Genomic DNA, 144,179 nt, shown 5'->3' with positions numbered 1-144,179 from the left:
TGAAAAACTCAGGTTTGATTGATAGCTTTGCACTCCACTGTTATTTAAGTCCCCTGGCTTCTCCTTTCTTTTCAAGCTTTCTTCTTCTTCATACCTGTATTTCTGCTCCTAGTCAGCTGTTGTGATGTATCTTCAGATACAGATGAAAGAATAACATTTCAGTGTGATGTTTTTAGTATGTGGAGATTAACTTTTAATTTTCCAAACTGATCAGAAACTATACTCTTTCTTTTTAGGCCGAAACAAATAATCAGAGCTATTCAGTTAACTATTTGTATTAATGTAAAATGTTTAAAGAGGAGGCAGAGATCCTCAAACACAGGCACAGGAAGGAAGGACAAGAACTGGAAAAAAAAAAAAAAAAAAAAAAAGAGGCACATTAATAAGTTGTTATTGTGTCCGTAAGGGCTTTAAGGTGTGTCGTGTTTATTAATGCTCAGAAAAGGTCGATACTTTTTGATGCCAGAAATAACAGCTGTGTTTTGGTGCCAACCACAGCTCTGCATCCTGCCAGTCAGGAAAAGAGGGTGTGCATGCCATTGCTGGAAAGTGACACAGGAAATAAACCAAGCCAAAATGTCAGCAGTTCAGTTTGTTCACGGAAAGTCATCATAGTAACTAAGTATTTGTAATAGTACACACTGTTTCCACATCAGCTGTAAAAAGAAAAACACAATAATCTGAGAGTATTGCTGTGTAGATCACTGCTGAGTCTTTGAAATACTTGTTTACTGCAACAAATAACTCAAAATCTTTTTAGCAGAGAGTTAAACCAGTAAGTGAAATAAATATTCTAAGTATAAGCTTCGTTATCTAATATAAAGAGCAGTGAAGCATGTCAGCTGATAGTCTTTCCCTCAAAAAGAAAGTGTGAGAGAGAAAATGCAACCTCTGGGGAGAAGCCTGGGCTTTCTCCTTGTTTATTTATTCATTTATTTCTGCAGGATCTTTTCCCTCTTTCCAAGGTCAGAGGTACAACTAAGGAATGTGTTTCCTCTGAACAAGGAAAAACTAACATGTCCAGCTCATTCAGTGTAGCCTGGGCCATGGTTCATTCAGTTTATCCCGCTGCTTTGATCATTTTTTAAATAAATTAAATGTAATTATTTTACAACCTGCAACTGTAGCTTCCACTGGGATAAAAATGCAATGCCAGAGTGGATGAATGAGTGGTGAGTGTACTGGAAAATTATAATCTTTTTTTTTAATACATCAGATATAATGCAATGGCAGCAGCATATATGGTACATTCAAGCCAAAAGATAAATGTACCTTACATTTTCTTCATCAGTGGACTGGAAAATGACCAATAAATTGTAACTTTATTCTTTTTTCGTAGCTCCCAATTCCATTCAGGGTTTTTTTTAAACTGCAATTTGTGCCATAATCTCCAAGACATATGCAATAATGTGAAATAAGGTTATGATTGAGGACACATGGAAGTGTATGTGCGAGTGAGTAGATCACATTATTCTTTTTAGCTAGCTTTTATTTTTACTTGTTCATCTACTCATTTTTTTTTTTACTACAGACACCTTGCTGTTCACAGACACCAGTCAATTATTATTATTATTATTATTATTATTATTATTATTATTATTATTATTATTATTATTATTATTATTATTATTATTATTATTATTATCAGGTAGCAGCTACTCAGAGTTAACCCCGGTTGCAGCTGACCTCTCCCCTCTTTCCCATAGGGCCATAGCCTGACTGGAGCCTGTATGTGTGTGTTCTCAGTGACACAAGGTTGACCCAATCCACTTTCACCTGTACTTGTCAGTTACACTGAGGCCCCTCCCAGGCCCGAGGCTGCTGGCCTCTTTCTGTTGGAGTCCTTGAAAAGTCTGGCCATATTTTTGATGAGCATTCCTGGTTTCTCAGGTCACTCTGCCCCAAAGGAGGAAAACTCCACTAAAGGAACGAGCTGAAGAGGTCTTTAAATATCAGAAGGATAAGTGGAAAAAACAAAAACAGAATTTGTGTGGGGAGGACAACTGATAAGTGGTGCTAGTAGTGTATCCCTGCTGGATCATCAAAAATCCACTGGAAAACCAGGGACACCTGTTTGTAGCAGATGCTTTCCAACACTCACTCTCTCTCTCTCTCTCTCTCTCTCTCTCTCTCTCTCTCTCTCTCTCTCTCTCTCTCTCTCTCTCTCTCTCTCTCTCTCTCTCTCTCTCTCTCTCTCTCTCTCTCTCTCTCTCTCTCTCTCTCTCTCTCTCTCTCTCTCTCATTCCAGTCTAGATTACACTACGATGTCCTGTCTGAAATATACAACCTACTGGTGGAGATTCAATCACACCAAACTCTGACTCTGTATAACCTTGTAGCTTTATTGGTTTGTTCTGAATTTTGTCGAGATGCCATTTAAAATGTCAGACATTAAAACTTAGAACACACTGTATGTCTTTCTTTAGTGTGTCTTTCTTTCTTATTTATTCACTTTTGGTACTTTTAAAGAAGTTTCATATGGAAGGTTGTCATTGTGGTTTTTAAGACACTCACTAGTGAAAGGATAAAACTCAGCTGTTGAGCTCTCATAGGTCGGGCGAGTTTGAGTAGAAAAGCAGAAGAATCTGTTCATGTGGGTTTAAAACTTTTCATGCTGAGGTCATGATTATTGTTCAGTTTCATTTCAGAAACGGAATAAGTTCAAGCAGGTCTGTGGTTTTGGTGGGACCACTCACATTTGGATTTGCAAAGTAAATCTGATTTGTGTTTAAAAATGACCAAGTAAAAGAATAGGTAGTTATGGAATTAGTCTATCAAGATTAGCTTTTTATAATCTTTTTTTTTTTTTTTTTTTTTTTTTCAAGATTAGATTATCTTAAAAGTTACTTGTTACTGAGGCAATGGTGGTTATTTTCTGTCAGATTCTTTTTGACAAAAACAGAGAAGAGGATGTTTTTTATTCATACTATTATATTAATTTCTGATAAGTTTTTCAGCTTTATTTTAGTACTGTACAACTGTGGTGACTAATTGCTGTATCTTGTTTCATGTTTTTACTCCTCTATGCCTCATGGTCTGTCATTCATCAGGCATTTATTTTATATCATTTTATTTTATGTACCTCTGCACCACTGAAATGAGGATTTCCTTCAATGTGATTTCTGAGGGTTTCAATTAATATGATAATATGATGAGATTAGTGGTCCAATATTTATTTCCAAAGCTGTAGTTGTGAAGCTATATTTAAAATTGTCTCTCAGTCTAACTCTCTTAATTCACTTAGAATATTTCTAACATTATTCACTTACATAAAACATTGCCATTTCAATTGTTATTTTAATAAGAAAATGAAGAATTAAACAGAACAGATTAGAAAATTACACAGGAAAAGTTAAAGAAAAAGTATTTTGTTTGTGCGTCCATATGTAAAGGTTGTGTTGGGATTTGTCCCATTTACAAATCATTAGTTTTCTCTGTAACACACACAGATGTTCACACACACCGTCTGAGACTTGCTTTAAAGTAATAGAAGGCCTGCAACATCCTGCCCATCCCTACTGCTGCCGTCGGATACCTCAGCAGCTAATAACACAAAAAAAAAAAAAAAAAAAAACGACAAGGATGAAAACACAGGACATCAAGGGCGAGAGGAAAGGCCAGCCGAATCCTGGGATGGTGCTGCTCATAAGAGCCGCCTGGAATAATGGGAAAGGAATGCGGTGTAACGACTCCCCTGGGACCGGCCCAGTCGAAGGCCCTCTGGCTTGGGAACAACAAACAGGAACGCTGAGGAGTGCAGGGTGCACACATAAGGGCTTTAACAGCACCCCCTCCTCCCCACCCATCCACCCTCCCTACACACTCATGAACACACACACATGCACACAAACACACTCACTCACTCACTCACCCCCCCACCCCCCCCTTCCTGTGCCGACCTACTGGAGTCGGCTGTTGTTGTTGGCTGCCTGCCGTCTTCGGAAGAAGCGCGCCCTCAGCCTCTCTCTTCACTCCCTCCTTCTCCCTCTCTCTCTCTCTCTCTCTCTCTTGCAGTGAGGGAACTGCCAGGGAAATGCTCATGACATGACATCTTCAGAGAGGTCCCTGGAAAAAATGATTACCGCCCACCCTAGTCCATATCAAATAATCCCGTTCCTTGTCCACAGGCTGGCTGTCCAGTCCACTCAGCACTCAATAAGCACACCACCTCCCTCTTTCTGTCTTTCCATCTCCCTCTATCACCTTCTGTCTTTGTGTGTAGGTGGTTCTGAGTGTGTTTATGCGTGGGTGTGAAGGAGTGTATTTCTTTTGCTCTTAAATAGTAGCCAGATCATTTCTCCTTTGCCCTAGAGAAGAGCAAATCTTTTTTTTTCCATCCTAGCATTTTCTTCTGAGGTTCTGCCCTTTAACCCAAGTAATAATGTGTGTGTGTGGTGTATGTGTGTGTCAGTGCATGTGTTGGTGTGCTTGTGTGTTATATGTCAGGGGAGTACTCAAGCAAGGTAGGAAAGCCCCTTGTCTCCTGTTCATTTTGCTCCAGTGAACAGAGTCTGATACATGAGGTGCTTATACAGTACACACACTTTGTATAAGGAGCCTTTAATTCCATGAAGACACACACACACACACACACACACACACACACATACAGAATATCTTCTCATGGCTTGTCTGGATTTGTGGGGTGTGTTGGTCACGCGAGGGAGCAGTACAAGTGCAGACTGCGAGTCAGTGGGATAGTTCAGAGCAGAGGAGTCAGGCCGGGCAGCTGCATTTGGGCCGGAGCCATCTTTACATTCAACCCTTTGACTCGCTACTTCCTCGCTCTCGCCAGAACCATTAAACCACTATGAACTCCAGAGTTTCCAGAGGATGTCTAAGAGAAACAGGGAGGAAACAATTGTGGTGTGGCATATTTGTAGTGAATGTATTTATCATTTTGCTCTTAGCAGAAGCTTTCTTACATGGAAACATGGTCTCCCATATTTAATTTGTCCCATATTTGCAACTACCAGAATTGACTTTGTGGGCATCATCAAACAGTTTTCTGAGGTTTTCTTTTGACCCTTTTAGGTTTGTGAAGTTGCAACATCTACTCATCCAAATTACATTCAGATCTATTAATGACATACTATATTTTGTTGCTGCTGCTGCTAAGGACATCACCTAAATTTAACAATGGTATTTAGAGTGGTCAATGAATGAGCTGACCATTAGTGATTACTTACGTAAACCCTCACCCAATCCACTTTAATTTTTACTTGTCTTTATTTACTTTACTTGTCTGATGATCTTCTTGGGAGCTCACAGGTTGTGCAGACCTTATTTTATTTTTTCATCCACTGTTTTTTTGGGATCCTGCACACCTTTTAGCAGCTGGATGTGTGTGTCATCACCTCTTTTCATCACCTAAATTTAACAATGATATTTAGAGTAGCTTGAAAATATCATGGTCAATGAATGAGCTGACCACTAGTGAGCACTTACATAAACCCCCACCCAATCCCCTTTTTTTTTATGTTATTTATGTGTGTTATTCACATATCTAAATAACAAAAATATCACAGTGAGTCTGAATCTTTTTTTTTACCATTATACACAAGGCACAATGAAATTGATCACAATCCTACACAGTGCAAAGACAACAAAAAGATACTAAACACTTTTTTCTTATTTATAAAGATCAGAAAAGAATAATGAAGTACAAAACTGACAGTATAAACATAAAATGTATATACACACCTCCATTACAGGATTTAGATGAAAATAGAAATGATAAGAATGATAATTATGGGATCCTACAAGTCATGTGTAATGACACGAGTGAAAAGAAAAGAAAAGAAAAGAAAAGAAAAGAAAAGAAAAGAAAAGAAAAGAAAAGAAAAGAAAAGAAAAAAAAAAAAAGAAGTCATCCATTTCAAGTGTTCTCTCTATCTATTTTCAATCTAATCAAGAAATATTTATCATAAATCATCATCAGTATATAAATAAGTCAGATACACATCTACAGCCTTATGTTCTTTCCTCCTGTGAGTTATCTAATGAGACCAAGTCCTTACATTTCGGGTCATTTTGCAACTGGTTACAAGCAAATGGAGCAACGTATTTAATATCAGTGTAAAGGAATCATACTTACTTTTCCCCAGCAAACAGAACTCCATGACATTAAAACTGCAATTAACACTACCTTCAGCTGTTTTCTTCCTTGAGATGCTTTCCATGGAGATATTGCCAGTGTAGCGAGAGAAACATGACCAGAGCTTATTCTTGGATTCTCTTGATTAAAAACCATGAGGGTAGGAGATAAACAGAGCATCCATCTGGATCTTATGTGTCTTTATATTTCTATGAAACATCCATGTCACTCATTTTTGGACATTTTTCCACCCAGTAGCACATTGTCCTCCTGCAGTTTACACATCAGTAATTAGAAACAACATATGATGACAGTTCCACAAGTGGCTGTTAACACATGCCTCTGACTGAATAACAGTGGACTATGTGCCGGTCTGCACTTTTGTTATTAAAAGAAGGAATCATGAACGCAGACTTGAGCAAATAAATTTAAATGGTCCTTGGTGGATAAAGTCTGCTGTGTTGTATGTATTCCAAACATAGTGTTGTAATGCCATTAGTATTACTTTAGCCTCTTGCTGTGTCTTCCATATCCAGGAATAAGCTGTTGCATCTGTTTGTGTGTGCCGCTGTGTATTTCTGTGGCATGAATCATGTGTGTGATTGTATCTGAGTGTGCATTTATTTTATCTCTGTGTGAGGAATAGTGTGCGTCCTTGCATGTGTGTGTGGTACATTGCTCATCCCCAGATGTGCAGAGCAGGTGGCCGCATTACTCTCCTCTGAGCTAAACTGCAGGCAGGGGAGGGTACTCACAACAGCTCACACACAAATTCTCATATATCACCATTTACCTGACAACAAAAAGCAAGCGGTATAAAAAAAAAAAAAAAAGGCCTCTGCGCATTTAATCAAGTTCTACCCTGAATGTGCACATATGCATTTGTCCACGGCTGTTCGTATGTGTGCATGATTGAGCACATGTGTGTTTATCATGATGCCTCACCTCAGCTCTCCCACAGCTTCCCGGCAGCTTCCCGAGGATGAAAGCGAGTGAAACCCCAGACTAGTGGGGCTCCACAGCCAATTAGGATTGTTTATTTAGCCAGCCACGGCCGCCTAGCAGAACAGGAGCACACAGCCAGCCACACAGCCCTGCAGGGAAACCTCTTCTCCCTCTCTTTTTCCACTCTTTTAAACTCCTTTGGCTCCATCCCTTCTTATGCTTCTTTGCACCCTCTGCTCCTTTTTCTCCAACTTTTATTACCCTCTGATTAGATGCAAACTTTTGTGGGAGAACAAAGATGTCCCTAAGATGATAATAGCAATCAATAAGTCAGAGATTGTATTGTTTGTTTACTCACTGGATTATAGTTTGTTTGTTTTTGGATGCAATTGTTCCTTCTGGCAATAGTTTCCACAGTAATACAAGACAAAAACAGCCATTCACATTGTACATAAAGTACACACACTGGCTGAATGATACGTTATTTTCTTACTGTGAGTCTGTGATATTCATCCTCTGGTAACATAATAGTCTAGTTGTGGTCATGCCTGTCATACATTGTTTCATTTCCAAGCAGTCCGGTCTCTGCATTTATCCAATCTTCCATTGTTGGAATCAGATCATGACAGTACTGTGGTTTCTTCTTGTCTAAGTTTAACTGATTTCTGACCAGTATAAATCCTGCAGCCTTTTGTCTGATGTTTTCACTGCAGTAAACTGACATGCTGAGTTATCACTGTGCAGGGGGTTCTCACGCATGTTGACGTGAACCAGGAACAGGAAAAAAATAAAACAAATCAAACTCACAAAAGAGATTCCACACATATGCTTATACCATATCAACCTCACTCCTCACCATCCATGTCTCTTTCCTGGTTTATGATGGCCCGTTGCGCCACTCATCTCAAGTGCATGTGTTCCTGGTTGACTACACATTTGTGTGGGATTTAAAGGGGAGAGTAGCCATCAAACAGCATCCTCTCCCTCATCCATCACTGTAATCAGGGCTCTACGCCTTCGCCAGTCCCTTCTTCTCACCCTCCTTACCTCCATCTACCCGTTCTTTTCTTTTCTTCTCATCAGTCCAAACTTCCCATGATGAATTGGCTCGGTGACTGATGCCTGAGGGGGGCCTTTGTGTGGAGTGTGCATTGGGGTGTATGTTGTGAGCACTGGAGAGATGTAATGTGCCGAGAAGACGGGGTGAACAGGGAATATGATACCCAGATACATGTTGCTAGCGTGGGATAGTTTCACAGAGAAAGGCAAGTCTTTATTGAATCAAGCACTCCAATCACACCTCATGCATTCTTAAACACACACATATACACTCAAACAGACTGATTAAGTTTGAGGCTTAGAGGTGTTTGCTCTGGAAAAAGTCAGCTGGTTGCTTTGAGTAGATTTCCGAGTGTTTCTGTACATACACATACACATATGCATGCGTACATAAATACAAGCACACACAGGGCGCCTGGGGCTTGAGCTTCCAGGAAAGTGGAAAATGTAAAAGGATCTTTGTGTTCCTCTGCACACGCCTGCTGTGGCAGGGCTCATGACTAGGTGGGGAAGTACCTGTTTACTCCAACACACACTCAGTAACCCAATCAGTGTGTCGGACAGGTAATGAAGGGCCAAAATGGGCTGCATGTCTCGTGGTGGGCAGCGAGCCAACTGAGAGAGTTCACAGTGAGGTCACAGAGCCTGACAAACAAAAACCCACAGGGATAGCGTGTTAACAGGGTAACAGATTAAAAAGGATTTTTGGTAGGTATGTATTTGGCAATGCAAGAATAAGAAGCCATGGGAACTGACACAAATTCTGAGACCGTTTGAGTATATGTTTGTTAATTCACAGAGCAACTCAGTGGAGGAATAAAGGCTCTGTTCACTCATTCATTCTACATGGGTGCCTGCGGTTTGAGCCTGTCGTGACCGCAGTGTATATGTGTGTGTGTCCTCTTACATTTCTCCACCGTCACTTATCACCATGGACATGACTGCGGAGCACCAGCGATCATGGGAGAAAACCAAAAGCTCAATGACATCATTTTACGAGATGGAACCGCACTTTGATGGGTAAACCAGTGAGGATGGAAATGATTCAAAGACGGCATTGACTAAATTTGCCGCATTTCTCATGTGGGTATGCTGTGAACACCTGAACATGAGGAGAAAATAACCTCTTAAACGTCTTGTAGTACTTAAAGTTTACGATTTACATGGATGTTTTCACAAGGATCATATGACTGGGAAGTTTAATGCTCTCTCAAAAACTGAAATAAAACAATAAAAACAAGTGAGATCTGAAGAGGAGTTTGCAGCACAAATCAACTTTTGTTTAGATCCTAAAATCTTTTGTGGCAGAGTCATCAGAGGTCAGACTCAGCCTACAAAACACTTACTTTACAGAGCAAAGCCGTAGGGAAACAGCACATCTAATGGAGATTTAATCACTTCCAGTAACTCTAGTGACCTCTGTTATCATTTCTATGTGAAAAGTTGGCTCCCATAAGAGGTAAAAGATAAAAGTTAATTTCCATCAATGGTACATCCAGCATGTGGTCCCATAAGGCCTCATCCCTCTCTTCTCTTGGTTGATTTGACAGATAATAAAGGTGGTCATGCACAATCAACTTCCCCAATTCACCCTCCTGTGAAAACACCTTTAAAACCACTGTCTGGACTGTGTTCGGTCTACGACACTCTTTCTTTCATAGTCTCTGTCTTTCTGACTTACTGTCATGTTGGCGAGCTGTTGTTGGACTGCAGACTGGCAGAGCTATTGTTTTCATTTCCCTTCCATTAAACACAGCCTTGGGAGAAAAGAGAGGGAAAGTAGAGGAGGAGGGTGCAGAGGAGGGGCAGAGAACCATCTTGGGAGGATCTGCTGCTACTAGACAGCTTGTTTATCATAACAGCTGCTGTCCACAGGGGAAACTTGGCAGGCTTCATCAAAGGCTCATTCACAGCCCACCTCTACCATCTGACACACATATACAACCATGCAAGCACACGTACGCACACTTGCAGAATGACATGTTGTCCTCTCATTGAATGTGCAAAATATATTGAAATAAAAACCCTATAAAAGGCTAATTCTCAAGTTAAAGGAAGTAATGTTCCAGCCTTTATTACCTTAGCTGTTAGCTCTCAGCAGTGAGGTCTGTTTTTACGATTGTTCTGGTTTTTGTGTAAATGAATTAAAGTTCCATTTGAGTGGCGCCCCTTGCATATGCCAACACATTCTTCAGATTGAGAGGCGAGCTGGCCTAGCTTCAACACATCTCCCTCACAGGCTCTTGTTAATAGGCAGCAGTCCTTACAACTCCTCCTCTAAAGACAGAGAGAGAGAGAAAGAAGCAGTAGGGGAAGCCAACAAGAGGTTTTTAAGACAGCAATTTTACCAGACCCCTCAAAGGCTCAGAGGATGAGGTTACATTTTATTTCCCTGTAAAGTCTTCCTCTTGCTCTTTAAGCAGGACCTACTCATGTCACTCTGCTGCCATCGTGAGGCTAAGAACATTAACTGGCAGCTTCCCACTCAGATACCCCAGTGTACTTGTATCCAGTCTTTTTTGTCCTGTTTTGGGTTCTAACCATTGACGATATCTGAGTTACTGCTCATCATCTCTTAGTTTGACAGATACTTGAAGGAAAGTTGTTTACTGTACAAATGCTGATTTGTGATATTGAGCCATAACAAATAACATTTACCTTGATGATGAAGTATATTTCAGACCTTTCAATCAATCAATCATTCATTCAACATCTGAACCCACTTTATCTTCACTCGGGTCACTGGAGCCTATCCCAGCTACTTATGGGTGAAGGCGGGGTACACCCTGGACAAGTCATCACAGGGCTGACGTATAGACTCTCACATTCACACCTATGGGCAATTTAGATTAACTAATTAACCTATCAGTGCATGCCTTTGGATGGTGGGAGGAAGCCAGGGTACCCAGAGAGAACCCACACAGACACGGGGAGAACATGCAAACTCCACACATCCACCCATCAACTGTTGTTGGAATGGAACCCAGGACCTTCTCACTGTGAGGCACAAGTGCTATCCACTGCACCACCGTGTCGCTCCATCGGTCAATCAAATTTTATTTATGTAGCGCCAAATTACAACAAAAGTTATCTCATGACACTTTACGTAAAGAGCTGGTCAAAACCAGACTCTAAGCCAATTTCCAGAATCCACCAGAGTCCTCCAGGAGCAAACAGCTGGTGACAATGGTGAGGAAATACTTCCTTTTAACAGGCAGAAACCTCGAGCAGACCCTGACTCTTGGAGGATGGCCATCTGCCTTGACCATTCAGGGTTAAAGAGAGAGGGTAAAAGAAGAGAAAAAGAGAGAGAGAGATTGAGGGAGAGAGGGAGAAAGGGGGAAGTAGGGGAAGATACATGGATGCTCAGCAACCTGAACTTGAACTGTTAAAAAGTAGAACAGCTGGTGTTAGTACAGTACTACTACAAATACCAGTATTAACAGTGGATATACTACTACTGGAACTGTTAGTACAAATAATAGAAACCTCTGCCATCTATGGAACTATATAATAAACATTATCACAACAGTATGGAGAAGTGAGTGATGACAATGAAGGCAGGAGAGAAGAAGGACCACAGCAGCAGGTCCAGAGATGATCCAGGGAAAACCTGTGAGGACATAAAGCACAGAGACTCCAGGGAAGAAGTCTATCAGTAACATATATTTGCTGGGGCGTGAATAGAGGAGAAGATTAGGAGAGAGAAAGCCAGAGAGGAGGAGGAGCAGAGAAGAGCAGTGTATTACTTGTAATTTTATGATGTTTTTTTCTTATTTTTTCTCACTTAGCTAGCATAGTACAGTCAGATGCATGGGTTGAAGCCCCTTTTTGTCGTCAACTGTCTTTCCCCAGACAACTCCTGAACACACTGAATACACACTGGCCTTAGGTTAATACTATGTGACCCACTGTAGATGAATATGCATTACATTCATTCTTTTCCACTGTGTCACAATCAATAATTTATTGATTTTTTGTTTTTTGACATAAATATGAAGTAAATGGCAACTGTTTACTTAGTATATTGAATTTCTTCATCTTCTTGTGATTATTATTAGTATTTAGCAAGGTGCAATGTCAGGTATATAAATCTTGTATGTGATGTAGTCAACAGATATGTCTGGTTGAGGACAGATAATATTTTGTGTACATTTTTGTAAAATAATGTCTACTGAAGCTGAACCTCGAAACATACTATATTTCATCTTGACAGTTTGTAAATTGAAATTGAACGCTGCATGTGAATAACAATAATAACTGTTTCTGGCAGACAGGTTTGACCTGAGGCTGTGTATTATAGAAACACTATTCACTGCCACTGTTTCTTTTTCAGCTTTGAGTAACAGATACATCTCGGCTCTTTATTTTTCTAATCACCCTGTATGTCATGAAGTAATAAATCAAAGAATAAGAAATTACACTTTTTATAAGTTAGAGCAAAACATTCATGTAAATACAGATGTTGTGATTGCATACAGTGGATTGAAATACAATAGAGCTCACAGAGACCTTTGGAGGACTGTCAACTACACAAATAAACACACACACAGTGGGTAACCTCAGAAGGACATCCGTGTAACAAAGCATATTGACGTCAGTGTGACAGTGTTTTTCAGTCGGTTGCCAAATCTCACCCAGACTTCACACTGTCATCTCTCATTGTGGTCATTATGGATTCATCACTTTGCAAGCGCCTGATGTTGATAGTGATGAATGAGGCTTTATGTTGTCAATTCCAACCTAGTACGTGATTAATTATTCAATATCCACAGTATGAGATGTATTACAGAGGGTTATTTTTAGTGAGGGTGAATTTCTGTATGTCATTTTTTGTCTTTCTGTCTGTATTTCTGTTTTGCATGCTGTTAAAAAGTCTCTTTCTGAAAATCTCCCTGCTGTGGGGGCTGCCCAGCTGAAACAACAGCGACTGGAGGGCACTTAAGAGCCCTGCTCCATCCTCTCTCATACTCACACAGCGCCGCCAAACATTTTAAGCTTTCCACTCATCTCCTGCCAAAATGTCTTCCTCATGGCACGGAAGTGTGTTCTGTGTTTGACAGCTGCTGTGATGAATTAGCTGAGATTTACAGCTTTGTTGTTTGTAGGTATGTTTTGGAAGGGGAAGGCAAAAAGTTCAAATATGCCGGTGAGACCATCTAATCACCTGAAACAAGACTGGGAATATTCACCACCTGTAAAGCAACAGATCACTATGGTAACATTATCTTTGGAGAGAAGAAAAAAGATGACACAGAGGAAGAAGAAGGAAGATGAGCACACCTGGTGAGAAAAGAAACCATGCACAGACACATAAACATGTGACAAAGAAAATCCTAGTGTGTTTCATTCTTACCTGTGTGTTTATTAGTATGTGTGAAGCCTGTTTACTACACATTAGATCAAGGAAGAAGATTCATTACTTTACATACACATCCAAAGGAGTGGTACTCATAGTTAGACAGCACTTGACCCCCAATGGTTATAATAGCCACTGCAACACACATACAGGCTTTGAAAAACAAAACCAGAGTGACCAGATGGAGTGTGAGAGAGTGAGAAGAGAGAGAGAGTCCATTCCTTCAGACAGATGGAAGCAGTGATGCTGTTTCTGATGACTAGACCCCAGAGACAGGGACAGTCGCCTGTGTCTTTCTGTCGCCAGCAGGCTCATATTGTCAGTTTAGTTCCTTTTAATCTGCTGACCTGTGGAGCATCCAGACAGATGAGACACATTTAGATGGTTGTCAGCAGGAACAAAAGCCTTCAGAGAGGGCACCAACAAAGCCACATTCATTAACCTGGTCCTCTAAGCATTTACATAGTTTTAGCGTGTATTTCTTGCGCGTGAAGCACATGTGGGTTTTGAAATATTTATGTCAATGGAAGATTAGAGGGAATTATTACTGATAAGACAGTGAATACACATGCATTTAGTACAGATTATAAACTGTCTCACTTGAGACAGTCTAACTGATGTGTAATGATGAATTTTGAGGCTTGATGTTCCTGTGCAAATCATCACTGGTTATGATCAACTTGCATTAATTCTTTTGCACAGCAGAGGGAAGCAGAGAGTATTTTTCCCAAACCTCAGGACTAAAGTCACCATATGCAGGGTTTGTGAGCACACATGCATGAAGAGCTTTAGTTTGGTTCATCTCACAAAAAGATTCGCTTCAGCACGTGTCCCTGTGCTTAAAAATCACATATTTTCCACATTCAGTGATGCAAAGCCTATTTTTGAAATGTGATAGGGTTACAGATAATCTTTGGTAAAAAAAAAAAAAAAAAAAAAAAAAAGTAAGAGTATCTATCAATGGAAGGTAATGTGACTTATTTCTTACATTTTAAATAGGTTCCTGCCACTTATCTTGGTGTTATTGGCTGTTCACTTAACATACAAGCTAGAAAGTGAATATCATCAGTTTTTATGTTTAACTGCAATTTAATAACATATAATAACTCTAATAAAAAAAAAAAGTATGTAAATTGATTGTAAATTGATTACTTGATAGCATTACATGCAACTAGTTAAACCCCAATTCTGTCTACATGTTAAAATAAAATATATGCAAACAATGGCATTTGTAAAGTAGAAACACACGTATTTAAGGAAGGAAATGAGCACTATTATATTCAGTAATCAGTGTAATTACATTTTAATATGTTAAAGATACCCTTCTGAGATGAAATGACACTGCAACAGGACCAAGGGCCAAAGGGCATTAGAGAAAGAAAATGAGATTCAGGGGTTCATAAGATGAAACACAGATGTGAAGCATTTATCCAAGATTAAGACTTTTATGTGGGTTTTTGATTTAAAGCATGAAATCAACAAAGGATAACTATAATTATATTCAAAACAGCCCTCATGCTGTATGAAAACTACACCCAGACTCACTCCGATATGGATATTAGTGAACGATTGGCTTTGTCTGCGTATGGGGTGTATATGCAGCTGAGCGAAGGGTCACAGGTAAAGGAAAACTACAGCAAAGTCCAGTCACACATTCACTCCATGTGACCTGCCACTGTCTGCAGGAGAGTCACAGACATAAGAGAGTGCGTTGAGATGGAGGCCAGACACAGAGAGGTGTGCAGGAGTGCTGCAACATAATTATTTGATGAGACCTGTTGTGAGTGCTCTGCTCCAAAAGACAACAGAGCTTCTAGAGATGTAACCACTGCGGAGAAAATGAGAGGATTCAGATTACCAAAAGACAGATGTACCCCATGCAGAGGGAGAACTAGATTATCTATATATACAACACACTTCTACATACAGACAGAGAATCAAATGCATGGACACTGTCATAATCTTTGCATAGTTCTTATATTCATGCATGACTGCCGTTTCATGCCTTACACATCTCAAATCACCAGTGCACATCTGCTGGGAAAGATGGCCGCTAGCGCGTTAACAAATATTTATACTGACAGGAGTCACGTTTTGCTGAATCACTCATGCGCCTTGCCAGTTGCCTAAACAGCAGACAGGGCTTTTTTTTCATTTGGGGAGACGTGGGTGGGGGTGGGAGTCTGTGACATCATTGTATGTGACAAAGCACCCACGGCGACCCTGTAGGGTTGAAAATGGAGAGGAACACAACAGTCACCACATTTAGCACACAGTGGGACATGCATTAAGGGACACACTGTTATCTCTGGTTCTGTCTGGGGAGACACGACTGATAAATCCTTTAAGTGTAGTGGAATATTAAAGTTGACCTTCTCTATTTGCTGCTTCTGTTCTTCCTCTGATTCAGCCTTATTGGCCTACACAGTCCCACACACAGAAAATGCTATTGTATTACATAAACCAAACAGCTATTCTTACAACTTTACCCCAAAGCCGAATGGGATGCAGCATGCACTGGCAGCAACTACAATTCAACAACATCTGTCCATGTAATATCAAGTAGGTGAGATAAGAAAAAGATCAGTGCAGACTTTGAATACACTCTAGTTTCATTCATTGCACTGACTCAACTACACCTCTTGGCTTCCATCCATTTATGTATTTTCTGCTTCCTTCTACTGTCCGATCAGATTACAATCTATAAAACATGTTTCTCCTGGTGCATTCAATCCAATCAAATATTCCCAAAGTACCATCTCACTTAAAGAGAAACATAAAACCCTTTTTTTTTTATTAACAAAGTGTTGTTTCTATTTTAACACAACGTGCATGATGGATGCATTTCTCTCCCCATAAAACAAACACTTTCCATGGCGTCACTCATATTGACACAAGAGGAATGCCTCAGTATGTAACCTATCTTGACAGACAGGCCATTTTTAGAGTGGCAAGGACAGGTCTGTCAGCTGGTAACTGATGACGCTCAATGTTCCATTGATTATCTCCTCTCACCACATAGATGCTGTGAACTGAGACGTGCTTTCCTGGGAGTATGAGGTCAACCAGGTCAGTCCCTCCCATCTTCGTCCATCTTGGGTCAGTTTGATACAAAGCAGGGCTAATGCAAGGATGGAAACAGCCCTGACAACTGTGTTATTTATAAATGTTATTGGCCCAGACATCTTACATGGTGCCAGTGGGAGAAATTTACAGTGTCTGCAGTGGTCTGAATGCTCTTTGTGTTATTGGAATGCAAAATACTGCCCAGAAGGACAGTGGAGGCATAAAGGCTAAAAAAGGACAGTGAAAGTAGAGGTTGATTGGAGGATACAAGACAAGGGTATCAAAAAGGGAATGAATTCAATGAGTGTGGAGGAGAATATAAGAAAACACAGGAATGAGGGATGAGAAGAATATAAGAAAGTGAATGGATATAAAATAAGTTGAATAAAATAAGCAGCCCAAGAAAGAAAAGGGGAAGGGAGTGAAAAATATATAAAAGTATGAAAATGCATGGTAAGAGGGAAATATAATGGTGTTCCTTTTGTTTTATTCAGACTAGTATTCGGCTGTATTATAACTCCTGTAGATGAAACAGAAATGCGGTGCTTTATTAGGTTATATCAGGGAGGTCTGGGAAGTCAGAAAGGAGATCAACAGCATACTAAACAGTGTCTGGTGGTAGAAAGCATGGCCTACAGCTGTCTGGATACAAGAAAGCCATTTTTAAGGGTGCTTTTCACATTATTGTACTTTTCAGTGTCATAGTTTTTACATTTACTGTATGAAATAATATCTATCATCAAATAGGAATGAATTCATTTACAGGGCACTTGGAAGAATGCGTATCTCCTCTAAGGCCCAATGTCCCGTAATTCAATCCTACCTCACAGTGCTAGAAAGAGATAACATGCCAGGAGCTGCCCCATGTTATGGGTCTGATCCAAAATTTAATGGGTTTGTCCTTAGTCTATGTCCCACCTTTCCACTAGGTATCACACAAATACCATACCACAGCTTTTTCCTTAACCCATAAAGACCCAGAGCTACTTTTGTGTCAGTTCCCAAATGAAGTTTTCTCTGTATCAAACCTTTCTTAAGTGATATATCACTTTTTGTTATAACATTATCCTCTGTATTTTGCATTTTATCTGTATAAATCAGGTATTTTCCTGTATCTAAGTTACTGATCATGTAGATGTTCATTAAAGCTCAGATTACAGTTGAGGGTTATTATATCAAAAACAGAGAAAACTGGAGAAAAAGTGACTTTTTCAGGAAAATCTATCTTTATCTGAACATAAACTATGTGTGTCCATCCACTGTCATTGATCAGACTCCATGGGTTTTACTGCTGTGCTGTTGTAGAGCCTCTGAATGTCCAAATGCTCCAAATGGTTCATATCTGATGACCATGAAAAGATGACAAACTGCATTTTACACCAATTATTTCTATGCTTTGATAAAATTAGCGGATCAACAGGTATTAAACATTTACATCCGTAGATGGTTTTAGTCACCAGTGGATGTTTAGGTCTTTATGGGTTAATTCTGCAGACAAAACAACAAATAGATGTGGATTATTCCATTACCTCTTTGATAGAGGTAGTCATATAGTAAAAGGAAATATTTTGCATTAAATGAGATAAGTATTTATTGGATAAAAATCATAAATACAAAATAATTTTTCAACTATTATTTATTTATAGGTGGGGGTTGAGGGAAGAAATGACTAACCAAGATTGTGATTGACTTTATGGAACATTCAGTTCACTCAAAATAGAATAAAATTCAGTCAAGTAATGAGTATATTATTTAAAAAAATATTCATAGTACTATAAACAAATGTACAAAGTTCAGTCCAAGCACTTGTTCAGTTCAGTGTCCATGGTATTACAGAGTCTGAGGATGAAGGATGACCTGGAACGTCCAGTCTTACTGGGCAGTGAGGTGAGTTGTCCACTGCAGATGCCTCTCTGTTCTGTCAGAATTTGCTGAAGAAGATGACACAGCAGATTATCCAAAATGTCCTCCATCTTAGTCAGTGACCATCTCTCCTCCACATTCCCCACTGAGTCTAGCCTCCTTCCAGCACCCATCCCAGTGTTTTCCACCAGTTTGCCAACCCGTCTTACATCCTTGTCTCACAGAACAGAACACTTTCCACCATTGACTGGCAAAACGTGTAATATCTTAGTGCAGATGTCAAAGTACCTGAGCCTCACAAAAACTGGCCAACACACTTAGCAGAGTGTATATTTGGGGATCAGTCTAGCTTGTGTGCAGTAGGAAGTAGAAGGGTTTTGAGATCTCTGTTCCAGATATACGCCACAATAGCAAAAAATTTTATATAAATGAGAACACAGAAAGTGAATGTGTGCAGTGTATATGAAATATTAATTGGTTTGATTTTTCCAAATCTAACATTTCACTTGTGCCTTTGTTATAACCTCATTATTTCAGTAAAAAAAAAATATTTCAGTCATTTAAGCAGCATGAGGCCACAAAAATTAAGCTCATTCGGTCTTTAACCCATGCAGATCCAAACATCCACCACCAACCTTAACTGTCTACTGATATAAGATGTTTAATATCTGTTGATCCACTAATCCTATCAATACAGCAAATAATTGGTATAAAATTCAGTTTGTCATCTTTTCATGGTCATCAAATATGACCCATTTGAGCGTTCAGTGGCTCCGTAGTGAACATGGAAATACCATCATCTTCTACAACATTGATTCACCAGTAAAACCCATGGAGTTTGATAAATAACAGTGGATGGAAATGCTTGGTTTATGTTCAGTTAATGATAGATTTAACTAAAAAAGTCAAGTTTTCTTCAGTTTTCTCTGTTTTTGTTTTAATAACCCTCAACTTTAATCTGAGCTTTCATGAACATCTACACGAGCAGTAAATTAGATACTGGAAAATATCTGATTTATGCTGATAAAATGCAAAATACAGAGCATAATATTATAATAAATAGTGATAAATCACTTAAGAAAGGTTAGATACAGAGAAAATTTCATTTGGGAACTGACATAAAAGTTGCACTGGGTCTTTATGGATCGTTAAGCCACACATGGGTCAATTCTCAGTTCTGAAAGTGAAGCAAACTCATATCACTAATCACACGGTCACAGGGTTGGCCACTGTTTTGTTGTGAAAGTATTTCCTATCAAACCTCTTAAACCATTTCCTTCACATTGCCTAAATATGGTGTGTGGAGTCATCTCTCCTTCTCATAAACACTCCGCTCAAGACAGTGGAAACTTACACTGAGAGCCAAAAGTCGGTCCCAAAACACAGACAGGCTTCCCACACATACAGATAAACAGGGTAGAGCTTTTCTGGGCTTATCAAAAGCTTTTTTGTGTGTGTGTAGAACAAAGGTGAGGTACAATCCATGTTTAAAAATCAGTTACTATCCAAAACTAACCAGCTTTTTTGTAACTTCACGTTACTTTGCAGCAAAAATATTCAAACCAGTTTACAGATGAAATAGATAAAAGCTGATAAAAGGTGCATACATATTATAGAATGGTTGAAAGAGAAAAAGGGAAGAGCAGGGGAGAAGACACTTAAGGAGAGGAGCGATGACCGACCAAGTGGGCTGTCTGACAAAGATTCACTCTGACTCCTGCCACAATTATTTATTTATATTTTTTTACCTTGCTATGGATGAGTGAGAGCAAGTGTAAATGTGTGAGATTTTATTTTTTAGGGAATACAATGTGCAATACAATACAATGTGTTGAAACTGATAAGAGTTTGAAGGAAACCGGTGTGGTTAATGTGAAAACTTTGAAACAACAGAACGAATTTTCCAACGTTAGAAAAGATAATTTAGCCAATTAATTATTCAGGCCCAGTTCTCACAGAGACAATATGGCTGTACCTCTGGTGCTCTGGCTGTTGCTGAGTCAGGATTAATCTCATGGCACAACATTTCACTGAATGCCTCAAATGAATTATTTAAGCTGAAATCATGAAACCCATTTGTGTGCATTGTATCTGCCACAATATTACAGCCAAAGGGATGCACTTCAGATGAGGTGGCATAAGTCGTGCAGGTATGAGATGAAAATGGCTGTGGGTCTGTCTGTGGTTGCAGCCTCATATTGCCAGAAGCCTGAGGGAAAGAACAATCAGTACAGCATCATTACATGAACATGCTGATTACGTAAGCAGCTGTTGTTACACAGCATGATAATACTGCCGATTACCGCCACTTGGCAATTACATAGACAAACACCCGTAATTTATGATACAGTCGCGGAAAAAATTAAAGAATTATTTGACCACCACCTTGTTTTCTTCAATTTGTTGCTCATTTTAATGCCTGGTAGAACTAAAGGTACATGTGTTTGGACAAATATAATGATAACAACAAAAATAGCACATAATAGTTTAATTTCAGAGCTGATATCTAGCCATTTTCCATGTTTTCTTGATAATAACCAAAATCACTTCAGTTCTTACATCAATAGCTATGGCGTTGTACTGACAAAAACAGTGCTTTTAGACATTCTGTGTTTTCTTTTCTGTCTGTTTTAGTCACATGATACACACAGGAGTTAGTACTTGATTGCATAACCATTGTTTTTGAGGACTTTTTATGGTCTAATAATTTTTTCCGCATCTGTAGGTGTGGTGTTCCATTGTTGTCATCTCACATGGTGTACAGCCTAGCCTACTGTGAATGGCTCTGTTGCATGTTATTTCTTACCTTCTCTAATAACAACTATAACACCAGACAAAGCAAATATTCTGCAATGCACTCAGGTCAAACTGCATGTCTTAATTTCTTGCTCCACTACTTGCTGAGAATAGAGATTCTAAGCTCTCTTTATCTGTAGTCTGGAGAATTATGTGATTTTCCCACTTGAAGCCTGCTGCTCATAGGTCTAATCATAGACTTAAATTGGATTCTCACAGCAGGATTTTATTGACTGGCCATATGGATTCACAGTGAGTGTATTCATTTGTCTTGCACAGACTGTCAGGATGCCTCAGCCAAGCAGTATGTAAGCAAAGTTTATCTCAGCTTCCTCAGTAAGTCCACAACTCATCACTGCCTTGAGTTTACATGGAGATTAAGAAGGATCATGTTCCAAATCTGTCACCAAACCCCCTTTAGTCACACACAACATACAATACACATACACTGTACGCTCATACCTGCTCCATGCACACAAGGCTTTGTTTGTGCCACAGCTAATTCAATGTTAGCTTTGTGGGGGGAAAAAAAAAAAAAAAAAAAAAAATCCTCAACCATTATCAGCCATTTAATTATGTTAATAGAAGGGCTGGAGGACTTGTGGACAGACTCTAGAGACTGAGGTTTGGCAGTTGGCCTATTATCTTGTTCAGCAGGATTTAACTATATTATTAAGCATGTTGTTGAAAAACTCCAAAAGCATCCAGACAGATGATGTCTCGAGGCCCTGTTGTCTTACTACATAAATTCTTTAGTGTACTGAGTGCTCAGGAAGCGGTTTACATGTAAATGAGGCAATGAAAACACAAATGCTCAATATAGTCTTTACAGGTCTGACGTGGTCCTCTTCCCTGTATCTTGAATTGACCAGTTAATCCAGGGGTGTCCAAACTTTTTTTCAAGAGGGCCAGATCTGATAATGTGAAGATTGCCAGGGGCCAGTGGTCCCTTCGGACGTTTTTTAAACAGTAAAAATTACATATAAAAGCGATAATTTTAAAAACAACTTTATTTTCATTATCAAAATATTATTTTTTTAAATGGCAATGTAACCAAATCTAAGCCACTCAGGTGTGAACAAATTAAAAAAAAACAAAAACATTTCTGCCTTCCTTTCACATCTGGAGTCAGATAACATAGAACAAACCGTGTGGAGTATCTGAAATGTCCAAGAAGTTGATAAAAATCTTAACCCCACATTCATTTTAAACATGACTTGTATGAGTAATCATTACTCATATATTACTCAGTAATGCAAAGTCTGTTAACATTTAAGATGAAAACATATGACTCTTACTCTTGTCTTTCACAAAATCATTCAGAAAGTAATATTTTGTGTCACATCCACAAGTACATAACACCAGCAGTTTCAGGCAACTAACCTGGCAACTTGGTTGCCTGCCCTGGTGGTGAATTCACTGAACTCCAGGTTCACATCACTGCTGTGAGTTTAAAGCAGCTTGAATTTGCTTCACTTTTTCAGAGCACTCACTCCCTGCTAGCTTGTCGTATGCGTTAGCATGTTTTATCTGCTAGTGTCTCTTTACGTTGAATTCCTTAAACAAGGCAACAGTCTGTTGACAAATTAGGCAAACATAATTGCCTCGATTTTCAGTGAAAAAAAATTGTAATTCCCATCTCTCCTGGAAGCGGCGGCCCTCACTGTCAACTTTCGTTTTTTTTATTTACAGGTGCCGTGGTTAGAAATTAGCGAAAAAGTTTCACAGCAAAGTCACAGAGCCAGATAGAGTTAGAGTGGTGCTGCCACCATGAGGTGAAAGGAGAAACTGCATTTTGAACCTTTTATGATTCATGTACTCGGTTCAACAGTCCAAGTGGGCCATAAATAATGCAATATAAAACCGAAGCTGTGGGCCGTATAAAATCTGACCGCGGGCCGTGATTGGCCCCCGGGCCGGACTTTGGACATGCCTGAGTTAATCCATATGTCAATAAAAAGGAGCCGTGCTGTGATATTCAAGGCTCCACTTGGGGATAAGGTTTTGCAATATGCGCTTAGTAAGGAGACCGCTATCTGGGAGAGAAAATGTGCTTTAGGGTGAAAGTCCTTTGACAGTTGTTCATCTATTCTACACCCACTCTATAGCCAGTTCTTGATCAGATCAGATTCAGGGAAGAGGAGGTTAAGGTTCAAGTTATCAAAGATGATACAAACAGGTGGTGATCAATTGTAATGGGTTAACATACAGTCACATTTATCAAAGAAGGATTGTTCCTAAGCATAACCTGAGTCCAAAGGAGAAGACAAACCTTGCATTTTTTTCTCTGACAGTAACATATGAATAAGCATCTGTTCTAGAGAGGGTTATGTTACCTAAGAGTGATAACACAGTATGTCCTCATGATATACTCTATTATTGTACACTGTTAGCTTATATGGTTGCTTTCCTGCACCTCTTCCTGCTTCAGAACCAAACCCCTCCCCCACATATACAGAGTGGGTAACTGATCAATTCAAGGACATGCCTGCATTCATGTCCTCAATGGCGATGGCTGCAGAACACTGCAGTGTGTCGCTTCACGAACGGTGTCCTGTCAGGCTGCAGTCTTTGTGAATGAGATACTGAGGAAAAGTTAGCACAGTCAAACATATTGGGAAATGGAAACACAAATGCACCATTGCAGTTACACAACAAACATATAACAATACTAAAAGATTGTGCCTTTTTCTTGGGAAATGATGATAAAAGACAGTGGAGTTTGAGAACAGACTGGGAGATTATGTTTGTAGATAATAATATTATGCAACAAACTGTATTCTGTGTTCATGTTACAGGCAGGAACAGATGAAAGAGGCTAGAGTGTTTAGTATCCATCACAAATGCTTTTATTAACTATGATTTGAAGAAAATATAGGTTACATTAAACCTAAACAAAAAGTTATGCATGCAAACATGATTAACATTCTCTGCAAACAGACAGTACATATTAGCAGTCAAATGACTGATGTCACAACACAAATTGGGGTTGCATAGAATTAAAGAAAAACAACAATCAAAGAAATATCAAACTATAAAACAATAAAATCTGTGGCATCAGTACGATGGTTAGAGATTTGACAAAAGTGACTGAGGCTTACCATAGTGAAAAAGCAGTAAGACATTACTAAAAATGGAAATCATATTGGTTAGTAGCTATTTGTAGGAGAAGCTTTCACTTTCTGTATCTACTGACCTTCAAGTTTTCCCCTTTCCTTCTTCTCACTCAAAGTGCATTAAACCTGCTTTGACTGAGTTCACTCAGTATCAGCTACAATCATAAGTCGTCCAAGCCTAAAGTAACTTTTGATGTTACTCCTCTTGCCCAGATCCTAAATCTCCCTTGTCTTTGTCCACAGTTCATATTACCCCTCCATCAGCAATAATAATATTTCATAACACTTCCCATCTTACATTTCATGTTTCACATCTCTAGGTAAACTCATACTTTTGTAAGGCATTGTACACTTTGAGTTGTACAAACAGGCTTTCAAATATATATTACTTTTTTCATTCACTTCTTTCGTGCTCACATTTTAACACTATCTGATATCTATACAAAACACTATTTTGAGAAAAAATATCACAGTTTACGGGATTTCCAATTCTATGATCAGAAAGTCTGATTATTAGGTCAATTGTCTGGTGTGCTTTTAGGAATTAGTTGAATTTGGGTTTACACTTCAACCTTCAACTTAACATGTTCCTCAAATGACAAACTTTACCTATTCATGTCTCTCAGTTCCTTAAACTCCTTTAAAATACACGAAGTACAACATTAATAGGAAGACATTCAAATGGAACATTAACACATTTACATACATATTTATATATCAGTGAGTTCCAATGCAACAAAGTATGTGTACATCAACGTGAAAATTGAACCAGAACATAATCAGACCAGAAGCCCCTCATTTTTTATGACAGAGATGCACCAAAAGCAGTGTGGGAGATACCTTTAAAGCAGTCATATGTAATGAAAAATGGAAATCAAATAAGTAGACAGAGGTCTGTATCTAATAACTCCAGATTGAATAACAAGTTGTTACACAGTGCAAATTATTATTAGGTCACAGATTCAGGCAAATGTCAGTCCAAAATCCAAAAATCAACCCGTGTTGGCAGTGATAAATTGTATTGATGCATCTCTGCCTATACATCAGTAGTTTAAGTCTGGATAACTAATGCTTTCTGGTACTGCAATGCATGGATGCTAGTACAAAGTTCACACAGACCAAAGCGGACAATATGCAAATACCCACTGATTTAACAACATAACACACAGTAAGCTCAGCTATGGACATTTTCTATCCACAGTGTAGACTGCATACAACTAAACAAATGAGAAAAATGCAGCTCTGTACATGATAATGTTAAGATTAGTGACAGTAAATATCAACTCAGTGCTGACCATCTCTCATTTCAGTACAAATAGTACTCTATCAGCTACTGTAAGGTTGCATGGTCCAGACATAAACTGTGTCCAATTTTGACACAAACAGTACTGATGGGTCTCACAGTGGATCTGCTCCAAAAACTAAGTGGTTACAGGAATAGTCGTTATCCACATCCCAACCTGATGGCCTCATTAAATGGAGAGTTTCCTCTGAGGCCACAATGATGTAAACAAAGGCCAAAGCTATGTTCAGATTACACTCCTCGCTGGAATTAAAAGCGCCCAGCATCTGTTTCCTAAAGTGGAGTCTCAACTTTCTGTGTAACCACAACCAATGACATTATCATACAACGAAACAAAAAAGCGCTACAAAAAGCTACCATTAAAAAAATGATTTGCCTACAATATGCTAACCCGTTTGCTGTACAGCTGCACATACAGAGTATGTGACTGAGAGGCAGGCTCGGAAGACTAGCTACTTGCCACTGAATTGATTAAAAACGTATGAATGTAACACTAGCTGATGTCTAGAGACATCTGACGAGTCGTATAGAATCAATCAAGGCTTGTGGCTCAGAAGTGATTAGATAACAGGTTTGTATCTCAGACTGAGTTGGGTGAGTCAAATCAGTGTAGTCTATTTGGATCTATGGAGCAGCAGCATAGTTGCACAGTGGTGACTGAGGATCTTCATGTACCCTTTACAGCAGCAGGGGCTGATTAAACACAGTAATTTCTGGAATAGCTACTTTGACCAAAAAAAAGTGCAATGAAGAAAAATTTAATTTTGAAATGAAAAATCTACAAATGTGGAAGTTTTTTATTTGGATGTATCTGTTAAAAAAATAATTCTGAAAATCTGTTTTGAAACAATAAACCTGAACAAGAGGAGAGAAGGTGCACTATAAATCTGAGGTAAAGAAACCTTGCAAACCTTGCTACCAATCTCGATCAATGTCTTTAGTCTGAATATACTCTGGCCCAACAGTACGACATTGGAAAAGCTCAGTATTCATAAAAATGTGCCTTCCTTTCCATTTTCTTTTCTTGGAAAAAATAACTACACTTAAGCGAAATGAGTGTGTGTTCTTGAGTAATGTTTGGTATACATGAATTTGGCATGACTGTGGAGTGGGAGCTGAATGTTATCAATGGAAAAAAGGCAGATAATGAAGAACAGTAATCCTGGAGGGAAGCCTAAAAAAGACTAATTCCATGTGCCATTAAATGGTTAATGGGTTTTTAGTAAAACATTCAATGTACATCTTCCCATATCATAGCTTATACTGTATAAGGCATTTTGATGACATGACTGAGGAAGATTATACTGTACATTGAACTTTGGGATATCACCTGCACCATTTTTCTGTCTGGTGACTGTGTAAGACAGTGTGTGCAAGGTTGTCCCTGTCCTCCTAAGCCTATGAGACCATGGCAGGAGCATGCTACCTGGTTTACAAGAGCCCTGCTTCCAAAAAAAAGAAAGAAAGAAAAATAAAGAAAAAAATTCAATTGTGCAGGCATGCATAACACACGTGTAATTTAGCAGTGCCGACATGTTTGTGACAACATGTTTTAATAACGCCTTCAGAAATGAACAGTGATGCCTATGGTGGGCAATGCCCGGCACGTTTTCCGTGGCACGTGTCTCCATATTACATAACGTGAACATGCCCTCCCAAAGGGCAGGCGCTGTTCAGAGCCCTGACATCAAGGCAAATCATCAACAGCATCCCACAAACGGACACCTATCACAGGATTATCGTCCAGCACACAATTTGTTGCCACAGCGGGGCATGTATTTGAAATAGAATATGTTTGTGGTGGACTATGGTGTAATAATAATAATAATAATAATAATAATAATAATAATAATAATAATAATGATCAGCAGGCTACGGTCGCTGTTAAGGTAACCGAGGATAATTACGCGCAAATTACGCACGCTGACAACTAAATTCAGATAAAGTGAATCCATCCATTCTCCCATTCCCGAGGTGGAGACATCTTGAACCTGTGACGCCGCACTTTGTAGTTGTTTCCATTATTATTGTCCCAGTATTCTTCCCCGCCGACACAATATTTGATTGCAAACTGCAGTGTGCCTCCATTGTCTAGGTAGGTGGGCATGATGATCTTGAAGCAGAACTTATCAGTGACACCATCACTTGAGTCAGGGACATATAACGCCAAACTGTCCATAAATGTTATCCAGTTGTTTAGAGAATAGCGTAAAGAGACACTCTTTTCAAAAGCCAGGTTCAAGACCCGCACAAAGCCGGAGAGGCTGAATTCGTCTGCCTCCACGCTCTCCAACAAGACTTTCACCTCCCTCACTTTGTGCTCAAAGCCGGGTAATGTGCCGGGGTTTGTGAACTGTAACTCCATGAACACAGACTGCGTCGGAGCTCGAGGGAACTTTGTGTCCAAATGGTTGAGATGCAGGGGTCCTTTGGGCAGTTTGGCCAGGATGCGCTCTGGCACCTCTGGCTCATCTGCATCACTGAAATGCTTGACTGAAATCAGCTCCAGACCCAAAGAGTCGGCGAATCGCACCTTTTTCTCACTGGTTGGACTTCTGCTGCGAGATATCTCTAACTTTGCTCTTTCTGTGGGTGTTGGCAGGGACTTGCATCTCCGGCGCAGGCTTGGACTCTGTGGAGGCTTCAGGAAAACCTCTCTGCCCCGTGGCCTCTCGTCCACCACGGGGCTCTCGATGGGCTCACAAGTAACGTTGATCATGTCGAAATCTTCCCCATCTTCTAGCCGTGGATTGGCCGCTGCCAGGCTCCCGAACAGCCCTGCTATGCAGCTGTAGTTCCTCGGCAGGCAGTTCTTCGGGGGCAGCATGACCGCGACAGGATGCGCTGAGTCCGCTTCCATAAAACGCAGCACTCCCTGCACTGCAGAACTGAAGTGGTCGTGATGGGGAAAACCGGCAAGTTGGAAGCTGAAGCCGTCAGGTGTCAGTGTCCCACTCGCGGATAGGTGCTCCTGGTGCGTCAGGCGCTGACACTGCGTGGCTGTGGACCAATAAACCGAGCTCTTGTTGCAGAAGATGTAAATTGCGAGTTTACACAAGCGATTGGTTGTTTTTAACTTCCATGTAAAAGGAGCATAGCCTTCTGGCAACTCATTACTGAAATAATAAAATGTAAATTCATTCCCTGCGCAACAGCGGTGTGGTTTCCTTCTGCTTCCGGTGAACACAGTCCTCTCTCAGCTGACAGGTTAACTTCAACTAGAAGTGACGTCGACTGTGGCTCTACGTGCAAAACTGAACGTTGCAACAACCCAAAATGGTCTCCTATTGCAAGTGGTAAACCAGTGAAGTTCCCCTTCTGACTGTGAAATACTACAAGATAAAGCCAGTGTTTACTCTTTTTATAACTCATGTGACGTGAGAACACTTGCAGTTATTTAAAAAAAAAAAAAAAAAACTGCTTAAAGTCCACAGTAGAAACTCTACTTCCTACTGCCATATACCGTGACTGTGTCACCGTGGGAGCATCGTGGGAGAACCCATGGGAGTCTGGAGTTATTGCATAACTAATATGTCATTCAACAGAAGCGGAGCCGGCGGCAGCACTACCCAATCAGGCTCCGCCCATTTAGCTACGTCACTTTTTCCCTGGCGCAGCCTCTCTACGGGTTGTCATGACGACGGAGTTGTGGCTCGCTCTGTGAAGGTATTCACCTCTGCTCTGTTTAGGAAACTCTCTGGACCATGAAGAAGGCGACACTCTTGGAGGCTTACATAGCGTAAATTCAAGGTGAAATGTTGGTATTTTAACAAACCAGTATAAAATGTTTTCTTCTGCGTGAAAAGAGTATTTACAACTAGTATGTAAGCAGTTTCATATATCGCTGTGAGCTAACAGCTACTATTGACTAACCGTTAACCAGGACATGATGGCGCCGGTAAAAGAAGTGGATCACTCAGCTGTTCAGGGAACACAGGGTGAGCTTCCAGCCGAGGAGGGTTCAGGGAGCGAACAGCCTGACAGAACACCACCAGGCAGGAGACATGTCGAGGCCCTCCTGGATATCAGTGAGGAGGGCTTCTTGGAGATACTGGAGCCATATGAATATCATTGTTACTCTGGGTGGGAGGAAGCTGTAAGTCCAGTCTGTTTACTACAAGTTTCTGTCTCTATCTGATATAGTTAGTGATGTAGCTGTTCCACTTTATCATCTATGTCACTTTATCGTCAGTGGATTCTTCACTTAGAGAATAGCAAATGTATTAAACATGCACATCCACTTTTTCAGGTAAATTTTTTATTTCTGCTTTAAAGACATTTGTTTAAATATTAATAATGACATTTGCAACAGGTCCAGGGTTGGGCTGGAGCTGCTCCACTGAGCTCCATACTTCTGTCTCAGAGGACAGACAAGAAGCCAAAGCAAAAAGAAGCCAACAGCCTCGGCCCCAGGGCAGATACCCCAGTCGGTGTTGCTGAGCACTGCAGTCAATCACATTTGGGACCTAACATCTCTAAGAAGTCTATATTATTAAGCCAGCAGATGTGGTCCTGTGGTAAATCTGCTGCATCTGTTCTGCAGCCTGATGTCCCAGTGTCACCTGTTCTTGGTGCCATGCCGAAAATCCTATCACATTTTACACAGGAGGACAAAACAGAGGAAGACGAGACTCCAAGGCAGCAACACCATCTGTCTGCAAAGTACAGTGTTTTGGAGGACAGGCCCTCAAAGCCCCAAAAGCACCACAGGTCAAGCAATACTGTGGTTCCAATTAAAAATTTCACTTTTTTACCACCAATCAAAACACCACATATGAATTTCCAGAGGGTCAGTGGACAGAACTGTACTGGAAGGAAGCATTTAGAAGCAGACTTGATGGCAGAAAACTATTACATCTTTGATAAGATGAGTGGAATAAGAGGAACTAACTCAGAGCTTCCCAAGGACACCAATAATGCTATGACATCCAAGTACCAGACATGCCAGCATAGCCCCCACTTTTTCTCTGCTGTTAGTGTTTCTGTTCCCAAGAGGTATCAAGTAGCTGTGTCTTCCAAACCTGAAACACTGCACCCCACCAGCTACTCAATGGGTAAGAGTCTCCACTTCAGCACTGCAGGAAGTGCACAAGTCCATATGCACCCCAGCTGCCTGTTCTCCTGAGGAAAAATGAAATGACTGCCTCTATGTGTATGGTCAGTGTACATCAAAGCCCTTGAGAAACTATAACAATAATAAAGCATACAAGAAAATGCAATTCCCAGGTTCAACCAAGACCAGAAGCACAAATTTCTTATGATATACACCTCAGCGTCACTGCACCATGCAGTTTTGTTCAAAGTAATTTAAAGTCTGACTTAACATCTCAAGAGAACATCCTTTTAAAAATCTTCAGCTAATAAATCAAAAAAGCTATTGCATTGTGTCTTTTGGTCCTTTATGTTCTTATGAGTTCACACTAGACCTTCTATGGTTTTTCTAATTACCTAGCACCTAATGGTGAATCTACCTCATAAAAAAGCATAAACATGAGACCGCAGAAATACATTTGCTTGTGTAATTTCTTTTTGCCAAACTACTACATTTTTCGATCAAGAATTTGTTTAACAATCCTTTTGTAACACTGAATGAGAATACAAAGTGCCTACGGTTACTTGGCCCCACAAATCAAATGTTATTGTATTACAATAAAACAATATTGTATACATTATGAGAAAAGCACATTGCTCAGATTTATACATTTGTTTTGCACTGTTGGTCTCCAAGGGTCAGATATGTCTTGCAATGTAAAAAAAAAAGTTTCTTGTTACTTTATTTTTCCATTCTACCTCAGCTGCTCTTCAAAGTATTAACATTTGTTTTGTTTTTGCTGTTTAAGAGCTGCAGTGTTGATGCTAGTGAATGTATTTGATCGTTTTATTGAATGTGAATATGAAATAAAATGGCTACATTGGTATTTGCAGAGTTGATGTAGGACAAAGATGCAGCCTGTCAATCATATAAGTGGGATGGATCAAAGAAGATAAAACAGTTGTACAGTTTGATGTTGTTCCATAAGTGACAATGACCACTGTATATTTTTCAGCAGTTTATTAATAACATCTGTGGTGTAGTTTTGACAATTAATCAAGGCAACCCTATACATACAGGCAACAGCAACTCAAATTCTTCTAACATATTTTTTGTGCTGGGAAAAATTCTGCATGCACTCCTTACAGAGAGGAAAATAAAGCACTGTTGCTGACACTGGAGACTCACAAGGCTTCTACGCATAGTTCAGTTTTAAGCAAGGCATTTTCCCTTGCTACTAAGCCACAGAGAGCAGCTATGCAAGAACCACAAACTAGACATTAGAACATATAACAACATGTTTAAATTTAATTTGATAACTTGCTAACATGGGAAACTTATTATTTGGATGTGAAGCAAAAATATAGCATGTTATACATGGACACAGTGTCATGTACTGTACATTCTTTAGGTTCCATAAATCATGATTTATAACATTAACCACTTATCAGTAAAAGTGTTGACATGGTGGCAAATTGTCTTCAATAAAATGCTGCATAGCATTATTTTCATGTGGCAGAACTTGATCTTTCAATAGAAATTATGAAGAACAACTAGGGACACTCAAAATATTTCATGCAACCAAGATGAAAATATCAATATAGAAGAATTAAACATGCAAAGTATAACCAAAGGATTCTGAAGAACTCGAAACACTTATTTTCCATTTTTCAAAAACAGATTCTAGTGTAATTCTTGTTCAAACAAGCAGCAAATTCAATTGTCTGTAACATAAAAAGAGTTAACATTTGGATTAAGGCACCAACATAAAATGAACAAAGGCCTATATGTTCCCTAGAAAAACACAGCTTCCATCGGGTGCCTGTGCTTTGAGGTAACTCAGTGCAACAATATAACAAAAACACAGTCAAAACATTAAGTTTAGTCACTTGTACAATAGAAAAAGAAAATAAATTAATATACTGTGTCCAATTTTCAAGCATGAAAACTAACAATTACAAAGGAGAATATTGAGCACAACTCCTTTCAGTCAAAATTCAGGTTGTTAATACACAAAATTACTGTGCCAATGAAGTAGCTAATACTAGCTCAAATCCACAATGGGTTTCTGTACAGTAACATTACCAGATCACTTCAGCTCAACATCCTGCTACTGTATACACTTGCAGTCAGCTAATGAATAAGTCAAAAACTATGACACCCTAGTCTACTAACCGACTTTAAGTGAACTAGCTTAGCTATAAAGGCCCAAACACAAAAACAAATACAAGTTCATACTGCACAATGACATTTCAATGAAAGGTGTGCAACAACAGACAAGACATAAACAGTTAAATTTTTTACTTGTGCCACGTAGTGTAACGGTAGGCTTCATGCCTTACGTCTGAAGGCTTTGTAAGGTTTATTTCTGGAAAACCTAAAGGGTTTATAGTCTGCTGCAGCTGACAAGGCAGCATCAGTGAGGCAGCTATTGGGCATACAAGCTGAAAACTGGTATTTAATGGTATTGTGCTGCTGACCATTTAAAGGCTTCATGCACATTTCGACACAACTGTAAACTAAATGCACAATAGTGTTTGCTGTACAGCAGAGATTAAAGTTGTTTTCATGCAGAATATGCATGTCTGAAAGCCGTCATAAAGGTTAACTATTTAAGCCTTTTCTTGTCACCAACACAGTTCAAGAGGTCCTCTAAAATGCAGATCTGACATTGATGTAATATTAAGACATTTTTAAAACTGCTTGTATGTGTAAGACCAAACAGTGACAACCAATCACAGTGGTCCTAAACTGGAATACAGAAGTAAACTGGCATTTTATCAAGACATGTTTCTGTGCAAATAAATACGTAAACTGTCAGGGGAGCTGATAAATCATGCCCGTCAAGCTAATAAAGTGCAGCGGAGATGTCAGGGAAGAATACCTGGAAAGGCTCTCCACACGACGCCCCCAGTGGAATGCTCAAGGACATTTTCACAGACTTCTTGACTAAGACTGTGTTGTCTGCTGAGGGGCAGCATAGACTCTCCCTCCTATATTAAGAGGCAGCTATTAGAAAACTGTACTGCAACAGCACAAGTAACTTCTCTAGCTTCAGCTATTAGGCTTCTCAGGATGCTGAAAGAGAGCACAAAGCTCCTCGCATGTCTGTGTTTCTACAGAGCTGAAATGGGACTCCATATTCCATGCCAGGTCTGCAGACAAGAAGTCATCCATGACAGTTTGTGTTTCATTGCTGGTCAAGAAGAGATGTCCAAGGCCTTCGGCCTGACTGGTCATGGTCTGTGTTTCTGTGCTGTTCAGCAGCCTTGCCTGCTCCCCCTGACTGACTGGGGTCTGAGCAGGAAGACTTGTGGCAAATGAAGGGAGATCTGTTTGTGTTTCTGTATCAGAGGACTCGGTGCTCATAGAAAAGCTTGAATGTCGCAGAATGCTGCTCAGTGGCATGTGGCTTCCGGCATTTAGTAGAAAATTGAGGTCAGTCTGAGTGTGGGTGTCAAATAGTTCCAGGTCAGTGGTTTGGGTTCGAATTGGTCCCTCATTTTGGTCCAGTTCATCCATTAGGAGGAAGTCTGTCTGGGTTTGGATGTCTAGAGACTCCAGCGGCGTGTCCCCACCCAGTCCTCCCAGTTCACTCTCCTCTGTCTGTGTCTGGATGTGCACAGCACTGAGGAACTCTTCAAAGTCAAAGTCAATGCCATTGTGTTGCTCCGGGACAGAGCCCAGTCCTGACCCACAGCCTGCAGAGGCCTCTGTAAGCACTTGGTGGCCTGACATACTGGCAGACAGAATATTTTCTAGATCATTTAACAGGGTCATTGTTTGGGTCTGGTTGTCTGCCATATTATTTGCATTCAGCTCATCTGTCTGCACCCCAAAACACATACCACTTGCTGACTTTGAGTCCCCATATATACTGCTCTCTGCAACAGTGAGAGGGTTGTTGATGTCCAGGGCTGTTTGAGTGGAGACACTGAGGGAGTCACTGCCAAATAAGTCTGAACAGATGATAGCCTGATCCTGAGCCTTCTCCTCTGAATGTGGCATGGCAAAGCTTGTCTGGGTCTGCCTGGTTTTGTGTGGCGGCACAGATGAGGAGGAACAAGGAATCTGGCTCAGGCACTGGCTGTCTGTCTGAGCTCCAATAGTAGACGTGGCTTTGGCTCTTGAGGAGAAGGTCTGTGTTTCAACGCTGACTGGCAGGAGGACTTGGGCACTCACACTGATGTCTGTTTGGGAGCAGGACGACACTGAAGACTCACCTACGGAGCACATGCTTATTCCCTCTCCGACCCCCACCCCTGCAGGTACTTTGGACAAATATGACTGATCTGTCTGAATGTTAGTGGATGTGCTCCTTCCCCTCTGCCCTGCCAGGCTGGTGAGAGAGTCCTCTACACTCACAGGATCCAGACAGACTTGCACACCTGTGCTAATGGGCCCCAGGTTAGAACGAGAGGAAGGCATGCTATCCTTGAAGCTCAAATTTTTAGCATTAAGTTGTGGCACCACAGCTGCTGTAGCTTGAGGCAGAAGTTGAAGGGTACTGACAGAGCCTTGGCTGTTCACTGCAAGTACAACAGATCTCAGAGCCCCACTCTCTGTAGATGGCAGGAGGACTGGCAGATGGGCTAGCTGCATCACAGGGACACTGACCAAAGCCATTTTAGGTTTCGGCAAGAGCAACTTCTGGAGATTCTTCCTGGGATTGGAACTCAAATTGACAGAGTCTGAGAGATGAAGAGTTGTATCAGAACACAGAGAGTTCTCTGTTAGTTCCACACCAGCAGCCATGATCTGACGAGGTGACTCATTGCTCTTTACTTTTTCAGAATCGCTTAAGAGTTTCTCCATTTTTCTCTTTTTAACTGGGGGGACTCTGTAAAGAAACCACATCCAAATAAGTCACAATGTATTCGAAATAATAACCAAATGCACATATTTTTTAAAAATATCTGTACATGCCTGTGTTCTATAGGAATTTCGTGTCCTGTCCTGTAGATATGTGAGAGTAGTGCAGCCCTGCTGGCATATGGGCAGCCGCATGTACAGTGGTAGGTCTTCCCACAGTCCTCCATGTGCCGCTTCAAGTCCCATTCTGTGCTGTAGCCATTGTTGCATTTGGAGCATTTGTGTTTCTTCTCTGCATGCATCTTCATAAAGTGCTATGATAAAAAGATTAAAATACTATAAATACAATAATAAAATACTAAAATTTATATCATATGAAAAGGCCATTGAATCGCCTGGCACACATTTTCTCACAGAAGCAAAATCTCTTAAACATACACTTCTCACTACATGGATAGAATTACCATTCACTGAAAAATAAATGGAGAAAAGACTTACTTGTTTAACCAGGGAGAACTGCGAAAAGGGTCTATTAGGCCCTCTGGGACAACCCTCAATGGGACAGCAGTACAGCTTCTGGGAACCCTTCATGTCTTTTCTCACTGTGGGATTCACAATACCATCCTGAGGGTGAGAGTGACAGAAAAAGACAAACAGAAAGGACATGTCAGAGAGAGAGAGGTGCATTGAAATGTTAAGCTCACAACAATACTACATATATTTTAGCTAAGAGATTTAGAGTCAAGCCTAAAATTAAAGATCTAACAGATAAAGTGTAAAACTGCAGTGCAACAAAAACAAACTGTGCTTTACACATTAAAACAGAAACTAATGCGCTCAGATGGAGGATTTAACAGTTCTCTGCACAGCTGAACATCTCAACAATACAAAGACAAACTGTATCTGTGAAATCACTGCTGCATGATGTCCGTTATAGAATAACAGCTCTACACTGACAAGATGTTGTATGCTGAAAATAAAACAATCATCATGCTCAATAATAATGCAGACTTCCAGTGACCAAGGTCACCTCCATCTGCTGAAGCACGAAGGGAGCAGGCGGGCTAGTAGTAGTGTGTATCTAGTATCTACAGCATCTCATTGTTGGTTGAGATCTGAGTCATGTTAAGAAATTACGTAATAACGCAGTGGCTGACTGTTGTGCAAATTATGGTGCCAGTTAAGATTTGCTGAGATACAGGCACTGAACTGGAACAATATACAGGATGTAGAGTGAGACAGGATTTTTATATGGAAACAGCTATAGAATAAAAACATGAGCAGTGAATGATGATAGTGAATATATTACCAGTGTTAATGAGATTAGAGCTAATGTGGACAACTGAGTGACAGATACGGAAAGCTACAGATATACCCAAAGTGCTTAAATTCTGCATTCCTTCATAACAAGTAATGCTAAAGAAACACAGAGTGACAAATTGTAGCATTTAAGCACTCTGTCATCAAGTAAACTAGAATATAATTACTACTGCGGAATGATGTTTCACATATATGAGATGAATTAAAAATAACACGCACTTCAAGATATTTGGCTTACAGAGTCAAGGTTCTGATTAAAGCTGCTTGTTTGTCCTCTCTTCAAGGAGCTAAAGGCTTTATCCTTTAAGATTTGTTTCCAGCTATACCTTAAATATACAAAATACAATTACAATTCCCTTAGTTTTTGGTCAAAACTATCATGTCTGATTCTACCTTAAATATTTCTAGGGGGAAAATCCTCATTGTGCCTTTACCTGGGCCTCATGGACTACTTCTAAAACCTAATTCAAATTCTCACATTCACCTATTTCAAACAATGACCTTAGTCTATTCTAGGACAAAAGGCAGCCTTTCCAAGCAAAGGACTTCATTCATTGAAGGGAGACTGTGAATTACTGCCTCCCTCGAAAAGAGCCAAGTCCAGTGAGAACACAGGAGACAGGGTCACAGACTTCAGTACTCAACGTGTCTGTGGAACAATAACAGAAACCGCATCTCCTTAGGCTGTAACTGTACCCCCACATTCAGACTTTAAACTTGGAGTCAAGTGGATGAGATCTTCTGTGGGTGTGGATCCATGTGCATACACGTAGTAAAGACCAGTCATTAGCGCAGCTGATCCAAATCAATAATTGACGACATAAGTAGCTAGTTTCACTGTAGCCAGCACGCTAATGGCAGACTTAACTGCTAGTAACTTTATCTAATGAGACAGAGTTTCACATAAGAAAACAGCCTGGAGTCAACAGTAACAGTGTTTTTATAGCATTATTCACACGTATCACACAAGTTAGCTAACACTGCCAAGTTGCTGCATGACTTGCGCTTTCTACTTGAGTGTTTTATTCACCACACTCAGTTAGCATCTAACGCTAGCTTAACAGTCAGTTAGTTCCAAGTACCTACAACCACACAAACACCCCCAGTTTTTACCTTTACTCTGTGGGACTTGACAAGGTGCATGTTCAATGCAGGCGTGTTTGGGAGAATCTTTCCACATCCTTCCACGGTGCAGAGGATGTTCGTCCTCACTTCTTTGGTCAGCTCCGTTATGGTGGGCTTTATTATTTCCCGAGACTGCGACAGAGACCCTTGGTGAGATCTGGGACTGCCAGTGGAAGCCTTATCTCTATCATGAGCCTTGCCCGCTGCAGAGGCAGCCATGTTTCTGTGTTGTCACCGCCTTCTATGTTTGGCAGAGAGCCGCAGCGGCGACCGACGTGTAGTTCATCCCTGAGCTTTGGCTGAAAGGCTGATTCACCACCTTCTACTCAGAGGACGGTTTGATGAAGCTAACAGTGCCGGAAGTACGTCACGCAAAGTGCAGAAACACATCCGGTTTTTAAAATAAAGTTCTGCAGACATGTGGGTTTCAAATTAAAGTGTACTATGATTCCGCCTTGATGCGTGTCTGATTGCAAATACATATGAAGTTAAGTAAACAGTGAATTACATTTGACTGTGAAGATGTTCATTGTAATTCATATGGTTAAAATAGCTTTTTTTAAAATAACCTTTTCTTTTTAACGTGAATGTAAACTTGAATATCTTGCATTTGACCATAATTTTTCCTGGACTCAGTCTTTGAATCCAGTCTTTTTTTTTTTTTTTTTTTTAATCAGTCACCTAAACTACTTTTTCTCCGTAGCTTATTAACACTAGTACATGCCTTTGAAGGGTAGCTTTGTTGTAATTCAGCTATCTCCCATGTCAAAAACTTGATAATATGAGCCTGATTAAGTTACATGGTTGTGTCAATAAGAAATTGTACAAAATACAAACTAAAATCTCTAAAATCTTGCTTTTATGTTTATTTTGACAATATAATACACAAACAATTTACATCCAACTAAAATATTTACAGCTGAAAACAGTAAAGCATATGCAGTGATTAGGATATCCAGGGTCTCCAGAGTGAAGTTCATAGCAATGTGACCACCTGTATGGTGTCCTCATACAATTAGTGCATTAAATATAAAATAAACACAGAGCCTTCAAGTCAAGGGTCTTTGTCAGGTCACAGGTCAGTTCTGCTGTCGTGTTTGTGATGGTCCAGGTCCGTTGTCTGTGATGACAAAATAATTCCTTCCTTTTAGAGGAATAGATGAGAGCAGGGGAGTGACAGGGGTGGACGCGATCCCTGTAAAGAATAAAATGAATTAACTCAGCTGGCTTCCACTCACATTTATAACACATGTGAAACCAACAGAGAACACATTTCTTTTATTATTCTAACTCATGTATGCCCTCTTGTGGACATATAGGAAACTGCAAGTATTAAGAACATTCACTGTACTCTTTACGTTTTCAATTGGTGACATTGTTACCTCCGCCAGGAGGTATTGTGATCTGCTTTGCTTTGTGTGTTTGCATGTTTGTTTGTTTGTTAGCAAGATAACTCAAAAAGTTCTAGACAGATTTTCAGGAAATATAGATACTGGCACAAGGATGATTAAATTTTGGTGGTGATTGGGGGGGGCACAGATCTGTCTGTCAGGTCTGCGCTCTCCAAGTGCTTTTCTTGTTAAAATAATTTGCTCTCTTTATACAAGTATATTTCTGTGGCTGAAGTTATCTGCATTCACTCCTGTTAATACCTGAAGATGCACAGTTTCTGAGGGACTCCAGTATGTTGGTGCTTGCAAACTTGACAACACATCTGATGGGCTCCTCCCGCTGTGTCATGCTCTTGTTGTGGCCCCTGAATTTAGTCTCCAGCTGAAGTAATAGAAATGATTCAAACATTGTATTTCACATGAACAAAGACTGATGTGTAGCTTTTGCACAATTGTTCTGCTATTGTGAAAGTGCAAGTTAAGATGGAATATGCACATTGATAGGGTGTAACAAACTTAATACTACAGATACAAGTAGAGAAAGGCAATATGGTCAGTAGACAAACATAAAAACACACACACACCTCAACAAATCACTGAAATGAGAGTGTGGAAATCTCTAAGATTATTATATAATCCATTATCCAATTATCATCTCCATAATCAAAGCATGCTACAGTGTACCTTGTAAACTGCAGACTGTAACTGAGGTAACTTTCCACCACCAAAGGCCTCACAAGCCATTTGAAGTCTATTTGCAGATGACTCGGCCTGTTCTCGTTCTATGTGCGGGTCTGGAATGCAGAATCAAATAATGACCACGTTCAGAGTTCACCATGAGAAAAAGTAGTCAATTGATAGACATGAATAGTTTGTCAGATCTGATGATTTGAAGAGCAAACCTGTGACAATCTGATTCCTCTCTTTCAAAGGGCTGTGAAACTTTCTGGGAAAAACCTATGAACCAAAGACACATCATAAGTGTGATTGGCAAAGAACAAAACGGCAGGAAAAAATACGGCACATCACACATCCAAAATTCTTAGAACACATCAGATAACCTTCCGCAACGATTGCAGGCTCTTTGGTGGAGCTCTGCGTTCATCGTGACAAATGAATGGACAACATGCAGAATGACATGAAGACATGACTCATGCCTCATTTTCAGGTAAGAAAAGCCAGATTTCTGGATTTATCCCGAACAATCACACCCCTGATGTGTGTGTGTGTGTGTGTATGTGTGTATGTATGTATGTAAATATGTAAATATGTAAATATATATATATATATATATATATATATATATATATATATATGTACACATACACACACATATATATAAAATTTATACTATAAATACAGTTAAAATGTTATTAATTTCCCTTGATGACATTGTTAGATGCATAATTCTTCTCATAATTGTTTGAGAGGAATTTTAATGTTGAATTAAGTTTAAACATCATGATCAATAAAAGCTTGTATTCCTTTATAAAAACGTACATTCTGAAGTCTCTACAGATATAGTGTTTCTTTATCAGCGGGTTAACAAATCCAATACTTTCCCCTCTATTATCATGAAAGATGAACTAAAGTACCTGCATAATTTCACTACAACCTGAGAAACCTTTTGGAGTGCAACATCAGAGACCAGTGACAGAGAACAACAAAATACATATTGTTGTTGTATCATCTGTGTACTTAACACACTTGAATGTGTGAGGGAGTATGCACTGCATTAATCAAGAGCCTACCTGTTCATATTGCCTCATCAGCAGATCCCTGATGGCAGTGAATTTCCGGCCGCTGAGGTTAGCATCCTTTATAGCATGGTAACTGGTGGCAAGAACCAAGGCCTGCAAAGTGCAAGACATTTAAGATAAGAAAGGAAAGACCAAAAACACTGTCTGTTGAAGGGGGGGGGGTTACAGATGATAGGTATTTGTTTTCTTACCTGGGATAACAGGGGCTTCTGCTTTGAATTCAAGCTGGTCACAAAGACATAGGGAGTTTGAAGATAGTGAACAACATATGTTGGTTTGAAGTGGTTTGGCTGAGAGAGACCGTCACCCCAAGCAATCCGAATCCATACTGCTTCATCTGTGTGCTTCTTAATTTTGACAGACACCTTCATACAATATTAATACAATTACTGGCAGAGTTTTATACAGTATTATTATTGTGCAATTATTACATTTGAAGAAATATCTCACTTACATTTCTTATGAGTTCACTGAGATTGGATTTAAACTGTTCCTTAAATTGCAACAGCTCTACAGTGTGCGCATTATCTGAAGAGCAGAGAAAATGATAAACACACATTGAATAGGACATAGGTTGATGCAGAAATTCTGCAGGAATTTAAATACTAACATATCTTAGTTACTATCAATTCAAGCTGGGTAACATTTCCAACACATTACACACTTCTTTTTCAATGTTATGGATGATTTATGATTTTAATTCAACTGTTTTCTGACTATGTGAACTGAAGGTAAAACATTATTCAAAAATACTCCTTTATGAAAAGTATATTCCATATATCACTGCAAACTGACACAAACAGGTAGCATTTTTGTAAAGCAGGCAAGCTCTCCTGATAATCCTGATTGTGGAATTCATGCATTTTTCGAGATTTAGAGAGTGAAAAACCTTGATTAATTGAACATTTCAATATATTGCCATGTCTACTGTCCTTCCATCATTACTAATTGAAATTTTTTCCTGACCATAACCAGTGACTCATGGTAGTTTTCTGTTGTTGGCCTAATGATTAGGAAATAATAGAAGAAACTTTGTTGTGTGAGGTGGATCCACTTGTTGTCTGATCGAGGTGAGAACAAACAGCCTCACAGTATGCCATATGAATGTGTACGTTGTGGTAACAAATGTAAAGGTAGCTTTGTTAGTGTTTGATGCAGGTGTTCTTTTTCGACACATACACATTTAAATGCTTGAGAACTCATTTGAGATGATGTAAATTGTTGTGAAATATGTCAGTGTATCAAGTACAGAGAGATAATGCTAATGTTTAGGTTGTAACTATTAAAACTGTTAGTTTTTTTTGTATTGGAAGTGTTTAACCTATCTTCTAATTTACAGTTAGCCATATTCACATAAGGGGCTTGATTTTCCCTGCATACTGGCATTGTGGTGATTTATGCATTTATTATTTTAATTCTGCTATTGATATTGCTATTTATATTGGGCCACTTGATCTATGCTTATTGTTTGTGTCTGCAAGCCCATGGGGTGAGAAGCGCTTGTGTGTCTGTTGTACTGGCTGTGAAGTCTTATGTAATAATTTGCTATCTGTTTTTATGTGTCTGTGGGACCAAAGATGAATTTCCATACTGTGGACAATAAAGATCTCTATTCTATTAAGTATTCATCTTATTGCTAACTTTTTATTTTGCAAATATTGATTAATTTATTTTTAAAATGGGACAGTTCGTATTAATAAACATTTACACATAAATACAAGAGATTATAGCCGTACTGTTAATTTCCATCTCAAGTCCCAAATATTAACTGCTAACCTTTCTGGTATTGTTTTTGCTTTAGCCAACCTGACCATTTCATTATCAGAGGTCATTTTATGAGAGCAAACTGACTCCTCTTCTCTTTTGTAAAGTGTTTTTGCAACTTGTTGTGACTTTATAGCTTAAATCTCTACTAGTACCTACGCCTGACTAAATATATTCATCTGTGAATTAAGGGCAATACCCTTGTTATTATGATAATATATATATATATTTTTTAACTGATTGCATATCTTTGGTGTGCCATTTGAAATTTTTACAGTGTTGTAGTGACCTCTGAATTTCAATTAAATTTGTCTTGTTCCAAGTAAAAGGAGTTAATGGAATAGTAGATCAGCTTTTTGGGACATATAGGACTATACAGGGTGGGGAAGCAAAATTTACAATGAACATTTAGTTGTTTTTTCTCAGCAGGCACTACGTCAATTGTTTTGAAACCAAACATGTATTGATGTCATAATCATACCTAACACTATTATCCATACCTTTTCAGAAACTTTTGCCCATATGAGTAATCAGGAAAGCAAACGTCAAAGAGTGTGTGATTTGCTGAATGCACTCGTCACACCAAAGGAGATTTCAAAAATAGTTGGAGTGTCCATAAAGACTGTTTATAATGTAAAGAAGAGAATGACTATGAGCAAAACTATTACGAGAATGTCTGGAAGATACTATTAAAGAAGAATGGGAGAAGTTGTCACCCGAATATTTGAGGAACACTTGCGCAAGTTTCAGGAAGCATGTGAAGGCAGTTATTGAGAAAGAAGGAGGACACCTGGAATAAAAACATTTTCTATTATGTAAATTTTCTTGTGGCAAATAAATTCTCTTGACTTTCAATAAACTAATTGGTCATACACTGTCTTTCAATCCCTGCCTCAAAATATTGTAAATTTTGCTTCCCCACCCTGTATATGTTTTTTATATACAGTAATACAATACAGTAATAATCTCACTGCCATATGAGCAGAATCAGACCTATCTACAATATCTGATTACCATGAGGAAGGTAGATTGATTCACTTACCTACCAGACTGGCTTAAAATGAGTAGGTAGGGTTATTGCTGTTTTAAAAAGTTAGATGCATTCTGGATACCTGCTGTTTCACTAGCATTGTTATATGTCATTTATAATGAAGTATTGCTGTAGCACTGGTGAAACGAAGATGTGAATAAAAGTCACTTCTTCGTTTTGTACTAGTATACGTGGTCAGTCGACTTTCTGCAGTGTTTTGGTAAAATTATTGACATGTTATATATGTTAACTTTGACATGCAGGAAAATTAAGGCTGTTATTTGAGCTAAAGATCCAGCTATGAAATGGCACTTTGCTTCCATGCTAATTCAGGAAGCGTGTGAAGGCAGTTATTGAGAAAGAAGTAGGACACCTGGAATAAAAACATTTTCTATTATGTAAATTTTCTTGCAGTAAATAAATTCTCATGACTTTCAATAAACTAATTGGCCATACACTGTCTTTCATTCCCTGCCTCAAAATATTGTAAATTTTGCTTCCCCACCCTGTACAGTCTGTTTATGTGCCTTGTTCTTACAATAATTTAACAGTACATCTTTATATCATAGGTTTGCTTATTTTAATGTAACTTTCTCCATGACTTTCAGCCCTCACATACACATACCTCTAGGGTCCATGAGCTGGAACGTATGCCACATCCCCAAGTTAGGATTGTCAATGACATCTGAGAGACAACACACAATGAGGTGAGAAACGGTTGTACAAAACAGAATCACAGATCAATTTCATTTAACTTACATATCAACTCGAGTTCTGTGATGTGTTTAACGGCCCAGTTTCTTTCCTACAAAGATAGAAAATGGTGTAAAAATCACTTGGATGCCAGTAAGTAACATAGTACTTTCTGCTTACAGAAACACAGGTGGGTACCTCACAAATAGTGCCCAGTTTGCCCGTTAACGCCCATTTTGATTGTGTAAAGTCTATGGTTTGTAGCTGAGCTTGACTCAAACGGCCCCATTTTTCCAGAGTTGGTTTCAGCTCCTGCGCCGGTATTCGCCTTATTAGCCGCTGCAATAAACGTCTCGGAGTGTCACCCATTCTTCCTGAGTCGATAAGTAATAACTAACTGTCGAATATTCAACTAAGGTTTAATATTTGCGTTTGATTCAACGTGTAGCCGGACCAAGTAGCACGGTAGCAATTAAACAAACCGCCTCCTAAACAGCACACAAATCGACCAATCAGCGATCAGTATAACAGCTCATACTGTGCCTTTGGTGCCCTCTGCTGTGTTGGAGTGGTAGTACTTCTAGACCAGCACTGCCCATACGTTAACCAGAACGACCTGAGCCCACCTGAGATTGAACCATTTAATCTGTCAGCTAATAATAATACTAATAATAAACCAGTAATAAACCTATACTACTACTACTACTTCTACTACTACTACTACTATTACTACTACTACTACTAATATTGATAATAATAACAACAACAACAATAATAATAGCTAATCCAAGATGTAAGATTTCTTTATTGTCTTCCACGTGGTATTTACAAAAATACACAGAAAATGTACAAAGATTTTTTTTTTCTCACCAACAGTGCCAAGTTATTTATTACGATGCTTATTTATTTATTGATATTGGTTTTGTACTGTAGTCACAGACTGAGAGACGAAATCTCATTCTCTTGTGTATGTAAGTGCACAGTGGAAATGACAATAAAAAAAATTCTTGATCCTTGACCCTTGAAGATATAGAGTACCAACGATTTAAAAAAAAAAAAAAAAAAAAAAAAAAAAAAAAATTACTATAATATAATAATGCAAATAACGTTAAACACAGGCAGTGAGAACAAATGCGAAGTTTTACCAAAGAGTACAGACACACACAGAGACACAGAATCGAAACTCACGCATGTCGGACAATAGGTTTCAGGCCAATGTATGTTGCTCTGTTGTTATTTTGAAGATATTGCAATGAATGGAACAACAAAATACGCTTCCAGTTCTTGCTTTTATATTATATATTAAATTGTTTACCACATAATTTGTGGCCAAAGTTAATTAAAACAAAACGGAAGTAAGTAACGAGTAATTCTCTTGTATCACACATCGACCCTCCTTATCCCAAGTCCCGCCTTTCTTTGTAAAAACGCACATTATTGGTCAATTTAATATAAAACTAGCCTCTAGTTCGCTGTCGTATAATGTCACTCACTCGCGGATAGCGTGTCTGTCCTTTAGGTCCTTGTTGTGAGTTTTGTAACTTCCTGACGTCAAAACAAGCAGCGTGCTTAGTGTTTTATTGCATAGAATTATCAAACGTTTGTCTTCTTTTCCAACAGAGAAAAGGAGCACGTTCCTGATTGTGTTCTAGTGAATGCTTAGCCATTTCAATGCTTACAGACTGTTGTCGTTAGGTAAGGCCTAGCTGTTAGCTTAGCATTACGCGACCATTCACTGAGCTGTACTGGGCGACTTCTCTGGGGACACAGTCTCTACTGGTAAGACAATCTCAATTACGTGAAATACAACGAGCTGTAATACGTGTTTTTAAAATGCCTGTGATAAATTAGTACACGTACTTTAATTATTTGGAAGCATTTATGTCAAAACATCCTGAAAAAACGTCTGGAAAAAATAATCAAAAAACCCAAACACGTAGTGTCAACAAGCTTCCTCCAGAGTTTCCAGAGAATTCATTGTGAATGGAGGTTATTGTTGAAACACTGGTAGCTGATTTTGTCACGTTATTGTATGCTCTCCCTCTGTGTGTGTCTGCAGGTAAGTGTCCAGACCCCATCATCACAATGACAGCTCAGGAAGGAGAGGGATGGGGAGGCATGAGTATCCTTTAGGGCTCATTTCTTGGCACAGCTACGAGTTGACACAGTGTCAACAAATCAGTACAGAAAATAATGTAACATATAATTAGTCTATCTATAGAAAAGTAAATGAGAGCTATTATGTTTATAGTGTCATTAAAATGTGTAAACACTCACTTGTTGGTTCTCAGAATATTATGAAATTTTGTAGAACCAACTAATAGTTAAAATCAGCAATCACAGCTCCTGAATATTTCTCTCCATCTTACATGAAGCAATCAAAATGAGCTTTACAGGAAACTTTGCAGCACATGTCACAGTTAAAAGATGTTGTATTACAATCTCTGTGCTCCTCCTTTTTTGGCTTTTCAGTATTGCAGCCGTGGTAAAGTAAGCCCTTAACTCAGCATGCACACTGACCTTTCACCTCACCTGCACACGGATGAGTGTAATGAACTAATCTCACGCCTGAAGCTGTGCCACAAGGAGGTAAGTTGCTTTCTGAATTCTTTGAGTTTTAGCTCTGTGTGATTTATACGTCCAGTTGATCAATGCTGATTTTCTTTCCTGTTCTTGTAGCATAACTTCTTGAAGTTCTTTGGCACGTGCAATGATTTTGACCGTGAAGTGCGTCATTGCCTGAAGAAGGAGGTACGAACTATCTGTGACATTTTTTTTTTTTTTTTTTAGCATTTTGTGAATAAGACACATCAGCAGTTCTGACAACTCACTGACCTGTGATATTTATCAGCCAATCTTTCCTTTGTTTCTTGACCTTTCAACAGAGACTGGAAAAGCGGGAGCGCAGTAAGCAGCGTGCACTGGAGATGAGGAGGAAATTGAAAGAAGGGCCCAAGGAGAAATTTTAAGGAGGATTTCATTGGCAGAGAGTTTGGCCTGTAGAGTTGTAACTCTTTGGATATGAGGACTCTGAATGACAAGTGTAACAGGTCTCTCCTGCTGCTTTTTTGTTTGGACAGAGTGGTTGCATGGGTTGAATAAGCAGTGACAGGTCTGAATATACTTCACAACTAGTGGAAAACCCACTTGTTTTATTCTTTTTTCCTTTTTGTACATGTGTTTGTTGGAAAACATGTTTAAGAAGACAGTTCATATACATCTCCAGATCATGTTCTGTTTTGGGATCTCAGTTCACTGTAATATGTACTGTTCATATTTGGCACATTTTTTTTTTTTTTTATCACCTGCACACATACTTAACATCATGTTGCAGAAGTATCTAAGTCAATATTAGAAAAATTATTTAACTTATGGATTATTTTGTATTTTCATTCTTTAAGAAGAATGTCACTAAATCAAAGAAAGATTGTAGGTAATGGCAGAGCCTTCCTATCTCCTGTCTTGATGGATAATCCAGTACCTGATGTATTCATGAAAACATGTTCATAGAATCAGGTACAGAACAGCTAGACCAGTTTTCAGGTTACCAATGTGAACTGACATCAAGTGAACAGTCTAAACAGACCTTGTTTGAAGGTGTGAATGGGGAATCATACTGATTGGTGACTCGTTTAAGTTCTTTCAAATAAACTATTATAAGGTTGTTTAAGAGTCAGTCCTTGGTTTTGTGTGGTGAGTCAAAAAACAAGAAACACAACATAAACTGAAGTCCACATCATTCAGTAAATGAAAGAGTTAGACATTCATGACACAACCTACATCTAAGGTTATGGTTATCTGTTAATTATATAAGTGTTATATATTTGGAGAACATAATCTATATCTCGATTCAACAATCTTGATCTTTTTTAGCCTGTCCACTGGCTTATGAACCTTTTCTTAACCCATAAAGACCCAGTGCTACTTTTGTGGCATTTCCCAAATTGTTTTTTTTTTTTTTTTATAATTTGCCTAAGTTATGTATGACCATATAATATAATATCTTCTGTATTTTGTGTTTTTTCAGCGTAAATCTGGTATTTTCCTATATTTAATTTGCTGATCATCTAGGAGTTCATAAAAGCTAAGATTAAGGTTGAAGTTTATTATATCAGAAATACACAAAACTGAAGAAAAAGTGGCTTTTACAGTAAAATCTATCATTAACTGAACATAAACCGAGTGTCTCCATCCACTGTCATTGATCCAACCCCATGAGTTTTACTGGTGAATCAATGGTGTAGAAGATGAAAGTGTTTCCACTGTAACTACAGAGCCTCTGAACATCCAAATGGGTCATATCTGATGACCACGAAAAGATGACAAACTGTATTTTACACCAATTATTTTAACGTAATTAAATTTAATGGTTAAGAAGTAAACATTTCAGATCAGTAGATGGTTTTAGTTGCCAGTGGTTGTTTGAGTCTTTATGGGTTAAATTCTTCCTGTTCTCTAATTGCAGTATTGACACAGACCACAGCTCCATGCACTGAATGAGGGCCGAGAGATTAAATTAGGGTTTAGAGAGATTAGTAAAAGGATATGCTAATTAAATAGTTGACTATATATAAGTGGGACTTCTGTGTGTTCTATCAAAAATATCAAGTAAATCATAAAGTAGCACCAAAATCTGATTATTGAAGTCTAACATGAATGAAAAGGATCTACACATGAAATGACAGGAAATGTAAGAGCTGGGATAAAATGCAAATTGACTGAAATACGCAATTAGGGAACATTTCTGAATGCAGACAAAGACTTGGATATGACTGTGTCTAAGTATTCTTACTGCAGATATTTACTCCAAAATGAATGACGAATCAAGAAGCTCCATTATGAAGTACTGACACAACCCTGGTTTCTGTACTGAGAAATATGAAAAGACAAAAAGCACATTTTTAAAGTACTGTTTCTTTAATGAAAGCAGCTCACTCTACCCATCACAACGTATGGATCAACCTGGACAGATATTTAAATTGTAAGGCACCCCAAGGTGTGCTCTGAGACAATATGGGGAAGGAAAATGTTAAGGATAAAACAATTATGGGATGATGCATGACATTATGCATGATAAAAAATACAGAAATATGTCAAAAACCTGTCATTTGCAATATTTTGTAGGTCTGAGGGGATTGTTAGAAATTATTCACTGAAAATATTAATTTCATTTCAAATCCACAGTGGCTAAAATTCAGACCTAGAGCCTATGAGAATACCCAGTTTATCATATTTAAAAAATAATCAATGCACTTTATCAGGCGAGACATTGTTTTACCAATTACTAGTTAGAGAAAATCATTTGTATTACTTTACCACATAAAAGAAATAAATTAAGAAATAAATAAAAAAAAACAGTGTTGAAGAATAAATGCATTAACTGTACAATGGTGTAGACCTGAGTGAATGGCATTTAGTGATGTTTTTGCAGGAAGAATATTAACGGTTATCGAACAACAGTAAACATGAGGAACTTTTTCATTGAAAATGATCCAGAATATCTTGTTCAACCTGACTGATGAGTGGAGGATAATGAAAGCTTTTTGGTTACAAACCTGCCACACTATGTTAGAGCATAGCCAGCTTTGTATATTATAGTCAACGTTCTGCAGAAGTGCACCTAATCACTGCTCTACAGTTCAGTTTAAATATATTTTTTACCCATTATAGTAACTGAAGTTTCTCTGGGAAATTTTAGAAACGGTAATAAGGAGAGTTGGGGTGCCTCTGGAGCAAAGAAAACCACATGGCACTGCACATCCAAACAGATATCTCAAATAAATACAAAAATAACCTGCAACATTTCTAACAATACTTACAATGCTGGTACAAAACATACCTTGACACACAAGGTATTTTGACAGGCAACACATAATATGTACATTATAATACATGCAATTAGTTACACACAACAGTTTACATTATTGATAGAATCTGTACTGCATGTGTACAATTGCAAAAATGGACAAATATTCTCTGAATTTTACAAAACAATTTTCACAGACTTACATTTTTGGAGATCCTTAAATAAAACACACATTAAAATAGAACATTCTGTAAAATCTTTGAATCGACACATGCAGATAAAGACAATGTTGACTCCAGCTACATGACTGTTGCATTTCCACAATAATGAACAAGATTCCTGGCTTTTTGTGCTCTAAACACACAACTCATCATCTGATTTAACAAAAAAAGTCATACATTTCACACAAAATATCTACGCCGACACCTGATAGCAATGTTATATGTATGAATTCCAAACATTTTTTTTTTCCTCGCACGACGATACGTCACAGTACGACATGTACGCAGACAATATGTAGTTCAGACTAAAATAGGCTAGAATCCATCGCTAATCCTTCAATGTGACATGTGCCACTAATTCATTTTGCACAAAATGCTGCGATTCAAATCACACACAGTTGTTTATCTACTGCTAGCATTCACAGTGAACAGAGGAATTCTTTCCAGGGTTCTCCATTTTTGTTTAGGTTTGTAATTTGCTGAAATTTTTTTTTTGTTGCACTTCAATCTCTATATGTGTTACTTTAAAGGAAAAACTAACCTCAGTGAGATGTAATTAAATTCATTTCTATATATTCTCCTGTATCACTTTTGCTGTAGGTGACAATAAGTTAAGGTAAATGGCTGCTGACAGTATAAAGATCATATTTTCTATACTCATCAAACAGGTGGCTTCATTGTACATTAGAAATAATCTTGATTTAAATCTCGATGACAGTCAGATGATGATGGTGATAACGGCAAAAGAAAATTCAAATATTTGTTCTGTGTAGTGAAGACTTGTAATACGAACAATACATTGTCTTATGTTATTGAAATTAAACATGTTCTTCTATGACTTAAACGTCCTCATCTTTTAACTCATATGATGATGTGGGTTGAGCAGACAGTGAATCAGATCTGCTGAATTGTTTTAGCCTTTGCAGACAGTTTTCTCTTGTCCATTCAGAGAAGTTGGAATGTGTATCTAAGGAGCAGGAAACAGTGTTCTCATGCAGACTTTGGTTTACAGTAGATTAAATTAATAAGCAACTAAAAGAAAACCTGAAATAATGCATCTCATATATAGAAAGCAACTCTTTAACACATTTGAAATAAATATATATTCATATATATTATCATCATTTCATCATGTGCTATCAGACATACATTGATTTCATACATCCAGGTCATTAGCTAAACACACATCTCACACATGTACAGAAACACTCTGCACCTCCCTGAAGAACCTCCTTCAGTGTTAATTTAAGCAATGCACATTTGGCCCTTTGCTCTTTGACTCCTTAAAAAGAGAATTAACATCTGGACGGTCAGGACAAGTTCAATAAAAAAAGTTACTTTACAAAAAGTAATCATGAAGGAATTTGGTAAAAATGTAAGCAAACAGAACTTCAGATTCTCCTCTGCTGATGGATGGAAAGGAAGGCCTTCAGAGCTGCTTCTCCTTCAGTTTGAGATCACAGCGTTATCATCCTGTATGTTGCTCTGGAGGCAAACCCACACAGACCATCTGTAGTGTCCCGGCTGTGGATGTTCACTTTTCATAGGACTTGTTCTGCAGGTAACTGAAAAGTGCCTCTAGACCTTTGGTCGAACACCACAGCTGCTTCAGCATCTGACACTCTTTCTCATTCACTTCCTCCAACACAGACATGATGATACTCCTAACCAGGCATTTGGATTCTTCTAAAACCTTTAAACATACACAGATTGGGAAGATGGTCAGTCAAAAAGTTTACACGCACAAAATATTCAGATTTTTGACATTATTAAGATATTATTCCTTATCAGTGGTTTATATGAATAACAAAAATGAAGAGTCCACATGCATCTATTATTAATTCACTGTTTATATCCTGGAAGGTCTCAATGAAATACAGGATCTCTTCCACCAGGGAGTAAAAATTGTAGCAAAAAAAAAAAAAAAGTTTCACACAGAAAACAGACAACAATTACATAAAAGCAACACAATAATATAGTAAATGAAGAATAAAAGAGATAAGAAAGTAGGAAAGTGGCAAAAGATCATACCAGCAATATCCATAACACACTTTCCATAGAGATTAAAGCAACAACATGCTCTGTTCATAACACTTATCATTTCTTCAAAAGGTATTTAAATAAAGGAGTGTTTCAAGTGAAAGGATGTTTTGCAATTCCACATCCATGGTGTGTACGGAAAAAAAAAAAGCTGTGTTACCGGGGTCTGAGTTCACCCAGGGAATGCTCAGAAGAGTCTAAGCAGTCGACCTAGTGCTGTAGTTACTAGTACAATAGGATAAGATGCTGGAGATAGAAGTAGGTGGTTGAACTAACAATGCCTCAGAAGTAGAAAGCAGAGTTTTTCTCTAGTGATTTAGATACAAATATACTAGAGCTTCATATAAAAAACAGCAGTGAGTGCATGAACCAGCATTAGTTAGAACAGGAAGAGCAGCACGATACAGAGTTCAGTTTTTTATGCCTGGATGAGGGATTTTTTTTTTTTTAACCAGTGGCAGATGTTCAACCGTGTAAACAAGTGTGTCCCTTTTACTTTCTCTCCATCACTTTCTTGAGGTGGCAATTTACATATACCCAAAAACCCACTGATAACCTTTTTCATTATTCAAAGCAGGTGTTTTTCTCCTTCCAACTGTAAAAGCGGGCTTTTCTTTATAAAGAGGATCCACCACTACCATAGAGGATGTTTTTCTCTACTCTATCTGACCATAAACAAAGGGTGGTTTGCCACAAACTGTTGTAAAGTCTGCTGCTCAAACACACTTGTCATGCACTGTATTCATGTTCACAGACCACTCCTAAAAGTGGATTAGTATCAGCATATTGCACATGCCCTGTATCAACTTCAGAATATGGTCAAATATTAGTGGAATATTTTATAATGTTTGTAATGACTAGCATGTAAATGTTGTGATTCTTAATGTGAAAATGTTTTAGTCATTGAGCAAAGTTTGCTCCTTGTCTAAACTGAAACCTACCACTGCATTACAGGATGCCATTTCCTTCACACGTAGCATCACCTCTTGGTTAAAGGTGGTGGGCCAGAAGACCTGCGATACCAGACCTCGACTACATGCCTCTTGAGCTGTAAGTTTCCTTCCACAGAACAGCATCTCATTGGCCTGTCATTGGGGACAGAAAGAGGGTGAACAACAACAGTCTGTCCAGCTGTGATGGAATTTGAAACTGTAAAAAAAAGATCATCAGGCACAAGTCTGCCGTCATATTTCTGGGACCCACCAGAGCTACACCCAGGATCTGGGGGAAGGTGTACGAGGAGCAGCCTGAGGGGGTGAGGTGGAGGGCTGCACATGGAGTTTGGAACCAGGCCCTCTCGCTGGCCCACACCACATCACACAGAGGCAGGATGGAGGCCCCTAAGCCCAGAGCCGGCCCGTTTATTGCCACCACAATGGGCTTCTTGAAGTGGATGAATGCCAACACAAAGTCCCTAAAAGGGTTATATAGTTATGTCAATACTCTCTGTCAAGTTTAATGGGAAGTGATAAGAAAGCCCAGTATAGCTCAGAAAGATTTGTTCTTACCGTACAGCGTCGGCAATACGGCTGCTCTCTTTCCGGCGGTCAGTAGACAGACGTCCTATCAGGTAGGAAGGCTCCAGGCCACTGCAGAAAACAGTCCCTACAGAGCTGAGCAACAGTAACTTACTGTCATCAGCAGCTGCATTACCCAGAGCCCGACATACTTCCTTCATGATCTGGAGAAGCAAAGAGAGGCAAAAAGATGAAAAATACACTCTGAATTCTGAAAACAAAGCTTGACATCCACTCACAGACGAACAAGCATTTTATTACACTCCCAAAGGCCTAACAAATGACAAACACTGTGTTTACGAGAATGTGTAAAGTCTTACAATAGTTTCAACTGTCTGGGCAGTTTGTAGACATTAAAGAGCGTAACTAAAACCGAGCTATTCGTCTAGTGTAAGTCATGGCAAAGCAATTAAAGTGTAGCTTTATCCTCATTCTGAGTCAAACTCCACCCTGTGCATCATTCTGAAGTCGGACAGAGGCTGAAATCAGGATGGGGGTGGGAGGTGGGTGGCTCTGTGAGACAGCAGTTGGTCTGGTAGATCAGATAAGAAGTCTCTGAAGAATCATATGAGGGTCTGAAGGGTTAGTCTGGGGTTGTGTGCTGCTTCACCTCCTACAAAACATACACAAATCTAACCAGTTTCAATATACACCACACTTATGTTATGCTTGCTGTTTTATTTTGCTGTCATATTGTTCTTTCCTACAGGGAACTGAAACCCTGAAGTGCTCCCCAAACCAACCAGACTTGCCTGACAATTCTGCCTCGATCACTCAGCCCGCTGCGTTACTGTATGACTGATGTTCTAACATGCTAGTTCAGACCTAAACTGACAAATGACATCATTTCAGACAGCACTAAAACATGTACAAATGCAGTTATTTTTTTCTACCTAATCTGGCAGTTCTGAACAGTGCAAATGTGGCAGTTTACATCTGAAGAACATCTAGGCCAAATATTGAATTTTTATACACATTGCATAAAGTGGAGTAACCCCAAACAGTCGCCTCTGCATCAGCATTAAGGTGGGAAGGATCAACATGTATTTAAAACAGGAAGTATTGTGCTGGACCCACATCCAAGCTGAAGCAAAGTCTGGCCCCTGACAACCAATAAGGAAAGGGGTAAAAGTTCTTTAAACCAAATATGATCATTTTGGCTGGTGCTGAATGCAAGATGCAGTGACAGTGACTTTTTAAAGTTAAGCGCCAGGAGATACGTTGTTTTGGTGGATTCAAGATTAAAGATGTTAGTGATTTTTGTCACATACTGATGGTCTGAACAGTGCAATCCAACAAGTGTTCACAAAGGCTGAGCAACGTGTGAAGTCATGAATATAATAAAATATGAAATCAAAGTAACTCAAAGTAATTTTACAAAGTGAGATAGTCAACTGGATGGAAGGAAGGAGATGCTGACCGAAAAGTTCTGTGTATATTCTAGCTGAGTATGTCATCAGAGTAACTGTAACTTATAATTATTGATTTTTGTTAGTATTATCACCAGCACTGATGTGTTTCCTCACAATTAACTCAAAATGTGTTAATGTTAATTGAATATAATTCAGTTTACACCAATAAAATAAAATAAAATAAAATAAAATAAAAAGCATGTTACAGTGTTTTGTGTTTTCACTGTGACAATGCTTATGTCCTGGCTGAAAACAGCTGTTTAACTGTGCATATAACAACTGAAAGGATTCTATCTGCACTCTTCTCTCTTACTTTGTTTTAATTGATAATTATTTATGTTTTATTGATTATGTTTTAATTGTAATTGTGTGTTTTTAATCTGTCTCTTTTCCATTTTTGAAAAGCACTGTGAATTGCCCTGTGTATGAATTGTGCTATACAAATAAATCTGCTTTGCCACTTCATTTGACAAAAGTAATTGTTTTTATCAGAGAACCATACTCACATATACTTTTTATATGCATATTTGTCCATCTTCTATTTTCTATAGTTTTTACATGCATATTTATTCAACCTTGTATATATTATCCTGTATATGTATAGTGCCTGTTTGTGTTGTATGTAAAATCTGGAATGACAAATAAAGTCTGTCTATGTCTTATGTTTTCCCCTATTTTTCCTCACCCATTAAAGCACAAAAAATGAAAGAAACAATAAATTAAAAAGAAACCAAAGTACTGAACTGAGCTGCAACGCTGGAAGCCCCTTGTTAATTATCACGTCCCCCAAAGGGGAGGCAAGGAGTATTGTTTTTGGTTCAGTATGTTTCTTTTGTTTCTTTGTTAACACTCTAGCAGCAAAACTATTGGTTGAATTGATACCAAATTGGGTTTTTAGATTGCCAGTGACCCAGAAAAGATCTCATTACATTTTGGAAAAAGTAGGTCAAAGTTCAAATGTTTTATGAATTTTTTAAAATCTTTTTTTTCCCATTTATCTATAATGGGTGAAATTTCAAATGTCTGTAGCAGCAAAACTATTGGCTGAATTCATACCAAATTTGGTTTAAAGATTGCCAATGATCCAGAATAGATGTGATTACATTTTTGGAAAAATTGGTCAAAGTTAAAATTTTGTAAATAAATAAATAAATAAATAAATGTTATGGTTTTTTTCTTCTCCCATTTACTTATGAGTGGAATTTCACATGTCTATAAAAACATCAATTTTGTTTCAATTTACTTCAAACTTGGCACATACATAGATGCAATTGATATGCTGACATCAGGACATGCACAGACATGATGACATCAGCTGGATCGATGCCAAAATAAGTTACGATACATGTGAGGGGCGGGGTTTGTTGTGCTTGGCACCACTTGTTTTAAAGTGCTTTCCACTTGACAATATCTCCTATATAACATTCATTCATTTTCTGAACCCGCTTTATCCTCACTAGGGTCACGGGGGTCGCTTGGAGCCTATCACAGCTACTTATGGGCGAAGGTGGGGTACACCCTGGACATTTTGTCAGTTCATCGCAGGGCTGAACATATAGAGACAATCACTCTCACATTCACACCTACGGTCAGTTTAGATTAACCTATTAACCTATCAGTACATGTCTTTGGATGGTGGGGGGAAGTCGGAGTACCCAGAGAGAACCCACCCAGACACAGGGAGAACATGCAAACTCCACACAGAAAGGTCCCACCTTGGACAGGACTGGTGTTGGAATCGAACCCAGGACCTTCTTGCTGTGAGGTACGAATGCTATCCACTGCACCACCGTGTCACCCTCCTATATAACATGATTTTTATAAATAACTTGCCATTTAAACCTGCTAAAATGCTGATTAATGAAACAGCCGAGGCACATTCCATTCCATAAAGTCACGTCTTATTGGTCAGCTGTCAACTCAAGATATCTGCATTATGGTAACGTCAAAGAAATAGGGCTATTGTTGTGGTCTATGAAGAGAGGTTCCCCCTAACCCATGTCAACACTACATCATTCAGCATCACCAGACACATCTTTGTCTCATCTGTGATCAAGTACGGAGCAGCTGACCTGAAATGCCAACCCCACACCGCCACTTTACTGTCTCTACCGTCAATCTGCACATTATTGCTGCATTTTAATCAGATTATCCCCCCTTACCCATATTAACCATTCACCCCCAATGTGAACTTAATTCTCTGTGTTTCACCAAGCACATAATCTGTCCTCAGTTTTAAATGGATGCTGTGTGGGTTTCTCTGTGTCTGTGTGACTTAACTGTCATTCTACCAAGGTGAATTAAAAAGCTGTGACGTTAAAAAAAAAAAAAATAGACCGACAGATGCTGATTCCAATCTGTGAAACAGAAAAGAGACGTCAAAGTGACATTCATGTGCACTGATCATAGGCAACAAGGACATTTGGAGGCAAACAAATGCAGCATCTACAGTTTGCAAAAACATGCATTAGTTATCAAATAAAAATACATTGACACTGTATGTATATAGAGTTTATACATATATAGAGTAATTTTTTTTCTTTATTTTATTTTTCTTATTTCTTTATTATATATCTTGTAATTTACTAGCGAGACAACATCTACTGGCAAATACTTCCTTGTATGTGTTTACTTACTAAAGATGACTCGGAAAATTACCAGCCACAGATAGGACTGGAAGTGGACTGCATCTCTATGACTGCACTTAAAAGCTGATCACTTACATTTGCTATTTGCTAGTGGACTTGTCAACATTTGTCAAAGTGCAAAGATCGAGCTCTTTTTAAAGTCACGGAGGCCTAAAAAAGACCTAAACTTTCTGGACAATGAGGTTTTTTTCACAGAGAACATTTTGACATGTCACAGATTTCATAAACACCATTAACAGTTCTTGTGCTGCATTCACGTCCTGTACAACACCAAGACCCTGACACTTCAAGATCAGTGTTTTTTATTTACACCTGCTGCTGCTCCCCTGGTGTAAAATGTCAAAATGTCCTTTTGCCAACATTCTGATTAGGGCTATTTTCTCTCTTAATTAGTGCTTTATTACAGACAGGTGTGCAGTCAGTGAACCCCTTCAGCCTGCAGATGCTGGACTATGGTGTACACTGATGGACATGGTTTGTGTTTCCAGCTATTTGAAAAAGTTTTATTTTACACAATCATAGTGTTGCTGTGTTTCCTATAAATATTTAAAGGCATTATATGTAATATTAAAATTCCAAACTCTCAACAGCAGAGACAAATCAACAAACCAGAAGAAGCTATAAATACCACCAACTAATCAACGCTATGTATCCACAGACTGGATCGCTCACTGAATAAACCATAAGGCTCATTGTTAACACACATTTGTATTATGGTATCATCAAGTTTTCTTCTTAAAACAAAAACTCATAGCTGTTTATTTTGTTGATCTGTCAAGATAATACTATGGGTCTATTCACAACTACTTCGTCTGGCCCATTTAAAATGGACCAGAGTTCATTTCCCTGGAAAGTCCTGACATTTTTTTTAGGTGCGAATACAAACATGCAAAGTCTGATTCGAATCAAACAAGCAAACAATCAGTCAATCAAACCAAACGGACTCTAGGCCGCTTCACTTCTGGTGTAACTATAACCGTCCTCGAGGCTAAACAAATCAAGGAACCATGCGCCTTTTTGCGCTTGACAAGCCACCGTAGCTGCTGGAAGTACCTGAGCCGTACGGCTAGTCAGAGCTAACAGCAGCAGCCATAAGCTGTGGACAGACGTGGAGCAAAGAGGAGACTGAATGTCTCAGTGACATTTGGTCAGATCCCCATGTTATGAAATTGGCTCCGAATGAGCTGTTCACAGTTAGCATTATTTTGGTAAATTTATATCTGTAAAAATAGAATATATATTCTGAAAAATGATAACTGCATGTAAGACCTCCATGTTTGTTTTCATCAACACCCGCCGTCTCTGATTCATCCCGCCCCCAACTTTTCTGTCCAATGCCAGCGCAGTTCGTCACATGTTTGCTTCTGTTTACAAATTTTGGTCCACTAGCAAAAAGTGCAATGAGAATGCGATCCGACCCAAATGAAAAAAAAGTCTGCATTCCATCCAAATCAAATAAGCTGACCAAAGGACTTTCCAGGTGTAAATACACCCTATGTCTTGTAATCTTCATATGCTTCATCAGCTGATAGTTTACATTATAGCCGTTAGCTTAGCTCTGTTTTTTTAACAGGAAACAGCCACAGTAAATTCACAAATCACCTCCATTTTGTATTCAGTTTGTATTGTTAATAGATGCATTAAAGACCTGTTTAGAATTGTCCAAACAAGGTCAAAACTGTCAGTTTAGCCTAAACCATGGATTAACAAACAGTGAATTTAGCAAAGATAATAACATCACATAATGAGTGTATACCTTGCTAAACCTCATAATCAAACTTGCCTGTGTAGAGGAAATGCAACATTAAACACCATTCTTTTCACTTACAGCTATGTCCGGTGGTGAAAACTACAACAGTACTTCTAGCTTTAACCACTTTGTCACTTTCTAAGACTAAAAGTTATTTCTTAGTAGTTCTTATCCCATCTCATCACTTTGATCAAAGGCCCTATGGTGTTAGTTTTACTCACTATGGGAGACCAACAGAGTGACTCACTACTCCCTCTAGTGGTCACATAAATCTTTTGGTTTGTCAATGTGAACAGATTAATCTCTACTTGGGGTGCCATGGTACAGGTAGCCCACGGTTCGGTCTGTACCTTGATTTTTGGGCCACAGTTTCGGTTCGGTTTCGGTACATGTTTTGTGCGTAAAGAAAACAGTTTTTCTCTCCCAAAATTATACTTTTATTTTGCTTGTCAGAAAAACCTGAATTTTGCAGTAGAAACTAATTATATCAATGTACTGGATAAAATAACACTTTCTGTACGGAACAATAGAACCCATTCTTATTTCTTGACTACTTGTATACAATAGTACAAAATAGACACGTGCACACATAAGGCCCAAAGGGAGCTTTTATAAATAAATTAATTCCTGTTCTGCATAGGGATGTAAAAGAAAACGGCGGGATAAAAACACCACAGTTATCTACTATACGCATTTCCTTGTAATAGCATGTCATGGTATCGTATGTGTGTCAGAGTCCTGCACCAGGTCAGGGACCCACGTGAACTTAAAAGTGTGTTACTGTGTAGACAATGTGTTTAATCACGGGTTGGGTTGCGGGTGTAATGTGCACGAGTACGGGCGGGTGCCGGTTTTGGAAAAATGGTGGACCTGCGCAGGACTCTGATGTGAGTTGAGTCTAAAGCTTCTCTGTCCGCTGTCTCTCTCATAGGGGCAGAGAGAGAGAGAGAGAGAGAGAGAGAGAGAGAGAGACAGACAGAGAGAGAGAGAGAGAGAGAGAGAGAGAGACAGAGAGAGAGAGACAGAGAGAGAGAGAAAGAAATTGTAAAACCAAAATCCCGCAGTCCATATGGGCAGATTGTCCCGTGCAGGGCAGACCGAAGGGTACACGGTTTTCCAAAGTACCGCTGCATCCCTAATCTCTACAATACAATACACTGACATCTTTAGCTCAACTTCATACCTGTTTATTCTGAACACTGATATTTATAGGTCATATTTTTAAGACTTTAACACAGAAATACACATATACCCCTTTTAATAACAGAGGTTAAGATCTACACTGTTTCGATATACATCTAGATACCCTGTAAAGACAACATTTAGCCAGATATCATAATTTAAGGATGTTTATAATGTGCACAGGTTGATAAATAGGTAGAAAGAATGACAAAAACCCAAATTTCAAAAGCATTTTTAGTAGTATAGTACTATAAAGGAAAAAGGTACATTGTGTAAGGCCAGAGAGGTGACAGAGGAGGTAGCACATAATAGGAGCTCAGGGGAATTTCTCACATAAAGCGAGCCTCAAGTTTTTGGATGACAAATATACTGGGATATTTTTGAAGATTTTCTAAGCTAAAGCTGTTCAGTGAGCACAGCCACAGACTCCCTTGTTCCTGCAGCTTTAAAGAGTCTGAGACATAGAAAGAGCCATCGGAGCTGTTTGATAAGCCCACAGCTTACAGGCTTACTGTCACACATGAAAGTACACACATGTGTTTAGGTCATTTCAGCTCCTGTGAAGTACTGAGCATCGTGCACAAAACATTGCATCACAGCCTGCAACGCCCACTGTCAATGGTCCAAGATGCATTTAACTGAAGTGACTAATAATGGCTAGAAAATGTAAATAGACCAGCTTTATGTGACGGGAGGGAGGAAATGAGCACCCAGTTTAGATAACCACAAGGTAAACCAATCAGAATCAAGAGACATTTAAACATATTTAGTCCTACAGATGTAAAGCCTAAAGTTTGACTGAACTGTCACTCTTCATTTACAATGATCCATATCATCACAGTGCAACCGATACATATATTACAATGTTGCACCACTAAATGTTGATTGCATTGAGGGAGTTTGACAGACATGGAGTTTGTGAGTGACAAACTACTGAGGAGACACAGAAAAGACGTCAAAAGTCAGGCAAACACAGCATGGCTCTGATAATGAACCTTAACACCTATAGAGTCGACTCAGCTGGCGAATCATCAGGCCTAATCAAAAGGGCTTCTAAAAATATGCAGCAATCTAAACTCAGCTCTAAATAGTTAAATCTGGGTTATCAGGCATTTGAATTGCAAAATGGCACAATTTTAAGAACAGATTTTTTAATCATGGAGTTGAAAAGTGAAGTTGATCTTCAACAGAAATGTCACCACTTCATAGGGATGGATTATAAGGACAAAAATACACCCTCATAGATATTGGCTAGGGGTGTAATGTTACAGAAAAATGTCAGTTCGGTATGTTTTCGATATAGGGGTCTTTGGTTTGACACATTTTCTACAAGCTTTCAGTACAGCGAAGGAGACCAACGGGGGTGTGTGTGTGTGTGTGTGTGTGTGTGTGCTCCGCAACTACCAAAAACTGAAAGTGAAACTTAACACGCTTCGCCAGCCTGGCTTCTGTTGGTGTGTTATACTCTCTGTTGTCATGTTTAACTCCCCCATCCATCGGCGCTCCATCCTCAGAAGTGTTGTTTTGTGTTTTTTGCAGTGGCACGGACAATTCTGCGGTGCAGCGCAGCTGCTGAATGTATATAGGGGAAACCCGACTCATGGGTTCTGCTTGTGGCCACCCTGCTTCCCATGTGTGTGTTCTTCACATAAGCTACGTGTATTCGTTCACGACACCTCTGTATTGTATCAAACGCCCTGAAAAAACGGTTTGGTCCAAACAAGTGCACCGCTACACCCCTAATATTGGCTGATATACAATGTATTATTTTTGTTCATTGGCTACAAATATCAATTTTACCCCAAAGTCATAAAATATGTCACAAAAACACTCACAATACAAGACCTACAGTATGAAAAAGTATTTGCTTTCAATAATGCACTTGGGTCTGTAAATACATGACACAAAATAAAGAAAGGTTGTTATATCAGCAAAAACAGCAAGCCTAACGGTTCTGAAAAAGCATATGAAAGTGATCATACACTCATACAGAGCTCAATCAGTATTATTGTCAGTTATCACTTCTCCTGTCAGTGGTCATAATGTTATGGCTTATTGGTATACATGAATATATGTGAATGAGTAAATGAAAATCTCATAAACACTGGCAATATAAAGCTATGTTTCACATCATCTGCACTGTTTTAACTTAAACATTACGAACAAGTTAACCAGACGTAGTACCGAGTCATATTTGTGTTGAACTGCAAGAGGTGCTATAAAACACGACAGGGCATGTAACAGCACATTTAGGCTTCCCATCCTAAAATATTTTACACTTTTACACACTGTAAAAACTCACTGTTACTGCAAACAGTCTTCTCTGACAGTTCACATTTTCCACTATGACTTTCTGAGCTCATCGTCAGTGATCTCTGTTATTTCTACTGTAAAGACATTTGGGGATGATCTGAACTCGCTCTCAGTTGGCAGGATGATACAGAAGCAGCATGTTACACATTCCCCTGCAGCTTAAAGTGGACTATCCAAACACTTGCTCATAGGCTCTAACAGATCAATATAAAAGGGCTTCAATAAACCCACAAGACTAGTAACATTAATTATGACTCTATACTCTGTAAAATACACTGGTACTCAGTCCATTTGAAATAAATGTGAGTCAATGAGAGGCATCGCTCATAGCAAAAAAAAAAAAAAAAATTAAAATTAAAAAATCAAAGAGACCTGTGGGAAAAATCGAGAAAGGAGCTGATGGAGGAGGCAGCTAAACTCAGCAGTGATACATCTCATCCAGCCACTCTGTTCTGGTCAGAGGTTTAGATTTTCACTATCAGCACAAACTGTGCCAAAAACCCATTTATTCCCATGAATAGAAAGTTGAAGAAGTTGAGTTAGTAATGGGAGTCAGGGGAAATGTACAGAACAGCATATGGGAACATTCATTTATTTTTATGTCCTCATTTGGTATGCAGTATTGATAAGCACTTGCTATTATTGACTGTAATGGCATCTTAGGTAGCTGTTTTAGTTGAGTTTGATTATTCTTTAATGTTGCATGATGTGATTTTAAATGTGTCTACATGTTCTGCTCTGTTTCACATATCACCTCTTGGAAGACAAAGTTTGTCTAAGTGAATAAAAGTTTAACTCGATGTTTGTGGTACAGTCATGTACGACCACCCACTTACATTAAGCCCAATATGCTGAACATATTCATTATATTGCCCAGCAATTTTTCTTAACATGTTACTGATCTGGTTTGTGTAAGAATTCTTTACTTATGCCAACAGTGTGTTTTGTGGGGTCACAGAAACAGCGATCTGTTAATAATCACTTCATCCTTGAATCTAACATCAAACATTTGGCTAAATATGAAGAAATTTATTAGTACTTCCTAATTCTTGGTATGGCATTCACAAGAAGTGGATAAATGTACAAACCAAATGAAGACAAAATACAGCTGTCACAAGTGCGGAAGTATAAAAACTGATTAGACTTTAATTTCTAAGTATTTGATTCTTTCTGCAGGTGTCGAAATTCAGCCCTTACACAATTTATCATATGAGCAAAACACCACAGATGATGGCAGTCAATAAACCTTCTGAAAATCTTTAATTATCTGAAAATAATTTGAAAAAAGAGAAATGTTCTTAAATTGCAGTATCAAGAAGTGTAAGTTGAGTAAAAAGCTAGCAGTGAAACTTATTGGAAATACTGTATTGCTGTCTTTGGGATCCTGGTTAATTGCACACTGTTCTCCTCCATGAACTTTCTGCACAAGTCCCTCACCAGTTGAGCTGGCATTTTGCTGCAGTAACACAGATGGCACAATGCTGGATTATATGGACTCCTAATTGCTCTACTTGTAGTAAGAGACAGATTTTGGGAAACTTTGTGTTAGTACAGAGACATTAGCAAAGGTCTAAAAGCTATTTTCTAACTTTTTTTTTGGTTGAGTCTACATCCTGTTTTCGAGTAATGCCCCGTGTCAGACTTGCAGTTAAACCTATTCACACCTGGCAGCTGTCAAATAAATCCACAGTTTTCTAAAATTTGCCGACTGATAAGCTCCCCTGGAGCAGTTTTTGGGAGTTAGTGGATAGCTCTGGGGCATCTGTACAGCACTTACAGAGGAACATTTCAAATAGATTTTTCTCCACACACTTATTTTCAGCAACTGAGAAACAGTTAAAAAAAATAAGGGATTAAAAGTAGATATTTATACATTAAAGGGGTCATATTTTGCTAAACCCACTTGTATTAGTCTTTGGTACATTTATTTGTGTATTTGAACCCTAATAGTTGAAAAAGTTTGAATTTTAACCCTCCAGGTGTTGCAAAGCAATCTTTATATTCATTTTGGCAAAAATCAAGTGGATTTCTACAACCTGTTTTAATTCCCACTTAATTTTTTACGTCTATAACTTATTACGTCACAACATTTGCACATCTAAGGTCAAGACTTCAGATGAACATTACTCCGAGTACGACATAATTCTTTGTCCGCAGCAGCAGTTATAGTCCATACCGAAAATCTGTCCAAACTTCGAACCAATTACCTAAAATGTTCAGTTGTCGGTTGTATTAACGAACACAAGTGGCTGAGCTGGACAGAGCAGCACAGTCAACAACCTGGAGGGGGTGGGGTGTGAAGGGGCTCATGTGCATTTAAAGGGCCAGCGCTCAAAACGACCTTTCTGGTGTCATTATTCAGAAATAGAGTTGAAGATGGACCTGTGGAGTTGAATTAATGAAGAATTTAGACCCAAGCATAGCATTTACAGTTTATATAGACCACAGGAAAATGTTTTAAAATGCATAATTCCATTTAAAAAAGCAAAATATCACTCCTTTAATACATAGACGAGAAACATAAAACCATAATGAATCTAGATAAAAGACAAAATAGTCACTTAATGAAAAGTTTCAAGGGAGAAAGAGCAAATACTTACCGCTACTTTGACACAAAACTCAAGCAAGAGAAGAATATTTGTGCATAAACAGTACGTATGTTGTTCTCACCTCGGGTGTCAGAGCGTTGTTGTCTGTCGTTTGGCTGGACAGCAGCACATGTGTGAAGCCCTCCTCTTTCCTGACCACGATATCTCTGAATCGACAGTTGCTCTCGTTCTGTCGCACATTGTACCTGAGTCGCTTGTCGAACGAGTAGCCTTTCTCCTCCGCCAGCTTCCGCTTTACTGAGCTGTGCAGATGCATCTTTCCATTCACCAGCGGGGAGCCTGACACAGACAAAACAGAGTTGACACAACAGTCCTGAATCTGTCTGAATCAGTGTCTGTAGACATCAGGAAACTACCAACACAATGAATAAAAAAATCTACTTGCAAAAAAAATTATTTGAAATCCTCTGCTGCAAAAAATATTTGAGTAAAAAAAAAAAAAAAAGAGGTAACAGTTTCCTACAACCTACAGTGTTACTATCTAAACAGCTGGTGTAGATAAACCGGTGGCTTAGACTAAGAATACTCCAAGCTGTGTAAGTACATGACTTGTTTTTCTTAAAGATTTCTGATGAAGACTTTGTGGAGCTTCAATTGGCATGAATGTTATATTTGTGTATTTGATGTGGAAAAGTGAACCATGTGTCTGGAGTATAGTGACTCACTGACTGTCATCTGGAAATCCAGTGCTTTTTTCTGTGTTTTTTCCTGTCTGCCTCTTTGAAGCCTTGATAAATTCAATGAATATCAATCAAAGTGTGGGCATGACCCAAAGCTACCGCATACCAGTCATCATATAAGTTTGCATTTACTCACAAAAGTTGTACGTCTTTTTTTAAAAAGTGGATTTTATAATACAGGTTTGATATAACTTTTCTTATATCGGCACGTTACTAACATATTAAGCTGAAAATACACAGTGCAGATTCAGTGCATTGTAAAATGTATAAACCTTAAACATATACGATTGTTTGCTAAATGTACACTGTGTATTTTACTGTTCTATGACATTTCAGTAACATGCTGATGTAAGAAAAGTCCTATTAGAGCTGAAAGCTGAAAATACACCATGTAGATTGGACAAACTCCTCTTTAACAATGCAATGAATCTATACTGTGTATTTTCAGCTTTCTGTGATATTTCAGTAACATAGACCTACGGTATGTGATGGTTTTTCATTTTGTGTACTCTGGTGAAGTTGTATGCTTTGCTGATTGAATGCTAGATGTGGTGATGATGATGATGGTGATGGTAATGATGATGATATTTTATATTTGAGAGGTATTTCCCTTGGTACTTTTACTGTTGCCTGGACACTTGCAGCTTGACGATGGGCAAGCATATCATTAACGTACCATGTGATGTGCTCGCTCTGCGTGGTATCTGGGATGTCACAGCATGGATCACTGTACTTGGACTACTCTTGATTGCATTATTATTTCACACAGGACATAAAAAGGTGAAATTCCTAATTTTTCTTTAAAAAAAGCGGACATTATTTCTCATCATTAGTGAGGAGGTCAATGAATTCATTCTTTAAAAACATTCTCTGACAGTGTAGCAGGATATTAAGTGGAGCTGACAGAGCTGAATGAGGTGACCAGGTGACTATTTTGGGGATTAGGAGATTAGGATCCATAATAGCTGCCAGAGTTATAGGTTATTATTAGTAGTACTATAATTATTAGGTTAGTTTGGTAGCTGTGATATTCTCACACACTGTAAATAAGGTCTGTGACGAGGTTTTACGATCACTATTAAGTTGTGATGATATGAAATGACTGACGAACTAATGGATTTCCAATGGGAGTCCAAGGTGTCTTTTCAGTTTTAAAGCGTGTGACCTGATCAAATGAAGGCGAAATTGTACCGTAGCTTCAAAGTGTCTGCTGGTCTTCAGCCGTCAATGAAGTGAAATTCAAGAATGAAGTAGAACATCGACAAAGAACAGACACAACAGCCTGGCACACCATGACAAACATACACATTTTGTATTTCCTGGGTGTTGGATGAAAACATTATAAAAGGTATCGGATACTCCTACTGGGACACCACTTTTTAAACACTTTTATATCACTGTGAGAAAAATCAAAATAGGTGTATGTGCTATGATTCTTTAAAAAAAAAAAACTTTAAGACATGGATTTGCTGTTAAAGAGGCTGAAATGACTAAATGAAAGTCTATTTAATGATTAACTATAGTGGTTCAGGCTCTGGACTGTGACCCAGGAGTGAAATCCAGAGGCGTTATCAGCTGCTTCTGTAGTAAAGACCCACAGTGGGAGTTACAAGGTCTATTAACATAAGCATTTACACCTGGTTAAATATAATTGGAGTCTATCATCTGAATAAGTTGCCATCATGTTCTACAAATAGGAAAGAACATCTCAAAAAGAATATCTAAATAATCTAAAATGTTATTATGTTATTCAATTATGAAATAAATTTAATTACAAGCCTAAGTCACAGAGAAAAATACTGAATTAAAGTACTACAGTTCCATTTAACCCATAAAGACCCAATGCTACTTTTGTGTCAGTTCTCAAATGACATTTTCTCGACATTTAATCTTTCTTAAATGATTTATCGCCATTTATTTGTAATATTATCCTCTGTATTTTGTGTTTTTTCACTGATTATCAGGTATTTTCTGAAATGCAATTGACTGAACATGTAGATGTTCATAAAAGCTCAGAGTAAAGTTGAGGGTTATTTTCTCAAAAACAGAGAAAACTGAAAAAAAAAAAAAAAGTGACATTTCTCAATAAAATATCATTAACTGAACATAACACAGTGTCTCCATCCATTGTCATTGATCCAACTCCATGGGTTTTACTGGTGAATCAATGTTGTAGAAGATGATGGTGTTTCCTTGTTCACTACGGAGCCTCTGAATGTCCAAATGGGTCATATCTGATGACCATGAAAAGACGACAAACTGAATTTTACACCAATTATTTACATGTATTGATAGGATTAATGGATCAACAGGATTAGACAGTTTAGATCAGTGGATGCTTTTGGTCAGTGATTGATGTTTGGGTCTTTATGGGTTAACATGCAGATGATGACAAAAGAGTAATATGTGAATTGATCTTTTCTGTAAAAAGCAAATATGTACAAAATAACTTTCCATGCCTTCTTTGCAGATTTTGTAACAACAGTGGGTCAAAAAAATCTGTGTGATTCACTGGAACTTACAGTCCATTATGTCCATCTTTTATTGCCTAATGGTGGGTGGTAACTAGCATTTAAGGTGCATCACTACCACCTACTAGTTTACTTTTCCTTGTGTTTGTCTCTGTCCTGTGTGTGCTGTGTCACCCCCCGTCTGTCTGAATGTTGTGCTGTGTCCCCTTGAGCGTCTGGTTTTCTTGTCCTTTGGTCTAGGTTCCCCTGTTTGAACGAGTGAAGCCCCAGTCTTATCCCTGATGCTGCCTGAAGTTCTGTTCATCACCACAATCTCTTGTTAATCACACACTGTCTGGACAAAAAAAACTAAATCCTCATCTAGACTTGATTAAACAAATTGATTCAACTTCCTACTTTCATTGAATAATTACTGCAGTGATTCAGACCATGTCCACATGATAACACATCTTTTCCTATCCAATCTTTTTCTTTGTCGTTCTCAAAAAACTGCTCTGTAAACACAGAGTTGTTTCAGGAAATATCTGCATCCACATGAAACCATTGAAAACGCCTGAAAACAATGTAGTACAAATGCCAGGCCTGTATGTGGTGTTATAATGCTCTTGCAAAAAATGGAGCAGACGTGGAGAATGTGCATAAAGCATGCTTGGTTCCACCGGGTCTGATCCAATGTTTCCTTCTGGTTTTCCCTCTCCACGGTAGATCCAAGAGCATGTTGTGAATATTGTTAGCTATAGTTGTTTGTTGCTCATTGTAATGAAAGAGTAGCCGAAGATTTTGATTCAATATTTCCAATAAGCTCAATAGCTGTTATAGCGTGAACACTATTCTGTAGTCCACCATTGTTGTTGAAGTGGCGTCTTGCTTCCGGGGCGAAAAGTTAGAGACGCAGGGCTATGACATCATCATGTTAGAAAAGTTGCAGTTTGGTCGTACAGACGAAAACACGAAACCAGCGATTTCAGAGTTATCCACTCTGGGACCCGGTTTCAAAAAGTTGTGGTTTAAATAAAAAATAAAATAAAATTAGGTCAGCTGAACCTGAATATACTGAATGAACAGGTTTCAACATCAGTGGAGTTTTTCTTTCCTGATGATGAAGACGTATTCCAAGATGACAATGTCAGGATTCATTAGGATCAAATTGTGAAAGAGTGGTTCAGGGAGCACGAAACATCATTTTCACACATGGACTTGATCCCCATTGAGAATCTTTGGGATGTGCTGGGGAAGACTTTATGCAGTGATCCCACTTTCAATCAATACAAGAACTTGGAGAAAAATGTAAGCAAATATGGGCAGAAAAAAATGTTACATGACATTTATTATACCAAAGTAAGTACTGTGTGCTACAAGTGATGCCACATTGAGTGCATCCCTCAATCAAAGTTTAAGGCCTCCTGACAAAATACCGTTGGATCTTTATGGCTAAGTACAGGGTGGGGAAGCAAAATTTACAATGAACATTTAGTTGTTATTTCTCAGCAGGCACTACGTCAGTTGTTTTGAAACCAAACATATATTGATGTCATAATCATACCTAACACTATTATCCATACCTTTTCAGAAACTTTTGCCCATATGAGTAATCAGGAAAGCAAACGTCAAAGAGTGTGTGATTTGCTGAATGCACTCGTCACACCAAAGGAGATTTCAAAAATAGTTGGAATGTCCATAAAGACTGTTTATAATGTAAAGAAGAGAATGACTATGAGCAAAACTATTACGAAAAAGTCTGGAAGATACTATTAAAGAAGAATGGGAGAAGTTGTCACCCGAATATTTGAGGAACACTTGCACAAGTTTCAGGAAGCGTGTGAAGGCAGTTATTGAGAAAGAAGGAGGACACATAGAATAAAAACATTTTCTATTATGTAAATTTTCTTGTGGCAAATAAATTCTCATGACTTTCAATAAACTAATTGGTCATACACTGTCTTTCAATCCCTGCCTCAAAATATTGTAAATTTTGCTTCCCCACCCTGTACTGTACATTGTTTGTTAAACAAAACACCTATTGCAATGTCTTCCTGTCCTATTAGCAAGATTCCTCCTCTGAAGGGGGTAAAACTAAAACCCTCTGAGGTGAATTGTCTGATTTTTAATGTTGAGCATTATAAAGTAAAAAAAAAAGATAAAATAAAACTGGCAATTTGTATATTTAATGAAATACAAAGGATGAACTAAATTCAATACTATTGTGAAGACCCCAGAGGTCATTACCTATATTAGTGATGTCGTTTGAATATGTGTCACTTTAAGACCTCCAGCAGGAGTGAAATTACTCATTTGCCAAAAGTTTTGCATGTAGAACTTGGTGACAGTGCTGATTTATCACTTGTTATATTCTGTGAAAGATTTAATAAAAATGTACGTGTGCTGTCAGTATAAAAAGGAGAGGATATGACACGTGCGTGGATGCACAGAAGAGAAGGACGTCACACACCAGGTTGGAAGCGTACCAGAGCTGGAGACACTGCGGAGCTAAATTGGTGGATTTAATTCTTTTTCTGGATTAAACTTTTCCCCTTTCAATTGGATTATTGACCTCCATGGAGCTGCTGGGACCAACGTGGGCCGATCCTGTGGTGGTGTTGTTCGTTGCCGTGAGTAGAGCCTGCGGCTGCCCTGCCACTGATTTGCATTGACCGTTTGCGTGTGTGGAACTTTGGGGTCTGGGGGGGATTGAGTGGTGTTATGTTTAATGATTTGTGTTAAATGAGTTGTTATCCACATAGTTGTGATAGTGTTTATCGTATAGTTCCATAGATGGTGGAGGTTTCTATTACTTGTACTAACTGTTGTAGTAGTAGTATATCCACTGTTAATACTCTAGTTCAGTTATCTGTGCATCAATTGCATCCATGTGTCTCCCCCCACTTCCCCCCTTTCTCCCCCTTTCCCCCAGTCTCTCTCTCCCCCTCTCTCTTTTCCTCCTCCTTTACCCTCTCTCTTTTACCCCAACTGGTCAAGGCAGACGACCATCCTCCAGGAGTCAGGGTCTGCTCCAGGTTTCTGCTGTTAAAAGGAAGTTTTTCCTCACCACTGTCACCACTCACCAGTGTTTGCTCCTGGAGGATTCTGTTGGGTTTCTGTAAATTGGCTTGAGAGTCTGGTTTCGACCGGCTCGATATGTAAAGTGTCATGAGATAACTTTTGTTATGATTTGGCGCTATATAAGTAAAATTTGATTGATTGTAGTTGACCAGCTTATGTGGTTGCTTTACGGTTTATTTGGGGTTTACTCTGCCAGGGATGTGCTCGAGCGTGGGGTGTGTGTGGGAGATTAAAAGGCCAATACAGAGCCAATCACAGACTTATTTTGTCTTCATGTTATTTTCCCCTTCTGATGGTTAATCCGCCCGTGTCCCTAAAGTGCGTTGTAGCGGGGTCGCTTTGGAAAAATAACTGAACTGTTACACTATGCTGGAGTGTGGGACAGTTCCCACTTTACACACAGTAAAAGGGGATGTAAAGGTCACATAATATAGGCAAAACTACTATGGTAAAAAATCTTTTTAACAAATACAGAGATTTTGGGTGCAATACTCTTGCTTTAGTGAAGGGTAAAAATGCTCGTTATTGTCGAAAAACAGCTAAAAGGGGTAATAATTTAAAATATAAGCATAAACATCACCTTTCACACATAAAAATTGATTTAAACTGTTTGCATGAAAATGACGAATTACAGCAGCTTTAAAGGTTTAATATGTAAAATGTATGCATGCTTTTAAGCTCAAATTAAGTTTGTGTGGGAGTCATTATTGTGCTTGGAGCCAGTTGTTGAAGACAGCCAAATTCATTTCTAATTAGCAGATTTAGATTCAGACTGGGAAGCAAGGTGCTTTTTCAAAGAAACAAAATCTACTCAAGTCTTCTACATACACATTACACATATTGAACATGCTATTATCATGGATGTAGGCATCTGAAACAGTTATTAGTTTATAAATGGCGTTAGCTTACAGGGTGGGGAAGCAAAATTTACAATGAACATTTAGTTGTTTTTTTCTCAGCAGGCACTACGTCAATTGTTTTGAAACCAAACATATATTGATGTCATAATCATACCTAACACTATTATCCATACCTTTTCAGAAACTTTTGCCCATATGAGTAATCAGCAAAGCAAACGTCAAAGAGTGTGTGATTTGCTGAATGCACTCGTCACACCAAAGGAGATTTCAAAAATAGTTGGAGTGTCCATAAAGACTGTTTATAATGGAAAGAAGAGAATGACTATGAGCAAAACTATTACGAGAAAGTCTGGAAGATATTATTAAAGAAGAATGGCAGAAGTTGTCACCCGAATATTTGAGGAACACTTGCACAAGTTTCAGGAAGCGTGTGAAGGCAGTTATTGAGAAAGAAGGTGGACACAGAATAAAAACATTTTCTATTATGTAAATTTTCTTGTGGCAAATAAATTCTCATGACTTTCAATAAACTAATTGGTCATACACTGTCTTTCAATCCCTGCCTCAAAATATTGTAAATTTTGCTTCCCCACCCTGTATATCAACAAACGAGTGGTTCCCAGTGTAAAACAGAGGCCTGCATAAGCTTCAGGTAAGCACACATTGAACAGTTAAATGGTCTTCAAAGATAAACTGGATAAAAAGTGATGAGATTATTAAGATGTAAATTTAAATCTCGTTTTGGGTACTGGGTTATCAGCTGTCCTTTCTATTTTTCATATCATTCCAAAGCTTACCTAGCTCACTGGTGAACTGTTGTCCAGTGGTGTCCAGATCTCCTAAATCCCCGTCCACTCTGTCCGAGGGCAGTCGATGTGACCTTGCTGCCGTCCTGTACATGTGTTCCATCTCTCCATTCTGGAGTCCATTATGAGGAACCCTCGCCGGAGGAACAAAGTGAGAAGGAGCCTTATATGTCATTGTTTTGCTCATTCTGTCCCCTAAAGCACGTTTCCCACTGGCTACGCTAACCTTCCTCTGCTTCTGAGTGGGTCCTGAACCACCACTTCCAATCCCTAGAACAGCCCCCACTCTAACACCCACAGCTGGGCCACAAGTCCTTTTCTTCTTCCGGGCCTCAGAACGAGCTCTGGAGGTGTCTGTAGCTGATGGGTGGCTGTGAATGTCTCCGCGAATTTTTGGAATTTTAGGCCGTTTATGTGAGTGAAGATGCAAACTGTTGAACTGGTCGATGAACTCTTCGCAGTGAAGCAGATGATGCTCTGGTTCCCAGGTGTCCTCCTTACTTCCATAGCCTTTCCACCTGATCAGGTACTCCCACTTACCCTTTTTGTTCCGCCTTTTGTCCACAATCCGTTCCACCTACAGGAAAAACACAGAGGAAAAGGGCAATCAGAATTAAGGGTGCTTTAGCTATAATATCATTTTACAATTTAATTAAACCAAACACAATCCACTATCTGAATTATGGCTTATCTTCTCAATTCTGTTTCTGTTTTCTGATAAAAACAGACTCAACCTGAGAGTTTTTAAGAGGAAATCTGCAATGCTAGGTAACAGGCTGTCTACCCCAATACTGAGACAAGAGTTTTTCTGTGCACTTGAGACACAACAATATGGAATGAGTCTGATTAAAACTGTGATGATTACGTTCAGAGTGAACCTTTTCACATATTTCTTTATGCTTTTTTCAGACCACACATACTGTACATGCTTATCCAGACTGTGGATCTGAATTGTTTTAATTGTTAGTTATGTGCATTTGCTTTGGTCTGTTCATTTATCACAGGGCTTTAAGTATCATAAACAGATCATATACAGAATTCAAGACAATTTAAAAAAAAAAATGTTCCTATGACTCACTTAATGTGGATTTCTTGTGGTTTAAATCATCACTGAAACTCATACCAAATATGTTTCAACTGATTTAACCCATAAAGACCCAGTGGTTCTTTTGAGGCAGTTCACAAATAAATATTTCTCTATGTTGAACCTTTCTTAAATGATTTATTACAATTTACTGTAATATTTCTCCTCTTTACTTTGAGGTTTTTTTTTTCAGTGTAAATCAGACATTCCTATATTCAATTCATTGAGCATGTAGATGTTCATTACAACTCAGAGTAAATTCAAAGGTTATTATATCGAAAGCAGAGAAAACTGAGGAAAAAGTGACTTTTTCAGTAAAATCTATCATTAACTGAACATAAACCCATGGTCTCCATCCACTGTCATTGATCAAACTGCATGGGTTTCACTGATGAATCAATGTTGTAGAAGATGAGAGTGTTTCCATGGTCACTACAGAGCCTCTGAATGTCCAAATGGGTCATATCTGATGACCATGAAAAGATGCCAAACTGTATTTACACCAATTATTTATATGCATTGAAAGAATTAGTGGATCAACAGATATTAAACAGTTTAAATCAGAAGTTAATTTTGGTTGCCAGTGTCTGTTTGGGTCTTTATGGGTTAATTCTGAAGTGGGTGTGGCAAAGATCTGTAATTAAGACCATCATTTTTAACAAGTATATATTTCCCATATTAGTATCAATGCAACTATTAAGTCTATAACAAAATATTATATTAAGAAGATGTATTAATTGGTATAGAAATATTGATTAATACATAGTTTACTGAAAATAAAGATTTTTAAATAGTATTTTCAATTAATTTCACCTAAAAGATTGTGTTAAACTTAGACTGAATATCTCTGTAAAACCAGTATTACTGCACAGGCTTCAGCCTCTAGCAGCAGAATACCATGTTACACAAACCCCTGTTGGTCAAAATGGACTACCTCAACACTTCTCAATAAACATAATTAAATAACACCTTTTTTCACTGATGATATAAACAAACCAGAAAATGAGCCAGATCACCTATCCCTAATTAAAAACCATTTCAATTATTACATTTCCCATATCAAGCTAATGTTATATTTACAACAGCATGGCAAAGACTACAAGCTGCTGAGTGACTGTACTTTAGCACAGTTTATGAAATAAAGGGTAAAACAAAGTAAACGTGTCTTCTGTGTTCTGAACGGACAGACTCAACGGTGGGTTGAAAAACCAGCCTTCATGAAAGAGGGCAGAAGAGATATTGTTTCAACAGCTGGATAAGATAAGAACAGTCAAGGACTCTTTGACATAGTTTCCACTGCCAAAAGGAAAATAAAGAGGATCAAAAAAAAAAAAAAAAAAAAAAAAAAAAGAGTAGCATTCATTCATTGTTTGTCGTCATGGACATCTGAACATTTCCTGTCCATAATTTAATTTAGATCAGAGTGTTAAACTGATGACCTATTGATCCATTGATGGAACGATAAATATCTGTATAACACTGTTACAGTGTAATGGTGAGGGTTTACATGTCAAATACATATAAGGGTGAATTTTTTATTATTATAAAGACAATTAAACTCCCCATATCCACCTCTGAGACACAACACCAGTCAGTTCAAGTGTTATTACTGTAAGCAGGGAGTGTCAAATCTTAAAAACAGTGCATTTTGTAACATATGTAATGCATATGATAAGACCCAATTCCTTGTAGAAGAGAGATAAGAGGCCAGAGTGGAACTGAGATGGACGGCAGGCTGCTATCACAAAATAAACCTTCAGCATCCATGTGTTGAGGACTAACTCACACTAGCAAAGTATGCATGTTTTTACAATTATTTAAGGCCAGTTGACACCACAAAGCACCAACAAAATAACCAATAGACAAGTATTTTAATGAATAAGCTCAGGGCATTAAGTTGCACTTGTTCAAAAGCAAATAAAGCCTAAAGCAAATTGTGAGGTTAAAAAAACAAAATAAAACAAAGACCTGGAATCCTGTGAAAAATAACATTACTTTGGCTTCATGATTCACTGAATTAATGCTGGAATTAGTCAAATGTATAAGTTTCCCTGTGCACCAGTGAAAGAAGGTAGTGCTTAAATGTACCAGTGTGTGTTTGCCATAACCCAAAAAGGGATAGATGAACCTTCGGATGGTACAGTGACGAAATGAACATATATAGAAACTAGAAAAGCATTCGGAGAGTGCAGACCTTCGCTAAGGCAGATCACCACCAAAATTTAATCATTTGTTACTTTTGCCAGAATCAATATTTCCTGAAATTTCCATCAAAATCTGCCCCCCCCGATCAGCACCAAAATTTAATCATTTGTTCCTCGTGCCACTATCAACATTTCCTGAAAATTTCATCCAAATCCATCCATAACTTTTTGATTTATCTTGCTAACAGACAGATGAACAAACAAAAAATGACTGACTTATATACTTATATGACCTGTATTAGGTGTTTCAGGTACATGTTCATTACTAAAAACAACTGGTATGTGCTAACTGGGTTGTGATGACATTGTTTTCTAATTTCTTTGTTTTCCTTGTCCGCATGGATACACACAAACCAGAGTAAAAAAAACAACCCTCTGTTTTTCTTACTTTGGACCAAATCAAACTAAACCATGGTTGGGTTATTTTTTAGTACGAAAACACTCATCCTCCCCAACATTTGGAGCAACCACAGGAAGTTACACAAGTTTATCATCTTTCAGGTGTGAAAATGCTCAACGATGGGACATGTCTCATCACTTTGTGCCAAACTTAAGTCTAACAACCTGTTCAAAAAAAGAATATCTGTCAACACTTTTGATGATAGAATTGGCTACTGACAGCTTCTTAGTACTAGGTGTTGTCGAACATATGACTAAAACCCATGAACTGCATAAAATAGCATCATCAGAAAAAAAAAATGTTATTTTATTTTCTTATAAATGCTAAATGGAGCCCTTTGGTTTTCTCAGAAGAGAAGAAAACAAGAAAACTAAACAGGTATGAGTTTGTTAACTTATTTCAATTTTTTGATCATGGACGATCATTTTGATTATGGCTGGGTCTTCTCCAGGTACTCCAGCTTCCTCTCACTGTCCAAAGACATACACCTGAAATGGTTAACTGGTCAACCTAATCACCCATAGATGTGAATGTGAGTGTGAATGGTTGTTTGTGTGTAAATGTCAGTCCTGTAATGATCTGGGGCCTGTTTCACAAAACTAGGATTCCGTCATCCAGGATAACTGACTAAGCTACGTTCAACGAAACCAAAACAAAGGTGTCCAGGCTTAATCGGTTTCACATAGACCAAGCCAGGATGAACGGACACGGATTCATCAAGCCAGGTGGAACTCATCCTGGATAAGTGCACGCACCCGGCTTCCTCAATAGACCCCAACATCGATCACAGATTCACCATGGCAACTAGAGCAGCGGACTTTACCCTGTCTGATGCAAAACTCCTCATTTTAGCTAACGAGGAAGTAAAGGACTGAATCAAAAAGAAAGACAACACCACCACAGTTACAAAAACGAGAGACAGCGGTAAAGGACTACAGACCGCCTGAATGAGTAAGTAGTGCACAAACACACACTGAGTGTTCCACTGAAACCATCACAATTACAACCCAAATAGTTAATTAACACCTCCGAAAACAGAGTTGTGAAATTGTGAGTTAAACTGACTGTAGATGTGAGTGAAATTGTGTAAATGTAACTGCAGCAGACTGAATAACTCTGATAAATAGATGAGCTCACTGACTTCAGTGAATTTCCCTTTGGGATAAATAAAGTTATCTTATCGTGATTCATGACTTTATGATAGTGTCAATTAACCCATGAAGACCCAAACATCCATCACCAACCACAACCATCTACTGATCTAAACTGTTTAATACATGTAGATCCACTAATCCTATTAATACATGTCAATAATTGGTGTAAAATACAGTTCTTCATCTTTTCATGGTTATCAGATATGACCATATTTGGACGTTCAGATGCTCTGTAGTTACTGTGGAAACACCGTCATCTTCTCCAACATTGATTCTCCAGTCAAACCCATGGAGTTGGATCAATGACAGTGGATGGACACACTGGGTCACGTTCAGTTAATGACAGATTGGACTGAAAAAGACACTGTTTATTCAGTTTGATCTGTTTCTGATAAAATAACCATCAACTTTAATCTGAGCTTTAATGAACATCTACATGATCAGTGAATTAAATATAGGAAAATATCTGATTTATACTGATGAAATACAAACTACAGAAGATAATATTATAACAAATGGAGATAAATCACTTAAGAAAGGTTAGATATAGAGTAAATTCATTTGTGAACTGACATTAAAGTAGTGCTGGACCTTTATGGGTTAATAAACACTGTTTATTGCTTGTGATGTTCATTGTTTGGTTTAATATTCTTCATCTGATCATTTCAGATGGTCCATGCTGTCTCATCAGTGTTGTGTCACAGTGGTCTGGCTCTGTCCATGACTCCTGAGTCTATTGGACCTCTGGAATCTATCAGCACTTATCACAAGGTGAGCCACACAGCCTCTATTAACAACCACTGTTTACATCAGATCTGTGTCCAGAATGTCACTGTATTTCTGAGGTTGTGATGTTGAGGTTTTGTGTTGACAGGTGAATTGTCTGGTATGTTTCTGCGGGACAGGGGGTCTACCTACCATCCTTTTCTCCTGACACCATTCACAGACCCCCAGGAACCACAGCAGGCCTACAGTCATGTCCATGCCAGGACAAGGGCCAGGATCCAAACGACCTTTGACCTCCTGAAGGAACGCTTTCACTGTCTTCACCACTTGAGGGTCAGCCCTTTGAGGTCATGTGACATCACTGTGGCCTGTACTGTCCTCTACAATGTGGCCTGAGGGAGCACCCCCCCCCCCCCCCCTCCAAAGTGCATCACACATGGACTGGGACAATCCTGCCATCTTCCCTGATGACTGCAGTGGTCAGCTGGTCAGCTGGTCAGGGACCAATATGTGTTCAATTATTTTGGTTAACATGAATGATTTAAGTTAAATATGTCCAGCAGGGGCAGAGGAATTTGTGTTTTGTTTTGTTTTTTTGTTATTCAGTTTAAATTGATTTGGCCTGTTTTGATGTTTGTGCTACATACTGTGTATATACTGTATGTATACTGTATTTATACTGTGTGTGTACTGTGTGTATACTGTGTGTACTGTGTTGCAGGGAGGCTACTGCATCCATTCATTTGTCTGTTCATTTGTTATGTATGGATTTGTCCTGCATTTCTTTCAGTGTACAGACATGTATATTTCGTTCAGTGTACAGACATATGGGCTGTATTCTTCCTTTGAATGTGTATTTATTCTTCTGTTCTATCATATGCTTTAGTTCTGTTCTTTCTATCTTGTACAGTCACTGTGTGACTTCAGTTTTAAAGGAGCTGATGGTTTTACATGCTTTGATTGATCCTTATTCAATAAAGGAACATCATGTTACTTTGTGTGTATTTATATTTATATGACATATATGGTCTATGGGAAACTGTCATTTATCTAACTATAAATAATACAGAGACTGAAAGGGTAAATGTAATCAAATTCCTTGGAATAACTATACAAAAGAAGTGAAGTTATTTTATGTTGTAGTTCATGGAGGTGTGGGGGAATACTGACTGAACTAATACAAATTCAATCAGAATTATTCAGAAAAGGCCAATACCACCGATCAGTACAGTGTCCTATAGGGAACACACACATCAGTTTATGACCAAATTAAAAATTTTAAAGTTTAGTGACTTAGTCCACTTTAAAACAACCCAATTTATGTTAAAAAAAAAAATTATTGCCTGTTCATATTCAGAGCTTGATTAAAATATGTGAAATTATTTCTAATTTCAGAGGAAGTCATGTGTTCAACAAACCCTATGTTAGAACAAATACGACGACATTTAGTCTGTGTGTCGGAAGAAATGTTTGGAACAAGTTCAATCCTGAGTCCAATCCTGAGTACAACGCTATTTATGTTTAAAACTATGTTCAAATGTCATGAAAATATATGAAGAAAGTGAATGTTCATTTTTCCACTCAAACTATTGAATTAAGTTTTTTGTTGTTTCTATCGTTACTAAGCTAAAGGCATTGGTATCTATTTTATTTCATTTTGTTTGGTGATATGAAGCAGAATGATCTTAGGCTTCAACCTATTCCTTTACAGACTCTTTAGTTTTTAAACATTGTATCTGCATAAATGTCTAATGTTTGAAATGACTGAATAAACACAATTGAACTAAACTGATCTAATGATTGCAAAATCATCTAAAATCATAATTTATATAAAATTATTGAAATTAATAATCACAAATGTTTATATACTGACAGTGGGTCTAGTTCCTGTGGTTCCATTGTTTAATGGGCAGTGAAATTACTACTGGTTTCCATTTGTGGCGACTGTTGACTGAGATAAGGGATGAGACTAAATGAATCCTGGAACTTAGCCTGGTCTGGTGCAGGCTAGCTCCACAGAATAAATCTCCATGGTAACTTATATCAAAACATATCCTGCTTTCCCCTATCCTGCTTTTGTGAAACTGGATCATGAATAAGTTGAGCCAGGATGACCAACATATCCTGGCTTAATCCCTTATCCTAGTTTTGTGAAACAGGCCCCTGGTGACACATTTGGGGTATACCCTGCATTTAAACTTTGGCAGGATCAGCTCTGACACCCCTGTGACCCTCACAAGGACTAAGCAGTTCAGAAAACGGATGGATTGTTGGAATTGGGATTGTATGTGGAAATAACAAATAGTCAGTGCATTACCTCCAAAAGGTGTTGCTTTGTAATGCCTCTAGGTTGCCAATCCAGACAGGTGGAGCAGCAGAACCGAAGCATTAAATGTGGATCGGGGCTAGTTTGATTTTAAGACAGTCAAATGAACTCTTTTAAGTGTTTACATGGTTTTGGGCCAGGAGACTAAAGTTTGGTGGGAGGGTTTCAAGAGAGAATTAACACAGCTGTGGTAAGAACTGCTCACTATGGTCTCAGATGTTTTGTGCACATTAACAGGAATAAACAACCACTGATGGGAAAGCCAGAGGGATGTCACTGAAATAAAAATTAGGATGCTAACAGTTGCAGGTACTTAGCAACACTGCAGAGAGAGACGCATGAAAAGAACAGAAGAAAACAGGACCTTTTAGACCAAAGAGGCTGCATTTAAATGAGATGCAGGGGGCATCCTCCCTTATGGCTCATATATGATCACTTTACATATGTAAATAGGTACGTCCATTTCTAATGTTGTCAAACATTACCGTCTTCCAGTGCATTGGAATGAGCATTTCTCAATCAATCCATCAGAGGGCACCGCACTTAATTAACATACTGACTGAATACCACGAAGAAGAGTAAAGATTTGGAGATAAAGAAGAAGAAGAAAGTCAAAAATAACAAACCTGGTGAGGACAGGAGGTATTATTAGTGTGGATACTAATGTAAATATTGAAAAGGAATGTTGTGATAAATATATTGGTAGTTTTTCACTATCTCACACAGTCACTCTTTGAGAAGTTCCACAATTTCTGGAAATTATTCTCTTCAAATCTCAACACTGCCTCCACAGATCCTGGTGTTACTGCTCCGTATTCTTCCTCGGGGTTCACATTTGCAAGCTTCCAGAAAACGGCAAGACTTACACATGAAATGTACGCAGAAGATGGGCGGAACGCTCCATCTGTATCCGTCTGCGTCTTTAATGTAGAGCATAAATTCACTTTAAACATCCTGTAATCCCAGCAGTAGAACTGAGGTCACACAATCTGCAACAGTATCCTCCACTGACCACACTGAGTCACATCAGCCATCAGCAGAGAGTCAACGATAAGGTGAGGAGAACTCACTTTCACTTGGAGAATTATGTATTGAGGTCGGGATTGAGGACAGATTGAGGTCTGTGAGCAGGGGGGTGGGCATCCAGCACATCGTCCTGTCTCCCCTCCCCAAAATTTTTTTTCACAGCTTTATCTACAGAGCTATATAACCCACCCACCACGTCCTCCACATACAGGTCTGTCACGTTAGTTGTACAGGGTGGGGAAGCAAAATTTACAGTGAACATTTAGTTGTTTTTTTCTCAGCAGGCACTACGTCAATTGTTTTGAAACCAAACATATATTGATGTCATAATCATACCTAACACTATTATCCATACCTTTTCAGAAACTTTTGCCCATATGAGTAATCAGGAAAGCAAACGTCAAAGAGTGTGTGATTTGCTGAATGCACTCGTCACACCAAAGGAGATTTCAAAAATAGTTGGAGTGTCCATAAAGACTGTTTATAATGTAAAGAAGAGAATGACTATGAGCAAAACTATTACGAGAAAGTCTGGAAGATACTATTAAAGAAGAATGGGAGAAGTTGTCACCCGAATATTTGAGGAACACTTACGCAGGTTTCAGGAAGCGTGTGAAGGCAGTTATTGAGAAAGAAGGTGGACACATAGAATAAAAACATTTTCTATTATGTAAATTTTCTTGTGGCAAATAAATTCTCATGACTTTCAATAAACTAATTGGTCATACACTGTCTTTCAATCCCTGCCTCAAAATATTGTAAATTTTGCTTCCCCACCCTGTAGAAGTATCCCCCCCACACACACACACGCGTACACACACATATTTTTTCAGGCATTGGGGGGGGGGGGGGGCAGTAGGCTGATTATGCCATTAGGGCTTGGTTCAAAAAAGGTTGAGAATCCCTGGTGTGGGCTGAAGGCCGAGGGTTTTCAAGTTCGGCCACGTTATGTTTTATATTATGATCAAAGTTTCCCTTACTCTCAACATGGCATTACATAAAACATGTATGCAAACACTAAAAATTTCCGCTTCCACTGGCTGTCCTCTGATGCCTTTTTTGTTTTGTCAGTGTAAAATATTAACATCTATGACATCAATGCCTGACAGACAGATTACCTTGTATATTAGTTTCTGTATGTACGGCTGTACTGCTGTGAGGTGAACTGAATCAAATTATACCCAGCAATACTGCCTTCAAGCTGACTTTTAAGGATTGTGCGACTGATTCTAAGTCATACACAGAGATGTTTTTTCTACTCCTGTTGATTGGTGAACAATTGTCGGCTTACAAACAAAATACAATGGAGGAAGGCAACCTCATGAAAATGCGCTGATGTATTCTTCCCCATTGTCAGTAAATTTTCTTCTGATTTTGCAAAGTAACAAAAACTACACAAAAGGGAGAAAATCTTAGATGAATTAGTACTGTCAAAACTTGGCTAAGACTAATTTTAAAAGGCTCAGTGTGTGACTATTGTATTTTAATGGGAGCATTGTATTACAGGTTGTATGTAGCATTAATGTTGCTAGGCTAGAGATCTTATTTGAGCATGACCTTCAGTCTTGCGTAGCCAGACTGATCACTACACTGTAATACTAAGCCAGTGCTGGAGATAGGTCTAGCCTCAACAACAGTATTCTGGAATAGGGCAAAAAACCCTTCTGGGTTGTTTGGATAACTTTAATGACTCAGTGGTGCGAGGAGCAGGAACGTCAGTGCCTTGGAAAAATGTTGGAGAAAACATTCAGTGGAACATTTGCACATGAGGAAGCAGGACATGCTATTAACATGACAAAATACCTGCAAAATAAAGCACCACATAAACAACTTAGTTATATATAGTTGTAGCTAGGGGCTTGTGCGATCATCTACTCTAAAAACAGGAACATAAGGAAAGTGGGAAGGAGAATTTAGACTGAAACAGTTAGCAGAATTTTTTCAGTTAAAGCCTTTAACGTGTCCTCATTTATAATATTCATTGAGTCTGCGTTACCTGGCAGACTTGGTCTGATGTGTGATGTGTTCTGCTGCTGTTGAAAAATCATGACTGACAAAATAGTGACTTCAGATAGCAAAAAATTACAGCAATGCTGTGAGCTGCTGGTCTGGTTTCTGGTCTCTGGTCTTCTGGTGATATGTAATAAGCCTGATTTCTAAGTCAAAGTAAGACTGTAAAAACATTGTTGGTTTGTCATAAATCTTGGGCAGGACACATTAGGCCATTAGGCCAACATTAATAATAATAATTCAGATCATGTATGACTCAAAAGATTATCAGGTGATCTTCTGGCCACATCGCCCAGCCTTATGTTCTTACATGAAATTTGTGTTGTGTTGGTCATTTGTTGACATTGGTTAACTCCAAAGACACTTTTACACAGAGATCCCGGAAAAAAGGTGAGATCATGATCCCACCTTTTTGCCACCACTGACTGATTTCCACAGCCAAGCCAAAGGAGTAACAGAGGTGAGACAGACTGGACTTTACACAGTGGACCTGCGTTCAGGCATCAAAGAGGCCGTGACACAGTAAATTATATAGCGCTTAGTGCGACGTATAACTTGCGCATCGGAAATACCCTGAACATAGTGATGTTGCTAACCTCTCCAGAGTTAGCCCGTCTTTCACCGTTCCACAAATGTTTGCACAGATAGAGTCCTCCGCCCAAAGTGACAACAGCTGGTGGATCTTGGCATCTTCCCAGTTCAACATTTTTCTGGTTGCGTTGATATGTTTGTTTACTGTACACGGGCCACGCCATTTTTAAATCCCCCCGCCATGGGGGTTGCACGTGCATACATCATCAAAACGTCACACCTTGGTTACAGAATGAGAGGTATTCCTTTTACATAGCGTTCCAGAACCATGATTCCACCTTTATCACAGCTCTGTCACTACCTCCAGAGGTACTACAGAGCCACGATAAAGGTGGGACCAAATGACCCAACCATTTCGTTCACACAGACGTCGTTCTGGAATAAAGGCGAAATATTCCCATAACAGAAGTGCTGTGTATAAGGGTCTTATATGTCCATTTCCAAGTGAATGATTGTCTCAAGCACCTCTCTCTATGAACAGCACATATACTAATATCTGTGTGGGAGAATCTGCTAAGTTTTAGAATAAAATTCTACACTTCCTATCAAGTCCCTCAGAGCTTCTCCTCAGATCTTCTATAGGGGCAACAGTATGCAACACCAGCTACTATAGTGGAAGCTGGATTATGTCAAGAGATAAGCACCCTAACACAGTGGCACAGCCAGAAAAATGACACTGGGTGTGCCTTGGAAAAATGGAGTATGCCACTTTCATTTTCTCAAACACAAACAGCTATAGACCTTGAAAAAATGAAACAATCCATAATACTCATCAATACATAGTGATAAGTTATTTAAAAAAATACTTTGGTCATTCTTTGGGTGCTATTATTAACAGTGTAATAATTCTTTAAGTTTATAAAATAAACAAAAGGCATATAGACAACAATCAGGCAGATAATTTATTGATAAACTGATAGCCTGTCTGTGCAAGGTGACAGCTTACAGGGCAAGATGGCATGGCTTGGTCTTAAAAACACCAGCAACAAGAGGCTATTTAGTCTGTCAGTGAGCATGCTTGCTCTAATTCTGGTTTTTATCCTATTGGCTGTTGAAAACCGGCGCACTGCTGTAACACTTACAACAAGCAGTGTGATCAGAACCTGAAGGAAACAGTTCATAGTGGGGAATACATCTTTATTACAGGAGTCTAGGATTTCTTGTTTGATGCTGTATTCAAGTTATTCATATTTTTGGTACCATTTGTAGGAGAAATGCCGGTTCTTGCCACTAGCTGGATCACAAGTATAGGGAAACACACATTCGGCTGGCAGGCTGGCTCATCCACTGACGATAAATCCTCTATGACCAGTAGGTCGTCTGCTACTGCAGGGGGACATTTCTACGACCGCTTCCCCTTCAGTCTCCAAGACGTCCGCATCTACGTTATCCACCAGCGCAGGCACTGGTGGCACCACAGCCGACTGAGGTGCACTTGTGGAGGCAGGTGACCGAGAAACATCCCTCTCAACTGCTGTCGTATTTGTAGGATGGTCATCAGACTCCTCAATGCACCGCTTTTTGAAATTAAAGATTCAGAGGGACGTCTGTTTCATTTTAATTTGTATGCTATTATTGTAGCTATTCTTAGCCGCAGCTAATAACGGGGTTGCACTCCTGTTTCCCACATTGATGCTTGTTGATGTCGTCACATGACCTGACCTCTGACCTGTGAAGGTGTGTTTGATTTGTTGGCAGGCTGTATGATGTTGCAGCTGCATTTTTTTTTTTTTTTTTTTTTTTTACGAAAGTGATCAAAGATATATGTTTAAGTCTAAACCAATAGTTATCACAAATACGCCACATAATACCCAACATTTCTCCACAAAACTTCGTAGTACTTAAATTAAGAATTACAATATTTTCTTCTGCTTTGCTTATGTGTGCCAGCAGTCTGACAACACGGCACCAGCATGTTCAGGCACATGTGTAGCTATGCCTCTGCCCTGACACAACCTTCATATAAACACACAACCTTGGACCAATAATATTAGTGAAATTGAGTGAAATTAGATTTTCTTTCCTTATACATAGAAATATCAGACACTTTCACAAAAAACAAAGAATAAGACCTAGATAATAGCTGTAGTTAGTATAGAATCCTTAACTGTAGTTCAGTTACAATTGTGTGGCCATGCTGCTGTTTGTATGGTTGTAACACTGCTTCAGCACCTGTATCAGACTTCATTTCTAGAATCCTCACACTATTCCACAAAGTCACCACATTTATTTAAAATAAATAGAACCAATTCAGCCTTCTGCAAGAATATCAGAGGCCCAGTGAGTTCATACATAATGCTCCTTTGTTACATCTCTGTTAGAACAGTAAGAGTTCATTAAAGAGTCAAAAACAGAGCCACTGTGCCATCCAATATGCCTAAAAAAAAACAAAACAAAAAAGGTTTATTGAGGTAAAAAGTAGGGATGCACCGATACCACTTTTTTCCAGACTGAGTACGAGTACTTACATTTGAGTACTTGCCGATACCGAATACCGATACGAGTACTCAATAATCCCATTCCAGTTCTTAGTTCCTTTTGTAAATGTGCTTTATTGTCATTGTCATTAGTCTGACTGGAAAAAAGTGCTGCTACTGACATTTAATGTGTTGGAATGAGCGTTTGTCAGTTAATCCACCAGGGGGTGCCGCTCTGAATTAACCATACTGGACAAATACCACGAAGAGGAGTAAAGTTTTTTGAGAAGAAGAAGAAGAAAGTCAGTAATAACAAACATGGAGACGACAGAGGCAACACTAATGTGATACTAATACTGCAACATTTTCACTGAAAAGGTTTAACAGCTTAGCTTCAGCAGGTAGAGAAAAGAGAAATGAGTGATAAGTTTTGCTTTCACTTCTGTTGGCGGCGGTCCGCACCGCTCAGTACACCCGCTAGTATTCTCATTCTGTTTTAAGCATCCGCTAGCACCTGGTAAGCGGATGGAATGTACGCAGAGGATGGACAGAACGCTGCGTCCGTATCTGTCTGTGTATTTAACGTTACTTGCAGTCAGCGTTACTTTTATCACCGTCATTTATTTTGAAAAATCTCCACACTCTTCACACTCCCCACACATTATTCCACCGCCGCGTACCTGCTGCAGTGAACTGGGAATGTCACATGGCCGTAAGTGGTATCGGTGCATTTGTATCGGATATCTTTTACGAGTACGAGTACACACACTGAGTATCGGAGCCGATGCCGATCGGTATCGGTGCATCCCTAGTAAAAAGACCACTCCTCGAACACCTTCCTTAAACTGCCTTTATGGTTAATGAAAACTCTAGTCCAACGAGTGCTGAATGATGTGCAGTCAGACATCACGCCTGTAATATGAGTTGCAGTTGCAGAGGGAACTGCAAATTTTGCTGGGGTCCCCTTACATGTGGAGAATCTGATTTGTAGCATCACTTTGCTTCATTTAGAACAGCATGTTGTGACACTTTGTATCTTTATTGTATAACTACAGCATGTTTGTATTTGTAGGCATTCCGTAAAATTAATTACAACCAATTAAACTGTTCTTAGTTGAATGTAAGATGATGTCTGTGATATGTGTAAAAGATGTGTTAAAACACACACCACTGTTGTAAGCCAGAGTTTAGCACCTGTACCGGTACAATGGTTTTATATTAAGAGGGGAAACATCACATTTGATCCAAGAAACTACACTTTCATCTAATATAAAGATAGATGATTTTAAGAAATCTATTTTCAGAACATACTACTACTACTACTACTACTACTACTACTACTACTACTAAACATGTTTTCTGTAAAATCTCTGTCTTTTTACCCATTTGTCATGTGAAACCAGGGAGAAAATGGGTCAACACTGAAATGATCATCTGACTATTATCTTGTCCCAAACTAGTGGTGTTACATCTCTTTCCATGCTGCAATCATGCGTGGTCTCTCACCATTTTTTTCCTACTGTAACTGTACTAATATGTTCCTTATTCATTTAATTTACAAAACTTGAAATGAATGGAGCAAAGATAACATCACTTCTTACTTGTCAAGTCCGTAATGATTTCAGAAAGGGATTTAAAGCAGATGTTTTAGTAGCTGCTCATCATGTGTTCTGATGTGTTGAAGCACATTAACAGGAGAGCTGCAGGGGTGTTGCTGAAATAAATAGAAAACTTCAGATGCTTTCAGTTTCTGACAATGTCAAACCTTATAAAAGCATGGGGAAGAGGGAAAAAAACATGCCACAAAAAGTGGAAAAGATGAGAAAGAAAGAGACAGAAGGGCTGACTTGTATTCACAGATCTGAAAGGTTTAGTAACACTTGCTTAAAGTTAAGCTGGAAGAGTGGAGGTGGGTTTATCCTTCTCCCACTGCCAAATTCCTCCTCAGCATCCTCCAAGCCAAAACACATTCAGAAAGATACACAGTGGTTTCTCTGGGATGAGAAGATCATGCTACAAATGAATTTAAAGATGAGCATTGGTAAGATTTTATTAATACCACTGTCCATTCTGCTTATTGGTCTGATTATTTTACACATTTCTTTATTGATTCCTTATCATTTTTCTGTGAAAAAAAAGGGAAAAAAAGAGCAAGCTATAATAGAGCTGCATAATATATCATTTGAGCATCGTCATTGCGATGTATGTGTGCACAATAAACACATATCAGGTCCTGCAATGTAGGAGGCAAACAAACTCAGCGTGTTCTCATCTAATTTCAGGTGCACCTGGCACACCCTGCACACAGAAATCTACCAATCAAAATCATTCTTAATCAGTTTGCCGAAGCAGACCACGCCCCTGCACATGGAATGAGTCGCTGGTAACAACGTTGAAAAATGAGCAACAAACAAGAGAAAATCACCGAAAACAAAGACCATTTACGTTGGCACCACACAGCTATTATATCCTCCTGAGTATCTTTTCATATCGCGATATATATCACAGGATTAAAATTTTTTTAAAAAAAATCACAATATCAGTTTTTTCCAATGTCGTGCAGCCCTAAGCTACAACTGTTTTCCTATGTATGAGATAGTGCTGGTTGATATAATCACTACATAATGAAGTCTTCAATTACTACTGCTGTCTCTTGGCACTAAAAATGGTACAGTATAGGATATGAATTAATCAGTATCAAAAAAGAGTTACATAATCTTCAATAGATTGCGACTCAATAAAAATAGAAAATATATACACTAACAACTTGAACATGTATTAATTGCTGCATTCTGAAATTCTAACTTTATTAATAAGGGTATGTACATTTAACAAAGGTTAATTCACTAAAGAAAATGCAAAAAAAAAAAAAAATTCTATACTATATACTATATTATAGGGGTACTGTGATAGAAATAATTCCCATTTGGATCTACCCCTTTCTGTGATCTGTTCAATCTTCATATTTGTTTGTATTGTCTTGAGATGTGTGGAAAAACAGAGAGAGTCTAAATGTCAGCAAATATTTCCATAGAGGAAAAATTTTATGACTTATTGTTTTATCTATGCTACGGTATGGTGCTATATGAAAAACGCATAAAGGTAATTAAAATCAGTATACTTTAGGTGGAAATGAGACATGCATATGACTCAGGTTTGCCTTGATCACAATGTGTATTTATTAATTGTTTAGTCAATGAAAATGTTGATGTTATTGTTAAAGTCATAAAATCTTTAGGCCTGTTAAAGCTATACCTACCGATGTGGCATTTCTCACAGCACTTAGTAAAAGTTTGAACATGAACAACCCGCCTCCCTCCAATGCCCCGCCCACTTCCCCTGCCTGAGCTCTGATGCTCTCCTCCTCTCACCTGATGTGCGCTGTGGAAGCGGAGGTGGAGGCGGAGGTCTGGTCTGCTTCAGTGTGTCCGTGGACCCCTCCCTCAGCAATCAGACACATCATCCACCTGCCGCAGCCCCTGTTTCATCAGTAGACCCTGTATTTAAGGGTCTGGTCTGTGCAGTGCTGGGTGAGTGTCTTCACTTCACCTCATCAGCTGGCAGATGAGGTGCCCAAGCGACGGGCGCGCGCACTGTGAACGCGCGGCCTCCGTGAATTTTCGGTGGACATTTGAGGTTTCATAGTCCATATATTTATCATCCTGCATAATCCTGCATTGTGTGACACCATGTACATGTACATGTAGGAGTCCCACGGTCATAAAAGCTGAGCTTTGTGCAGACCTGTCTGTTTAGTCCATTACACCAGACTTCCAGACTTTTATCTCCATCCTTCATTCACCGGACTCCTGTTTGTTCCCCTTAGTTGTTTCTGTTAATAAATCCGTTTTTCTCCTTCCACATGTGCATTTGAGTTCTATCCATTCACATCCTAGACAGAAGACTGTGGTCAGTGACAGGAGGGGCAGTGTGAAGGAAGTGTCAGATTCAGAGGTACGCTTATCGGATGCGGGGACAGCGATAATGGATCGGATGCTGGACAGCCGTAATGGATGATTGACAGGAGGCTCAGCCAGGTTTGGCCAATTATTTCTTTCAGACCGAATAAAATGACTGGTCAGAATTTTATCAGAAATATGAGCAATATATGAGAATCAAACATTTTGGAGTTTCAATACCTGGTGGATTTCTTTTACATTTTGGTTTGACACATGCTTATTAGGAGCATTTTAAGATGACAAAAGAAAGGTGTAAAAATGCCACATCATATGGTATAACATTAAGTAGGTGTGCTGCTTGGTTCAAAAGCAGTCACCCCTATGCTTAAAATCTCAAATATATGGCATCCCTGGAATGTAAGCCTGCGTTCTTTAAATGATCATTTTGCAGATATTCCAACTAGCACTGTTGTTCTCTTTCTTTGTGAAATCAAGCCACACATTGTACCGTTCTTCCTCTCTAGCCTTTGTCTTTTTGAGTACTTATGTATTTTGGGTCAAGGATCAGACTGGCGAAAACTGCTTATTGATACGACCAACACTTTTTTAGTTAAGAGTTGTTTTTAAAATTACAATAGGCTTACGGGCGGCCTGAGGACAAGTCCATTCACAGCTGCAAATGGGGGGGCTGAATCTGGATCAATGGAAACACCGGGACATGATGGGAGAACCGGGTCTGGCTGTGATCACAAACTAACAAGGTCAGTCTGGTTCTTACTGTGGCCCGGTTCCACTCCACTGGTCCCCGGTCAGACCCAGCCTGTTAACGCCCCCCTCCAGACCCCCCCCGCCCCCGCCCCCCAATGCCATAACACAGAGCCAGACATGTTCTGTCCTGTGTACCAGTGCTGCCTTGACAGACCGTTCTGCGCAGACTCAGATTACACGGAACGCACTTCAGTGGATCAGGACACAGGATGGCAGTGAGTCGCAATAAACCATCATGTTCAGTCCTGTGTCAAAGTCTATGGCCCACATTGATGTCAATACAAAACAAAATGAGGGCCATTATATTTCTTCCTAATCTGTGTGTTACACCATAAGTTTAGTCAAGTCATCAAGTAATGTGAATGTAATGAAGTCATACAGTCATGATGTGAAGCCCTTTCAAAGACATATATAAAGTCATTATGAATGTGTTCTTTCCTGTTACTTTTTATTTCAATACAAAACAAAATGAGGGCCATTTTTTCCTGATCTGTGTGTTACATCAGTAACCTTAGCTCAGCTCCCCATTTTATTAAATCTACTGCTTCTAGAACCCGTGGTTTCCCATGGGGCAATGTGCTAGTATACAGTATTTCAGCTAAAATCAACTAATTACAACACTACCTCGAATGAAAATACAGAAGAGTGATGGAGGGGTGAAACTGTTCACTGCTCCAATACTCTCAGATCTGCTGAACTCTGTGAAGTTGGGTAAACTACCTCGGGACCAGTGGTGTAGTCCAGGGTATACAATGGTATAAAGAGTATACCTACTTATTTTTCAGTCATTGCATATACCCACTTCTAGACAGGGCTGTGCAATTAATCGAAATTCAATTACGATTTCGATTATTCCACTCAACGATTACAAAAATTATGTAATCGAGAAAAAAACGATTATTAATTTGGAGTTGTTTTAATTCACACGCACGCAAGCCACCATGAGTTGCTCGGCCCCGCCCCCCTCCAAGCTACAGCTTGCCAGCTAGCCGGCAGGTCCACCCCACAAGGAAAGTTGTACCTAGCGGTCTTGAAAAATGGCAGGAGAATAACAGCAGAAGCACTTGGCAAACAAAAAAGGCAAGTCAACTTCAATTGTATGGAATCACTTTGGGTTTGATGAAGAAGACGAAGAGCAAAAACACATCACGTGCAAAAAGTGTTTCGTAGTTGTGTCCACACCAACCGGTAACACAACAAACCTTTTTAACCATCTAAAGTTTAACTACCACCACCTTTATAATAATCTTATGAAAAACCAAAACACAAAAAAACCAACTCCGTCTACAACTTCGTCCGCAATGCAATCTTCAATCTCCGAATCTCTTTACGCTGCAATTCCCTACTCATCAACATCGGAGAGACACCAAAAGATAACAGAATCCATTGGCCATTACCTGGTCAAAGGTATGTGCGCCATTAACACCACTGACAACTGGGGCTTCAGACAAATGGTGAATACACGGGACAAATGCTAGGTTTTGCCTTCAAGACATCATTTTACACAAGCTGCTACTACACTGAACATACTTGAATTTATAATTTGCGCTTAACGTTTTTTTTTTTTTTTTTCATTGCTCCAGTTCTATGGCAAGTCTATAGCAGTTTAATTCCAGTGTACTATTTGTTTACAAAAGGAAACATACTTGAATTTACAGTATACTTAATTGCATTCAAAGATTTTTTTTTTGTTTCGTACAAAAGTGAACATACTTTGTTTCATTGTTTAAAAGCTTTATTTATGTTTAAAGAGTATATTTTACATTGTTTTTCGAGAAAAAAAACAACTCTAAGGTTAACAGATAATCATTTTTAATAATCGTGATTTCAATTATTGCTAAAATAATCGTGATTGTTTTTTTCTATAATCGAGCAGCCCTACTTCTAGATCTCCCTAATGCGCACCATTCAGTAGTCTTTGAGCCAAATTGCCCATGTTTTTCCCCTAGGATGATGAAGCCATGACCCGCCCCACTGCCTCTAATTGGCTAGCACTTGGTACATTCACTGATTAGATTTAGATTTAGGCATGAGGACTGATGAGTCAATCAGAGGCAGAGTAGGGCGGGTCATGCAGGGGAAAATATTGCCAACTTAGTACCAGAGCCAGGGCTCTGCTTAGCGCTGGCCACCTCTGGAACCTGATGGGACACCTCAGGTGCCAGTGTCACCCCAGTTGATTGACAGGTTACGGCACATCTCATTGAAGGATGCGCGATTATTGCAAATGCGAACAAGAAAGGCAGAATAAACGTCTTTCAAATGAGTGACACATATCGAGAGAACCTACTTTCATGGAATACATAATTCTGAGGTAAGTTTAAGGTGGTTTCAGAATGAGTCACTGTTTTAAACTACTGGCCACATGACTGCACATTTGGAGGAGAGGAGATGTTAGTCAGTCATTAGTTAAACTGTGTGAGTTGGCTAACGTTACGAAAGGCTAACGCTATCCTATGTTTGCCTCATGTTGAATACATTTACATTCCTGCAGCTGCTTATGTGACCAGTAAAACCTACAAACTGCTCCTGATCAAGTCATGATAATTTTATAAAAGTGACCAAATACTAATGGATTTTTGGGTAAACTAAATAGAGTAGTCTTATATGTCACTGTTTCTAAAACTGCATTTTTCTGGCCAATAACAGAGTATACCCACTTCTCCAGGGACCACTACACCACTGCTCGGGACTATTTACTAGTGCAACTCATCTTAAAGGTCAAAATGGATTGAAATACATTCTAAACCCCAACTTCTCTTTCCCTTCATTTATTCAGCAGTGACTAATAACAGCAAAGCACAGCTCCAAACTCACCTCTCCTGTTTTATTTTCACTGACAATATTGTAGAAATTATTATGGGTCCAACTTCCTGTGAAGGCAGCGGAAGTAGGAGTAAGCCGGTCAGTTCCCTCTGATTAGTCAGAGGATAACCTGCTATTGTTAACAGAAGCTTCTTCCAAAGTAATTAATGATCATTTTAGTAAATAACTGCTGTGGGGCTTTGTTTTAATAGATATTTAACTTTAACAGTGGTTTCTCAAATGTCCTTGTGGAGTTTTGCTATGCTACCTGTTGCATTACTTGCATCTGTAATAATTTCTCCATCACTGGCAGAGCATTAAAACACTGAGATGTGGTTATGAAAGACAACTAAAAACCAGACTACAGAGGAAATAAAATACTAAGATAACAAGCTTTTTAGTATTCTAAGTCTTTCTAAAGCATAATAATACTGGGCCTCATTCACTAATACGCGTGTGGAAATGTTCTTACTTTGTGCATGAAATAACTGCGTACACAAAATCACAATGGGATTCATGACACCTGCGCACCGGCCAGTTCTGTTCTCACAGCCTTGTATATGTGTGTGAATCAGAATCATTCTACACTGACAGGCGCATCCTCACAATTTATGATTAGCATACTACCACGCCCCCATTTCTCCATATAAGGAAGCTGTTTGCCTAGGGTTGATCTGTGAATGAAGGAAGCTGTTGCGTGAGGAGAGATGTGGTCAATTTAACAGTTTGTTAGAAGCAGTGGCGCCAAAAGGCAAAAAACAAAAGAATTTTACAACCACAGAAACCGAAACAATTGTGTCCACTGTGGATGCCAGAAAAGGAATACTTTCAAGAGTGTCTCCTCGGGGGTGACGATAAAAAGAAAAAAAAAAAAAAAAAAAAAAAAAGATGCTTGGACCGTAATAGCCGAGGCTGTCAATGTAGTATCCCCAAAGACACGCACTGTGGCCCAGGTGAAAAAAAAAGTGGTTTGACATAAAAGTTGATGCCAAAAAAAGCATTACAGACCAGAAGAAAAAGGAGACTGGTGGAGGACAAGGTCCACCTGATCTAACGCCACAGGATGAGAGAACAGCAGCAATAATTGGACAAACATCTACTCATGGAATATGTCCATGAAATGTCTTTTATAAACTATGACTGTGGTTATCATTGAATATTTTAATTGTCGCAATGATGAGGGTGAAAGTGTGTCAATTTCATGGTTGTTTAACACATTTCACCAATATATTAGTAAATTAATAATTTTTTAAAAATGTTAATTACATCTCTTTTTAATGAATGTGGTTTTATATGCTCTGCATGCACTTAAAAGGTATGTGTTTGCATTTTCTAAGTCAGTTCAGCCTTCCTCATTTGTGTGTATGCATGGTCTGAGGCAGTTCTAAATTTGTTCAAAGAGTAAGAACAAATTCGGATACGAAAATATTGATGAATCCCGCATTTGTGCACTCTTCATAAGCAGAGTTTCAGCACAGATCTGTGGACACACTGTTTGTGAATGAGGCCCACTGTTTCTTTACCTTTGGTGAGTAATGCTTTAACAATCACAGTGAACCTGGATGTGTTGGCATGTTGGACTGGACTATGACAGAGCTTTAACACCCAGCTGTAGTGTCATAGGTTACTTCTGAACATGTGATGGTGTGTAAGGATAAGTAACAGCAACACAAACACAGACCAAAGCATCAGTCCATTTCTTCTAACCTCCCCTGATTTAAACAGCTCTCCTGTCTGTCCATATTCACCATATTCAACTTCACACTCAGCAAAACAGCCCAATAAACACTACCCAGTCTGACTTACCATTCATTATTATTATATTATCACATGTTTTAATCCCAGCAGGCTCAACCTTTCCTCTTTGCACAGGTTAAAATCATTAGTAACTGATACTAATAATTAATTGCAAGTGATGATTAGTTATTAACCATCATAAGATAGTGGGTTGATCATCACACTGCCTATATAACAGCAGAGACACTGCATTTCCTCATCACAATGAATGCAAAATAACATACTGAACACTGATCAGACCCACAGCTTTTCAGATATTTTATCACTTCACTGTCACTAATGTGCTTAAATATGTTGGTGTACATTGTCTAGGGCCTCTTCATCTGTTGTACATCCCATCCTTCAATAGTCGAAGGCAGAGTTATGGTCACAGTATCACATTTGCAGTGCAACAGGTGTTGCTCCCATATGTTTTATTTCTCTTTCAGTCTGAGAACGAGTATGATTAGCATAGCATTACCATGGAAAATGATGTTTTCTGGTGCTGTGTTGGAACTTGCACCCATAATTCCAGCATAGTATTACGGAGCAAAGGGATCAAGTCAATACAACATTGAGTTGCAGGAATTAATCAGTCAGACCAAAAATGTGGAGAATTGCATTTCTTTCTGATCTTAATAATGAATGACACACTGTATGTTTGCATTTTGGACAATTAGTGAAGATGGCAATTACAAAGAAGTTTGTTCCCCATATGTTGTTAGAAATTTGATAGATAATGTGATATATATGAATAATGAGAAAACAATCCATAAAGTATTCATTATTTTACAAATTTGCATTTTCAATCAATGTAGAAACTCAAAAAATAAAAAATTAGGCAACATACATCTATACACTTTTCTATAAAGGTCAGTTACTGGCTGTGTGTCATGTTTGTTGAACAAAAACACGAGTACATGGTCATCTGTGCCACAGTCTGGAATTAAGTAACCTTTTCAACAATCAATTTGGAATCAGATGTACATCTAAAAACCAAAGAACCAGATCAAATCCAATGGAACAGTCTCAAAGTGTCCCACCCAACAGGTACTGAATGACCCCATCACTTTACTATTTACAGTGATGTACTCCATTTTCCAACAATGAGGAATAAACTGCTCTTCCCACATGAAAGTATCAATAACAGTATCAGAAGAACTGGATACAAGCACTCCATACATTACTGAACTCCAGACTTCACATCATCCATTAACAAAACTGATGAGTGATGTCAACCTGTCTCTCCTTACTGAAAATACCTCAAAAATGTGAAAAATGTACGCATCTGTCAATTTATTTATTTATTTCTGCAAGCAATGAATGATGGTAAATCAGCTACCTGTTGAACAGTAATCAGTCAGTTAGCTCCACTAAAAATAATTCAGTTTCAGTGACCACTACCCAAAGTATGGGTAAACGCCAGTTTGTGTGCACTATTAAATATAAATCAGTAACACAGGTCAGACTATTGAGTAACAGCAGATTATCCACAGATCATTTATTCTTCATATTCCAAAAGTATTCAGTCTAATAAACAATAATAGGGATGGAGATTAAACTATAATGAGCAAGGCTCAATGGCAGGGGTATTAAACAACACCCAGACCGCAAAAGGTTCCACTCTGGTCCACGGGATGAATTTGCAAAGTTAAAAAAATTACACACAAGATGTTAACAGTCAAAGGTGACAAACTCATTTTAGTTCCAAACTCCAAAATCTTAACATTATGCATGTTACTAAATGTTTGGCGCCTTTGTCGATTCACTGTGCTCTGTAATGCATGTGTATTATGATATGATGAGACATAATATTGTGAAAATTGGACTTATTTAAAGCAGCATATAATGTTCATCACCAATTTTTCACCAAATCTGTAAAACTGGAGTGGTAGCCTAAGCATCAAGAATCCATTGGTCTTTCCGTGATTACGCACCTGAATCACTTCCCTCACGGTGAACAACTTTGAAGTTGACTCCATCACAAGCAGTCAGTTTGGTTACATACCAAACCAAAACTGAAACTAAACTGTCACTTGGGCCTTTTCAGAATTCCACACAGCCGCAGCAGCAAGGATCAGTGCAGCCGTTTCCATTTTTGTTGCTGCCGTGGCCATACTGTGGCTGCGTGGAATTTGGAAAAGGCCCGAATGATGGTTTCGTTTCGGTTCGGTATGTAAATAACCTGACTGCTTGTGATGGAGTCAATTTCGAAGTTGTTTACTGTGAAGGGAGTGATTCCCGTGCCCCTTTTCCCCACTCCCTTCTGGGGGAGTGGCTACTGTTTCAGTTGTAGCCACCTGGGGCCGAATGACAACAGGATCTGAGGTGACTCGTCTGTGCCCTGTCCTGACCTGTGACTCCGGACCTCCTCCCTCACCCTCACCTGTCTGGATGGACCTCCTCACCCTCACCTGTCTCATCTGACTAGATGGACCCCCTCATGTGCCCCCACCCTACTGCATCTTTACAGACTGGAACTCCATCCACAAATGGACGTCCATCAGTCCTGGTTCATCAATAGCCTGTCTGTCCATAGGGGTGGACCTCTCCTTCACTGTGGTTCTCCCCAAGGTTTGTCTTTTTCTACTGGGTTTTTGGAGTTTTTCTTTGCAGAGGAGGGTCTAAGGATGGGGGATGCCCGGGACATTACTCCATTTCCTTCATCTTTGTTTTCATAGCCAACTAATTCTGTAAAGCCCTGTGAGGCAACCTTGTTATGATATAGGGCTCTACAAACAAAACTGAATTGAAATGAACTGAATTGATTCAGGTGTGTAATCACTGAAGGACTTTGTGATACTTAGGCTATCATTTAGGTTTTACAGATTTGATGAAAAATTGGTGACGAATGTCAGACACTGCTTTAAGTTTTCAGGGTTAACATTTTTTGGTGAAAGAATAGTTTGTAGATGTAAACATTCACCAAATTTAATTTTCCTTTTTTTTTTTTTTATTTGGACTTCTCATTATTTATCGACTATTATGCTATTATTTTACTGGCCCACCTCACTTGCGTATTAGCCTGCATGTGGCCCCTAAACTAAAATGAGTTTGACACCACTCTACTATGGGCCAACGTCAGAATCACAATCAGCTTTATTGGCCAAGTTCATGCACATAAACAAGGACTATGACTTAACCATAGCTCTCACATAAAATAAACATTTGTGCAAAAATAAAGAAAAAAGTTTTTTTTTTTTTCTTTTTTCTTTTCCAAAACTGTACAAATAACGAAACAATAATGCAAGAATATAACCCAACAGTGCATTTAACAGTCATAATATACTCCTGAATACTTATGGGTGATCACCCCAGTTTCTACATCAGATTAAAGTGTGCACTTAACTTTAAGAAAACTACAACATCTGTGACTATAAAGTGAACATAATATGAATGAACATATCTGTGTGTCTGTCCTTGGGACTCATCAGACACCCAGATCTCCCACCCCTCACCCTTAAATGAAACACATGACACCATATCCTCACAGCAGAGGCTGACCCACACAACCTCATCCAGACCCACTCTGCTCCCACAGTGATGTTGCGCACGAGGGCAGCGTGACCTTCCTGTCACCCATGTGGGCAACTTTTACGCCCAACACTGTCGGAGTGCTCCTCTCATAGACCCCCTCCACCACATACACACACACACACACACACACACACACACACACACACACACACACACACACACACTCCCACTCCCTCCCTCCATCATCACGAAGGAAGCTCACACGGACTTGTCGGATAAAAAAATAAGGTTGTTTTTTTTTTTTTTTTTTTTTTAATCTGTCCACGTCAAATCGTCGTAAAGACTGCGATGGTCCCATATTTCGGCGTGTACGCGCACCTTCAGAGCCATCAGTCCGTCTGGAGCTATTCACCATGTCCGCTCCGCGCTGCTGTCACTTTACCACGACTTTCAACTCGGCGACAGACTGAGGAGTTCAGTCCGTGAATTACATCTCGTCTATCCACTACAGTCGTTAAGAATTATGTCAAAGTACACCAGAGGGACGCAAAGTACAGGCAGAAATGACCCAACCTTGTGTGTGGAACGGTTAGTTTCGCCTGTTAAAGGGCTTAGGACAAGGCTTTTTACATACGCGACGCCCTCCCCTTTACTTCCTAATTCCATTATTCGTCAATATTACAGAGCCTTTTCCTTGGACATGGGTCTGATCTTACCTCGTAAAGGTCTCCTGAAGCCATTCTGGGGTGCGGACTCCGGCGGCGCGCCGTTCTTGCCTGCCTTGTTGGCTTTTTTTGGACCGTACTCACTCGGTGTTTCGCCGAAAGCCCCGATAGACGGGAATTAGCGAGCAGCCGTGTTATTCTGAGCAATCCGCAGTAGCAGATCAGCAGACAGTGTCAATCGAGCCCGGCTCTCCGCGATGGATCGTTCCACACTTAAAACAAACAACCATCGGGGCGGTGCTGTTTACCCAGACCCAAGTGGAGGACTGGAATGAGTCCACGGCTCAGAATGCACAGCCCCACGGTCTGTCTGCTGTGTCCGCGTCCTGCTCCACGGAGCTGTGGTGTAATCCAACTGGGAGAGGGTGGTGGGTTAGATGTCTAGTGTTCAGAGACACCAGCTGAGACAGATCCCTCTCCGTGACCCACCTGTCCACTTGAGTCTCACATGACCCCACTTTCATTTAGATTCATTTAGGAGACACGCAGAACCAAGCAGTGGAACTAACTGTGATACATGAGGAAAAGTGTACAAGTGAGCTTCATCAAGTTTAGGACATCAGCCCAAAATGATGTTCACCCCTGTTTATGGAATTATAGGACAACTTTCTAGGTTATTAAAAAAAATATCCAGAAATCTAGAGTTGGACTAGTTGATTGGATTTATGAATGGAAAAAAAAAAATACTGTTGAAATGTTGTTAAATGTCAACTTTTTTTGTTTGCTGTGTGTTGTTGACTTCACACAGTCCAGATGTTGATACAAATACATAAAGTAATGTATAGGTAAACAAAGATTAATTAAGTTTAGGGCGTCATCCCAAAATTATGTTCACCCCTGTTTATGGAATTATAGGACAACTTTCTAGGTTATTTAAAAAAAAAACATCCAGAAATCTAGAGTTGGACTAGTTGATTGGATTTATGAATGGAAAAAAAAAATACTGTTGAAATGTTGTTAAATGTCAACTTTTTTTGTTTGCTGTGTGTTGTTGACTTCACACAGTCCAGATGTTGATACAAATACATAAAGTAATGTATAGGTAAACAAAGATTAATCAAGTTTAGGGCGTCATCCCAAAATTATGTTCACCCCTGTTTATGGAATTATAGGACAACTTTCTAGGTTATTAAAAAAAAAATATCCAGAAATCTAGAGTTGGACTAGTTGATTGGATTTATGCATGAAAAAAAAAAATACTGTTGAAATGTTGAAGTTCAACTTTTTTTGTTTGATGTGTGTTGTTGACTTCACACAGTGCAGATGTTGATACAAATACATAAAGTAATGTATAGGTAAACAAAGATTAATCAAGTTTAGGGCGTCATCCCAAAATTATGTTCACCCCTGTTTATGGAATTATAGGACAACTTTCTAGGTTATTAAAAAAAATATCCAGAAATCTAGAGTTGGACTAGTTGATTGGATTTATGCATGAAAAAAAAAAAAATACTGTTGAAATGTTGTTGAAGTTCAACTTTTTTTGTTTGATGTGTGTTGTTGACTTCACACAGTCCAGATGTTGATACAAATACATAAAGTAATGTATAGGTAAACAAAGATTAATCAAGTTTAGGGCGTCATCCCAAAATTATGTTCACCCCTGTTTATGGAATTATAGGACAACTTTCTAGGTTATTAAAAAAAAAATATCCAGAAATCTAGAGTTGGACTAGTTGATTGGATTTATGAATGGAAAAAAAAAAAATACTGTTGAAATGTTGTTAAATGTCAACTTTTTTTGTTTGCTGTGTGTTGTTGACTTCACACAGTCCAGATGTTGATACAAATACATAAAGTAATGTATAGGTAAACAAAGATTAATCAAGTTTAGGGCGTCATCCCAAAATTATGTTCACCCCTGTTTATGGAATTATAGGACAACTTTCTAGGTTATTAAAAAAAAAATATCCAGAAATCTAGAGTTGGACTAGTTGATTGGATTTATGAATGGAAAAAAAAAAAATACTGTTGAAATGTTGTTAAATGTCAACTTTTTTTGTTTGCTGTGTGTTGTTGACTTCACACAGTCCAGATGTTGATACAAATACATAAAGTAATGTATAGGTAAACAAAGATTAATCAAGTTTAGGGCGTCATCCCAAAATTATGTTCACCCCTGTTTATGGAATTATAGGACAACTTTCTAGGTTATTAAAAAAAAATATCCAGAAATCTAGAGTTGGACTAGTTGATTGGATTTATGCATGAAAAAAAAAAATACTGTTGAAATGTTGAAGTTCAACTTTTTTTGTTTGATGTGTGTTGTTGACTTCACACAGTCCAGATGTTGATACAAATACATAAAGTAATGTATAGGTAAACAAAGATTAATCAAGTTTAGGGCGTCATCCCAAAATTATGTTCACCCCTGTTTATGGAATTATAGGACAACTTTCTAGGTTATTAAAAAAAATATCCAGAAATCTAGAGTTGGACTAGTTGATTGGATTTATGGATGGAAAAAAAAATACTGTTGAAATGTTGTTAAATGTCAACTTTTTTTGTTTGCTGTGTGTTGTTGACTTCACACAGTGCAGATGTTGATACAAATACATAAAGTAATGTATAGGTAAACAAAGATTAATCAAGTTTAGGGTGTCATCCCAAAATTATGTTCACCCCTGTTTATGGAATTATAGGACAACTTTCTAGGTTATTAAAAAAAATATCCAGAAATCTAGAGTTGGACTAGTTGATTGGATTTATGAATGGAAAAAAAAAATACTGTTGAAATGTTGTTAAATGTCAACTTTTTTTGTTTGCTGTGTGTTGTTGACTTCACACAGTGCAGATGTCGATACAATGATAATGCTACTTAAATACATAAAGTAATGTATAGGTAAACAAAGATTAATCAAGTTTAGGGCATCATCCCAAAATTATGCTACCTGTGTTTATGGAATTATAGTACAACATTTTATTGTGAAAATCAGACATTTTCATATATTTCATTTACGATCATATAAATGTTCATAAAGACTCAATGTAACTTCATAAATGAGAACAGAGAAAACGAAAGAAATTTTAATTTTTCAGCAAAAGATATCATTAACTGGATGCAAGAACAGATAAACACACACACACATACACTACCAGTGAAAAGTTTGGACTCACCTGATTTTCCTTTATTTTCATGACTGTTTACATTGTAGATTCTCACTGAAGGCATCAAAACTATTAATGAACACATATGGAATTATGTAGTTGAAAAGAGTGTGACATAATTCAAAGCATGTTTTATACTATAGATTTTTCAAAATAGCCACATTTTGCTGTTGTTACTGCTTTGCATATTCTTAGCATTCTCTCGATGAGCTTCATGAGGTAGTCACCTGAGATGTTTTCCATAAGTCTTGAAGGAGTTCCCAATGATGCTGAGCACTTGTTGACCATCTGGGGTCCTTCTCATACCATTTAAATGAGAAGGTGAGCCCAAACTTTTGACTGGTAGTGTATATACAACCAGTTCTATTGGTCAAACTCCATGGGTTTTACTGGTGAATTAATGTGGCAGAAGAAAAAGTTGTTTTCATGTTCACTGCAGAGCCTCTCAATGTCCAAATGGGTCATATTTGATGCAAGCGAAAAGCTGAGAAACTGCATTTTACCTGAATTATTTCAACACATTGATTGGATTGGTGGTTCAAAGGTTATTTAACATTATAGATCAGTAGATGCCTTAGGTTGCTGCTGGCTGTTCAGGTTTTTAAGGGTTAAGTATTACTTTTCACCCATGGTCCAACTCATATGTAACACATTTTGATCTATTATCACTTTTGTATTTAGTTGAGTCATACTTTCACTTTATTACAATAGGTGAGAGTAAGAAAGTCTGCAAAAGGCATCACATGATTTTCCCCACCATTCTGACCCTCTGATTATTCATCATGTATTTTATTTGTCTTAAAACACATTGTCATGCAGTTTAAAATGAATAAATGAAACTGCTGCTCTACAGTAAAAGCAAATGGGGAGTAATGGGTCTACGGGGGGCATGATGGCATTTAACAATGAGTTAAATGCACCATTTTAATTCAAAGGAAAATTAAAATTAGTAATGACAACCTGTGGTACCAGGGGGTTTTATGCGCTGCGCTCATTTTAGATGAAAGAGCAAACAAATACCATCTTCACTCCAAACCAAAATTAGTATGCCTCTGTAAGAAGATTAATGTACTGGTTCATAAGTCCCCAAGACTTTTGAAATGCCATATTTGGTGAACAGAATGTCCTAATGTTTGGCACAAATGTTTACTTTGACTCAAGGATGAAAATATTAGGTTTTGGTGGACAAAAATAACAGAGCAAGGTCACCATGAGGTTACAAAACACTCTTGGATGATACCAATGGGCAAGGATCTCAGCTGTAAAATGAATCTAATGAGCAAGTATCTTAAAGTTGTCCCACAGATTTACATTCTGTCCAAGAAGTCCAAAGGTTTTGTTTTTTCCTTTTTTCCCCCCTACATTTCTCATTTGTTGAATTTGTGATCAGGTAATCCCCAAGTTATTATTCTATTAATTAGGTCTCTGGTACAATAAAAGGGTTTGTTTTCTGCCCAAGGCTTAGATTGACCGAGATGGATTTCTGAAGTTTCTTTTTATTCATTTCAGCATTTCAGACAACTACACTATAATGGTGGTGGTTGATAGGTCACTCTAGATCATAATTGATGAAGTTTACTGTTTTACTGAGTCACTAATCTAGCATTTAGCATCAGCTCACCTCTGACTGATCAAGCTCCTGCAGCTCCACCCCTTTTATACAAATATAGTCATTTAAAGCTCCAAAAAGAAATCACAGTACTAGCGTCAGAATGGCTGTACAGAATCCAGTGGGTGTCATCACACAGTTCCTCAGTCCTCTAATTTTATACACTATGAACAATAGATTTTGAGTCAAGGAAGGGTGTGATGGCTAAATAACATGGAAATACAAGTTGTATACCCAGAAATATTCAAATCAATAGTGTTTACATTGGCAGTAGTGCAAGTATTCAACAGTTGCCACACTTGTTGAATAAAAGATACAAAAATATCCTCACATCAAGCTGCTCAACATAAATAATAATGGATTCAACAGTATCATTTACAGCCTGTGTGTCTGATCTAGTATCCTCTGTTATTCTGGGTTCAGTGTCCAGGTAAATAGATAACGGTACAATAATGCTTGACTAATAATCTTTTTTTTGTCAGTGCTGCCCCATGTTTATCTATACTTCATTAGCTTTATCATTTATGTGTCTCAAGGTGAAGACTAGCTAGAAATCAACAGGTCTGGGATCATGACTTGCAAATAAATGCAAATGTCACATAATATCTGTTTCACACAAATAATTGGTTGATTCCTTTATTCACACTGTAAAAGTTCTCTTCTGACAAAGTAAAATATAGTTTTTTCACTGGATAATATTCACTTTCTGTGTGAAAGTAATCATGACAAACAACACTTAAAAAAATAGATTAATTAAAAGATACGCTAAAAAAAGCAGTTGAATCCTGTCACATTGTCAGAAGTTTAGTTTGTCTCCCTGTTACTTGTTTTGGTAACTCTATCATTTTGTTGTCTTTCCAGTTTTTGCATTTTGCATAATACAAAGATGAAAATCAGCCCTGCACATTGCTCCTGACAATAAAAACATTAAATAATGTGGCTATTCATGAGGTGTCTGCCACAGCATTGTGCAGGAAAATGGGTGAAAAATAGTGGATGCAGCGGATCTTCGCAGGTGTTGTGCTTCTATTTCACCACTAAATACCTGTGACTACTGCTGAGTCATGTGACTGTCATTGCACATGTTCACACTGAAGACAATAGGTAGATGTTAGTGTTTTTTGTCTATTGTGAAAAGGGTAAAAGAAATGTGTGTGTAGGGTGATGACAATTCTGTTTTAGTGGGAGGCCAGAAAGTGCTAGCTTCGTTGTGGTTTGAATGAGTTTGATTCATTGTGAAAGGCTGAAGGTCTGATGTTTTAACAGGGTTTCATTTGTAGCTTTTGGAAATTGCATTGTGGCTACACAACATTGAGGGGTCATTCTTAGATTAATGTGCTAGAGAAAACTGTTTACATAGCAGGTACTGAGTCAGTTCCATTGCTTAGGTCCTGGGTTGTCCTAATGTCACAGTTTCAGCAACAAATGGACCAAAATGCAGGCTCAAGAACAGGTAAGTAAGTAAGGAATTCATTAGTCAAAAAACAAAACAAAACCAAACAAACATGGGGGGAAAAAAACAAGGAATTAAGCTTTGACTCACAGAAGGAAAACACACTGCGACCTGTACATGAACAGAAGACAGATAAGCATGGGGCTTTGGGCAAATGGTGGAGAATGGTGGGCCAGGAAATAGTAGGAAATAGTCCCAGGTGCCCAGGTAGGAAATAGATGCTTACGTGGGCATCTGGGAATTAAGAAACAGGTGGCTTCTAGGGGCTGGTGAGCAGAGGAACACAGCCACAGGTGGACAAACTGAACACAAGAGACTTAGGGAGTGGGGGTTCCCTGGAGTACAGTTGGATGAAATCTCCCTGGACAATAACCTGGAGGTTGACTGTGAAGCCAGAACCCCTCTGGAGAGCAGCAATGAAGGCTGAACTCTAATCAGCACTGGCAGGGAAAGTGATTGCCCCAGTAAATGCCTCTCTGGACATCAGGCAGGAGGATGGACACCTGGATGGGAGCACTATGGTGGGCTCCTGGGAGGCTGACTAGAAGACAAGCTACAGAGGCGGAATCTTGCTCACAATAAGAACTGCAAATCTAACCAAGTGCAAACCGTATATGGCAGATATGTACATACTCTATGTCCTTTGACAAACATACTATATATATACATACATATATTATATACACCCTGGTGTCTTATCTGCACCTCAGTGGATAGTCTTCAGGCAGAAATGCTTCCTGATATGTAACCCTTTTTTGGCTACACTGCAATAAGTTCTTAAGGCTAAAACACGGCCATAACTGTGACTGAAAACTGTGGAGAAAAGAACAAATATAGAAAAAAAAAAAAGGAACATTTTAAGTTTCTGACACTAAAATCCTAATACCCCATGCATCACATACATTCATTCAACACATCCTAAATCTGAGAGAGAGACTTTTTTTTTCTTTTTTTTTTTTTTTTTTTTACAGATTATGTTACATGTTTAATGTTGGTCCTAATGGTCAAATAGCTGCTGTATGACTTGAATTTTATATTTCGACACAATTGGTCTCATCTATTGGAACCTTGTCTTTTGACTTAATCCGAGTCACTTGCTTTGACTTGTTAAATGCTTTGAGTTGTTTCCTGTATACAGTTACAAGGGAAACATCTGTACAAAGCTGCAGGAACCAAAGACAGGACAAGGAACACTATAATTTGAGCACAAACCATTTCCTTCTGTAGCTTTCTCCTCTCAGTCCAAATCAGAGGATTGAAAATAAATATAAATAATCTGATGCAAAGCCAGGCCACTCTAGAGATGTGAAGCCACTTTTCCAAGCTTCTGTGGCTGCCACTGAGTAGAGCAATTAGGGATGGGAATCAATAAGAATTTAACGATTCCGATTCCATTATCGATTTTGCTTATCGATCCGATTCCTCATCGATTCTCATTGGTTGAAGGAATAAAAGAGTACAAACGGGTGTGTTTGCATTAACTGTCTTCTATATTTCCATCTTTGCACAGAAAATATGTAACAGGGTCAGTTATTTTGCAGCAATGTGAGTATATATATGATATTGTGTATTGTTATAATTACACAAAATCTTTTCATTTTATTTTCATTTCTTTTGGTTGGTACCTGACATTGTGGGCCTCCAGGTCAGTGTGTGGAACTATTGGTTTGGGTCTTTTCCCCAGCAAGCAATTTACAGTGTGACACTGCATGTATAACCGGAGTTTTCGCGCCTTTGCCTCTTCCCTTTTGTTCTGGATTTCTGTGGGAGAGGTAAGCAGCCGTGCAGTTTGTGAAAATTTTTGGTTTAGCCTCTGTTAATTTAATTTTTTTACATGAACCGGCTAGTTCAGGCTGTATCAGGTGCTTATAATGTGCTTAAACACATTTCTTTATCATTTGGTTTGTGCAGGAGTCTGTTTTATGAGGTTCACTGACCTGAGGTTTTTGTGTTTTGTCACTTTTGTCAGGTATGCTATATTTTGTTTTCAGAATTTAATGTATACCCTTTTGTTCCGGATTTCTGTGGGAGAGGAGTATGTTTTGCGGGGGTCGCTGACCGGAGGTTTTTGTGTTTTGTCACTTTTGTCAGCCGAAGAAAAATAAATGGAGACTGCCTCCAAAGACGTATGTGCGGGTCTGGTCATTAAAAAGAACACAACGCAGAGTCCGACACCACCGGTTACAAATATACCATATACAGTATGTACACATAATAATAACAGATGACGTCCGGTTTGGGGTGGGGGTGGGTGTACAGTGAAAGTGAAACCACAGATGCTTTACTAATTCCTCTATTGCTGCATTTCCACTACGTGGAACCAGTTCGACTCGGCCTGTCTCCCATTGTTGTGCACCTCATTTCCTTTTCCCCTACCTTTGGAAACTTGTGTTTGAGGGGGTACGACGTTTGTTGCCCAAACCGGGACTGGAACTGGGCCTGGTGTTCACTCTGCTGCTAGATTAATAAACGCCGCTAAATAGCGTATCAAACACGTGACATTCCTATAAATGAATCACATGCTGTGGACAAATGTTTGAACATATTGGAGGGATTTCACCCTTTTGAAGAAATGGAAGCTTTGCAAGTGTTACAAGTGGACCTGATGTCATCGTTTTAGACCATTTCTGCCTCTACGCCATGCCGGCTACATTCTGACCAAAACAACGCAGCGTACATGTGACGTCATCGCGCATGCGCAACGAAGGTGGAATCGATAAGCAGAATTATTAAGCAGGTAGACAAACGATTCCAAGGAATCGAGCTCCTGGGATCTGGTTCTCAAAAAGAACCGTGTCTTGATTCCCATCTCTAAGAGCAATTGAATCACATTTGACAGAATCTTTATAGAAATTAGGTGAGTCACTTATTTTAAACATCACATTAAACGGTTGATTTTCTACAGCTTTTGACACCAAAAAGATAGAGCACTGCAGCAATAAAAGCCAGAGGTCTTATTTCAAAGGGTAAATGCTTACACCATAAATTGTGTTTTGTTTATTACTTACATCTACTTAGATCCCAATTTGCGTGTGCTAATTTGCGTGCACAATCTAGAATTTTGCGTGTGGTGTTGAACCACGGTTTGCAGGTGATTTACTAAGAGTGACTGTGTAAATGACAACAGGTGCAAATGTGTTGGAGACACGCCTTTTTAAATTAGGGTTTTGCGTGTTTTTTGTTTGTCTGCAGCATGACGAGTTTGTAGAGATGAAAACACAAAGCTAAATTTGACCCTGTAGAATTAGAGGTGTTAGTAGATGAAGCAAATAAACACTTAAATGAGCTACAGCAAAGAAATCTGACATTCACACAAAGGAATACTATATGGGAGAAAATCTGTGAAAAAGTGAATACTGTTGGTAAAATGATGTAAACAGTGGATGAAGTGAAAAGAAGATACCTAGACATCAGAAGAAGAACAAAAGATGTATAATAGAACATCAGCACATAAAACAGGTGGGGGCACAGTGGATGAGATGCCTCTGACCAGCACTGAGGAGCAGGTGCAGATGACTGGCTCCAAATCTGCTCTGACTTCCTCCAACAGCTCCAAAATGACAAGGCTGGGTAGGCTATATGATTTAATGAGTGTTTCCTCATTCATTCCACAAATGTTCACATGAGGGGGGAAAATGCGTTCTCTGTGCCTTGTTTCATCATTTCGATATCTCCTTCTTGCAACAATAACCTCCGCCATGTGTGCGCAATTACACACAAAAACCGTTTGCACCTCCCTTTGAGACGTGAAATATAAATGCAGTTTCTATGAGCAAAATTGCTTTTGGGTTTGATAAATCACTTTGCGTGTGCTAAATGAATTTATTTAAATTTTCTCCTCGCAGCACACACACAATTGTGTGTAAACACCCCATATTGCATATTCATTGTGGCAAACATATTAACTGGATGCAGATGCACTATTTTGCACCTTTGAAAGATACAACCCTTAGTGCGCACTGCTAGTAAATCAGTTTGCATATTTTTTTGCGTGTGCAATGAGTTTGCACACGTTTTTATACATGCAAACCTTAAAAACCGGCCCTATGTATTATACAAAAGAGGTGCATATTCAGAAAAAAATTGCCATAAATGCTGAACCTTTTTATTATGTGAATTACATACAGGGGCAGAACCTATGGTGAGCAGCCATTGCCAGCCGCAAGTGGTGTTCCCTTGTTGATTCCAGGTGACTGAGTGCGAGTAAACAAGTCGCAATCAGTGAGTGTGATTGAGTGGATTTCTGGGATTTCTGCACTTGTTTGAGCAGCTGTAAGCTTTGCACTCCGCCATTGTCCTAGGGGCATGACCCATCACTGACCGATAATTTGTCATGTTAGACTGGTGTCTGCTGCATGGGGTCAGTGACCAGTCCATTGCAGCCCAGGTAATCGGACAAATCAACGCGTTTGTGTCACTACTGTGCTGGAAAAGCACTGCTCCGACCATGCCGGAGCAGTGACTTAACAACAGGCTATGAGGTCAGTTACCACTAGTATTATATATGTGATCTCTTGAAATAGTTAGCAATGGAAATTCACTACAGGTACCCTTTAAACATCTGGATAGTAACAAAAGAAAGAAGTTAACAGCACCTATCAGTCATGGCACATTCTTTGCACCAGTTAGCCACAACATTATGACTACTGGCAGGTGAAGTGATAATAATGTTGATTATTTTGTTGCAGTGGCACCTTTCAGTGAGTGGCATATATTTCTGCAAATGTATAGATCACAGCAGCTTTGACAGGCACCAAACTGTGATGACTACACGACTGGATTAGACCATCTGTAAAACTCCAGGCCATTGTGATGAGATAATCAACATAATTACCACTTTACCTGTCACAGTGATCAAAATATCATAGTTGAATAGTGTATCTCAGAATCCAGAACTCCACATAGACCAGTAATATTCTCTTTTTCTTGTTCCACAATAAAACCTCAGTGTTGAACCTCCCTTCCTTTAAAGAAAAGTAATCACCTTCCCTTTCCCTTTTTAATGGTTCTGTTCTAAAATTTGATGGGAATGTGCTTGGCCCGTGCCTTACACTTCAGCTGAGTTTCATGAAAATCCAGCAGGACTTTGTGTGTAATCCTGCTGACAGACAGAATGACAGGATCATATCACTTACAAGGTGGAGGTCATTTTTCCAGGGGGTGGTGACACAAGGAATCCCCTTGCTGAGAAAAGGAATTTACATCTCTATCACTATTTTTAGATGGTACAAAACAAATTTTACTACAAGGCATTTCAATAAGGTTGTACAATGATCTTTCAATAGGATAGGAAGCAGCCTTATGTAGACGTACTGGTTTCATTCTCAGGTTACATTATTTGGTTGATATTGGGAAATTTAGGACCCTGTGAGTTGAGCAGCTGATACAGCTGGGAGTTCAGACCTGTTTGCTGTTTTCTCTGTATCAAAGCTCTATTGGGGATGAACTGGGCCACACTCTGGAGGCAGACAACAAGAAATTCACTGACCACATCTAAGGCCAATGGGAAAGCTGTTGCCAATATCCACTGTTACTTTTTGCATGGAACAAGTCATGGAAGATCTTGGGGAAGACAGACAGTTTTTTCCACCAGAATGTAAGAAGGGAAAATTTGCTTTACTCAGTGAATGATTGCCTTTTCTTTGTTTAAAAATAGATTATTTTATTTGCTAGACATTAGAAGTAGAACATTTGAAGGTGGGTGTTAAAAGCCAGTTATCATGGGATTGCCATCTTTCCCTGGCTTCATGTTAATAAAATTCTTCTGAGAAATTCGTTGCATGTGCGCCGGTAACTTACTTGTACTACTTATGGCAGGTTCAAAGGTCACCTGAGCCTTTTTGTGTTTTGCACCATTGCCTCACAGCAAGAAAGTCCTGAGTGTGAACCCAGCGAACTGGGGCCTCTGTGTGGAGTCTGGATGTTTCCTGGGGTCTGTGTGGCTTCTCTCCAGCTTCCTCCCTCAGTCCAAACACATGCACTTTTCGAGGTTAATTTGCCAATCCAAATCAGCTGGAGGTGAACTGGTAATAATAATCATAATAATGGATTAGATTTCTATAGTGCTTTTCAAGGCACCCAAAGCCCTTTACATTATTGATCCATTATTCATTCACTCTCCCATTCAGACTCTGGTGGTGGTAAAGGTGGTAAACTACATTCGTAGCCACAGCTGCCCTGGGGCAGGCCGACGGAAGCATGGCTTGCCAATTCACACCAAACAGTCCCTTCAAACCAGCCACCACCAAACATTCATACACCAGTGTGAGGGACACTGGAGACAAGGTGGGTGTAGTGTCTTGCCCACGGACACAACAGCACATAACTAGGATTTGAATCGCCAACCCTTCAGTTATTGGATGACCCACGCTACCTCCTGAGCTAAGGCACTGGTGACTCACACAGGATGTACACGCTGTCGCCCAATGTCAGCTGGGAGAGGCTCCAGTCCCACTGTAAACCCTCCTGAGGATTAAATCAGTTCGGAAAATGAATGAATGAATGTAGCTTCCTTTATTTTAAGACATCTCATGGAGTATAATTCATCTTCTGCAGAGGCAGCCAAAACTTTGGGGGCAGGTTGGGGGCCTAAAACACTGGAGAAGCATCTTGTGACCAAAGGGTTGCTGGGTTGATTCTCCCAACTGGCAGAGAAATTATTGGCTGATGTGCTGTTGAGCAAGGCACTTTGCTCCCTGGGGCACCTGACATGGAAGCCCACTGCTCCTAGTCTGCAGTGTGTTGTGTGTTCCAACACATTCAACTAGTGTTGAATTAAATACAGCGGTTCAGTTTCAGTGTGTGTTGCATGTATGATATACTGACAAATACAGATTCTTCTGTGTGAGTGAGGTCCAGAATTCTTGTCCCTTTAACCCATAGCCCAGAGAAGGTACACCAAACACTGGCTTTAGTGTTTCATGCTTTTTTTTGTGTTATAACAGACATCATGAGGTGAGGGTAAGTTACAGACCTGAAATCCAAGCTGGGGCCGAGGTAATGGTGGTGAAGTATCTAGTTGACTAAGCGGCCAACTCAGGAACAAGAAAATTGCTGGGAACAGGTGACTCAGGGACTGGCAACTTGTTGGGTGACACAACCAAACCAGGAACAGATATGAGAGGAGGCTAGAGAGGTCAGCTGGCAACACGTAGAGTACCATATCTATACAAATGACTGGTTAACTACTATACTGTATGACTGGGTTCTTTCTTCTGTAAATGAGCCGTCTTATCTTCTGCCAGTTCATAACTTTAAAAGAAACCTAATTATGTGTTATTTCTACAGCATTGCAATAGTCTTCTAAAGTGATCAAATACCAAAGAATTAATCAAAGCTCCTCAAAGACTTTACACTAGTGAGCCTCACTGACTCCATTTTGAATCTTTGTTGAGCTTATTTTTTTGCTGCACTTAAGTGTCACATGGTTCTATGGTGTAATATTATACATGGGTTTTAACCAGATCATTTCACATCTTGACTATTGTGTGTCAGAATAGCAGAACTGGCCTGCGGTACAAAGCAAAGTTGAAAAGGAACCTAAAAGGCAAAGATATTTCAACCATTTTCAGCCAGAAAATATGGGACAGAAGGAACATAAAGAAATAGATAGAAAAGGAAATGGATACTAGTTTTTAGTGGGCCTCTCCTTTTTGTTTATGATTGAAAATAAATAGAGTATTTGCTGTACATGGCATACATATTCTCACTGGGATATATAGTAAATATGAAAAGCTATGAACTGTTTTTTGTTTTTTGTATTTTTCTGATGTTGCATTTATAGACAGATGATTGGATTTGTTCAACTGTGTGTGCTTGTCAAAAAGGTTTTTTGAGATCCTGTAACACCTTTTTATTGTGGACTAAAAGGTTTCTGTTTCAGTGCACTTCATGTGGTGATTTCCTGATGAATCTGTTCATGAATGTCATTGCCGGCCTTCCCTTGAGTTTTATTAAGCTGAGGAGAGAGATGTTTTTGAATGAGAGGACAAGGATCCTCTTTTTTTTACTGCAGAATTTTTAGGAGGATGTTTACAGAGTAGGGATTGGACTTTTTTTTTTGTCTTTTTTCTTCCATTTCAAAGCTGTGTTTCCTTTTTAGAATTTGGAGTAAACCATTGTTAATGATAGGTTTAAATACAGTTAAGAAAGAAGGATGAGAAAATGGGGGAAAAAAGCAAAAAATTGATCAGCAGATGGTTACAGATTTGAGATGCAGACCATCAGGCTTGACATTTTAGACCAAATGGTGGATTTTATTTATCTGTTCCTGGTTGACATGTATCAGATGTTTCCACCACTTCACCACATTTGGAATGATGCAGGTGTTGAAAAGAGGAAATAGTTACTTTTGTTTTTAATTTCATTCATTTTTATTTTCATTTCATTTGTTATTTCTCTTAAGGTAGTTGCCATCCTCTGTTACATCTCAAAATTTTCATTACCTCCGCCAAGGAGGTTATGTTTTTGCCAGGGTTTGTTTGTCTGTTTGTTTGTCTGTTTGTTTGTTTGTTTGTTTGTTTGTCTGTCCGTTAGTGTGCAACATAACTCAAAAAGTTATGGACAGATTTGGATGAAATTTTCAGGGTTTGTTGGAAATGGGATAAGGAAGAAATGATTAAATTTTGGTGGTGATTGGGGGTGGGGGGGCCCACGGGGGGGGGGCACTGATCAGCCTTGGCGGAGGTCTGCGCTGAGTGCTTCTAGTTTAAATATGTTACTGTTTTCATAAGTGTTCAGAAATATATATTTTTTTAAATTGCATGTCCACATTGTATATTTGCATGAACATTGTTTTTTTCTGAATGTTAAACTTTGACCTCACATTATCGCAAATTTTTTTATCAAATTAACCATATAATAGTGTGCATTCAGGTTTCAAATCTGACTACTTTTTTGGCATAGAAAGATTATTATCGTGTGTGTGTGTGTGTGTGTGTGTTGTAGAAATGAAAATTGTCCATTTCTCCCATTTATCATGACACTGCTTTTCTTGAGTCCTCAATCTGAGTCAGAATCTCCATTCACAATTTGTAGCCAGTCATTAGTTGTAGGTAGTTCTAATCTGCACCATTTTTTGTAATAGCCTTTTTACAGGCTGCTAATAAGATTTTAAACAAATATCTATCATTTTTGAGTACGTTATTACCCATAATATATCCGAAATACATCACCAAACATGTTTTAGAGATTGCATAACCCAGTATCTAAACAATTGTTGAACATACATTATCCCAAAATGATGCAAGTTGAGGACATAACCAAAAGACATGTACATGATTTATATCAACATCTTCACATTCTCTCCAACAAGGTGGAACTCTGAACACATATTTAGCTGTAATTTTAGGAGTTATGAAAAATCTAATTATATTTTTCCAGCAATGTTCCCTCCATATTCTTGAAGAAGTGGTTGACTGTTGTGTTCTCCAGATGTTGACCCATTCCTCCTCTGAGACAGCAATTCCTAGTTCTTCTTGCCATTTCTGTTTCACATCAAAAGTGTTACAACCTCTCTTACCCATTAAATGTTTATAAAGAGAAGATACAATTTGATATTTTTTGGAATGATATATTCCAATAATCATTTTTACAAGCTCATTGTATGGTCAATATTGTGCTTTATTTTGTGTGTGTATTGTTAAGCCTTACTTTTACTCCTCTGCGTTTCATACTAATACTTAAAACCAAAACACTTTTAAAGCTATAACGCCGAACGTATCATTTTTGATACATGAGTTTTGAAGCCTTCTACATGATCAGTATGATATTTTTTATCTTGAAAAACCTGATGTATACAATTAGATACATGCAATACACGGATAATCCATCAGGGGGGAGGAATTCATTCATCAGAGGCCTTTCCAGTGACACTAGAAGATTGTCAGGAGGCAGAACTTGAAAAGGAATTACCAATTTGTTAGACATGTTTGTGTTATTTTATGTTTTTGTTTGTTCAAGAATGATAATATTTGAGCAATGAGACCCGATGTATCAAATATGATACAAAATTGAAAATCATACATGGAAATTGATATTTGAAAAAACATTTTTTTGGTTGTTCAGAAGGACCAAAAAAGGCTCCGCTTTCAAAGAACTGGAATTTTCTGCCAATGATTTAATGGTTCAGGCTTTACAGAGTTAATTACCTTCAATAATAATGTGCAAAATAGAACTGAAATATACTACGTGTCAAACATATGTAAAAATGTGCTATTCTTCAAAAAAGAAGCTGAATGTTTAATGAGTGTAGGAATTCACTCCACAGGTTTGTTAGTCCTCACAATACAAACTGGCCAGAAACACTAAAAATAAACTAAACTTTCTTCAAGTGGATTTATTTTGCAATTATGACCATCCTCTTGCTCTGTCTGCTGCTGATTATTACACATTGTATATTTCAATAACAAATTTGAAGAAAAAAAAAGAGTACTTAGTGCATCTAAAAGCTGATATTTCTTTACCCTTATCCTCACTGTAACCCTAACCCTGTTGACATCATCCCTCTAAATAACTTACTGGTTGGACTTCCACTGCTTGGGTGACTAACAGTCTACATGACATGTGCTTCTTGCTTCATTCTGCCATAAATGCTTTTTCATTTCTTATTTTCTAGCCCAGAGAACGTCCGGGCTCATGCGGATTACCTCTTTCCTTGTTTACAATGCTCTCCAGGTAGTAAAATAAATCCTCCAGTGTTGACTGTGCGCACCATTCCCGTCTTTTACACTCATCATTGGGTGTGTCTGTTTGGCTGTTTTGCGTGTAATGTTGATTTTATTTTCCCTGGCTTACAATTATGCAAGACCTCTCACAGTGAGAATGTATCCTGCTCATTTTCAGTCAGCAGCAGGGTTTAAATCAACTCTATTGTCACTATGTTGTTTGCCAGTTGTTTCTTTATCATGACTTTACACATTGTTTAAATGCTGTTCCTGTTCTTTTTCAGCCTCACTTCTTTTTTCCTACAATATGTCAACTTGAACCACAAAACTGTATCTCAAACATGCTCAGACCCAGATATTTTTTTACAGTTATTTAAAGTTACAGATTCTTATAAGTCAGTGTTTTTCAACCTTGGGATTGGGACCCCACATGGGGTCACCTGGAATTCAAATGGGGTCGCCTAAAATTTCTAGTAATTGATAAAAAAAATTTCCAAAAATTACTAATAAAGAGAAACAATCACAATACATAAAAGACAAATTTGAAGCTGAAACTGAAGCACTGTGGTACTGTTTATCTTTCAAATGTTCATTGTGGTCAGTTTAAGATGCTGCAGCTTTTTCATAATTCATAGTTTGAGTTATTGTTTGTTCAGTATTATTTGTCAGCCTTGTAAATCCAAGCTGGACTGACTGTACATATCCTGACCAAAGAAAATAAAATTCTCACTTTGTGCAGTAATCTACACCTGGCTTTTCTGCCGCCGCACATAACCCCCCCCCCCCCCCCATTATGTAGCCTAAATGTCATCTAAAATTAACATTCATTTGCAACATAGTATAGCAAACTATTACATGATCAAACACAAATACATTTTTGCAAAAAAATTTCTCCATTTTGAATGTCTGGGGTCGCCAGAATTTTGTGATGTTAACCCTTTCATGCACTGTCCACTCCAGTGGACAGTTCTTCTCCAGCTGTTCTCTTGTATATTAATGGGTTTTGTTATTTTAGTTCCATATCAGCCAACACAGTGGACGCTTATGCACCATCCCATACACTGTAATTCAGATCATTACTGTAACTTTGCTGTTCTTGATAAACCTGATCTGCACTAACATGTTTGAGTGTAAATCAATTGTTATTTGTTAGACAAGGAGGTTTTTTTTTTGCATACTATCTCCATGAAGTGAGTAATTACTAGCGTTAGAATATGTTAAAATGTGAGAAGAGATCAGATTAGCAGCATTAAAAATGTTTTTATTTCATTGTTTTCATATCACTCTCTGATATTGGGTTTTAAACACGTTTCTTTACTTCAAAAATTAAATGCTTGGATATTTTTGTAACTCCATAGAAAAAAAAAACTCGATCGCATTGTGTTTTTCATGGCTAAACACTGAAGAAAAAAATTTTGACTAAGGTTCTCATAATTCGTGCATGAAAGGGTTAAAATGGGGTCACGAGCCAAAAAAGGTTGGGAATTACTGTAATAAGTACTTCCACATACTTCCTTTACTGCAAAACAAGTAAAAGGAATGAAACCTTAAAGAAGAAGTAATTATAACATATCGTTCTTTCTGATTGCTGTTGATGCATTTTCTATTCATTCATTCTTTCAATGTCTTTCTGGTGGTTAAAAGCTGACAGATGCTTGCCTTCTGAGACCACTTCTTTTTAATCAAAAATAAATAAATAACTGGGAGCTCCCATGTTAAAGAAAATTATGTGTATTAAAGAAGTACTCTGACATATGCTGTGCTCTATAATATTTTTGGATTCACTTTTCACTTGCATTACGTATCCTCAGTAGTCTTCATGCTAATATTTTCCGAACTCTTGGGATCTGTATCACAAAGCGAGTTCAATAGACACAGAATGTGTTAGTCAGATTAACGAAACAAAACATTTGCAAATGCCCATAGCGGTATCACAAGCATCATTATAAACTTGTTTTGTCAGTGTTTCCAAATCCAGTAGTGAGTTTGTTCAGATAAAGGGGTGGAGATGACACCAGATGACCAGTCACAAACATGGGCATCTGCATATTTGTCATAAGAAGAACAAACTATAATTCTAAACAAATTAAGACTATAATATTAACTGGGAAGTCAGGAAGCAAAAGTGACAACAAAATGGCCGCAATTTGTGGGTATAAGTAAATACCAGCGCATTGACTTGTAGGGATCCATGGGTTCTAGATGTGCTAGATTTTATGCTGTTATGTATTCGTGCATGTTGTACTGCATTTGTCCAGCAATCACCGCCAAAGCGTTTTAGCCATAACAACATGATTATAAGGCTATTGAATTTTAAAATTACTAATATCTCCCAAAATATTGGTCCTATCAACTTGCTGTTTTCGTTAGTCTGTTCCTTGACCAAAAATACAGGAGTATGCCCAACTGCAGCAGTCAGCTCTCTCTGGATTTTGTGTGAATCCCCGGACACACACACACACACACACACACACACACACACACACACACACACACACACACACACCACTTGATTTAATAATATAGATTTTGTTGAGAAAGTCACTTTTTCTTTAGTTTTCTCTGTTTTTTTAATATAATAAACCTCAACTTTAATATGAGCTTTTATGAAAATCTACATGATCAGTAAATTAAACAGAGAAAAACACCTGATTTTCAGAAAAAGCAAAAAAATATATATATATACAGAGGATAATATTATAATAAATGGTGATAAATCACTTAAGAAAGGTTAAATACAGAGAAAAATTCACTTGGGAACTGTAACAAAAGTACCACTGGGTCTTTATGGGTTAAATCTAACTTGTAATCTGAGGTTTTAGTCTCTCAGAGGTTTTTTTCAGACAGGTAGGGGGCTTAACTTAAATACATGCTTGACAGCTGTAATACCGATAGCTGTTAAGGTTCCATCAGAAGCAGTTCAGAAGCTTGAAGAAGTGACATTATACAAAATCAGGTCATCTATGTTCATATTACGTATATTATGTACGTATGTTCAAATGTTGCAGATTTTATCCTTGATTTTGGCTCCTCCACATTCAGGGAAGTACATCTGACTAAAATTACTGTATTCCGTTTAATTCATATCTTCTTAGGTATTGTGTTAGGTCATGTGAGACCACAGTAGCTTTATTGCTTCAGCAAAACACTGGCATTATTAAGCCATCTGCTAGCAAGTACAGAACAAATTAAAAACAGGATTTAATCTGCTGTGTAGACTTATCTTCACATACTATTAGGTCAAGTCCAAAGCTTTGGTGGTTTAATCAGTGTGTGTTTTAACATTATTATACCCTTGTATAAAAGTCACATGTGTGTTCTTGACCTCCTCAGACAGCCTCTGACTTAATATTATTATTATTATTCTTTTTTTAAGTTTTTCACCAAGTTACCATGGTAATTCATCTTGCTAAGATGTAAACCTTTACAGATACTTAATGCTAAACCAGGTATTACCTACCAGCAGTAACTCTGCTTTATGATCCAGGAACTAGGAGAAGCTTCATCTCCTGTTTATATAAACAGTAGCTCCTCCTACTCCAGGAAATAACAATTCACTTGTTAAATAACATTACAGAGTAAACATGGTCTCCAAATGTTTCAAATCAATTTATACACAACGTCTTACACTTCCCCCACAGGCAGTTTCTGTGTACAAACCAGAGGACTCCAGATACAGTCTAGACCAGTGGTTCTCAAATGGGGGTACACGTACCCCTGGGGATACGTGAAGACACTCCAGGGGGTATGTGAGATTTTAAAATATATTCAAAAAGTAGCATCCATGCAAAAATCCTTTAAAAATAATTATTAAATCAATTAAACATTTCAGGAAAATATATAAGTTATTAAAATGAATTTTATACTCAGTGTGCTATTCAATTTCATCATCCTAGAGACCCAGAGTCTCCCCCATACCAGAATGGTTTGACCCAACCTGTCATATGCCACCAAGCATCACCTGTCAATCACTTGAAAACTCAAACAATGGAGTCGTGGTTGAAGCGTAATTCTTTTGAAAACACGGAGGGACAAGTGGCAAAGAAGGCCAAAGCAGAGCCGGCAAAATTCCACTTGTATCTTGAAGATTATTATGTTATGTTTTTGAGAACAGATCTTTACTACGATCCCAAAGGAGGGCGCTTTATGTTGAGAATTATTTTTATGTGCACAAATCTTTATTTATAATTAAGCTAATTCTTTCTTTCTTTTTTTTAGTTATATGTTTTTATTTCCAAATAGTTCAAGAGAGACCACTACAAATGGAGTTCCAAAGTTTAATAAATCAGACACTGATGGTACTTGGCTGAAAAAATATTTCACAGGGGGTACATCACTGAAAAAAGGTTGAGAACCACTGGTCTAGACATAAGCTATATGAGACTTAAACTGATCTATTTACAGAAATGGAATGATAATGTTTTCATCATTGTGTAAAAAAACAGTTTCTATGCAAAAAATGCCCAGCTAGAAATATTATATTGAGCAAAAAAATGTGCCAATGGGGTAAGAAAAAAAAATCTGTCCGTCCGTCTGTCCAAAAACGTTGCCATGCAGTGATAAGTCAGACCACTAGGGGCAGCAGACCCCCACAGAGTTGGCTGAGGTCGGCCGTATACACTCCTCGGATATCTGCACGTACTTGGACAGCAGTCAATGCGGACCCAAATTGGACGTGACAGTGCACAGCATGTTTAAGAAAAAAAGAGGGATGAATGCAAATGCCTCTATAAACCATCATTTGGAATCATTTGGAAAAACGAACACTGGAGTCTCCACTTCCTGTTCAGCTTCACAGTGGAGACACGATAGAGCAGAAGAATGGGTGAGAGAATTGGAACTAAACAACAATAACTGTCACCAATATTTAGCTCAAGTCTGTGAAAATGACCCTAATGTTAACCGAATGTTAATAATGCAATGTTAGAGTCAGCCCGTTCTGGGTATAGGCGACACAGGCGACTGACTAGGGCGCCATCTGCTGGAGGGGGCGACTAAACTACAGACAAAAAAACTAAATAAAATGAAATAAATAAATAAATAATAAATTAGAATATCTGTATAATAAACTTGAAACATGCCCTTTACACTTCATTTACATGTTTTATCTTAAATGAATAAATCATAGAGCAGTTTCATGATGACGTAGGACGTATGCTGCTCGCGCACCTTGGAGGCAGAAAGCACACCGAGTTCGTAGTAAAGCACTGACTGTTAGTGTGAATAATGCCGTCGTCTTGCTGTGCCGTGGGTTGTCAGAACAGAAAGAACACACAGAAGGATTTAAACTTCTACAGAATTCCTGCTGGCAAACATCCCTTCCAGAAAAATCGGCGAAAGTTATGGTTGCAGGCATTAAGACGCGAGAACTGGTCTGAGGAGGAACTTCAGAATGCTGGTGTGTGCAGTGCACACTTCAGATCTGTACGTACTGGACATCTACCATACAGAGGAGCAGTTAACCGGAAATATTCCGTCATTGACAGATTTTTCTTTTTTAAATGACGGAAAATTCTGAAGGCCGTCCGTCATTTTGACAGATTAAAATACTGAGGGTAATCGTTGTTTAGCTAACTTTAGCCAAAATTAGATGCTACTTTGCTAGCGCAAACTGTGCAGACAGCTGAGTCTCCTTAGTTCTTTTAAAGCCCAGTAAATGTGATGGCACTGATAAACACGGTGAAGAAAGAGGGACTGATGTGGTGAAGGATGACGGACAAGCAAGTTATACGCTGGTTCTGATGGCATTTGGTGTGCTATATCTACGCATTTTCTACCTTTCATGTGTTATGGCACGTCAGTTTGTGTCCAGATCTGTGGTTCACATGACCTGAACCCTAACCCTCAGTGCATGGGATTGACACTGAACAAACAAGGAAAGCTTAGAACACAGGTGTCAAACATGCGGCCTGGGGGCCAAATCTGGCCCGCCAAAGGCTTCAGTCCGGCCCCTGGGATGAATTTGTAAAATGCAAAAATTACACTAAGATATTCACAACCCTTTTAGTTCAGGTTCCACATTCAGACCAATTCAATCTAAAGTGGACAGGACCAGTAAAATACGATCATAATAACATATAAATAATGACAACTCCAAATTTTTCCTCTTTGTAAATGTAAATATTTTCATGTATTTACACTAAAACAAAGTATAATTTCACAAAAAATGTGAATAACCTGAAATGTCTTAAGTTAGTACAATTTTAACAATATTCTGCCTGTTATTAAATGTTTTGTGTATTTGTAGACCCACTGTGATCTTTAAGTTATAATGTACATGTGTTAATTATAAAATGAGGCAGAATATTGTTAAAATTACACTTTTTTTGAGTTTGTTCATGTTGTTCACATTGTTTGAAGGGATAGTTTGTAGATGTAAACCTTTTAATAATGTAAGTTTACTTTTTTCGCTGTAAAACATGGAGAAAAGTTTGGAGCTGACATTATTTATATATTATGTTATTATTTTACTGGTTCGGCCCTCTTCAGATCAAATTTAACTGAATGTGGCCCCTGAACTAAAACAAGTTTGACACCCCTGGCTTAGAATGTCTACAGATAAAACACCAATTAAAAGTGGAATATATAATTATGCCAGTCTTGATATGACATTGGTTTATCAGCCAGCAGCAACTACAGCTGCTGCATCACTGAGATGCTTTTGAACATTAAATACTACTAAATAAATCTCATTATCATTAAAAAATAAAAATTTGAAATGACAAATAATAATATGTTATGACGGAATTTTTACGACCCTGTCCATCAAAATGACGGACAATAAAAATGTCTAGCGCAACCTCTGCTCCCCACCCGTCTGTGAGTCTGCTTTTCTACTATGGGACAGCCTTCCCGATGCGGTTAAGTCAAATTATGTGGTCGTGAAAGAGAAGATGGGATCGGCTTTTGCACAGAAACAGTTAATGGACAATGTTAGAGCTAACATATTCGCTCGTTCACGAGTTCCGGGGAGAGCCTGGAGGTGTATGTGAGCTGGCTGGTAGCTGGAACTGGTGTTTTTGCCTCTGAGTTGCGCACGCATCACTGTTGTTAGTAAACATTGAAACTCATCTATAATCAAGCCTCAATGTGAGAAATCTTTATTACACTTATCCCACTTTGTGGATTCTGTCATTCACATATATTTATTATTCACTATTAAAAGCCATGACACCAACTCACATAATCTTAAACATGCTAAGTATCTAAACAGTTTAAATTATTTCTCATTGTATATTTATTTCTCTCAGACTTAATTATCTTATACTTATGATTCACTTACATTAATTCTTTACCACTGTTTGTTCTGTTTTACATAAATCTTGAATTCCTTTATTGCACAAACCAATTCCAGTATTAATTCACAGTCTCAAATATTTTACATATTGCAAATCAACATATCAGTGACAGTTAATATTTTTAAGATTTTCATAAGTCAGGCCAAGGGTTTTCAAGTACAAGCACTTTATATTATGTACTTACATCATTTATTCAGAGCTCTTATGACACTGAGTATGAAGTATTGGTGCTACTTCCTGTGCAGAATCAGAACTAGCTCTTTACATCCTAATGTAAAATGTCTTGAGGTGTGACATTGTGGTGTCATGTTTACATGTTATTGTTAATTATTACTTTTATTACCATCTTTGATTTTATTTTTGCTCTTGATTTTATTTAATCTTATCATTGCATTTGACTTTAATTGATTGTTGATTATTGAATAAGCAGCTACACGTAACAGCACTGAGGCCCAACACATATTTCCCTAAGTGGACAATAAATTATATCATATTGTAATCCTTCTGTTCCTATGAGTCAGTAGGAAATAAACAGGATACAAATCACAAATGATAATGTGTTCTGCCTTCAACAACTGAAGGATGGGTGGACAACTGGAGGAAGATAATGTTCAATAGTATATTCAGCCACATAAGTAACTCTGTTACTACAGACAGTGAAAAGCACACACACACTCAATTTGTGTACGGCACAGCAATATATTTTGATATGGAAATAGGCAGAGTCTGTACTCTATCTTGGATAAATATCTGTGGTAAAAGATTGGTGAAGTAACCCTGACTTAACCCATAAAAACCCAAACAGCGACTGGCGACCAAAAGCAAATACCGTATTTTCCAGACTATAGAGCACACAATATAAGCCGCACCTGAATATAAGCTGCACCCGCCAAATTTTAAAAGAAAAAAATATTTGTACATATATAGGCTGCACCTGACTATAAGCTGCAGATGTCCACGTTGTAACATGAGATATTTACACAGAAAGATGGTAAACAGAAAGATTATTTAAATATTTATTTACGTACCTTAACCGCTTTTTTCCAAACAGTGCCTGTAACACGGCAGTAAAACGGCAGTAACACAGCTGGTTATAAAACCCAGAAAAGTCATTGGTAGCTATCTTCATCTTCCTTCTGCCCATTGAAACCACTGAAGTTGTCTTCTTCAGTCTCGGAGTTGGACTGCCTCAGAAAGGCTCCGTCACACACCTTCTCAGTCTCTCTTCCGTTGTCGCTCTCAATGGCACTTATGTGCAGCAGCTCTATTTCCTTCTTGGACAGACACATCGATTGGTTTTAACTTAAAAGCTGCATCATATGCCTTTCTTCATATGTTTTTCATGATGAGGGTTTGTGCATGACATGCAAAATGATTGTTAAAAGTTAAGCTTAAAACTTCTCCTCTTTGCATCACCTCTTCCACCTGTCTGTCTCGTTTTTGCGCTTCCTGCTAGAGCGCCCCCTGGAGGCCGTTAGCCCATAAAAATCTATTGAGGACTTGCAGCTGATGTCACTGGTCACGTGATTGTTGTTTACACTGCTATATTGGTAGGCAAGCTATCTGGATCCAGAAAGTCAGAACTGGTGCTTTATATCGTGTTTTTCTTTGGACTCGTGTTGGTGTGTTTTGTTATTTGCGAGTATGTCTGCTTGTGATAAAGGCACCATAGATGAGTTTGAATGTTTACTAACAACAGTGATGCACGGGCAACTTGGAGGCAAAAACACGAGTACCAGCTACCAGCCGGCTCACATCAGCCACGTACACCTCCAGGCTCTGCCCCGGAACTTGTGAAGGAGCCGATATGTTAGCTCTAAAACGGTCCATTAACTGTCTCTGTCCAAAAGCCGATCCCATCTTCTCTTTCATAGCTGCATAATTTGACTTGACTGCATCGGGAAGGCTGTCCCATAGTAGAAAAGCAGACTTGCACAGACAGGTGGGGGGTATTCTCACCAGCTCCAGCTGAACTCACTGGTGTTGCCCGCCGTAGCTACGACTGCCACTTCCATCTGCCTCACCCAGCTGAGGAAACTCTGGCTCCCATCGCCGGCAAAGGGAGCAGGTAGATCCACAATCACTCTGTCTCTATAGGGTGATAGGTCAGGGGAAGCCCTCCTGGTAGGTTTAAAGGGGTCTTCATCACCGCACCACATGATGACAATTCTTTTTTTCCACACCGCTAAGCGCAACAGGCACGCAGGCTAACTATACTGAGAAGCTACGCTAACTGTGGTAATAACTATAAACAGCGGTCGGCAGAACAGAACCACCGCTGCCACCAATGGAACCGAGCGGTCTTTCTGCCTAACTTATACTTGGTGAAAACTAAGTAATAAATGGCACACAGGAGTTTAGCAGGTCCATCGTTTAACACGTTGTACAATCCAAGGAAAGCTTGCCTACCAATATGGCGTCGTAAACAGAAAACCACATGATCATGTGACGTATGTGCAAAACCTCAATACTTGAGCTGCATTGTTGTATAAGCTGCAGGGTTCAAAGCCTGAGAAAAAAGTAGCGGCTTATAGTCCAGAAAATATGATGATGTAAAGTGTTTAATATCCGTTGATCCACTAATCCTATCAATACATGTAAATAATTGGCGTAAAATACAGTTTGTCATCTTTTCATGGTCATCAGATTTGACCCATTTGGATGTTCAGAGGCTCCATAGTGAAGATGGAAACGTCATCTTCTGTAACATTGATTGATCAGTAAAGTAAATATAGGAAATTACCAGTTTTTCAGTGAAAAAAAATGCAAAATAAATAAGATAATATTGCAATAAATGATGTTAAATCACTTAAGAAAGGTGAAATATTGAGAAAAATTAATTTGGGAACTGACACAAAAGTACCACTGGGTCTTTATGGGCTAATTATTGTTGATTATCACCTCTGTAAAAAAGAAGATCCTGCCAGAATAAAAAGTTAATACAACAAGCTAGTGGGTACTGTATTAAGTTAATGCTAAAGGGGTCATATTTTGCTAAACCCACTCTGATTTGTCTTTGGTACATTTATTTGTATATTTGAACCCTAATAGTTCAAAAAGTTTGAATTTGAACCCTCCAGGTGCTGCAAAGTTATCTTTATATTAATTTTGGCAAAATTGAGAGGATTTCTACAACCTGTTTTAATTCCTTCTCAATTTGTTATGTCTATAACTAGTTACATCATGACATTTGCACATATAAGGTCAAGAGCTCCAACGAATATTTCTCTGAGTACGACATAATTGTTTGTCAGCAGCAGCGGTTGTAGTCCATACTGAAAATATGTCCAAATTTCGAGCCGATTACCTAAAATGTTCAGTTGTTGGTTGAACGGGACAGAGCAGCACAGCCAACAACCTGGAGGGGGTGGGGCATGAAGTGGCTCATGTGCATTTAAAGGTGTAGGGCTCAAAACGACCTTTCTGGTGTCATTACTCAGAAATAGGGTTGAAGATGGACCTGTGGAGTTGAATTAATGAAGAATTCAGACCTAAGCATAGCATTTACAATTTATGTAGACCACGGGGAAATGTTTTAAAATGCATAATTCCATTTAAAAAAAAGCAAAATATCACTCCTTTAAGTCAGTCTGATTAAAAATAAATGGAAAGGGGCCTGAATAGTACAACAGGCTGAGCTGTGCTTGTCGAGGTGAGGCTGCAGACCATGATGACAGACAGACAGGATAGCTGTGTCAGAGCTAGGAGGGGAGGTTCAGACAGAGGTCTGCTGAGTGACTTTGGCCTGTGTTTGTTCTTGTGTTACTGTACTCTGATCTATCACTTCAACATGTCTCACCATCAGAAGTAGCCTCCACTTCACCTCTCAGTTGAAAAACTTATTCCACAGTCACCTCCAGTGTGTTTATATTAATGATATTCTAATGAAATTGTAATGAAGTTGCTAGTGTACAAAGAATTTAATATTTATGTCTTTTCTAAATATTCTTTTATTTCATTTGGTTTGTGTTTTGAACCAGGCATTTGGCTTTTATAATATAGATTCTTACATATACTCACTGTCATTAAAATGATCAAACATTTAAAGCACCTCTGTGTGATAGGTCTTCAGCATAACTGGATAGAAATTCCATAACTACCTTTCAGCATATTATAATTCAAGTGTTCTAAGAGGAAATAAAAATTCTATCCCTTCTCAAACTGTTTTAACCAATAAAGACCCAAACAGTCACCGGCGACACAAAAAATCTAAAGATATAAACTGTTTAATATCTGTTTATCCACTAATCCTATCAATACATGTAAATAATTGGTGTAAAATGCAGTTTTTCATTTTTTCATGGTCATCAGATATGACCCATGTGGACGTTCAGAGGCTCCATAGTTACTGTGAAAATGCCGTCATCTACAACATTGATTCACCCGTAAAACCTATGGAGTTTGATCAGTGACAGTGGATGGAGACACTTTTTTTTCTATTCAGCTAGCCATATCTTTGCCGAAAAAGTATCTTTTTCTTCATTTTTCTCTGTTTTAATGTAATTAAATTTAAATTTACTCTGAGTTTTCACGAACATCTACATGATCTGTGAATGAAATATAGGAAAATATATGATTTACACCCCTCAAAAAATGCAAAATACAGAGGATAATTTTGAAATAAATAAATACATACATACATACATACATAAACACATAAATAAATAAATAAATACATACATACATACATACATACATACATACATACATACATACATACATACATAAACACATAAACAAATAAATAAATAAATACATACATACATACATACATACATACATACATACATACATACATACATACATACATACATACATACATAAATGTGATAAATCAGTTAAGAAAGGTATAAATAGAGTAGAATTCATTTGGGAACATTCACAAAAGTAGTACTGAGTCCTCATGGGTTAAGTTGCCCTACATGAATACTACTGCGGCTAGTACTACTATGAATATGTCTGTAACATTAGCTGTATGTATTAATCTTAGTTCAGCCTCCAGCACTGAAGAGGTCTGTTACTGTAGCCACAAATAGCACAGCAGGTTCTAGATCTTCACAAGAACATTTCAGGGAATGCTGCTTTAGCTAAATATTTGTTAAAAACAAAGCATCTCAAAGTGACTGACTGGAACTAACTTGCTTACTGCTACTTCTGCAATGTCACCAAAAGTTGCACTCATAATCATTTCTCCAGTTTCTCCCCGAGAATAAGGTGAACAGTCAGAGCAAGTCCTCTTCATGTTTCTGCAGTAGCCCAGACTGGACACCCTCATGTCTTTAGTTTTTCATTGTGCAGGATCTCTTATGCACTGGGATGAGCTATCAGTGCTAGATGACACTAAATCCCATAAAATGCAAATAAAATTTAATAAAGATGTGAAGGCTCCATATGACAGAGTGCAGCAAAACACAGCTACAGTTAATGCGTAACAATTAAAAAAAACAAAACAAAAAAACAGCCTGCAGCTTATATGCTATGCAAAGGTTATTAAGGTGGACAAACAACATGCATTTTGTATTATTTAAAGGGGTCATATTTTGTTAAACCCACTTTTATTAGTCTTTGGTTCATTTATTTATGTATTTGGACCCTAATAGCTCATAAAGTTTGAATTTGAACCCTCCAGGTGCTGCAAAGCTATCTTTATGTTCATTCCGGCAAAAATCAAGTGGATTTCTACAACCTATTTCAATTTCTTCTTAATTTGTTATGTTTTATAGCTAATTATGTCACATTTGCACATATAAGGTCAAGACTTCAGATGAACATTTCTCCAAGTACGACATAATTGTTTGTCAACAGCAGCGGTTGTAGTCCATACTGAAAATAAATTCAAACTTGGAGCTGATTGCCTAAAATGTTCAGTTGTTGGTTGAATGGGACAGAGCAGCACAGCCAACAACCTAGAAGGGGTGGGGTCATTTGCATTTAAAGGGCCAGTGCTCAAAATGACCTTTCTGGTGTCATTACTCAGAAATAGGGTTGAAGATGGACCTGTGGAGTTGAATTAATGAAGAATTCAGACCCAAGTATAGCATTTACAGTTTATGTAGACCACAGGGAAATGTTTTAATATGCATAATTCCATTTAAAAAAGCAAAATATCACTCCTTTAAGTCAGCAGTTGCATCTGTCAAACAGTCTCATGTGTGCTTTGTTTCCAGTTGAATCCTTTCTGTGCCCGACACAGTGATTTTTGTGTCTTACAGATGCTTGTCTCTCCTTTGGATGTCCTTGTTTTTTCTGCTTTGTTTTGTTTTCATTTGTGTCGATTGTAATGTCTCGGGCAAATTCGTGGTTGTGAGCTATATAGATAAAATAAATATTTATATATGGAGGCTAAGAAAAGAACTTAGGCATTACTGTGTTCCCAGCTTCTACAGTCCCCTGAATAATTCATTACAAATACTAAACACACTCCACTTTTGTTTGACCTGATGCACTTCATTTCATCGCTGACATAACCTCATTGTGACATCATGATGTGATGTATTTTTTATCTTTGACTTTTGTTTTGGACCACTGAGACCATGTTTTCCATATGAATTAATGTGTAATTATCCTTTTTTGTTGCAGATATTTTAATATGAACAGGGACTCTAAGGCGGTGACAATAAAACATCTACTAGAACGCTAAAGCAGTTAAATGGAAAGAAGCCATCTCTAATTTTATTTATATCTATGTTGTGATAAGATGAAATGAAAAACACATCTAGAAGGGGACACAAAACCTGCTTGTGGAATAAAAAATGCATCTGTAATCAATATTATAATGAACATAAATATCCGTCTTGGGCTTCCAGTTATTTTATTTTATTTTATTTTTTTTTTGCTCAAAGTCTTTTTATTGGTATTCATGCAGAAACTGTACAAGCTAAATATGTTACAAACATGAGTCAATACAAACAAGAACAATCCCCACCCCCCAGTCCCCACCCATGCTCCAACAGAGCCCCACCCCTATAAAAAAAATATCACTGTACCATTTAGCAGATTGGCTTTGTTTCTGCATACAACCGCATATATTGTATACACTGTTTGGCTGTTGAAATTATATATAAAATACACTTAAAAACAAAGCAGATAAATTAAAGTAGTGGAGTATGGTGGGTTTGGAGAAAAAGAAAGAAGAAAAAAAAAAAAAGGGGGAAGAAATTTTTAAATTATAAATGCAAATGGAGCAAAAGTGGTCCATATGAATTCTAAATTCTCTATAATAGAGGGTTGGTCCGACACATCATCAATATGGGTGACATCCAACTTCTTTATGTGCATTGGAAAAGGTTTCCACATATCATAGAATATTTGAGTGCACCCTCTTGTAGAATAACAGATCTTCTCTAGTGTCAGGTGGTGTAAAAGGTCACTGACCCACATCTTAAAGCTTGGAAGCGGTTTCTCCTTCCATCTAAGAAGTATTAATCATCTGGCAATGAGAGACACAAAGGCTATCATATTCTTTGCGTGTCGGTTGTGATGAATGTTTTTTTATGTTTTTACTCCGAATATCGTAGTAATGGCAGAAAGTTCTATATGTATTTGTAAAACGTCTGAGAGGGTTTTGAATATTGGATGCCAGAGGTTATCTAGTTTTGAACAGAACCCGAACACATGTGAGCTTCCAGTTATTTTAATAGACAGACTTCTTTTGATAAATGTTAGAATGTGAGAGTGTGTGAGTGAGGTCTGCGTAGACACTGTGACAGAATAATACATGTTCGGTGTTTTGTTTACAGACATGCACAATGATGAAAAATCAGAAAAGAATAATGTTGAACTGTAGATCATTTAGAGTTAAGGCTTATTAAAAAATGGGACTGGTTTTACCTGAGGACTTGTGGTAATTGTCAAGGTCATCTGTGGTCTTTATTCTGTGTGAATCTGTCATGTCTGTAATTTGTAAAGTAGTCCACCACTATGGAATTATATTTGAGCCAGTTTCTTGAGCGAGCAATGATAGATTCTGAGCACACAATTAGAGATTTTGAGCACATAAAAATATATTTTGCAAGCACATCAATTATATTTCAAAAAGAAATTATGCTTGAGCAAACAAAAATCGATATTGTGCTCCATATAATCATAATAATAATAAATACTGACCGAAGTTTGTGTAGAATCAATTCCTCCTCTTCCGATCCGTGTCTGTCTCATCGAGCGCTTTTTTTTCGGGTAAATGTAACTAGCGAGCTAATTGGAGAGCAAACAGCCAATCAGAGTGTACTTCCGCAAGCTCTCCGATTGGTTGGTTTTGTGGCACAATTGTAACGTGTGTGTCAAGTTGAGCGTGCGGACACGACAACCTGAGCGCGCAGGGAGAGGGAGGTTGAGCGAGAGAGGGAAGGGGAAAATGAACGAGCGCAGCGGTCTGTTTGTGCACCATGGAAAGAATTTGTAAGAGAACGTTATGAGTAAAACTAACATGCAAACGCATTTATGGAGCACAATATCGATTTTTGTTTGCTCAAGCATAGTTTCTTTTTGAAATATAATTGATGTGCTTGCAAAATATATTTTTATATGCTCAAAATCTCTAATTGTGTGCTCAGAATCTATCATTGCTCGCTCAAGAAACTGGCACAAATATAATTCCATACTCCACAACTTACCTACCCTATTTCAGCAAACAAAGAGGTCCGGATAATATTAGTATGAAGTGACCTCTGTGCATTCATTCTGTTTGTTTCCTGTTTGAGGACTATGGATGTTGCACTTTTGATGATATTGAAAATGTTTTTGATGAAAATTTAGAAGATTAATGTTTGGATATAGCAACGACATTCACTAAAAGAGCAAACTTACCTGAAACGATGATGAAGTGGACAACAGTAGCTAAAGTAAAGACTATTTCTCTGCATTTTAGTAGTCATCTGTAAGTGGTGAGCCTGCATTTGACATCAGAACTGAGGAATAATTTCAGTAAATTTGACAAAAAATAGACTTTGTTTATCTTGAGCAAATGCGCCACATGCAACATGGACATGAGAGGTTAGTTTCGAAATCACTGGAGGTCCACAAGTTATACTAGTCCTGTGTGAATGTCAAACCTATGCTTTAAAAGGGACTTTGTTGAATATCTGTCAAAGTGATAGGTCTCAGGGAGTTCTCCACAAAAGGTTCCTGTAAGGCGCTTCACAGTAAAAGGCTTGTTAATAATTGAAGGAATTCTGTCCACTGAAAACATAGATAGATAGGTTGATCAATAACAGTAGATGGAGACACTTTTTTCTATTCAGCTAGCCATATCTTTCCCAAAAAGGTATGTTTTTCTTCATTTTTTTCTGTTTTAATGAAATTAACTTTAAATTTACTATGAGTTTTCATGAATATCTACATGATCTGTGAATTAAATATAGGAATATATATGATTTACACCCCCCAAAAAATGCAAAATACAGAGAATAATTTTATAATAGATAGATAGATAGATAGATAGATAGATAGATAGATAGATAGATAGATAGATAGATAGATAGATAGATATCATATAAAAAAAAAACACTAAAGACAAACATTTAAAACAAACATGTTAAAAACAACATTCAAGTGCAATCATGCTAAATAGGAGGATTGAGGCAGTTAAAAACAGCAGTGTTCATTTTTTGAGTATTCAGGGTGGTTATTGCCATAGTGTATCTTTACAGAGAAGTTTGTGGGTTTTTAGATGTTTGCTGGTCAAATGTTCTTGCCCCCTGAAGCCTCTGACCTCCACAGCAGTAGTTCAAAAACTTTTTCAGCTCGCAGCTCAAGAAATCAATTTGATGTCTCCTTGGGATCCAAATATTTATTTATTTTTTTATAGTACCTGGTGAATTGCCCTAAAGTTTCCTTTTTGTCTGAAAGCTTCTTCTTCTTCTTTTTTTTTTTTTTTTAGACATATTTTGTATCTTCTATTATTTTGTATTTCTTTTGCTATTGTCTTTGCCAGTTATTATTATGATAAATGTCAAATTAGTATTTTTTAAAGACATTTTGTTTTTACTAAGATTTGAAGGAACAGTTATTTGGGGCTTAAAACCTGTTAAGATCTGGGTCCTTTGTTTCCAGTGGGAACCATCTCACTGTAACACAGACCAGTAGTGACTGACAGTAGAAGTTTCATTCAATAAAACCAAGTTATGAAAACAGAAAAGGTAAGACAAAATGTGCAATCATTGCTTCATAATACTTTATGTTTGCTCTTCTTCGACTCTTGCAGTAAGTTTTAGCGGTAGAGAAAAAATACTTTCATAAAGTTGGATCCACTCAGTGTTAGCTTAGCGGTGCAAAGTTTGTTTTATTGATCTGTTTTATGAAATTATTGATGGCATGTACTGGCCTCAGACTGTTAGCTTGTTTTATGTGTCCATTTAAGTGCCTGTTGTTTGGATTGTGTTCGGTTGTTTGACACTTAATTTTGTTGAGCTTTTTGCTGATGTTCTTCTGGTTATGTATGCAACCAGAATAAGGTTGTGTGCATAGCATGTATTGCGAGATGCTTTGCGTGGCATTACCATGGCAACACAGATAGAACTGTAGCTGCTCCCGGTGGGCCTAAAAGGCTATGATTATTTATGATCAGAAAATGATGAATATCTCAGAAAATCAAATCACTAAAAAAATCTAAAACAACTGTAATGTCAAATGAATGAAAGAATATACAGGGTGTCCCATAAGTCTCCATACATAGGAAAAATAAACGTTTCTTGACATAAACCATTTTTATTTATATAATATGCTCTATATGACTGCCATTTTTTTGGGAACACATTTCAATGCGTGTCCTCCACTGCTGAAGAATTATAAAGAAGAAATATAAAGAAATACATGTTAGAACCATATGTATTATGTCTCCTATGTATGGAGACTTATGGGACACCCTGTATAAATAAATAAATGGATGGACAATGTTGAGTAAAATGAAGCTAAAACAAAATCTGAATCATTTTGTAAGCATTTTAGATGACAAGGTAAGTTAAACTAACCCCAAAGACCAATTAAAAACATTTCTGCTAGTGATGTTTTCTTTTTCTTCTTCTTCTTAGTAATAGTAGGTGTAGTATTTTATCTTGTGCAGCACTGGTGAGTTATTTCTACATAGGAAAAAAGGATGATGATTATGACCATGATTATGATGATGATGATAATTATGATGATAATGAATGATTATGATGATGATGACGACGACAGTGAGTCAGGTTGTAAAGGGCATTAATTTGAAAGCACAAATTCGACCTGTCAGACACAGAATTCAGGATAAGTTACCTAACTTCTAACTATCCATGTGTATGATTAATAATAAAAAAAGGAAAGTAAAGTAAAGCTGAAGACTGAAAGGAAAGGAGGATGTTGGCAACATGTTTTGTGTTCTCATAATTCAAGGAAAAAATCTAACTCATTTTTTTTTTGTGTGTAACCTTGCTAGCAAAGAGCCTGAGGACAAGAAAGCACGGGCTGAAGGGAGACACAAAAGACACAATGGATAAAATGGATGATGAAACAGCACTGAACCCAGCAGAAACCATATCACCTGGACTCCAAACAGACCAGCACCCACCAGGACCAGAGCCTGTTCAGCTGACCCACCCTCATCTCCCCCACAGACCAGGTACCAGGTAGGCTCTCACTTTGTTATTATACAGTAGTGGAAAAAACGTTTGTGGACTCCCTTAAAATTTGGCACAATCTCAAATACTATCATGAAATATTTTTGGAAAAATTTGTTTCTAAAGGTGTGGCTGCATCAGACAGACACAAAGAAATGCAAATGTTCTTTTGTTTATTGTTTAAAAAGAAAAAAAATAACAAAACTAAATTCTTGATAGTTTCAACTTGTCATGCCCTGGATGTGTTTCATTATTTCGCTGAAACATTCAGTTTTGACCTGTTTGACATGTTAAGCAATCATGTAAGTAGCAGTAAAACAAAGCCTTGGGAAAGGCACCATCAGTGTTGTGAGTCTATGGGTTAAAAATGACGACCGCTGGAAAACATAGACAGGGTGAAGTTCTGCTTCAGAAATATTCATAGTAGCCACTTTGCCTAGAGAGCCAGAGATCCCTAAAAAAGGTGAGATGGTGATCCCATCTTTTTCCACCACTGACTGATTTCCACAGCCAAGCCAAAGGAGTAACAGAGGTGAGACAGGCTGAACTTTTACACAGCGGACTTGCGTTCAGGAATCAAAGGGGCGGTGATACAACACAGCGTATAGTGATGTTTAACTTGCGCGTCAGAAATACCCCGAGCATAGCGGTGTTGCTCACCTCTCCAGGGTCTTACACCGTTTCACAAATGTTAGCATGGATAGAGTCCTCTGCCCAAATTGACAACAGCTTGCGGATCTCGGCATCTCCCCAGTTTGATATCTTTCTGGTCTCATTGATAAGTTTGTTTACTGTACAGGTCCCGTGTTCATTTTGAAATCCCCCTGGTGCGAGGGTCGCACACGCAAATACGCCATCAAAACGACTCTTTGGTTGCAGAGCAAGAGGTGTTCCCTTTACATAGCGTTCCGGAATCCTGATTCCACCTTTATCTCGGCTCTGTCACTACCTCCAGAGGCATTACAGAGCCACGATAAAGGTAGGACCAAATGATCCCACCATTTTGTTTACACAGACGTCGTTCTGGAATAAAGGCTAAATATTCTATATTCTATAACAGAAGTGCTGTGGAGAAGGGGCTTAGTGATTCTTCAGCTGAAATATCACAAATGCATGGGATGTCCAAAAACTTGTTTCTACCACTCTGTTTAGAGCATTTGGCCAACGGCAAGGTCCAAGACTTGTTGAAATACTTGCTACTTTACTATTTTTTTTCTACTTTATTATTACCCTTTCTACTGAGTGCTGCTTTATATATTTTTAGATTTTTGTTTGTATTTTTATACATTATATTTCTTACTTTACTTCTTACATTTAATATTATTATCCCTGTGCTGCTGTAACACTGCAGTTACCCCCGTTATCTGGACTTGTAAAGGTTGTAAACATTTACATAAGTATTTCAATTATTTATCCAGGTGCCTAGTTGAAACTGGTGAAGGGGATGTTAAAATTCATTATTATTAGCAGGGGAAGAGAGAAAAAAATACCAAATGGAGCCCAATGACCCAAAGGCTAATGTTTCAGAATTAAAGAATGGTCCACATTTTTACATGTATTCTAGGCTCAGGTTACATTAGGTGGGCTTTCTTTCATGTTATTCACACTTGATGGTCTGTCTTAATGGGTTTGTATTTTTCATCTCCAGGCTGTGGTGTGCAAACAAAGATACATATTTCACATGGGTTGTATAGTTGGCAATGTGTGCATATTCTATACACCCTTTAAACTAATGTGTTGATATTGTTGCTGTTGGCTTAATCAAGTATTGTTGCAATCATGTGGTGTAAATCCTGTAGTATAGGATAACTACAGGTGTTGATATTGTTCTTCAGGTTGTGATCATCATCATTTTGTCTATATTTTCTGGAAACACGCTCTCATGAATCTTGTCATATTCTCTGCTCTTGACTTTTAATGTTATATTTCAGAGCTGTTTCTCCGGCAGCACACTTATTGTTAGTGACAGAAAAAAAAAATGCTGAAACCACTTATTTAACCCAGCACACATTTCTCTCATATCTGTTTCTTTCAATGGGGAGAAGATGAATATGCTTTTGGAAAGGGAAGTTGTAAATATTAATTGAATCTGGATTGACTAGAATAACCTTCTTCATGAATGGCAAAAAAAAAAAAAAAGATTACGTCTGAGCTGTATTACCTTTAAAACTTTAATAACCCCCAAAACTGGGCAACAGCAGTATTTTGCATGTGCGAGTGTTCGTGGATGTCTGGCAAAGCTGCAGTTCAGCAAAATGCAGTGTATAATTACTTTAAAAAGGAATACTGTCATTTATTATTCATATTATTTTGAGGGTATTCCGTCCTGCTTGGCCCATATCTCGCTCATCTCTACCACCAATGCAAGAAAAAGTCTTCGTCAACACATCCACTTGGGCCACTACGCAAACATCATCTTAGTACTAAGAAAAAGAATATGTAAAAATATATTTTCAAAAGAATGAAATGTTCTGTCACCAGTGCTTTCACCAACCAAGGGCCAAAACCCTCAAGTTCACACTGTTTGTTTAATATGTACCACAATTTTACTTTTCAAATTACACTGTTATTGTATATTTGCAAATATTCAAAGCACAATATCATTTCATTAACTTTAAAACCTTCATGTAAACAGGTCCTACATTATCAACACATTTCAGTAAACAGAGTATTTTATATTTACATTTCCATTACACTTATAGGAAAGGAAATGATCTTAGAAACCATTAAATGTATCCAAAACTTGGGTAAGAGAAACATTTCTGTTTTAGCTGATTTGTTTTCCATTTTGACAAATGAAAACACTATTTGTTCTTTATTTTGCTCTATGTGTACACCAACTACAGGTGTGAGTTCATATTTGCTTTGGCTGAAAAAGCACAGACCTGAAGAAAATCAAACAGCTGAAAAATGATATTCAGGATGTGGTGATATTAATCGAGATGTTTCACAATTGTCACATTTGGTACATGTGATTGTCAGTTGGTAAAAGTACAACAAGCTTGCTGAACGATCTTTACTACATTTTAGTTTTTTGTATATTTTATGTAAATATTAGTTCAAATATTATACTTAGTATTTTCTGTCTTTATTGCTTGTACTCGTGTATCATTTTAGTTAATCCTATTGAAGCTGTTATTGGGTGCGTTTGCATTTTCCACATTTAGTGACTGTAAAATCCACATTAATATTCATTCTTCTCTACTTTACATTGTAGTACACGGTGTGAGTCCTACTGTATCTATTGTGTGAGAGTTGTTTGTGGAAATAATGTTTACATTTGACAAAAAGACTGATGGTAACTAGGTAACAAATAACAAATGACAAAAACATTTCCGATAATGTTTATTCTCAGCTTATCTAGTTGAGTTTGGCTGATTTTTCCATTGCAGTTGTGTCTCTTATGGTTTCTGAGGCTGCTGGATCAGGGTCTGGTTCTGTTGTACAATTTGTGCACAAGTGTGTAGTAGAGGTTGGTTGATATGGGTTTTTCTAAGGCCAATGTCAATTTTTTAAAATTTGGTCAGCCGATGGCCGTTATCTATAGTTGATTTTTTAGACTGATATTTTTCTTAATGCACAGTGACTGTAAAATACAATTGAAACATCCACATAATTAGGATTTTTATGCAGCAATATATTAAAAAAATCATTAATACAGGTACACATAGTACTTTTTTAACATTTATTGAACTTCAAGTGCTGCCCACACAGGCGCCTGATCAAATATCTTATAACATTTTTACTACTGATTGAATATTGGCTTTCAAAAAAAAAAAAAAGAAGAAGGCTGATGGCCGATATTGAAAAAAATCAATATATAAGCCCAGTATATTCGCTGTCTGATATATTGGTCTGCCTCTAGTGTGTAGTTTGTAAAATGTACTTTGTATGATTAATTTCATTTTCACTGCTGCACACATTGTAATGTTGACCGTACACCACAAGGTTGTCCCAAAATTAACCTAGCAACATAGTTCAATGATATTCTGCTCAATGCAATATTTACAGAGCATTTTTAGACCTGGGTGGAGCAAATTAAACTATGATGGAACACCAGAGTCTAAATCATTGACGGGAAACACTGAATACATGCTAATACTTTGTAAGAAAACAGAGGCTTCTTTTCTTTCCGTGCACAAACACAGACTTCACTTCTACAATTAATACAGATAATGAGTGTAAACTCAAGTACTTGTAGCCATATTTCGTGTCATATCTGCTATTGGTCTATCGAAACCTATGACTATCATGATACAGTAATTATTTATTAAGTATAATTAAGAAAAGACTTTAAATAACCACTAACATGAGCTTCTTGTATTGTCACATTTATTTGCTCGGTGTCATGTTCACACTTCTCAGACAGTGTTTGTTTGCCGCCTGCTTTGGTGTGAAGTGTTACAGTATGAAACTAATATAATTTGTGACACAAAAGAAACAACAGAAAATAATATAAAACAATAGACATTTTCCACCATCACATAAAAGAAAAACGTTTGATAGTGACACTGATGTGAGTGACACTGATTAAATAATTCAGATATAGTCAAAGTGTTCCATGTTGTTGAGCTAAGTGCTGTCGCTGTGTGGATGACATAAGCATCACTGTAGCTGACGTTAATTCTACTGTTCCACAGAGAATGAAATAGTGATAGATATAGTGAGTGACTCCATAACAGGATTGCATCTAGAAATACATAAAGCATATTGTGTACTTCAAAATATCAGTATTGGTATTGTTTTGAGAACCTTTTTCTCTGTTTACTGGTTGTTTATTTCATACAGTAACAAACATGTATTGTGTGTGTGTGTGTGTGTGTGTGTGTGTATATATATATATATATATATATTTACAATTTGCAGTATATAGTTGTCCACATAACGTCATTTACTGGACCAGCTACAGCCTCACTTGCAGAATAGAAAAGAAAATCCTTCACATAAGCTTGTCATTTCATTTAGTCATCACACTAGTGTTGCCACCTTAAACATAATTGAATAAAGTGAAATATTTTTGTGAGTGAGATGAAAAACATTTGCATTAAGGAAAATTAGAAAGCAGCTAATGGGAATAGGTTGCTGTGCCACTCACTAGATGGCAGCATTGACTCACTGTACACACTGACCCATGTCTCTTGTTTTGTTTCTTTAAATGATGACATATTTATTCTCAACATATTAAATCAAGCTCTTGCATATTTATTGTTAATGAAGTAAACTATTTTTCACTTTGGTACAAAGTTCCTCTTGTACAGTGTAAAAAAGCACTTTGACAACATGTCATTCAGTGGTAGATTAGTAACTTGTACAAAGTTGGATTAGTATAACAAGATAATGGAACACCATTAAGTGTAGCTGTCTGTGTTAAGTACGATGAATCACCCTGTCCTGCCTCTGTCCTACATCTAATGACACTATTACTGAAACAATTTGTTCTGCTAGGCTATATCATAGTAAATGATCAGAGGTGTCATGTTCTTTCAAACCACATCATATTTTATCTACCTTTATTTTCATGTAGAACGTGAATGAATAAAAGATGCAAATACTCAGTTTTACTATCACAGCCTTTTTTTTCTGCGCATAGAATGAAGAAGTGACCACCTCTGTCAAATCTTTTGTCACCTTCATGTCTTGATGGCGTCTTTATGAAAAACATGATTTTCTAACAAGGATTTGACTCCACTAATGCACTGCTTGACTCAGTTCATGGTGTGATTCACATGTTCAGGATGGTTGCACCTCTGCCCCATTTAGAGAAACGGAAAAAAAGTGTCACTGGAATTATGTATTTTTCTTTCTTTTTTGCCTGTGTGGTTAAAAAGCATCTTGGTAGTCTCTTGTTCTATGTCTGTGGGTTAGCCTTTTAATAAACTCCAGTGGAGTCACCATCTTTCACCCTAGCTTTTTAAAGTGTTTATTGGAGTATGAAGTGAAAGCTGTATTTGTCTTACATGTCAAAGGTTGGGGCATCTACATAATGGTGTCAATGGAGTCGACTTCTCTGTCTCCATATTTTTGTTATGAAGCACGTCATAGACTACTTAGAGCTGGGTTTCCCTGCCGTTAAAAGGCTAAGGTTCCCACACCCAAGGGCACCACCGAAAATAAATGAATGTAAAATCAATGTGAACTAACTAAAGGACCTTTCTCACATCTAATGGTTGTCGATGGTCCCCAGTGGACTTATTTTGCAAGTTTTATTTTTTTAAGGGTGTTGGATGTTGTTTGTTTATTATCTGCACTAGCTTTTACAGATGTTTGTACATAGATATGCTAATAATAATGGTCCAAAATAATGTAGAGTTGTAAGATTCTAGATTTAAATTAAAAATGTTAAAAGTCATTCATTCTGATGTGGTGTATCATCTTTATGATTTATAGGTGCAAAGGGATTTTATTAAAAAAAAATATTTTGGAATAAAAACTGCTGCAGTTTAACTTATGAGGGCAATTTTAAACCAAATTTGATGTCAAAATTAAAATATAACATAAGACATTGCCCCTCATTCGTAGATGTGGACAGATAAATGAAAAATCCCTTTATTTCCAGTAGAGGGCAGACATGTGTTACAGATTTTAAAACCATGAATCTTACTTCTCTCCTGCGCTTGTGCATCCACACAGTCCACTGTTCCCATAAGATTATTAAACTGTGCATGTCTGGTAATGTTTTTATGTGTATCATGTGCATTGTGTTTGGATATTTGAATTCACACTCCAATTATTATTAATTAGTATGTTGTTGTATTTATTATTATTCATTGGTATTCTGAGTTTCATTAATGACTATCGTGTCTCTAAATCTGTGACCCAAACTGATAATATTCAAATTTTTCAATAAGCATAATGATCCTAATTCCAATTAGTCACCATTGTATTGTGAACATTTTCAACTCTGCCACAACCAGCTCACCTTTGCAGGCTGTTGTACATCAGAACAGTTCGGATTAATTATTCAGCTACAATTAGCGTGATGTCAATAGTAATTGCCACCAGTGCAGTGCTCCTCTGACATTGAGGCAGCCTGCTGTGAGATGCCTGTCTCATGTTGAAATTCACCGTTTGAGCCAAGACACTGTACATGTTCATGACCACACACAAACACAGGGTTAGAGGTACAGAGTGGGCCGGACAGAGAGAAGACAGAAATGGTGTTATA

General features: G+C 38.2%; 6 protein-coding genes and 1 long non-coding RNA gene across 10 annotated transcripts; 2 read left to right on the top strand and 5 right to left on the bottom strand.

Annotated features, from left to right (window-relative positions):
* Positions 1-24,014: 24,014 nt before the first annotated feature.
* Positions 24,015-28,780, bottom strand: LOC115414711 (protein phosphatase 1 regulatory subunit 3E). The gene has a single exon (XM_030127983.1). It carries the CDS (start codon positions 28,462-28,464, stop codon positions 27,541-27,543), a length of 924 nt encoding a protein of 307 aa, XP_029983843.1. The 5' UTR covers positions 28,465-28,780; the 3' UTR covers positions 24,015-27,540.
* Positions 28,781-28,911: 131 nt separating this feature from the next.
* Positions 28,912-31,528, top strand: c3h16orf46 (chromosome 3 C16orf46 homolog). Of its 2 annotated transcripts, XM_030127974.1 has the most exons (3): positions 28,912-29,354; positions 29,488-29,700; positions 29,917-31,528. In XM_030127974.1, exons 2-3 carry the CDS (start codon positions 29,491-29,493, stop codon positions 30,727-30,729), a joined length of 1,023 nt encoding a protein of 340 aa, XP_029983834.1. In that variant the 5' UTR covers positions 28,912-29,354; positions 29,488-29,490; the 3' UTR covers positions 30,730-31,528. The 2 variants fall into 2 exon arrangements, with proteins under 2 accessions (XP_029983834.1, XP_029983825.1); XM_030127965.1 differs by having other exon boundaries at positions 28,912-29,700.
* A 113-nt stretch (positions 31,529-31,641) lies between these two features.
* On the bottom strand, positions 31,642-38,228 carry atmin (ATM interactor). The gene is made up of 4 exons (XM_030127921.1): positions 37,882-38,228; positions 35,947-36,072; positions 35,563-35,762; positions 31,642-35,476 (listed from the first exon to the last, which is right to left on the bottom strand). Exons 1-4 carry the CDS (start codon positions 38,110-38,112, stop codon positions 33,691-33,693), a joined length of 2,343 nt encoding a protein of 780 aa, XP_029983781.1. The 5' UTR covers positions 38,113-38,228; the 3' UTR covers positions 31,642-33,690.
* A 524-nt stretch (positions 38,229-38,752) lies between these two features.
* Positions 38,753-45,006, bottom strand: cenpn (centromere protein N). The gene is made up of 10 exons (XM_030127952.1): positions 44,730-45,006; positions 44,598-44,643; positions 44,464-44,523; positions 41,499-41,572; positions 41,236-41,409; positions 41,036-41,137; positions 40,187-40,241; positions 39,969-40,078; positions 39,546-39,666; positions 38,753-39,088 (listed from the first exon to the last, which is right to left on the bottom strand). Exons 1-10 carry the CDS (start codon positions 44,898-44,900, stop codon positions 38,973-38,975), a joined length of 1,029 nt encoding a protein of 342 aa, XP_029983812.1. The 5' UTR covers positions 44,901-45,006; the 3' UTR covers positions 38,753-38,972.
* Positions 45,007-46,028: 1,022 nt separating this feature from the next.
* cmc2 (C-x(9)-C motif containing 2) lies at positions 46,029-48,198 on the top strand. 3 transcript variants are annotated; one of them, XM_030127996.1, is made up of 5 exons: positions 46,029-46,310; positions 46,591-46,653; positions 47,050-47,120; positions 47,211-47,282; positions 47,417-48,198. In XM_030127996.1, exons 2-5 carry the CDS (start codon positions 46,617-46,619, stop codon positions 47,498-47,500), a joined length of 264 nt encoding a protein of 87 aa, XP_029983856.1. In that variant the 5' UTR covers positions 46,029-46,310; positions 46,591-46,616; the 3' UTR covers positions 47,501-48,198. The 3 variants fall into 3 exon arrangements, with proteins under 3 accessions (XP_029983856.1, XP_029983869.1, XP_029983864.1); XM_030128004.1 differs by lacking the exon at positions 46,029-46,310 and adding an exon at positions 46,334-46,349 and having other exon boundaries at positions 46,589-46,653; XM_030128009.1 differs by lacking the exon at positions 46,591-46,653 and having other exon boundaries at positions 47,004-47,120.
* Positions 48,199-49,427: 1,229 nt separating this feature from the next.
* LOC115414686 (chromodomain Y-like protein 2) lies at positions 49,428-101,635 on the bottom strand. The gene is made up of 7 exons (XM_030127937.1): positions 101,286-101,635; positions 73,898-74,483; positions 66,091-66,308; positions 54,107-54,279; positions 53,802-54,012; positions 53,540-53,683; positions 49,428-52,251 (listed from the first exon to the last, which is right to left on the bottom strand). The coding sequence occupies exons 1-7, from the start codon at positions 101,307-101,309 to the stop codon at positions 52,093-52,095; spliced, it is 1,515 nt and encodes a 504-aa protein (XP_029983797.1). The 5' UTR covers positions 101,310-101,635; the 3' UTR covers positions 49,428-52,092.
* LOC115414737 (uncharacterized) lies at positions 82,291-90,287 on the bottom strand. The gene is made up of 3 exons (XR_003934712.1): positions 90,277-90,287; positions 84,823-84,830; positions 82,291-82,355 (listed from the first exon to the last, which is right to left on the bottom strand). It is a non-coding gene; the product is annotated as an uncharacterized LOC115414737 (long non-coding RNA).
* Positions 101,636-144,179: the final 42,544 nt, after the last annotated feature.

This window comes from Sphaeramia orbicularis, chromosome 3 (genome assembly GCF_902148855.1).
Source record: "Sphaeramia orbicularis chromosome 3, fSphaOr1.1, whole genome shotgun sequence".
NCBI classification, from domain to species: Eukaryota; Metazoa; Chordata; class Actinopteri; order Kurtiformes; family Apogonidae; genus Sphaeramia; species Sphaeramia orbicularis.
The sequence above is the reverse complement of the archived record's forward strand: the minus strand, read 5'-3'. Positions and strand labels throughout refer to the sequence as shown.

Coding starts and splice junctions, on each gene's coding strand:
- LOC115414711 (XM_030127983.1), bottom strand. CDS start 28,464: ATGGAAGCGGACTCAGCGCATCCTGTCGCGGTCATGCTGCCCCCGAAG.
- c3h16orf46 (XM_030127974.1), top strand. CDS start 29,491: ATGATGGCGCCGGTAAAAGAAGTGGATCACTCAGCTGTTCAGGGAACA. Junction 29,701..29,916: donor ACTCTGGGTGGGAGGAAGCT/GTAAGTCCAGTC, acceptor CATTTGCAACAG/GTCCAGGGTTGGGCTGGAGC.
- atmin (XM_030127921.1), bottom strand. CDS start 38,112: ATGGCTGCCTCTGCAGCGGGCAAGGCTCATGATAGAGATAAGGCTTCC. Junction 36,073..37,881: donor TCAAGTCCCACAGAGTAAAG/GTAAAAACTGGG, acceptor TCTCACCCTCAG/GATGGTATTGTGAATCCCAC. Junction 35,763..35,946: donor AGTTCTCCCTGGTTAAACAA/GTAAGTCTTTTC, acceptor TTTTTATCATAG/CACTTTATGAAGATGCATGC.
- cenpn (XM_030127952.1), bottom strand. CDS start 44,900: ATGGGTGACACTCCGAGACGTTTATTGCAGCGGCTAATAAGGCGAATA. Junction 41,573..44,463: donor CCAGCTCATGGACCCTAGAG/GTATGTGTATGT, acceptor TCTGCTCTTCAG/ATAATGCGCACACTGTAGAG. Junction 40,242..41,035: donor TGATGAGGCAATATGAACAG/GTAGGCTCTTGA, acceptor TTTGGTTCATAG/GTTTTTCCCAGAAAGTTTCA.
- cmc2 (XM_030127996.1), top strand. CDS start 46,617: ATGACAGCTCAGGAAGGAGAGGGATGGGGAGGCATGA. Junction 46,654..47,049: donor AGAGGGATGGGGAGGCATGA/GTATCCTTTAGG, acceptor GCATGCACACTG/ACCTTTCACCTCACCTGCAC. Junction 47,121..47,210: donor TGAAGCTGTGCCACAAGGAG/GTAAGTTGCTTT, acceptor CTGTTCTTGTAG/CATAACTTCTTGAAGTTCTT.
- LOC115414686 (XM_030127937.1), bottom strand. CDS start 101,309: ATGGCTTCAGGAGACCTTTACGAG. Junction 54,280..66,090: donor ACAACGCTCTGACACCCGAG/GTGAGAACAACA, acceptor TTGCTTCTCCAG/ATCATGAAGGAAGTATGTCG. Junction 54,013..54,106: donor CGTATTGCCGACGCTGTACG/GTAAGAACAAAT, acceptor TAACCCTTTTAG/GGACTTTGTGTTGGCATTCA.